The sequence below is a fragment of the Pyrgilauda ruficollis genome, unplaced genomic scaffold (genome assembly GCF_017590135.1).
Source record: "Pyrgilauda ruficollis isolate IOZ18807 unplaced genomic scaffold, ASM1759013v1 scaffold20, whole genome shotgun sequence".
NCBI lineage: Eukaryota > Metazoa > Chordata > Aves > Passeriformes > Passeridae > Pyrgilauda > Pyrgilauda ruficollis.
Genome location: NW_024519207.1, coordinates 1,703,206 through 1,846,927, shown reverse-complemented (window position 1 = coordinate 1,846,927; position 143,722 = coordinate 1,703,206). Strand labels below are relative to the sequence as shown.

At 42.7% G+C, this 143,722-nt stretch overlaps 2 protein-coding genes across 3 annotated transcripts; both read left to right on the top strand.

The window, feature by feature from the left end:
• The first annotated feature begins 3,097 nt into the window (after window positions 1-3,097).
• On the top strand, window positions 3,098-23,247 carry MRPS31 (mitochondrial ribosomal protein S31). 2 transcript variants are annotated; one of them, XM_041466999.1, is made up of 7 exons: window positions 3,098-3,144; window positions 5,607-5,888; window positions 6,542-6,700; window positions 11,068-11,214; window positions 13,520-13,593; window positions 17,879-18,022; window positions 22,920-23,247. In XM_041466999.1, the coding sequence occupies exons 2-7, from the start codon at window positions 5,758-5,760 to the stop codon at window positions 23,129-23,131; spliced, it is 867 nt and encodes a 288-aa protein (XP_041322933.1). In that variant the 5' UTR covers window positions 3,098-3,144; window positions 5,607-5,757; the 3' UTR covers window positions 23,132-23,247. The 2 variants fall into 2 exon arrangements, with proteins under 2 accessions (XP_041322933.1, XP_041322932.1); XM_041466998.1 differs by lacking the exon at window positions 3,098-3,144 and adding an exon at window positions 3,863-3,967.
• Window positions 23,248-50,183: 26,936 nt separating this feature from the next.
• FOXO1 (forkhead box O1) lies at window positions 50,184-110,828 on the top strand. The gene is made up of 3 exons (XM_041466997.1): window positions 50,184-50,799; window positions 104,785-106,141; window positions 106,530-110,828. The coding sequence occupies exons 1-2, from the start codon at window positions 50,194-50,196 to the stop codon at window positions 106,126-106,128; spliced, it is 1,950 nt and encodes a 649-aa protein (XP_041322931.1). The 5' UTR covers window positions 50,184-50,193; the 3' UTR covers window positions 106,129-106,141; window positions 106,530-110,828.
• The last annotated feature ends 32,894 nt before the right edge of the window (window positions 110,829-143,722 follow it).

Here is a 143,722-nt window from a genome sequence, read left to right as displayed (position 1 = left end):
CGGCGGGAACGCTCCGGGCCGGCCGCCACCACCCCGCCCTGCCGCAGAGGGCGAGCCCGCTGCCCGCGCCCGCAGCCCGCTCACCGGAGCCGCCGCCCGCCAGAGCGGCCCCGCCGCCTCTGCCCCGAAATAGGCGGCGATGGAGGCGGCGCGGCCCCGCCGCGGCCCCAGGGAAGGCGAGGGCCGGGCAGGCGGCGGGGGGGCGGCGGGGCTGGGCTCTGTTTAAGCTGGGGCTGGGCTGTGTTTCGGCTTACTGAGCAGGATGCCACCGAATTTATGAATTAAAACCAATTAAAAAAAAATTTTCTTGGGTTTTTTTTTTTAGATGTATGTTTGTTTATTTTTCTTCTAGTTGGGTGATATTTTTGTTTTGTTTTGTTTTGTTTTGTTTTGTTTTGTTTTGTTTTGTTTTAAAGGATTTGTTTAGGAACTGTGTACCCTGAAACAGCAACAGTTTGTGCATACAGAGGAACTGCCGTGAGTCCCGAAACACTTTCCTAAGTCACTTTCGTGATCCTGGCTTTTCGGGACTCTGAGGAGCCATACAATGACCTAAACCACTATGGCGAGGGCTAATAGTTGAGCTTTTCTCGGCTGCAACTACACAACACTTTTCTTTTTCCTTTTGACTTTTCCCCCCTTTTGATTTGCAGTTACCTGAAGTGCTTGCAATAAGGCTTATCAGGAACAATGTCTGGTTGAAAGCAGTAGGGCACTGCACAGTTTGTGGCAAGGTAAATGAACAGCAGCCATAATGTGTACCAGTGATCAGTCATATTTGAGATGCTCTGCCAGACCAGGCAGTGTTTCTGGGAAGCACTATAATCCCTGTTGAGCTGCACATGTGTTTGCGTGGGTTGAGACACGCAGACCTACATATTTGATCTTAGATCCGTGTGTTTTCCACCAAATAAAACAAGTTAATTGCTCCTACTTTCACAGCTCAAACACAGCACAAACAAAACTATAAAATTTAATGAATCTTTTTTTCCCATCACTTTTAATTAATTGCAGGATTCAGATTTTATTTTCTTATATGTTTATGCAACATATTGGTTGGAAGGGAGCTTAAAGACCATCTAGTTCCGAACCCCCTGCCATGGGCAGGGACACCTTTCACTAGACTGAGTTGCTCAGTTTCATTCAACCCGCTCTCGAACACTTCCAGTCATGGGGCATCCACAGCTTCTCTGGGCAACTGTTTCAGTGCCTTACCATCCTCACAGAGGCAAATTCCTTTGTAACAACTAATCTAAACCTACTCTCACTTTGAAGCCACTGTCCAGCTCTCTCGTTGGCTCCCTTCAGGTTCAAGGCTGCATTTTGGTCACCCTGAAGCCTTCTCTTTTCCAGGCTGAACAATCTTAATTCTCTCCTCCTTTCCTTGTTGGGGAGATGCCCCAGCCCTTTAATCAACTTGGTGTTCCTCCTCTGGACTTGCTCCAACAGGTCAATGTCCTTCCTGTGCTTATAACCCCAGAGCTGGATGCAGTACTGCAGGTGTGGCAATTGTTAAGAAAGAACAGCCTAAGTTATAAATGGTTTTAGAAATTGTATTGTAATTTCTTTAATGTAAAAATAAATTAATAATGCAATTGCTGAGTCTGTTGTAATTAGTGATTTGGAGTTAATTGCGCATCCCAAATAATCCGCAATACTAAGAGATTACTGTTTCATTGCAAAGAATTTTGACCTGTATGTTGGCTTCTTGTTTAGCAGCACTGTTGGAAGATGCAGCTGGTGAAAGCCACCTGAACCCGTAATGCAGTGAAGCTTGCGATTTAGATGCCATTAAACCATGTGCTGCCTGCCATAGCCGTCTGCCAGCTGGAACATCAGGCCTCGAGCATCTCGGGGTGCTCCTTCATAGCCACGTTCCTCGGGCACACCCCCAGGCCTGATCTGCTCTTATCTGGTCCCTTAGAAAATGTGGAGACGGCGACAGCCCTTGAAATGTTGCCGGGGAGCTTTTATAGCCCTGGAATGCGGCACTTCCACGAGCATATCGCCACCACGTGGCTTTTTCTGCTGCCTGCACCCGCGGCTGCTCGGCCAAACCCTGCTTTTTGTGCTGTTGTGGAACACTTGTTTTGTTTTAAGGAAGAATTTATGTAGGAATTGCATACCCTGAAGTAACACTACTTGGTGTGTCTAGGGAGACCATGGAAGAACTGCCATGACTCTCGAGAGACTCTCCTAAGATGAGGTATCAATTTGTTTGGAGCTTAACCTCAAGCTTCCCCTCAAAGGATTTAGGCAGGACAGAAATGGGATATGTGAGCAGAGACTTTAACTCGTAAGAGCTTTGCAGGAACGTGGAAGCGCTTTCTGGCACTCAAGGGGTCTGGCTTGGGGTATGTGTGACTGGTTTTGGGATGCGACGGTCCACTGTGTGACAGGGCAGCACAACTCCTATTACACAGAGTATTTTGGCATGGAGGGATAGGTGACCTCTGGGAAGCTGACAGGGGGATGCCATGGAAACTTGTCTGATGTGGGAGAGGAAAAGGTTCCTTTGCAGGCTGTGTTTCTGTCCATTCTGCAGTCCAAAGCTATCTCTTGGGCCCTACACCATCTCCAGCCAACCACAGGCAAACCATTTGCCCCTGTAAGCCAGTTTCCACTTCCTAATTCAGATGGAAACAATCATTGTCCAGGAGCATGAACGGCAGTTCTTGGTAAGTATTGTCCCAGAACAGAGCTGCAGAAACATCAGAACTCCCCCAGCACCTTGCAATGGATGTTGTTCACACTGGAGAGGTGGGTCAGGCAGGACAGCTCCACATGGAGGAAAAGTGGGATGGCTTCTGCAGGTCAGGCCCTCCGCAGGTGACACTGGTGCGTGTACTGATGTACTACAGTCAGCTGCAAGAGCCGGGACCGTGCTGGCCTTGCCAGGGTAGATTGCACTAATGACGTGAAGGCCTGGGGACACTTTTGAAGCACGTTTCAGAGCGATGTGAGCCTTAAGCTAATGCCATGCACAGAGGAGCCTAGAGCCGGGCACAGCACTCCGGATGTGGCCTCAGCAGGGCTGAGCAGAGCCGGGCACAGCACTGCAGATATGGCCTCAGCAGGGCTGAGCAGAGCACTGGCGGCGCGGCTGCTCGGGGCGGCGGCGCGGCCGCACGGCAGGGCCCGCAGGTACCGCCTCCCCTGCACCCTCACCTGCCGGACGGCGCCGGCGCCGGCCGGGCATTGCCGTGAGGCCGGGCCGTGCCCCGGGGCGCGGCCTTCAGCGGGACGGGGCTCACTGTCCGGCCGGGGCTGGGTGGCGGTGTGGGCAGAAGGCGGCGGGGAATGGAGGCGGGTGGAGGGGAGTGGCGTGGGCCGTGTTTCTCGTGGTGCTGTCCTTGCCGTCCTTCCCACGTTGAATGATCCGCATGTGTGACCTGACCGTAGTTTTGCACCCTGTACCAGCAGAGCGGCGCTGCCTGTTGGGCGTTGTTGTTTCTGCACAAAGCACGGCAGCACTGCAGATATGGCCTCAGCAGGGCTGAGCAGAGCAGGATCACTTCCCTCGATCTGCTCTCCTAACACCTGAGCTCCTGGCGGCGAGCAGCCAAGCTCCCAGGGAACGTCCCGTCCCGAACGTCCAGCCGGGCCGGCCCTGCCCGGGAGTGGCTGCGGGGCGGGGCGGGGCCGGGCGGAACGCTGCTGCGCGGAACGCCCGTGCGCGGCTGCTGTTGCCGGCCGGCGTGCCGAGGAGCGCGGCGTGCTGCACAAAGCACGGGCTAAGAGCAGTATTTGAGAGTTCTTCTTCGTTTTTACTAAAATATTTTAAGCTGCTTTTAATGACAGCTCAGTTGTGCCTTCATTTATTTTTTTTTTTTAAATTTCAAAACTCCTCGATATTTTTGAGCAAGCACCGGTGCTGTGATGGCCTCATGTACAAAGCAGCTCGGGCTCTTCGGTAGCTGTGTTTGCTTCCCGAGGCCAGGCTCCCCAGCAGAAGGCAAACCGGATGGTAGGTGAAATACAGGGATGCAAACTGCAGCGTGCTGCTGGCTTTAAGTGCCTGAGGCTTTCAGCCTTGCTGTGCTTTGCTGCTGCTGTAGGCTAAGATAAGGCTGAGAAGGTTGGAGCTGGAGGAGAGAAGGTTACATGGAGACCTCATAGCAACCTTCCAGTGTCTGAAGGAGGCCTACAGGGAAGCTGGAGAGACTTTTCTTCAGGAACATGAGTACAAATTGCATCAGGAGTAATGGGTGCAAATGGAAAGAGGGGAAATTTAGGTTTGGTATTACAAAGAAATGCTTGTGCTTGAGGGTTGTGAGATGCTGGACCAGGTTGCCCAGGGAAGTTGTGGATGCCCCAGCCCTGGCAGTGTTCAAGGCCTTGAGTGACCCAGTCTAGTGGGAGGTGGCCTTGCCTATGGCAGGGAATGTTAGGGCTAGGTGGTCTTTAAGGTCCCTTCCAACCCTTTAGCTTTCTGTGATTTCTGAATGGTTACATAGTTTTCAGGAACATGCTGCCTGAAATAACAAAAAAGGACTTTGTCAAGGACTGTGGGGAGCAGTGCAGAGTAAAACAGCAGGGCTCATACCATCTTCTCAGTAATGAGGTGCTGAAGCTTTCCTTAAATTTTTCTGTTGCTTTTCAACATTGGAATTTAGGTTTTAAAGCTGACAGTGCATCAAGTGCAGAGTGACCAAAATGTGATGCAGTGCCTGCTGAGACTGGCAGATTTTCCTTTTAGCCAGAGAGAAATGTGTCTGAGGAGAAAAGTTATGCCACAATTCCTTCAGATTTATGGAAGTGTTTTAAGATCTATTGAAGTTTTTTATTTTGAATCAGAATAAATGCTAATTTGTTTATTTCTGTAACTTGAGGGTGATTTTTAAAGAAAGTAGGTATGAATGTAAAGGTTTAAACACTGCATTTTAGAATGTTATAGAGAATGGCTCTTTGAATTTTATGATAGTTTTTCTAGAGAATGCAGCTGTGTCTGTGTTGCAGAATCTCCTGAGCAGCTCCTTGCTGTCCCTGGCTTCGTATCCTCGGCTGCACTGTGTCAGTTTCAGCTTCTTTGCAGTGATGTGCTTAACTAAGTAGAGGAGCTATAACCCAAATAACTTTCCTGTTTGTTTCTGGGTTAACTTGCAGCAGAATCCGTGTTGCAGAGTAGGGGAATGTGATCTGTAGTAGTGCCACAAATGTGAAAACATGTGAAGTTCTGTGTGTACAGTCTTTTTTCAGGGAGTGATCTCTTTATTGACTCATTAAGAGTTTCAGTGAGTTGTCTGTAATACCAATGAATTGAACTATCAGGTATAAGTAAATTCAAACTCTCTCTGCTACCTAATTCAGAAATACTTTAAAAGTTCTAAGTTCTTGTATTATTTTCTCTGCAAATAAATGGTGTGTAAAGTTGTTTACTTTGTGTTTGTGATGAAGAAATCATAAGTAATCAAGAGTTTGAAATGGTGTCCCAACCCTTCTCAAAAAGTCAAAAGACATGTTTGACATGTACTTAACATACTCAGGTTGCGCTCAGCTGGGCCTAGACAGTTGTAACTGTTGTTTTGGGGTTTTTGGTAGGTTTACAAAATTCAGCCTTGAACCCTATTTTTAACTTCTGCTTCCTACCTTTGTGTATCATGTAGCAAACAGGAACTCTTCAGCACAAGCAGCGTGCTTTCTAAAGACAAAGATGAATCTGCTGCTTCCAAAGACAGCACACCTGAAGGGGCAGCAAAGAGGCAGGTGGATGGAGCAGAAACACCAAAGCAGCAGCTGTTAGACATTATTGGTAATATGAAAGTGGAAGTGAGCTACAGGAAGAAACTCCAACAATTAAAAGCCAGTGAGAAGCAAGCCATGAAAAAGCTGGAAGGCCTGGACAGTGAAGGTTCTGTGCCTCAGGGAATTACAGAAGATGCTCAACGGTAAAGCATAACAAACTTTTCTTAGCCTGTTTTATCCTTACTTCAACTTTATTTTTTCGTTGTTTAGGACAAAATAAACCATTTCCAACAGTAGAAAATAATCTTGTGAGGGAGTGTGGTGCAGACTTGTGGACTGGAGTAAATCACAGGGGAGAATCTGAGCAAAAGGTGCTGTATGCTGTCAACCTTATGGTGCCTTTTTCTGCAGTGAGATTGTGGAAAGGTAGCACTAGCACCTGCCTGTGGAAAGTTATTTTAACGGGAGAAGGGAAATATTGTTCAGATAAAATACAGCAAAACTGAGGGAAAAGAAAAAAAATTAAGAATGGCATAATGATTGTTGAGTCTTTGGAGCTGCTCCTGTCCACAGTGTGTTACATCATATTTATCATCCCAGAGGTCTGTGCTGCCAGTGGTCGCCAGGCTGTGTGGTGGCACAGGGCTGCCATTTCCCCAGGCTGGGGAACAGGAGCTTGTCAGAGTCCTTCAGCATTTGATAATTAGGGCAAACCTGCCTGTCCCAATGGCCACCCCCATTTGGGAAAATACCTGACTAGCTTTTGAGTTATTAAGATATAAAATGGCAGTACAGAAATGTCAATTTAAATATATTAAAGGCTTTGTTTCTGTATCTGTTGTGTCTCTGTTTACAGAGGCAAGCCTTTAAATCCAGAACTGGTGAAGGCTGCTTCTGCAGTTGCATCTTCCCTTCCACGCGACAAGAAGCAGACAGAATCAGAACTCCTTGCTCAACTGAGAAGACATGAAGAAACCACAGATAAACAGAAGAAGGGGGGAACTGTTAACATACGGTCTGTGTATTGATTGTTTTTCTCAATTACGTCAGAAATTCCTATTTTGCAATGTCATCCTGAAGGTGACTGCCTTCTGTGTTGGGAAGGTGCCCCTGAAAGATACCTTTGGACAGTGTATCCTTAGGATTAATGGATATTGGTAACATTATTGATCTGGTTATACCAAACTCTCTAAATTTTGCCATCATCTTTCTAAAGTGGTTTTGCAGAAACAGAATTATTGCTTTCATTCCCAGGATCATTGCTTTCTTGGACAGGCTAGCAAAATAACAGCTCTTTTTGTGAGTTTGGTTTTTTTTGTTTTTTTTTTTTTTTGCCACAAGCTTCCAGAATTCTCACACAATGGATGGATTTGTAGATGTTTCAGACGTTCTGTCTGGACTGGTGAATTTTCATGACAGCTCTGCAGAACTGAACTAGAGCAGCTCTGTTTATAGCCCCACCCTTCCTTTCAAAACTTTCCAGTCAACGCATGAAACTCATCTCTTGGCTTAACTCTGTTTCCAGTGTGGCTTTCAAACAGATGAGAAACATTTGTTTGGAAACTCAAACAGTTGTGCATACAGCTCTTTTGGATGATGGTTAAAGGCAATTTTTTTTCTGTTTTTTTTTTTTTTCAGCTAGTATTCAAATGCCTGCTCAGAAAATAAGGCATTAAATCCAGGTGAAATGCTGAACAACAGGAAATCTGATCTTTACCAAAATATGAGTGTGAAATCTTTCTTTATGTTTGTTTGCAGTGCGAACTGCAAGCTGCTTATCTTAGTTTTATTCTGTGAAAATTAATTTGCCCCAGCCAAGAATCTAAACTTGACCCATCTATTATCATCTGTAGGTTACATGTATTTCTACTTGTAGGTGTCAGCAAAGGGTCTGCTGGAATGATTGTCAGTGTTCTGCAAAAAGAGCTAGTGGTGTCTGTGGCTGATGCCTGCCTGAGTGGAAATTAAGGAAGAAAGAGACAGATGCTTGCAAACAGGTTGAGTTAGATGATTGCACAGACTGGGGTGTACAATGCTCAGTGAAGAACTTCGTTAAGCAAAATATCTGTTCTTCACATATAAGGACTGTTTATATAGAGCATATGTTCATTAAATTGTTAATTACCAGGGAGTTTGTTACTCTCTGTCACCGAGTTCTTTAGAAAGGCAGAGTACACGAATGTCTTAACAGTGTCATGGGCTGTGGGTGACCAACTTCAATTAATTCAAACCTTCTTGAGTACCCAAGATGCTGGAGGCCCACAGAAGTATTGAGTGAGCTAACGCATGCAGTGCCCAGCCTGGAAAGTGCTGGTCTCCCTTCCTTAGGGTGCACATGCTCTTGTCCAGGTGTGGTTGCTCTGCCTGCTGGCATCACAGGCTCTCTTTCTCTCATCACCTACGGCACTTTTCCTGAAGCACTGACCCAGCTCTGGCTGCAGTGGAAGAAAGACAGTGACTAAGAAAGTCGTAGTCAAAGCAAAAATGTTTTTTTTTCTCTTGAAAGAGAGTTTAAATTCTTCAGAAATTTAAAATCTGCAGCTATATAGTGCCTCTATATTTTTGATTGTCAGTTAAGATGTGATGTTACAATATTTTATTACGTGCTTGTGGATGAAGTGCTCTCATTAGAAAAATGCATTTTCCTCAACCAGAACCAGCATTTTTGGAATGTCATGGCTGGGTTGCTGTGCTCTGAGTTGGCAAGTTCTATTCCCTGAAGCAGCTTTGTGGCCTAGCTTGTTTCTCCCAGCAAATGCACTCCTCCTGCTGCTGCCATTTGCTGGAAAGTTTTAGTTTTCTTACTTAAGAGTTAGGTAGCAGAAATTCTTTATCAGTGGGTGAGTTTTCAAGAAAGACCAGATATTTGTGCTGATTTTCATGACAAAAAATTTGGTTTTAGTAACTTTAGAGTTAGTATGGACCTCTTAGTTCTTTGAGATAAATACAGTACTCTCAGGTTTCTGACTAGTGTTTAAAAATGTTGATTTTACAAAGCCCAGCAGCCTCAGACTTGATTTGGTGTGATTTATGCTCCATGATACCTCAATCCACACAATGCGTGAAGATGTTTTTAATGTGTTAGAAAGCATTCACTTTTGTTCATGCATGATTATTTTGTGTTGAGTTTTATTTGACAGTAAGAGAATACATGCAATTTAACTTTTCCCCTTTTTTTCTATAAAGGTTTTGCATTCAATATACTTACATATTTTAAAAGCGAATATATATTCCTCAGTTATTTACAATATTTAAAAGCAAGATACTTTCACAAGCAGTAGAGCTACATAGTGCTGAACTGCAAAAAACTGAATACTGCTATTGTGATTTATAATATGAAATTTGTTGTATGCTGTCCAGATCTTTTGTGCAAATTTTTTTTTACCAGGACTGTGGCAAGACCTCCAGAGGTCACTGTTGTATGCAGTCATCTCATTGCCTTGTAGAAAGCACGGAGACAGGGCATGCACTAGGAGGGAAAAATATTAACGATACAGGAATTTATTTTCCTCAGTGTGGGCTGAAGTTTCACTCAATGGAAATCACAACAGCACTGCACCAAAATAAAATCTACAGCCCTACAATTTCAGCTTCTGTTTTGGATAAACAAGAAAAGTAATTCAGAGCTTTGGCTAGAATATATCCCAAGCTCCTTGGGTCTCCATTTTAAGTATATATAATCAGGAAAGAGAGAGAATGTGTGGTTGCTACAAAAGTCCTACCACTTCCCATCTCTGGAAGGCAGGTGTATGTAGGAACTTCAGTTTTTAATGTTGTGTTGGAACAAGGGAATATATAATATCTAACTGCTATGGGTACACTGGGGTTGGAGTGTTACTTTTTAAACCAATATTTTTTGTTTCAAAAGGCATTAAAAAATCTTTGTGGTTCTACTTTTGTTAGTACAGGTGCACTTTTCATGATGGAGTGGTGAATGTTGCTGCCAGAAATGTTCATATGCCGATAGTGGGATGACATTAGGATTTCCTAGCAAGGAACATGATTCAGGAAGGAGAGCAGCTCTGAGCAATCCTGACTTCCCTGAAGCACGGGAAAACACCAGCCTTTTAGGTCACAGCTGAGTCAAGCTGTTGGGCTGGGCTGTGTGTGGCTGACCTTAGGAATTATGTCCCTTTGACCCTTGTAAGTGTGTCAAGCCTCTGGCCCAACACCAGTTCACTAATGCCAGCAGCCACTTCACAGAGTAATTTCTAATGTGAGATATGCAACTAATCGGAGATTGCTTTTTATTTAAAATTAAAATGAAATTATTTCAAACGTGTTTTCAGATGCCTTTATTTCAGAGTAGGTACTGGAAGAGCTATGCTGTTCTTGTTCTGCCATTTGAAACCACATCTAAGACTGAAGAGAAATCGTGCTGTGTTTCAGTGGCAATTAGCTTTTACAATTTTCCAGAAGTATTTCTTTCTTGTCAGTAAAATCTCTGTTGACTTAAGCTGCCAAAAGCATAGTTTAAATTTCATTTGGATTTTCATAAAATGGGTAATGCAGTATTTTTGACTTGGCCTATTTTTATTTTTTGAGACCATATTTATGTCTTGAAACTTAAGTGCTGCAATTTGGGATAACTGTGTGTGACTGGAAGTGGTTGGGTGGAGAGGAGGCTGTGAGGAAGAGTTACCAGCTCGGCCTTTCCCAGCCAGTGGAGTTGCCAGTGAAGGGAGCTCACAGGCAGGGGAGGAAAGGGGCTGTGATTTGTCATTTGTGAGCTGTGTATGGTGCTGGAGGAGATGAGAGCATTTGCTCTTCACGTATGATTTTCACTCCAGAGTGACGAAGGAAGATGTGGTCTGTTAATGCTGTAATATGATTATGCAATGCAACAGATTGCAGTGGATCAGGAAAGGTGACCTACTTATTAGGGTGGCATGATTGGCCCATGTCAGCTGATGTGTGAAGGCAAGCTTCCTTTTGGTCTGCAGCAGCACAGCTCTGTCCCTGGGCAGTGTTGGTTCCTGTCCAAAAAAATGGTGATTTTTATCTCCCTATTTCAACCTATTTTTTGTATCCAGAGAAATTCCCCATTTGATTAAGCAAAACATGCCTGTTACATTCTGTGAATATTGGTATACAGATGTATGATTTTTTTTTTAGTTGAAATAATTTAAAAGAAAGCATTCACTGTAGATTTAATAGGCTAAAGTAGCACTTTTATACATAGAATGTAACAAATGGTTTAAAACAACAACAGCTTGAATGTTTGATGGATTAAAGATGGGTGTATTCTGTGAGGAATGTAAAATTCTGTCTCACAGAAGCTTATGAAACCAGTTGAGAATAGAGTTTCTAGTTAACACATATGACAAACTTCCTTGCTTTGTCAATCTGTTGAGTTTTTACATTTCATGTTTTTCATTTCAGCAACGTTATTTCAGAAATGGCAGTTAAAAGGCAGTCTCGAGACCAGTGGGGTGTGAGGCTATCCGGTCGCATTTCCTTGCAGTTGGATGAGGATGGTCGAAGAATAAGGCCTGAAAGGTCATCGGCTCAGTCTATGGACTCCAGAAGGTATTTCTGTGGTGTTCACCTCCAGTAGAAGGAGCATGCAGTTACTGATGGATAATACTTTAAATTTACTTGTACATATTAATGTTGCAGTACTTCAGAGCTTAAAGAAATTACTTAAGTATTTTTCAAGGTAAGTACGGTTAGCATTGAAATAAATTGTGAGAACAAGATAGTTAATGGCAGCCAGCTGATGAAGTAATGTGCATTTTCTTAATATTACATTTTAGATAATTAAGCATGCTTGGTGCTGAAATGTAATTGTTCTTGTTTTAACTAGTTTAAATTATTTTACCTATGCATAATACAATATCATGTCACTTTCTTAACTTCTTGGGAAACAGATTTTGAAAGATTGCTTTCCTCCTCTACAAAACTTGATAATGTTCTGTGCTTAGAAAAGTTTCATCCATTCTCTTGGGATTTTAAAGATATATTAAAGTTGGTATATTTATTTATTTATTTATTACTACTACCTTCTGTAATTGATTTCTTTATCAACTGTGATGTTAAAATTGTCTATGAAATTAACTTCATGATTTACATGTGATTTCAGGCTACTCCATAAGTTTATTTTGCTGCTGTATTATGTAGCCACTCTCCTGAATTAAGGAATGCTCTTACATTTTGGGTTTATTCCTGTAAGCTGTGCTTTTTTTGCCTGTAGTCTTTGGATTTTCCCATGACAGCTCATAATTGCATTCCTTCTCCATGTATTCTTTCCCTAGCAGTTTTTTAGTAAGATTAACTTCTCTTGTATTTGATTTACTTTGCAAATAATCCCCGTTTTTGGGGGTTAGGGCCTGAAAATTGGGGGAATCATTTGTGTTTAGATTGATCATGGTGAACACAGAATTTGGGTAACAAAGGAAAAGAAAAGCATGAGTTCAGGGGTGAGTAGATGTGCAGTATTCTGTGTGTGGTGGAACTGTGCTTGGTATATAACTTCAGAAACAGCACCTTAAAATAATTTTTCAATTTAAATTATTTAAATTATTAAATTAAATAATAAATTTAAAATTTTAATTTTAAATTAAAATCCCTGTAGTGAGTAAACTGTCTCCAGTTTCAGGCCTAAGTTCCCTCATGCATACCTGAATATCTAATGGATTTGCTTATCAACTAGTAGTAGGAAAATAATGGGTTAGGAAGAATACCTAAATTTAAGTCAAGTTAGTATATTGCAATGAAATGAGTGATGTTGCTTTATAGTAATTTAAACTTGTAATTTTAAAATAAACTTTCTTCCAACACATGCAATGTATCTTTGGCCAATGTCATTGGGAGTTACACAGATAGGAAAATACAATCCTGAATCAACATTCTTTCAAGGCTCTGTAACTAGATTATTGTGTGCTGAAATAGCTCCAGGGTAGTTTCATCACTAAAAAGTAATATGACAAGAGCAGGTTTGCAGAAGTAGTTGAGGCCATTAGAAATCTCCAGTAAATCCAGAAGGGTAGAATTTTAAGGTCAGAAAGGATAAATCTTGCCAGGGTAACATTGGATATGTAATAACAAAATGAAAGAACTGTTGGAATTTCAGTGGAAATCTGGAAGATAATACGATTAAAAACATAGTTGATGCTAAAAGATGGTGGGGCTTTTTGTTTTCATCTACAAGAATTTGATTACTTGTTGAACTCTTGTATTTTTAATTTTTTTTTTTTTTTTTTAGTGTAAGCCTATGGTAATGATAAATGTGATTGAAAATAGATGGTCAGAGTGAAATATTTGTATATTCAGAAGAGTGAGCACCAGAGTGATGCTATTGAAAATATATCATATGGATATACTCTGACTGTTTGCTGTATGGCAGAGAAGGTGGCTGTGTGATCTTCCAAAAGGGCTATTTATGTCATAAAGCAGGAATTACTTGATTTAGCTGTTGCCTTTTCTGTTCCTGAATTGTGCAATATTTTTTTTGCAGGGAAAAAACCCAAGTCTTCAGATATTCCCAACTTTGTAAAATCACTTAAGTACTGTGGTTTGATGCTATTTACCTTTGTTCAGACTCCTAAATATTCCAGTTAAAATTGACTGCAAATATAGTTCTTGATTTAGGCTCCTTCTTTCACATGAAAATGTTTTGAGAAGCTCTGTTTAAGACAAATAGTAAAGCCCTAAACGTGCTCTGATTAAAAGCCTGAAGATTTAGTGAGAATCTTCAGTGAAGATTTAGAATTTTTTTTTTGTCTCCAGAGATCTGTTAGTTCATGAAAATATTTTGTGCTTTTTAATTTGGTATCTGGCAATGTTGTAAGGTGTTGTGAAATACTAAATATCGGTTTTCTTTTTTTGTTTATAGAAGTCTCAAAGTAGGAAAGAGGCTTAATATATTCACTAAGGCTTCTACAGAACCAGAGCATGCACTGAAAACAGGTTAGTGGAAATTCAGTAATGAAAAATGCAGTGAGGCTAAGTTCTGCATTTTTAGAATATCAAGAGATTTGTTTTTATGAGGAGACATGACCTGCTCACTTTCTGCTTTCAGCCTGATAAAAGAAATTACTACTTTGATGTAGCTCAGATTTTTACCAAGTGAAACTTCCATGCGGTATAATGCAGTGGTTTCTGTGCTGATCAGGGCACTCTGTTAGTGAACGTGAAGGGTATAACTGGCTTTTTGTCACAAAGGTCAGTCTTAATTCTGTGAGTGTAAAGCCAGCCTGGAGGATGAGAATGTTGGCTCCAGCTTACTTGGTCAAGTTGCAAGGAAATGTGAGGCTGTGATCCAAAGGAAACAAGCATGCCCTGCAGGTGACTTAAGTATAAGAAGGGTAGTAGCAACCCAAGACTACACACTGGATTGCTGTGTGGCCTTCTTTTGTTTAGTGTTCCAGATGGAGCTGGAAAGATCCCAGTGGCAGCTGACAAATGACACCTTGCTTCACCTATTGTAAAGTTCTTTATATATGTTTAGAATCATAGAAAGTTTAGGTTGGAAGGGATCTTAAGAGGTTATCTGGTTCCAACCCCCCTACAATGAGCAGGTGCCTCTTCCGATAGATCACATTGCTCATAGTCCCACCCAACCTGACCTTGAATGTTTCCAGAGATGGGGCATCTACTACCCTTCTGGACAACCTGTTCCACCACCCTCATTTGAAAAAATTTCTTCCTTTTGTCTAGTCTGAATCTGCCCTCTTCTGGTTTAAAACCACTACTTCTTGTCCTGTTGCAACGGGCCCTACAAAAAATTCTGTCTTCATCTTTCTTACAAGCTCCCCTTTAAGTATTGACAAGATTGAATAAAGTCAGCATAGAGCCCTGTGTTCTTCATGAGGAGTAACCCCAGCTCTCTCAGGCTTTCCTCTTAGGAGGGATATTCTATCCCTCTAATCATCTTCATGGCCCTCCTCTGGACCTGCTCCAAGAGGTCCATGTCCCTCGTGTGATGAGGACCCCAGAGCTGGTTGCAGCATTCTTGGTGGGGTCTCATGAGAGCAGGGGGGAAGACTCTCTTCTATCAACCTGTTGGCCATGCTTTGTTATAGGATTCTAGTTGGCTTTCTGGGCTGTGAATGCACATTGCTGGCTCATGTCCAGTTTTTTATCCACCAGTATCCTCATGTCCATCTCAGCAGGACTGCTCTCTGTCCATTCATGAGCCTGTGTAGATGCTGGAGGTTGCCCCAAGCCAGGTATAGCACCTTGCACTTGGCCTTGTTGAACCTCATGAGGTTTCCATGAGGCCACTTCCTTGAGTTTGCCCTTGAGTCCCTCTGGATGGCATCCTGTCCCTCACGTGTGTCAATTGCACCACTCAGCTTGGTGTCACCTGCATATGTGCTGAGGGTGCACTCAACCCCACTGTCTGTGGTGTTGAGGAAGACACTGAACAATACTGGTCTCCGTGTGGATTCCTGAGCAACACCACTTTGTCACTGATCTCCATCCACGCGTTCAGCTTTTGACCATTGAATGCATGGTCTGGATACGGCCCTGGAATGGTCCATGAACCCTGGACCATCTGGTTGTGATCACCCAACCACTTCCTTATCCACTAAATAGACATGCCAAAACTCATGTGAGATAAAAGATACCAAAACTAAATTCAAAACAGGTGCAACACACCTTCATAGTCACTGAATGGCACAGCTGTGTGGGAACAGTCTTAATGCTGCCTAACAGGGATAGCTTTCACTCATGAAGATTTGGCTTTACTACAGGCTGGGTTGGCCAGGAGTGTGTGAATATGGGCAGATCATGTCAAGAACTTTGTCCCTCACTTTTCTTTGTGAACAGTGAGACTGCATTGTTAGTATTGATCTTTAAAATGCTGTTTTTCCTCAGCTATTCTGAGGCCCTTTTAAAAAACAGACTTTATTCCAGTGTAGTGACTTAGACCTTCATGTAAAGTTAGCAGCAGCAGAAGAAATAGTACTCCTGTCTAAAATCTTACAAAATGCTGAGTATTTGTTTCTGTTTCAAGAGTAGAACTGTAAGTTTTTAACAGATTCTAGCTGAGTAGTTTTTTATCTTTTTTTTTTTCACTTGAAACTACAAGGAGATATTAATTTGATTGCTTAATTTTTTTAGTAAAATGTCAATTAGTGCCATTTGCATATTTTCAAGCAGCTGTGAACTTTCAGAATACAGCCACCTCTATGAAAGCTGTTTATTAGAATGGGATTCAGTTTGCTGTGTTTTAAGACTGCCAATATCATTAAAATTAGTCTATTTTACATGTAAAAACCATAATGAATGATGTAGTGTTTGTTTTTAGCTGTCTTAACAAAAGTGATGTTGAAAAAATGGATTTTGAGTTGAATCAAATTTACTCAGGTAAAATGGTGAGAATACAATATTTCTTTTTTGCATGAACAGAATGCAGACACAATGGCTCATAGTAGTCACCCCAGGTAAAAGCTGAGATGCACTTATTTTTTTAAACATAAAATTGGAATGTGTGCAAATTGTATCAGAGAGCAAGTGGACTTTATTGTATTTGTAATTAGATGTTAATTAGTAAGCTTCTTTCAGCTTTTTGTTTGGTGTTTCCTTGTTTGATTCCAGGTAGCTTTGAGGAACTCTACAGTATATTCTAGACCAGGAAGCTGATTACTTAGCTTACTGACTAAGCCTGATGACAAACATTTTTTTGGGCATTAATCTCGGGAAATACCAGTGTGGTACTTGATACCTTGATTCATTTGTTTTCACTGTCTTGGTTCATATTACAGAAGATAATGGGTCAAATTTTTTACTACATAACAGAAAAGAAAGTTTTGTTTTAAGTATTGAGTATTGACTTTGAAAACTTGAATGGTAACTGGAAAGGAAATTGTCATCCTAAAAATACTCTTCATAACTGTTAATATAAAATGCCAGTATTATTTTCTGTTTCATGAGGTGAAATTACAATCTTTATCACCCCTACTGCAAGTTTGAAAAATGAGGTTCTGCTTTCCTCTGTTAGAGAATTTATTAGTTTCTTTATGGTGTGGACAATAATTTCATTCTGGTATGGTTTCTCATGTTGTCTTGTAGCTGTGTTTTATTCCTGCCTCCAGCACTCAAATCAAAGAACTCAGCCTGGTAATATAGTTCTGGAAATTTCCCTCTTAAGGAATAATTTGAATAATTATATTCTGATTTAACACAAAAAAAACCCCTCTGAAAACACTTCTTTGTATGTAAAAATACTGTTTGCCCTTTAATTATGTTTTGTCTTAAGGAGGGGAGGGGGATTTTGTTTTTTAAATTCAGTTGAGTTGTAAGCCACTGAGTTGAAGTTGAAATATCTTGGCCTCAAGTACTTACACTCAGGAGTAGTAAAATAATAGGTTATTGGCTATGGTCCACTCCAAGTGGACTGTAACATTTGAATTCACATGAAGATCTGTGTTCCAAGGATCTTAGGGTGAATTGATAACAGAGGGAGGCAGGAAAACAAAGGGGAATGCAGCTTAGGCCAGCTCACTCGACAGCAGCCCAGGGCACTCCCAGAGGTCCCTCCCTGTCCTGTGGTAACAGCTTGTTCCCTTCAGCTCAGCGAAGCGGTTCAGTCTGGGCTCGTGACCAGCTCTCCTGGGTGGAGGGACAGGAACTCCTTAAGAAAAGTAACTGCTGCAATATGAGTGCACTTTGATTAAAAAAAATTAAAAAAAAAGGCATAAGGAAGGATACATCCCTAAAGGAACTGTTTAGCTTTGTAAAAAGAATAAGAAATCATGGTTTCTCAGCTTCAGAGACAAAAACTGGCACACTTAAGAGCATTGGGGAAGGAATTGCCATTCCTTGTAGATTTGAGTTGTTTCCCTGGAGGAGAATGTAGTTGTGAAGAACCTGAAAACTCCTGTAGAAGTAAAGGTCCTTTAGCACAGCACACCAGTCAAGTTCAGAATTTGCTGTATCCACATTTTTTGAAAGACAAAACCAAAGAATGATTGTGGAAAAATTAAGTTATTGCTTTATGTGAAACATACAAATAAATATTCCCCTAGGTGTTCAGAATAGATTTTCATCAGACATTTGAGAACTTAATGAACTTTCATGTCAACTGAGAATTCTCATTTGAGAAAGGTGGTGCTGGTATCTAAGGTAGAAAAGTTTGCACAGCTGAAGATATTAGTCTCTGTAAAGACTGATTTTTGAAGGACTTTGTCTTAGCTAGTGAGAAGTCTTTGGTTCCTGACAGATCTTAACAAAATTTATTTTTTAGTACCTTCACCAACAATTTGGGATCTGGAGTTTGCAAAGGAGGTTGCAGCAGTAACTGCACAGCCTCCCCGAAACGGTTTTGAGGAGATGATCCAGTGGACAAAAGAAGGAATACTGTGGGAGTTCCCAATTGACAATGAAGCTGGTATGTGCAATGTGAGCTTTTATTATCTGTCTCAGTTTATCTTCTCTGAAAATTAGAGCATGTTTGACCTTTGACTGTTTTAACACAATGTTTCAGCTGTGAGTCATGCTTTTGATAGTAAACAAACATAACTCCCTGACTGTCCCAGATCAGAGATGCTTCAGATGAACTCATTCTGGCACTCTTCAGGTGAAGTCTTGCAGGTGGTTTGGCTGATCTGAGGACTGGCTGCTGCCAAAAGGGAATGACTCCTTCCCTCCTCCCCTGCCTCCCCCCATGATGTGTTTAACACGAAAAGGCTGCTCAAGTTTCTTACATAACACCTTTTACTTTGCATCTTCTCTAAATTAAGCTTCTAGCAGAAGTTGGGGAATCTTAAAACTGCTGTGTGTGTTTTATAACGCTGATTCTGTTCTTTGGTGTGGCTCTTGGACCAAGTGTCTCGCCAGATCCCAGCCAGCTATCTGCCAGTTCTATATCTGGGCAGGCCAAGAGTTAAACAGTTGTTTGCTCCCTTTGTTCTGTCTGTTTCATAAGAATAAACAGTCACAATATTCACTCACCCTGGGCATCTATGTTAATTAGGCATCTTTGTGCACAGTATTTTCTTTTATTACCATAAAAAAAAAGAAAAAGCTCCGTGTGAAGTTATGCCAGCAGAGAGAGTGAATGTTCAGGAAGTGAAGAACAACTACACAGTGTGCAGTATAGGAAAGGGGACTTCGTAACTTCAGGGAGAGCTTGACTGTGGGTTTTGGGGTTTTTTTAAAGACTAAAGACATCAAACAGAACTGCTTTGTAATGATTCAGTCACTGAGAGCAAAACAGGTTCGTATCTGAAGCTGGGAGTCTTTGAAAATCTGTCCTATACTGAGTTGCAAATTGAATAATGTGCTTCATTGTTTCTTAATGTTTATTCTCATCCTGTTTGGCAGTTTCTTCACAGAATTTAATCACTGCTCCCAGGATTGATCTGTTCCATCATGTTCCATCATGTAGAAATCCAAGTATACTCTGGTCATGTTTTTGCAAGCTTAAAACCACTGTGGCCAATGGTTTTTGTGTTGTTGTAATGTGGCTGGAACCCTGCTGTCTGGGGCCGTCAGTTGACAAAGTGTCTTTGGCGGGCTGTGGTTTCCCCGTTGCAGCCGTGCGGCTGGAACCGCGCTGTCTGGGATGGGGCGGTCGACGGACAAAGAGTCTTTACATAGAGTTAAAACAAGAGTCTTGATTGATTTGTCCACAAAGACTAGTCATGTGGAAAATTCCCGTGGAGCCTTCCAAAACCTGTCACCTCTCAGGTAGAAATACCAAGTCAGTAAGATCCGTCCTATCAGACTGCCAGCCACGGGCTGTTAATCACCTCAGGTGTGTCAAAGCACAGTTAAAAGCTCAAGAACCTTGCTCCAGTATATCAACATGCTGTAATTTCAGTTTCTCTGCAGAAGAAAGATGCCCCTTTCTGCTGTTAATTTTGCAGTTTTGTAACAGCCATTTCCCTCAATAGGAGGAGATTCCTTCAGCTTGTTATGTATCCAGAAATATTTGACTATTCTTCTATGCCAAAAACATATGGCTTTAAAAATGTAAGTGCAATTAAATTTTCTGTTGAGGAAGCATGTATACTCAACTTTCAGCATTATGAAAGCTTTTAAATTTTTAAACCAAATGTAAAAAAGACAACCTCTTATAACTCTTTTCCTTGGCTCCAAAGCATCTCTGGTGTTCTCATTAGTGCTTCCCCAAGGCACTGTGTTGTGCTGTGTGGCACCAGGACGGGGTCATGGTTTTTGAAATAATTTTGGTGTGAACATCTGAAGGTGTGGCTAGACATACTGGCTTGCTACAGTGGCCAGCAGCTGTCTTCCCCACACCTTACTGCCTTGTTTGATTTTACCTGCATGCCCTTGCCCTTGTCCAGTGCAGTTGAAGTCACTGTTAGGCAGTGAAATTACCTTTTTTTTTTTCCTCTCCATCTTTCCAGCCTCTGATTAATTTTTACCAGTTTAGCAAACCATTAGTATAGCTTGCATAACATTGTTCTCACTCCTTTCTGCTTGTCTCTCCTGCTTCTAAGTAGCTTTAATGCTGCTCCATGATTGCCATGGCAAAAAGTTGGGAAATACGTTTATTTGTGCCTCATTTATTATTTCTGTGCATTTATGCCATAGTGACTCAAAAGGCTGGAAAGGACAGAGCAGATTATAGGTGTGAATTTGCCTTAGCACCTCATTATGAGGGGCAAATGCTTTTGGTGGGCTAGAGATTGTTACTGCACAAGTGATAGGAAGGTCTACGAAAATGATTTCCTCAGTTGCCTCTGATGGCTTCTGCAGGGCAGAAGTTCACCAAGTCCTGTTCTAGTTGCTGGTTAGCTCTTCACAGCAGAGAAGTATTGGATCATCTTGCCAAGAGAGTTGGCAGAGTTACACAACTGCTGTGTTGGGGTTTCTTTACTATCTCTGTTCTAGGGACCTGCTGAAGAGAGTGATTGATGTCATTCTAAAAATCCTAAAAGGATAGAATACTTTGTGTTGAAAGGGACTTTAAAGATCATTTAGTCCAAACCCTCTGCCATGGACAGGGACATTTTTTCACTACATTTGAATACTCAGTCATCTTTATAGCATGTCAGCAATGCTTGCTATAAGGGATGAACATCTGTGTTTGGATTGACATCTTTAGGACAAGGTTGGTCATGTCTTGGAGGGATTAGTGTTTTAGCTAGAGGAATTCCCCAGACTTCCTGTTTTGTAGCATGTAGGGGATTGGAAATAGAATATTGAGAGTAGGTGTCTTCTTGTTTTGATGTCGAAAAAGAAAATTCTCTAATTTAGACTTCTGCCATGCATATTGTTTCAAATTACATTTCTGAGGACAGTGCAAGAGAGGCAGAGGGACAGGCTTGCAGCAGGAGTCAGGGCTTGCTAGGGGTGAGGGAAGTCATTATCTCATCTAATCTGTTCCCACCAGAGGCTTCAGCCTCTGGGGCTTTGGACAGTTGTGGTCTCCTTTTCTGTGATGCACACTTTACTTTTTTGAGGACTGAAATACGTGGTCTAACTGAAATATTTGGACTTAACACTTCATCCCCAAACCACGTACAGTCTTTGACAAACGGGAGAGCAGAATACATAATGTAATATTTATCTCTGACCTGCATTTTTGTGACATTCTAAATTGCTTATTTTGGGTTAAGGATGAAAATTGGTGAAATTATTTATTAGACAAAATCTTTCCTGATACCCTGTATCTGGAAGAAGAGCATTCAGAAAGCCAAATTTTACTGTCAGCGTTATGCAGGTTGTTTCAGTAGTGAGTTTGTTTGGTTTTTGAGACCAGCAAAAGTAAGGATGTCTGGAAAGGTTGTTAGTTTGGAAAAGCAACCAGTAGCATCCAGGTACAATAAGATTCCACCCCCCCTTGGTGGGGGAAAGCCAGTAAGGGTGGATAGTGGAAGGATCATCACTGCTTCTGTCCGTGGATGTAGTTTTCCAATCACAGCAGAAACACACTTTCTGAAACTGACATTACCTGGTTTTTGTTATTTTAACTTTCAACATAAAGGAACAAGGAGAGAGCTTCTGAAGAAGGAAATGCACTTTCTTTTTTCAAGAATAGATAAATGTGGTGTGCAACTGTGGTATTCATGCACTCACACATTTCTAGCTAATATAGGTAATTCTAGATAAAATACAGGTATTTCTCAGCTTCTTCAGATATTGCAATACCTGAAGTTTAAAGCAGGAAAAAAGTAATGCAAACTTAACAAATACAATTTGAGTGACTTCTCCATTGCAGAGATGTGAATAATTTCTTCTGAAACTGTAGAAGCTCTACCAAAGAAGGAAGCCTAGAACTTATGTGGCTTAATTACCTCAATTTTAATATTCCTGATGTAATTTTATCAAATAATATAGAAAAACATAACTAGCTAGCTTAGAAAAACATGTACACCATACTCAGTGTGTGTGGTATAGGCTTCTCATTTTTGTCATCTTGAAGTAGTGCAATATTTTTCTCTAATAACAGATTTTTATTTAAGGGTGCAAGCCAATTGGTATCAAATAAAAAAATTCATGTATATCTAACTGAAGAAAAATCTTTCTTTACAAATCCCAGATTGCCTTTTGGTTTTTTCCCCTTAGAATTAGAAACAGCAAAAGCAGCCTTTTTTCTGTATGTAGGAATTTGTGTTCTGAGTCTCTACCATCACAGTATGAACAACAGCAAAAAAATCTACAGGATGAGGAACAAAAGTTTACCCTATCTCCAATAATCCCCTGTCCTGTGGATGCTTTTGAATGCATCATCTTTGGTGTTGGCTATGACTTAAAAGTAGCTGGTGAGATACACAACACTTCTACATCATCATACACTCACACATTCAGAAAATGTCGGAAAACAAATTTCTGTGCCCATTTGATAGCAATAAGATGCTAAAAGCATGACTTGCAATGGACATATGTTTGTTAGCTGTTCAGTATTTGATACTTTATGAGGTTGCCTTATTTGTTCAATACTAGTTTGTATTCTTTAATCCTCTGCAGAATTTAGGCAATCGGTGTTCTCTTTAAAAATTTATGAAGAAAGTACCTGCAATCTAAAAGGTGGTACCAATGATGAATCAAAATTTTGAAGAATTGAATAAACCGGATTTTAGCAAGAAGATTGATTTATGGTTATAATTATTCCTCCTACTTCCACCCCAGCACCAGGCTTTTATCAAAATTTTAAGCCAGAAATTTGATTTAAATATTACATATTCTTAGAAATGCAAGCAGAACCATTAATTTTACTAATTTAAGATTATTTTTGAACTATATTATTTTTTACTTTGTTAAACTTGCTATTATAATGTAATAACTGTGTCTTTTTTGCTTTGTCTTTCTGTTAGGGATGGAGGATGATGCTGAATTTCATGAACATATCTTTCTGGAGAAACACCTCGAAGGCTTTCCCAAGGAAGGACCTATCCGCCACTTCATGGAACTAGTCATCTGTGGGCTTTCGAAAAACCCATACCTCAGTGTTAAGCAGAAGGTTGAACATATTGAGTGGTTTCAGAAGTATTTTGAGGAAAAGAAGGAACTTCTTCAAGAGATTTGAGATTTGGGAAAGTGCTTACCCTTGTGAAATGAAGAATCATTAAGTATCAGTGCATAGTGATCATGTGGCCTGAAAGTTGTATTTTAAACAATAAACTCAAAGGTCATCTTTTGTTACGTGCCTGTCCGTGTGTGTGTAGATACTTTTGACAGCAAAAGAAGGAACTGAAAAGTATGGCTTTTGTAGAATGTGCATTCAAAATTTAGTTTTTTGGAACTGTTGTCTTCTAAATTTGAAACTAGTCTTTCAGCTATACAAAATCCTAGGTCTAATTCCACTTCCTACACCCTTCACAGCTGGACTGTAGCTTGACAGCTTGGATCATCTTTCCCATTTTGGAAAACTTGAAATTCTTTCATTTTGCTGATTTATGAACCACACTGGTGTTTGGATGGTATTAATCCTTTCTCCCCCCCTTTCACTAACTATATTTATTGGTTCATTTTGAAGTTTTTAGTAAGTTTTTGTAAATCACAGAGTGATTTGAATGGTATGCTTTTTGGTTCATGTTCTCAGTGAAAGGCTGTTGTATTCCTGAAATGTGTGCACAGCACAACACTGGTGAGTTACAGAAGATAACAAGGGAGTGATGTTCCTTAGGGTTTGCTGTTGGGATTGGTGCCACTAACAATGGATTTAAGCTGTAAGAGGTATGGTTGACATTAGATGTTAGGGAGAAATTCTTTGCCTTGAGAGTGGTAGGGCACTGGCACAGGTTTCCCAGAGAAGCTGTGGATGCCCTTTCCCTGAAAGTGTTCAAGCCTAGATAGGATGGGGTTTGGAGCAGCCTGGTCTGGTGAAAAATGTCCCTGCCCATGGAAGAGGGGTTGGAACTAGATAATTTCTAAGGTTCCCTCCAACCCAAACCATTCTGTGATTCTAAAGTTACTATCCTGCCATCCGTACATCCATTCTGAACTTTTGACTAACTTCCCATCAGTATTATTTAAAAAAAGGGTCTGAATGTCAAGTAATCCATGAAGTGCTGTTTCACTAGAGAAAGCAGTTTTTTGATGGCTTGGCTTGGAGCTGAGACCTTATCTTCTGCATCTGCAGGACTAGAAAGAGGACTTGGCATTCCTGACAAGGAGAGTTGTTGCCTACAGATTACATGATGCCACTGCTATTTTCTGTCTAGTGCTGTGATGCTGCTGAAGCAGCTTCATGTTTTCTAGATAATCCTTTATTCCAATTAAATGTGTATGCTCTTTCATATCTATTGAACTCTTGCAAAGTATTTTACTTCAGTTATAAAATTTCATCCAGAACTACTCACCCATAATTCAGGATTCTGAGTGATCATCTTGCTGCTTAAATTTACTGAGCATTTCCAGCCCTGCATATTTGTGTTCTTCCTTGTTCTCCCCAATCACAGTAGCAACTGTTGGCCCTATAAATACACTCCTGTCTGTTTCTCACATTTCCTTGTAACTCGAGCAGGAAGGAGGATTAATACAGAATTTGTTATAGATTGAAGGTAGAACACCGGCTTTGTATGCAAATTGATTTTTAAAATGAGAGTTACATGAAAGAGAATGGAAAATGAAGAGTTGGCCTTTTCCTATGAGTTGGAATATTCTGCTGTGTTCTGCTCATCTCCAGGATTGTGAGTTTGCCCGTCCCTTTGCAAAGGGAAAGGCTCAGGCTGTGGAAAAGGAAAAGCAACTTTTTGACTTTCTGACTTTAAGAACAGCAAGATTCAAGTTTTGCAGAAATTTTTGGAGGCTTCCTGGCTTTGAAATGGAGAGAGTGAGAATTATATCAAAATATCTCCATTTGGTACTATGATACTATAATAGTTTTAATTTTTGGTTCAATGCCCAGATATGTTTTGTTAAAAAAATACTGTTCCCAAATTTCTACCAAACTGTAGTGCACAGCCTGCGTCCTGCTGTTTTCAAGCCTTTTTTAAAACAAGGTACAGTGACTTTGAAGTCAGTTCAGGATTTTAGAAATAGCTCCTCTTGTGTATTTGCCTGTAGTCTGTGTTTTGATATGAAAGACAGGATGCTCACAAGCTCGGCTCTTGCTGGAAGAAGTTCAGGAGTGCCTGAACATACTGAATTTCACTGCACCGGGAACGAGGTGAATGTTATAGTTTGAACAGATTCATTAGGAGGTCAGTACTTGAGTAAGCTCTTAACAAGAGCTCTTGATGCTTAGGATCTTTAGAAAGCTGTAGTAATTCCTACTTAGGTGCTTAAATATAGATTTGAGAGTTAATACTAGGCAACAGGATTTGAATAATCAGACCTAGCTGCCCATATGTATGGAGGTTTCTGGGACTGCTCAAGGCAAATTATGAGAGCCCAAGTGGCAGGACTTTTATGTGTGGGGATTTTTGGGGTGTACACTGCTTGGTAATAGGCTTTGCTACCTTTTCAAGCATTGCTTACAGATTAGTCACTTTCAAGCATGAAAATTCCCCATTTCTTTTGAATCTCAAAGGATAAAAGCTGTCTGCTGTTCAGAGTAGAGCCAGTATTGCAGCTAGTGATTCCCACTCTGGAGTCATTTGGGGTTTTTTTTGGGATGATTGGTTTTCCCCCCCTCTTATATCTGGTTAGGTGGTAACTTAATGTACTCAGCATTAGCATCTGTGCCAGGTGTTACATTTTGCAGTCTTCCATTTCCATCTTTGTGCATGAAGCTGAGGTTTTGTAATTAGCACAGCTGCTAATGCTGTGCCTCCCTGAAGAGGAAAGTTGTCTGGCTTTGGTGGGGAGCTGGGGTTGACGCTGCCCTGAGAAAAACAAGAAGATGGAGCAGACTGGCCCGGAGCCATAACTGTGGGGAACGTTGTCCATGTGCAGTTTTGGGGTGACAGTTTTTCCTCTGAGGTGACTAAATGGGTGCATAGCAGAGGATTTTTTGTTGAGTGGAGATGGCTGTGTTCCTGGGAAGTTGCAGGCAAAGGCTTAAGGTTCGTTGCTGGAGACAGTGGTGGCTGTTGTCAGCACTGTGGATGGTGGTCGTGGCTTCCCCTGGATGCTGCACTGTAAAGTCTTGTTCTCCACATTCTGTTATGTTCTGGTAGTCTCCATTTTCCACCTGTCTGGTGCTACCCCAGCAGTTCCAGAGGGATTCTGGCCATCTTGGAGGAGATGGAGCATTTACTGCCTAGATGGTAGTAAGAAAAAGCTGGAGGAGCAGTTGTATGGTTGGATTGTGAGATTATCTGTGCTGGGATTCGAGCTCTTGGTGTTAACCCCGCTAAGGAATTTCACTGCAGCATTACTGGGGCCTGTGCCTAACAGGAGGCTTGTACTCCTTGAACACTTTCCCGAGCACTGGAAGAAAGTAGGCAGTGGCTTAATTAAACCCTTTGGACTTGGCAAGAGGGGCTTAAATGAATGGGGTAAATATGGAGGAAAATCTTGCACAGGTTCCCAAACTGCAGGCAGTTTTTTCTTAACCCATGCATGTATTTTTAGATGAAGAGGAGCACCAAAGGAGTCCTTGAGTGCCACTTAGGTCCATTTTTTTTCAGCACTTACAGAGATAACAAAATTTCAGCATGAAAATAAGTCTTCATCAGAAGCTTGTGCTTTGAGAATCCTGAAGCAGCAGTTGTGTAAGATTGGCCACAGTATTGCTTTCAGTGGGGATTTAAGAGTAAATGGTCTTCGTTTAGTTGGGCTTGTGAGGATCACTCAAAATTATGTTTGTGGACTGAGAACAATGACTTCTGAGGCTGCAGGATCTGGTTTTCACTGCAGGAACAGCTGCAGCTGCTTTGGAAAGTCCAGCTGCCTCCGTGCTAGTGTCCAGCAGGACATGGCAAGGGTGTAAATCCCACCCTGCCCAGTGGCAGTGGCATTTTGGTCTCAGGATCTCCACAAGATGTCAGTGTAGATTTATTGGATTAGATATAAAAATCCTTGTGCTGTTCCCTCTAACAGATTAAAGCAAAAACTGTTCTAAAGCTGCACAATAGGTTTGATTGTGCTCTGGAACGTGTTGCCTGTGGAAGATCGAAGTGGCCAGCGCTGGCGTCGAGGGAGGAGGGTGAGTGTCACCCTGAAATGGGAGCAGAGCTCTTGGCTGAAACTGGCAACGCTTTGCTCCCATCAGCGTGCCCTTATTCCCTTGGGGGCAAGCTGCAGATGCACTCGTGCAATAAAGTACTCTGTATTTTACCCAAAGAAGAGCTGCAAGCCTGAAGAAAAACTAGAAGGGCCATCCAGGGTGGCAGGAAGCATGTGAGGATTGTTGGATCAAATCGTGTACTGGAGAAGTGTAACTGCTGGCTGGGTTGTATCCAAAGATTACTTGGTTTCTTTCCATACGAAAGCAGACTTGCAATGTCCAGAGAGCTGTGATCCTGCAAAGAGACTGGGACACAGCATCCAGCCGAAGGGAGTTCCCCTTTTACCTCTTTGCACAGCGGTCCCAGGCATAGCATAGGGGTGTTTGAGAGCCAAACAGCTCTCCTCTCTTCTGCCTTGCAGTGCCTGGTATTTTATTCCCATTTTCCCAACAAAAGCCGAATGCAATGCAGCCCCCCCGCCCCTCTTGCAGCTGGGGCTGCGGTCCCCGCCGCACAGCGCGGGGCTGGCGTGGGTGGCCCCGCTGCCACCGGCGGGCTCGGGAGCCGCCGGCGATGATTCACTGCGGTCCCTCCCGGGGCTGCGCCGTCACCCGCGAGGGAGGGAGGGAGCGAGCGAAAGGTGACGGTGTTTGTCAGCGGTGGCAGAAATAGCCACGTTTCGGATTTCACTGGGGAAGTGGGGAGGCAGGGAGGGAGACCACTGCGGCGCTCAGCCCCGGCCCCAGAGCGCCTCGTAACCAGGTGCTGGTGAAAGCAGCGCTTATCTTCCATGAGAGCGAGCATTCGCCCGCCTAAATTTGAGGGGATGCCAGCCACTCCTAGCATTTGCATTGTGCAGATCAGGTAGGGATGGGGATGCAAACTCCCTCTTTCCTTGGTGTGTCCTCTCAGCTCACCCTGGGGATGGATGAGATGACTTTCTGGGGTCAAGGGACTCCCGAGCAGGCACTCAGGATTTCTTGCCCTCTATGCTACAGCACCTGTGGGGCTCCACTTGACCCTTGGCCTCACTGGAGAATTATTCTTATTTTGCTGATGGCTTAGGAATTTTGCCTGTTCTAGGGCTGGACTCTGCCTGCTGCTTATTCCTGGCAGGCATGGGCTCTAGGACTGCCCAGGATGCTCTGCAAAGCTGGGCAGTTTTCAAAGATGGGATAATCTTATCTTTTGAGATAATTCTTAAAATAGAATGGATCCTGTTGCTCAGCACCACAGCAGCCACATTGGCTAAGGGAAAAGGTGCGAACAAAACAGCCACTGAGATTTAAGGGCAAAGCTGGGATCTTGTTTCTCAGGTTGGTGATTACCCCCTGAAATCAATGGGATTGCTCAAGCAAATTGCTATTTTAAACCTGACAAGGCTTTACTCTGAACTCACCCTAAGCCTATCTGGTGAGGAGATATTTGCTTAGTGCTTTCCAGTGGGAAGAATGGAACTGGAGACACACACCAACAGCTGTTCCTAAAAACCTCCCAGTCTCTTAGACCAGGGCTTAATCCATTATACATATATTACATATGGTAGCAGCAGGTGCAAAATTATTTTATAAAGCTGGATTTAGAAACTAACAAGTAATAAGAAGAAAAGTGAGAAAGGAAAAGGGGGAAAATAAAATATAAGGAATTTTTCAAATTTAGCCTAATTTTAAGTTGAAAAGGAACATTTCTCCAATGCTGCTATCAGTGTGATCTGCTCAAAATGCCCTGTTATAATAGAGATTAATACCCTGGGAAACATTGTTCTAATGAAATTGCTTGAAGTTACTTTTCCCCCCTTTCTCTCCTGATAGCAACTTAATATTGCTTTTTTTTGAGAAAGGTTGTTTTAGGACAGTCACAAGCTATCCATGCCTCAGTGTGGCAGTGCTCTGACAGATTGGCAGCGATACTGAGCGGCAATATCCAGACACGGATTGTGCCGGTGTCATGGGGGTGTAAATCCGAGTTTCCGATTGCTTCAGAATCAGGAGCAGCTGCCAGGCGCGGGAAAGGTTGCTTGCCTGAATTCAGGGCTGCAGCCGACCTGGTTCCTCTGCTCTGTCACTGCAAGCCGTGGGACTCAGGGAGTGGCAGGGAGGGATGGAGGCTGCAGCCTCTCAAGCCACTCAAGGCACCTCCGTGGCTGGTGGGGCTGCCATGGCTCCTGCTGGGATACAGCAGGGACAAGAGGGACTTCCCGGTGCTCTGCAGTGCCAGCTGTCTGCTTCTGTCTTCCAGACCTGCAACATCTCCTGCTCCCTGCTAAGTGCCTTCTGCAGCTGCTTCAAAAGCCGCTGTTAAGTTTCCCAGCTTCTGTTCTCCCCCTCCCCACAGAAAGGATCCTAATCTCATGGGTGCTTGCAAATGTGAAAAATGAAGCTAAGGCTGCTTCCCCTGCCTAATATTTTTTTTTAAAACTTGGTGAAACAAGCTTGGCTGTTCCTCTAGGCTCCTGCTGTGCCTCTTCTGCTTGCTCAGAGTGCAGTGCTTCTGGTTGTCTCTCCCTGATGGAAGCCACGGAGGCCTGACCCTGTGTGCCGGCTGCCACAGGAGCTTTGCTGTTAATGTTACTGATGCCAGCAACAGCTCCCAGCTGGCCAGACAAGGCCAGTACTCTTGTTTGGAAAGCCATGCTGGGCCCCACTGCAGGCAGATCCCTACTGGAGGAGACTGTGGCCGTGCATCTGACAAGGAGAGGTGTTGGAGGGGATACGCCTTCTCCCAGGCTGCGCTGGGTGCCCGGGTACGTGTGTACTGTGAAACCTGTGGCTTTGCTGTGAACCTAACCGACACCCCAGGCAGTTTTTCTGCAACGTGGTGATAATAGGACTGACCAAAACTGTAGCTCAAACACCGACTGGGATGTTTTGCCTCTGTGAACCAAGGGGCTGGGAATGGCTGGCTTTCCAAAGCCTGTGCTGTGTTGCACAGTGAATCATTTTCATCACGGAAAAGTGATGGATAGGAAGGAAGGAAGCAGACCCTGTGGTTTTGAGGGGGCTTGTTTCAGTTTGGCATCAGATAGCCAGGGAGGTGGGCTTGGTTGGCTGATGCTCAGCCCACAGCCCCAGCATCCCTGATCCATGGCGTGCCCAGCTGCATTCCCACAGGCTCGGGGCTGAAGTTCCTGCAGCTCCTTGTGCCCCAAATTTCCCAAAATTTTAAAATAAACTTGGATTTCTGTCTTGGCAGTAGTGTTATTTGGAGTTTGAATAGGGTCATGCAAGGCTCATTCCCAATTCTCCGTGGACATTAGCAATAACTCGCTCTTTGTCTCTTTTTCTGCAGCACATCCTCCAAATGAGTGTTTAATCAGAATCCAAGGTAGGGAGCAGACAGCTGTCACCTCTTTAATCACCACCACTGAAGTATTTCCACCATACTGCAGTGCAGGGTGGGATTCTTTGTCCCTCCTGGAGCCATCCCCACATCTCCTTCAGTTGCCAAAGCACTGTGTTGGTAACAGGAGCAGACTTGGGCATGGCCAAGGAGGCCAAAGCTGGAGCTATTACCTGGTCAGGAGGTTAAGGGGCACATCCCTGCTCTTCTCCAGGATACCCAGTGCCTTGAGACCCAGCAGCATCATCTCTGGCCACCATCCAGAGCTGAGGGGTGAATGCTCCAGTTTTCCCTCTCACCCAGCCCTGGGGAAAGCACTGACACCTGTAAGGCAGATCTTGTCCCTCCTCTCACCAGGTGGAAATGGGGAAGGAAAAACCTTAATCCCTCCTCTCCTGGACACAACGGGAAAGAGACGCTGTCTTTACTTTCCAGTGCCTTGCAGCTGAAAGGAGGAGGAGAAAAGTGAATGTGGAAAGGGAGAAAGGAGAGGCTTGGGGCATGGAGATTCCCCTCAGTGATCCCTCTGGAGTCTGCTGAGTCCTGAAATGGGCACGCTGGGTGGGAAATCTGCAGTGTGGCACCCTGCCTGCAGAGAAAGCTCTTCCTGACTCACACAGTAACAGTACAGGGCAAACTGGGAAGGCGACCCAGAGAAAAATCTGTCCCACCTGTGGTTGTGTCAGGGGTGTTGCTGGGTGTTATTTATAACATTTAATTATTATTTTTTTAACTTGTCCCAGTTCTTCCCAGGAAGAGAAGGTCACTCCAGCCATTGCTCAGGAAAGAAGATGATGTTAAAGTGGTAAAAAAGAACCAAATTCTTGTGGGTTTATTTTTTGTTTGTTTTGGTTTTTTCATGGTTTTGCCATTCTCACTTTTGTGAGCACTCCTACATAATTCACACTAACGAGAGTTGAGCTTGGTATTAAAAAAAAAAAAGGGTGGAGCAGCACAGAAAAATGGAGGTGAGCCTGTGTTAATGCTTGGCAAATAAAAACCCAAACATTGAACCAATTTCTTGGCAAAAAGCACATGCCAGGGTGGTGGGCAGAGGGGGCAGGCAGCTGAGCAAGGGAGAACCTGGCAGAGGGAATACAGCCCTTGCCTGTTTTTGTCTGATGCCTGGTGTGGGATGAGAGCCTTTTGAAGAAGGAAAATCAGCCCTTGCTTACAGATGGGATGAGTCTGGGCTCCAAACAGGAGGTGTTGGTCCTAGAGAGGATCACTTGTGGCAGCAGCTCCAGGGTTATGGCCATGATTTGCCTCTGCAGTGTGTGGGAATGGTCAGGGGCACTGAAAGAGCACCACACCTATGTCCTGTCTGTGGCCTGAGGTTGTCACCATCATGTACCCAACCTGGGAAGAGTGGTTACTGCTGTGAAAGGATGCAGAATCAGGCATAAAATGGGAAGAAATTACAATCCTGTGGCAAGTTTCCCCTACTTCTTTTGCTCTCTCTATGGCTAAAAAGAAGAAGTTGAGGGGCTTGGGGCCTTCCACAAGTGTTCACCTCAGGCTGTGGGCTCAAAACCTGCCCTATTTAGAGTGTAATCTCCTTACTTTGCTGTGGTCTGGTATAACTGTGAAGTGGGATGAGCAAACTCCTCTGCCCTGGCAGCATGACCCTGCCCAGGAGTAAATGACTGTGGTGGCTGTCAAGTAAATGCAATAAAAAAATTAAATGTAGCTGTTAACACACCTCTCCTCGCTTTGACTCTTACAATTAGGTCAGATAGAGCAGCTACTAATTTGAGTAGTTTCTGTGGCTCCCCTCAGACAGCCTTTTTAGCAGCAGTCCCTGGTTTTTAATTGGGCTATGGAAAGACATTACCCTTTTCTGAACCGTTTGCTAGACCTTCTCACCTCCACAGACAGTGACACATGATTTTACTGCACAGAAGCCAAAACCAACAAATCAACAAATAACTCGTGGTCTCTGATAATCCAGGTGACGTAGGCGATTAATTGCTGAGACACTTACAGGAAGACACTTGCATGCTGGGTTTTGGTCGTGACAAATGAGCTGTGACTGTCAGGGTGCATGCTCTGCCTTCTCACGGGAATGGAGATAAAGACTTGAATCTAGGACATCCAGGGCTAGGTCAGTTCAAAGGTCCCTGACAAGGGTTTGTCTCTGGGATGAATGTGTGTCCCTTCCCATCCAAATGGTCCAACACAGAGGTAGCTGTGTTGCACCAAGATTCTTGCAGGGGAATAAGGCTGTCTGTGCCATCCCGTGCCACCCCTGAGCTCCTGAATCTCCCAGGTGAGCAAGACCTGTGATTCATGCATCACGAAGTCAAAGGGAGGCAACATAACTCTCTAATCTGATCTGTGTGCACTGCAAGCTGGGTGGCTTATTAATTTCAGCTAGAGAATTTTTTTCCCTTTTTCTTTATTTCAGAAAAAAAACAAGTAAACAAGCCAAAAATTTGTGACTTAATGGTTTCCAGTGATGGAGAGTCCACAGCATGACTAAGTAAATTGTTGCAGGGCTTAATTGTGCTGACGAAGTCAATGGAATTACTGTAAACTGAGGTTATACTGGTGTGACTGAATAAAAAATTTGGCCTAGTTACCCGAAAGGAGCAGCACTTTAAAGTCTCTGTACGTCTTTAAATAAAATTATTCTCCAGCAGAAGATGTGGAAATGCAAGACTTTTCTTCCAAAGCACACTACAGCAGTCAATCGGTCTCCAGCATACTACTGGAATATTAATGCCAAATCCAAGTTGCAGCCATGTTTAAGACAGTTAATTGGACTTATTTCATCCATCAGTCTGTCTGTTGTTGTTAGGGCTATATTGCTGCTGGCTGTGATAACATTTTTATCTGTTAACTTCCAAGCTGCTACGAGTAACACCAGCTACTCACGAAATGAGTCAGCTAACTTTCCTTTTAACTGTTTTTTCTGCTCCCCGAAGGTGTTATGAATGTTGTGGTATGACAAGCTGGTCAGCACTCATTCCTTTAAAGCTTATGTATCAATTTTATTGTCACAGTAGGCTTTCTAAAAAATGGAATCAGAGTCTGCAGCAGCTGGGCAAGATCTATTTGCCAGTTCAGTGCAAAGACCTGAGTGAAAACAATTGTTTTGATTTATTTAAAAAGCATCTTATGATGGAAATTGGTGTTACAATATCCAGGCTTTTACTCCCACAGGAACAATTCTTACAGGCTATCTGAATTATCCAGAAAGTTGCAAGGCAGATTTATACTTAAACTGGATTATAAGGAAATACAGTGCAAACCACTGCAACAAATCATTGCTAATCGCAATCAATTGGAGTGATTAAAGCCCTGGAATCTCTCCCAACGTTGGGTTGATGGATGTGAAATTGCATGCAAGTGGCACTGCGGCTCCCAGTGCCAGCCCAACGCTGTGCCTCTCATCCCCCTCTCACCCAGCATGTTGCAAGGTTTTCCCTTGAACCAGCGTCCTGATAAATGGCTTTTCCACCCTGGATGATATTTTCACAGGAGGACTGAAGACCTTTATCTCAGAGAAAGAAGGAACACTGTAGATTGTTACACCCTACAAAGATTTTAGCCCCTACAGATTAGTCACACCCTTACTCAGGTAAAATACAGACTAGTTAACTTTTCACATGAAAAAAAATGTCTGTGGTATTCTTCTTCACTTCCTGTGCTTAACTGCTGGGGCTATGGTTAAGAGCTATAAGAAGCTATACTTTACCACACCAAATGTGAACAGGGAGTTCCAGCTTAATGAGTTTTTACATACATTACAGAAATATTTTGAAGTTTAAGAAGTCTCTTGGATTATGTTTGTTCAGTGTTTCAATAACCTCCTCTGAAAATACAAAGATAATTCTTTTTTCTAATCCACAATATTTTACTTATTCCTCAACTCAATGTTTGCTTCATGCTGATTATAACTCCGTGGCACTCAAATGTGTAATTTCCAGAAGTCATTTGCTCTCTCTGTTGGGAAAAAACAAGGAATTACACCCCAGAGGATGTTTCCTACCTACAGGGTAGAGATGGCTCTCCTGGGACTGCAGAGGGGGGTGACAAGATGTGCTGTGCCAGAAGCCCACTGTCACCATCACTGTCTGGGAGCAGAGGGTGATGGATGTCCTCGAGCATGTTGACGACAAATGATGCTGACATCCTTTGAGGAAGGCCCCTAAAATGTAATCCTAAATCTGTCTCCTCAGTAGCCCAGAAAGTCTGGTGTAGCTGGTGGGATATAAGAGAAATTGAGCATTTCAAAGCCAGAACAGGGTGTCTTCCATGCCCACTGCACTGGTGTAACCTTGGCCTGCACAAGAGAAGACTTCTATAATGTCCCTATGTTTTACCCTCATCAGGACACACCAAAAGAGAGAAAATGAAGTCCCAGATGACCCATCACCCACCTGCCATGCCCCCTGGGAGATGTGAATGTCTCCCACCTGCTCTGGGGGGGAGGCAGAAGATGTGCCCACAGACAGCGGCACCCGGGAGAGCAGTGCTGTAATTGCTGAGTGGTGAATACCTGTTTGTCATGTTCTGGAATCCTCCCCCACCTACACCCACTTTGTGTGCCTCTTTCCTGTTTGGAGGGGAGATTATCCCAGCCTGTGAACACCCCGGAGCACGACAGCTTTGTGCAGCTCTCCCCAAGTAGCAGAGGTGATGGTGAGGATGATGCCCATTGTAAGGAAAGCCGTGCACCACAGGAGCTGCCCCCCAAATGCCCTTTTGAAGTCATCATCTTCTCCAGCTCCTGTGCTGCAATAAACGGCATCCACGCTGCGTGTGCAGCACTGAGAGCACCACCAGCTCGGCTGGGGTTTGCAGCCACTGAAAGAGACCCTGAAGAGGTGCCAACAGCTCAATAGGATGTTCCTGTATCCCAGCACAGCTGTACCTCACAGGCTAGGGGAGGTGACCCAGATCCAGTGCACCCTATCTCCCCAAAGGGTGTTGCTGCAAAGCAAAGCGGCACTTCTTGATGCAATTGCTCCTTCGTGACAGGAATTAGGGAGGTGTGCTTTAATGAAGAGTGGCTTTGGCTTCATCCTGAATCCCTGTGTGGGAGGATTGCTCTGCTGTGGGCCGGCACTCTGGGTGGGTTCACCCTGCTTCTCCACACAGCCAGTGGCTCCAGGCATTACAAGACCACCCCTCTGGCTCTGGCCAAAAGTCACCTGAAATCACTCCTTGCTGGTGGTGCCCGTGAAGGAGGCAATGGTGACCTGGACTGATCATTGTGCCTTCTGTAGAGCAACAAACATTTGAGAATGAAGAAAGTAGTGAGGGGAGGAAAAAGCCCCTGTATTTCTGTCCTATTTTTTGTGGTGATTTCTCGTGGTATCAGGATACTTGGGTTGACAGGCCAATATGGGCTGCAGCTGATTCAAGCCAGAAGATTTTAACAAGGCAAAAGGGTCAGCTGGCCATGGAGGCTCTTCTTCTTCCTCCTATTGTGAGTCCTTGGGATGTCTCCCTAGTAGGTCTGCTTGGATTTAATACTCCCTGAAAGCACTCAGGACTGCCTCCACAGGCACTTCATGTGCTTAATGTTTCTGGAGCCTACAGTCCATCCCTACAAATGTGTACAAGGTTCTGCATGTGCCAGAGTTACAGCTCATGGAGTATCACAGAGCCTCCTCTCTTTCATTTTTTTCATAGTATTTTTCGTAGTATTCCCCCATTTTTACCTTCATCTGGCATTTATTAAGTTGCAGAGGATACTCATCCCTGGCTTTCATGCCATGTTACCTGGATGGCTGCCTGAGAGCCTTCAGGTTTGTTCTTACCTTCACAAGCTTGGTTCCAGCATATCCCTCCCCTGGGAGAAACCTGGCATGTGCCCCTATCGCTGCTCCTCTGCTCCTGTGACCATTTCCACAGTTTGCGTGTTCAAGGCTGTGTTCTGCTTTTCTACCAAATAGCTCAGTGCTGGAATGATCCTGTAACTCTCAGCTGACCACGAGATGCTTGTTCAGCAAATGTGGGTCTGTTCTTCAAGTCCTTTCATGCTGCCTCTCAGCCAAGCACCACTTTCCAAAGGAGTGTCTCACTTTTAATGGTGAAGAGTCCCATTCCTAGTCAAGGTGATGTTTGTGGCACTGGACAGAACTGTCTCCTGAAAAGTCTCTCCTGCTCCTGTGTAATATTTCTCTTACTGTGCAGGTTGTACATGCTCTGCTTCTCAGTAAGTACTGGAAGCCCTGGTCTGAAGACTCTTGTGAAAAGGTTTTGTTTCTTTTAAGTGGAACAGGTCTTTGGAGAGTCAGACTCTGGTAGTGTGTGTGCCTTTCCATGCCTTTGACAGACTTCCATGCCATTTTCTGTAAGTTCATCCTCGGTGCCTCTTGCTGGTGTCTCCCTGGACTCTCAGTATCCCATTTCTGCACATCTTGCCTTAAATTGGTTCTTCCTACCTTCACAAAAAGACAAAAAATCCTCTCACGTTCCCAAGGTGCTTCAACACCCTGGAATCCCTGGCTCCTGCCACAGAGTTCCCTCTCTACCTCTTGCCATGCCTCACCATTGCTCTTTGCCCTGCCTCCACTTCTGATGTGAAATCAGCATTCTCTGCTGGTAGGTAAGGTGAGCCCTGCAGAAGAGTGGCTGATGAAAACAAGTCTTTGTTAAAATAACAGGTTAGCAGAACGGAGCAGTCTGAGAAGGGGGAAACCTACCCCTTGTAGGACCAGTACCAGCTGACTCCATCTGCAGCCCTTCCAAACAAGAATATTCTGGTGTTCTAAAGGCCATCAGTAATTCTGACTATAATCCATGTAGACTTCAAAGTCATTGCCAGTCTTCTCTCCCTTTCCCAGCCCATTTTCAGGTCAACATACTAATTTTTAAGTTGATATTAGGACTTCAACACTGGCATGGCATTTTAAAGTAAATTCAGTAGCAGAGGTTGAACAACACTAACAGATTACTAATTAATGTAGCTTTTATCAAAGTGAAGCCCCCTTCATAAAGATGGTTTTAAATCATAGAAAGATGGTTTTAAATCATAGAATGGTTTGGATTGAAAGGACCTTAAGGATCCTGTAAACTCACAGCTAAATGTAAATTTGTGTGTTTGATAGTACTGTGCAATAATAGTAACGATGGTATTATTTAAAATACTATTTTTAGTCTTTTATTGTAGGTCAAGGGAGGTGATTCTGCCCCTCTGCTTCACTCTCAGGAGACCCCACCTGGAGTGCTGCATCCAGCTCTGGGGTCCTTGGCACAAGGAGGGTGTGGATCTGTTGGAGTGAGTCCCAAGGAGGGCCATGAAGGTGATTAGAGCAGGAGCACCTCTCCTAAGCAGACAGGCTGAGAGTGGGGGCTGTTCAGCCTGGAGAAGAGGAGGCTTCAGGGAGACTCTAGAACACCTTCCAGTACCTGAATGGGGCTACAGGAGAGCTGCAAAGGGACGCTGAACAGGGGCATGAAGTGGTAGGAGAAGATGTAATGGCTTTAAAATGAAAGGGGGTAGATTTGGATTGGAAATTAGGAAGAAATTTTTTACTGTGAAGGTGGTAAGGCACTGAAACAGATTGTCCAGAGAAGCTGTGAATGCCTCGTCCCTGGAAGTGTTCAAGACCAGCCTGGAGAGGGTTTAGAGCAACCTGGTCTAGTGGAAGGTGTCCTTGCCCCCAGCAGGGGGGTTGGAATTAGATGACATCTAATGCTCTGACCTACCCCTACCACTCCATGATTCTGTGAAGTCAAAACAGAGGACTACTCAGCTCTCATGTCTTCCAGGCCGGCTTTGGATAAGTGAATTTTCTCTGCCTGTTTTTCTTCCTCAGCTACAAATGGAGTTAAAGGTGATTGGCAAGAACTAAAACTGTAAGTTTTCGATGCTTGAGTCATGGCAGGTGAGCCTTACCCACTGCTAAATAAAGCCACACACAGCTTCTTAAATGCCCATCTCCCCAGAAGCCTTGGACAGCAGAAAAAGAACTTGTAAGCTGCTCTTCCACCTTAGGACTGGGAAGATTGCAGGTACTTTCCCCTTTGCCTGGAGATATTGTTAGAAGGCAGCAGAGGCCCATTTTAATGCCATAAAAAGTTAATTAACTCCATTTTCCCCCCAACTTAGCTGAGCAAAGGCTTTGTGTAAGCCACATGCACTATAGTGAGAAACAGGCTTTTCTCCCACGTTCTTGCTGTGCCCGCAGTGATACGGCTAGCGAAAGCTGCTGTCTTCTCAAAAGGAAAATCTTACATCTGAATTGTTTCCAATGGCCTGCGTTGCTCTTTTGGTTTCTAGCTAAACACACTGCATTAGAAGAAATTCCTGTCACGAATTGCCTGCTTCCCCCACCAGGCCCTTGTGAATCATCCACAAGGGAACAACACGGCACCGCTACCGTGCTGAGCGGAGCAGCTGCCAGGCTGCTCTCCTCGTCTGCTGCAAGATGATGCCCAACGTGAGCATCCAACAGCTCTCATGGGTCGATAATCAGAAATCATATTCAAAATTTTTGACCTGTTTTTCACCCCAGTTGATTCAAACAAGATATGCTACCATGGTGTTGCAGAAGAGGTTTCCAGAAACTTTCTCACAGCAGGGCTGCCTGTGACAAGAAGTGTAAAAAAGTCTCTGCAAATCAGGGAACTTATTCTGTGGTGCAATCTGTGTAGGAAAAAGTTCACTCGCCACTTTTTGCTTGGCTCTGCCAGTGCAGATTCAACATCTCGCAGCTTCGATTCCCGCGAAGCACTCTCAAAATATTTGTCACAGTCTGCTTTTGCTTGAAACCTACGGAGCAGAGCAAGCTGTGCAGCACAGCGTGCCAGCACGCTTGTGAAAAACCCCTTCTGGATGCCTGTCACTGCTCTGCTTAGCACTTTGCACTCTGTCTCTAGCCATTTTCTTGACCTTGTGTTTACCTCCATGGCACTTACCCACTTCCTCGCTCAGCTGAGACCTCGTTGGCTGGCTCAGACGCTGCTGCACACGCAGCAATCTGTCAGCTAGGCCGTAATAACCCCGCTGAGGAAGAGATGCGCTGATTTCATCTGACATTGGCACACGAATTGGATTAAAATATCAAAGAAAGGATCTAGTGGTGTAGGTGTTTTTGTAGACCCGTTTGCATGACTTCACAGAGGTTGCTCAAATAGATGTTTTTTTCTGACCACTGTAAGAAAACCATGACGGTGGAGGAGGAGTACTAACCGTGGTGTAACAATGGTGTGTGGGATGAGGAGTTGGGTAACCGATGTGCCGGTGATCCCCAGCTCCTGCTTTGCAAACCACCCTTCTGGCCACTGAGCTACTCTGGCTGCTGATTTCACACCACCAGCAACCACTGAGTCTCCTTTCTCACCTGCAGCTGGAGCAAGCTGAGGACAAAGAGGGGATGAAAACGATCTGGGTGACTCCTTCTGCAGGATTTGTTCTGGGCTGTGTTGGACCACAGAATACAGTCTTGTCCCTGGAGAAAAAAAGAATGAAAATGAAAGGTTATAATGCAAATCTGTAATGCTGCAGAACTGAGGGAGGACAAAGACACATTCCTGAAGACCTGTTAGAAAAGCAAATAAAACTAAGAGGTGTTCTGGCGAATCAGAAATATTTGGTCATCACTGTCTTCAAACTACAACCCTTGATAACCAGTTAGCTGCAGAGAAATTCAGCGTACTCAGTTGTGGGTTTTACAATCTCCCTACTCAGCTATCACATTTTGGTACATGATGACATTGTTTTGGGCTTCTTTGCCATTGTTCTCTCTCTTTCTTGTCTTCTCCTTTTCTTGTCCTTGCCACCTTTCACAGAGACTTCTACAAGATGACAGAAAACAACCTTCTTCACTCTTTCTCCACTCTTCAAGCTGCCAACTCACTGGTTGAAGTTGATGCCCTGGAGGGTTCTGGATGATGTACCACAGCAGAAGAGGTGTAAGACACAGTTATTGTCCATCGGTCAGTCTCCAGGATGAAAAACCTGGAAACTGTTGGTGACAATCCAAGTCACCAGCCTTGGGCTTCTGCCTCTGCAGCTTCCTTCTCCACAGCTTTGGGGCTCTGGAGAGGGTAAGTCCTTTCCTTTCCTCTGTGCTTTCCAGCAGGCTGAGGCTTGGAATCCTGCTCGTTTGGGGAACTGACTTTGAACGGGTTGCACTGCTGGGTGGGATTTTGGGCATTTCTCTGGAGGAGGCTGGACATCTACTTCATGCTCTGGGTGCCCCTCTGCTAACAGGGGTTTGGGGAGGAAGGGTCTAGACACAGTCAGACTGGTGCCTGTGTTTGCACTCCTGATTTAGTTTCAATGTCAAAAAAACCCCACTCATTAGATTCACATGATGGAACAGCAAAGAAAGTGTCTATTTACAGAGGCTGAGGAAAATCCACAGAGATGTGGGTTGCAGTTATTTGTCTGAATGGCGCCTCCTGACATCACGAGTGGCTGGAAAGGCTTGCTCAGGAACAACGGAGAAGGCAGCTCTGCCTGGCTCTGTTAAAACCTAAACACCTTCAGTATCTGGAATTGTATTTCTTGGTTTTCACTATAAAAGTCTGATTTTGCAGGAAATTTGATGTGTAGAGAGGACAATGCTTTCTGAGGCTTGTGAGAAAAGCATCCTTCTCGCTTGTTTGCAAAGTGACTGCGTCACAGACATTTTACAGAGAGTAAGATGAGGAGTGCAAGTAGAAAAAATGGAAAAGGTTTCACTTAAAAAAAAATTGTAGGAATTTATCACCTGAAAGGAAAACACATCTGACAGGTCGGGGAAGTAAAAAAGGAGTCCTGCTTTTCTGCACTTAATTTCCTGTAATGTAAAATTTCATTGTACAACAGAACTATGAAAGGCTCAAGTTTTTAAAAAACCCATATATGTTAAGGAATTCTTAAAAATTAGTTTTCATCCCTTGTCTATTTTTGTTTTGACTCTTGAGTTCTTCTTCAAGTGTTCATCCACATTCAGTGGCCATGTCTGCTGGGTCCTGGGTCGATGGATTGCAAGAATTGTTGAGAGTGCCTTGGGTCAAGGAGGGAGCAGCTGGCTGCATGACACAGCACTGCATCACGAGTTGTCAGTCCCTGAGACTCTCTGGATGATGAGCTGTGCCCTGTGCCCAGTATGGAGACGCTCTGGGCAAGGACTCCTTTGATCTCCAGATCTTGCCTCTTCTTGCAGCATTGCTCTACTTCGCTGGAACACCACAAGGAATTGTAGGCTGGGGATGTTTTTTTTTTGTTTTTTTTTTTTTTTTTTTTTTTTTTTGTTTTTTGTTTTTTTAGGTTTTGGATGGATTTTTTGTTGCAAGATGCTTCATCAGCCAGCAAGGTTCATAGCCACAATGGGAGCGAAGAGTGAAAGTGGGTGGCTCTCAGGGAGCCACTGCAGAGTTCTGTGCAGCTGGAGCAGCATTTCTGGTGTGTGTGGGTGGATGGATCTGAATAGCCCCACCATTTTCTCCTTTGCACCCCATGCCTTTCTCTGTCTCAATCACCCATCTAAATATCATTGGAGATCCCCGTCTGCTTTAGGGATGATCTCCAGATCTTGCCTCTTCTTGCAGCATTGCTCTACTTCGCTGGAACACCACAAGGAATTGTAGGCTGGGGATGCTTACTCCAGACCTGTGAGTGCTGCAGGATGATGGCAGCCATGCCCCAGGACTAAAAGGACAGGAAATGCTGACTGGCTCTTGCATGGCAGAAAGCGAGGCAGGACCAGCTTCCTAGCACACACTTGACCACGTGAACTTCACTGCAGTGTAGACTTTGGAAAAGGAAAATTATTTCTGACTGCACCAAGGGCAGAGGCTCTGGTTCCATTTGCCCACTGAATCATAATGCACACTATGGTGGGGACATGAATGTGGCCTGGGTGAGCCCTCTGTGGGACATCCATGCAGACCTGCCCTGGACACCTCTGGAGGCTGCCTGCTGTCCCTTGGAGCTCTGAAATGACAGCCCTTCAGTGTCTTTTAAGTATTTTTGTGGGTTTTTTGTTTTGCAAAAGTTTCAATTTGTGGTGCTCTGATATACATCCTTTTTCTTCATACAATGGATATTTCTCTCCTTATTCCATGCCCATTTCCCTCCTTTCTATTTTTTTTCCTTTTCTTTTTTGATAGCTTTTCCCTCATTGTGACTTATTTTTGTGATTTTCTTATCTTCCCCCACCTTTTCCTTCTTCCCTTTTCTCTTTGTTCTCACTCTTTTGCTTCAGTATATTTCACATTCTCCAGTGGCTCTGGTACCCTTTGGAGAGGAAAGTGTATCCCCTGTGAATGCCTCAATGAAGAGTTCCCAACACCAGGAAAGTCATACTAGAGAGTCCAGTTTCTGTCTTAGACTCACCCCACCATTTTCTCCTTTGCACCCCATGCCTTTCTCTGTCTCAATCCCCCATCTAAATCTCATTGGAGATCCCCGTCTGCTTTAAGGATAAAAAGAAAAGCCACCAAACTGCTGCCCAGCATGTGCCTTCCCATTATTGATCTTGTGGCAGGAACTTATCTGGTAGTATTTGAGGTTCACTCTTTGGGGCCTGGCAGATGTACCTGTAAAATTGAAACTACTGGCTGCTGCTCTTATCTGGTTGCAGGCCGGTGCGTGGTGTGCCTCTGCCTCTAGGCAGAACCTGCTGCTGGGACCATGCTGGTTTCGGTTTCATCAGTATGTTTTCCTCCCTCACAGGCCAGGCACGAGCAAGGGTTGCATTTGCAGCAGCAGATCTCAAAGCACTCACACAGTTAACCATCAGGGTTGCAATGAGTACACATTTTTACACCTGTTTTATGGAGAGCTGGAAGCGTGAAGCTGCTTGGAATGCCGTCCATGGGATATGGGCATTTACCCTATGGACAGGATTTGCCCCCTACAGACCTTACCCCCTGAGTGTCCTGCCCAAGATTTGCTTTCTCTGGTGTGCTAATCAGCAGCAGCATAGGAACATATGCATAAGTGTCAAAATACTGTCTTCCTATTATTGTCTAGGCAAGTTTGCATCTATATAAATCTAGCATAAAATGCATATAATGTTATCATGCATATGTATTTGTGTAGCATATACATAATCACCTCTTTGTATGGAAATACAGTTTTATCCATAAGTAAATACACTTTTCAAGCATGAATTCAACAATGGAAAAAAAATATTTGCTTTTAAAAGTAAGCCTTTATTATGCCTTCATGCTGATTCTGCCTGTGAATTATTTTTCTTGTTGATAACAGGTAGCTATCAGTTTTCCAGGGAAACAAAGGAAAAGAAGATGAAATAGTTGTCAAGCGTTGCATTGTACCATGCCATGAATTTTCCTTCCTAGAGGCTGAAAAGAAACCACTGAATTATATCGCAACTGTCAAGTGTCCTGTTTTTAGTTTGTTGCTCAAACACAATAAAATTATTTAATATACAAAAGCTATCATGCACAGCCAGTTGGTCTTTCCTTCAGCAATATATAGAGGAAAACAAGGAATGAGAAACACACCTGAAAATGGTGAAACATTGACAGTAGAACATTGGAGAATATTGTAATAGATCATATTTACGACAAAACAGAAACTCAACACCCTGGAAAACACACAGAGCACTTGAACTGTGTTTACTTCCAGGCACATTGGCCTTTGCATAGGGGTGGGCCGGGTGATTCAGCTGAATCTGAAACCTGATAAACTCTTGCCTTCTGTTTTTACATCACAGCCAGTGATTGCACATGACACATTGGGACAGATACCGCTATGCAGACACTACCTTTGGTATTTTTTGTATCAATCCAGGCAAGGATTGTTCCTTGGTCACGCTGCACTTCAGTCTTTCACTTATGGGGGTGTGTATGTGGGTGCCAGAGGATATATGTTTAAATGGGAGGTCTTGTGCCTGGATTGTGAGTTGAGAGAAGAGCTTGTGTGAACAATTTTCTTCTGTTTAGCTTCTGTTTACAAACTGTGACAGCAGACTCTGGTTCCCAGTAACTTATGCCTCATCTGAACTCATTCAGTGAATATGCTTTTGTCCAAATATTAAGAATCATGCCTAGAAGGAATTTGAGCTACATTAATTGCACCAACCAGTAAAGTTGTCTTATTATTTCTTTTCTTTGATTGGAAAAACATGCAAGTACTTCTGGCATAAGCACTGGCATGAGAGAATTTAAAATTAAATTCTGATTCCTTATGAAATTGCCACTTAGAAATGGTTCCATGAAACCTTGCCCTCAAATCTTTATTGTTTACATTTTTGCAAATATTGAGAACAAATGAGGTATGAACAACAACAAAGGAAACTGTTCAAAAACACACAGTAAATACTTATTGCGGCACTTCTTTTGAGCCAGGGTGGTCCAATGTCAGCAGCCTTTAGATTTTGGTAGCCCAACACCCAGCAGCTCCATCTCCTAGCCTGGGAAGCACAACCCCACCTTTGTCCCACTTGCCAAGTCCTTTTTACCCCTCCTCCTGGCAGCAGTGCCTGGCAAGCCCTCTGGCCACTCTCTGCCACCAAAGCTGCTACAGAGAAATTGGGGGAGGAGAAAGGAGTTGTCTGTGTCTTGTGGCTGTCTGGTTTGAAGAGCCACTGTCAGCTGTTGTTGGTGAAGAAGAGGAAGAGGAGGAGGAGAAGAAGGAGGGTGAGGAGAAGAAGGAGCAGGAGGATGTGGCCATGGCTGTGTAAACCCTGGTCACAGCAGCCCAGCTCCCTGCAGCACTCCGTGGGGAGATGAAGAGAGAGGTGTTTGGCAGCTCTGCCATCACCAGCCGCAGCTCCCCATCTCCTCTGAAAAGAAGGGGTGGGCTGCCTGAAGGCATTCTGGAGGCTGGAGTTGCACCACATTGTGTGAAGATCTGTCAGTTCTCAGCTCTGAGATATGTCCAGTGAAGTGGGCAAGCAGTGCAGTCAGCGCATGGCCCCAGTTCCAGACATGGATGTAAACCCAGAAGGGCCTTGCTGCCTCTATGGGAGCATTCAGGTTTTTTCCCCATGTGTAAAAGGAGATGGACCTAAACCAAGATAACTTCAAACCCCCCCATCAGCAAGAATCCTGACACCTCTGTGGTGACATGAATTTTTTTATTTTAAGGACCAGGACCAATGTTTGTCCCTGCCTATGCATCCTCTGTGAGGTCCTCTGCACATCATGTGAATTCCCAGTGGGCAGCTTTCCCTCCTGCAAAGCAGGACAAGCCATTTTGCCTTTGTTTTGCCACCTCTCTGCAGCACCTTGTTAGCCTGTAAGCCTTCGTGTGCACAGCCTTTTTCTCACTGTCGATGCAATGGCAGAGGGGTCAAAGACTGTGTATTTTCCGTGCACTATAAAGTGGGATGAGTGGGATTTGCTACAGTGGGCTGGCCTAAAGTCCGCTGGCTGAAAGTGACTGTGAACCACCTGGAGTAAGAGCCTGGCACCTCAATGTTCGATCAGCTCCACCATCTGGGGTGGTGAATCACCCATGGGAAGAACATATTTCTCTCCACTGACCATGGAGTGACCCTAAATGTGACACCCACCTCTCCCTGGGCCAGACAGACCCTGACCTGCCTGTGGGTGCTGCTGTCTGAGGTGGGAGGCAAAGGGCAGGTGTAAAGGGAATGGGCTCTCCAAGCTGTGGTGAGGGATCAGCAGATCTTCAAATTCCATCTGTGGTTTGTGCGGTTGGTGGGGAAAGATGCGCAGCCCCAGGAAGTAACTCACAGTAAAGCTCCTGCTCTGAAATGCCGTGCAAGAGGGACTGCCTTTCTCCAGCGGCTCTGGAAGAAGCCTCAGATGGGTTGGGAGAGCACCAGACCCTTTGAACTCCCTTGGCAGGGCAGTGTAAATGCCTTGTTCAGCCAGGACGTGTCCAAACCCTTCTGTGTGGGGCAGCCCTCTGCTACCCCGGGCTGGGAGGGGAGGTGACTGAGGTGCCGTGCCAGCCTTCCGGTACCTTAGGCTGCTCAGAAACATGCACTGCAAATCATGTCCCCTCTGAGGTTCAGGGGAGGAAACTGGGGGTGCTGAACTTCCTCATACTTCCTCAAAAAATAGGATTTCTCCCAGCTCTGATGATACCAGACACAACTGGGTATTTCATTGTTGCTTTTTATGCTGTAAAAACATTTGTACTCTCTCACTATGCACATACGTGTAGAAAAAAAGAGCTGTACATAGAGTACGAGTGCTTTCAACTTCATGTAATCTCCTGCTGAATTTGATCAAAACCTCAGAACGTGAATTATACAGACAGTAGTAAAAAGACAGCACAGATCCTTTATTTTGGCTGCTTCAAACCCAGAATATGAATAGAAGGCTCTGCTTTATTTCAATGATGATAAAAGGCAATCTTCAGGTCTTAAATTTGAAAAAAAAATACAAGCTGATGCTCAGGTTGATAGGAGCTATTGTATTGTAGAGGAGTAGAAAATGGGAGCAGGAGTAGGAGTAGAGAAATGAAAAGGTGGAGTGTAGGAGGAGGAGGGTGGGAGTAGAAAATGAATTGTGGTGCATCCATCAGCATTTCAGCATTGTGGGAGATGAGATAAACCTAATGCTGTCATTTGTAGATGCAGTAAAATTTCTTGTACTGAGCCATCACTGTGCTGAGCTGTTTGAGGAGCAGGAAGCTCCCCTCAGCAGCTGAATGGGTGGGTTTGTTCACATGACATTGCCTAAGGGCGGTCAGCAGTGTTGGAGTGCACTAGATCAGTGCAGACAGGGTTAGACACTTTTATTGTGCATGGCATGTTACTTTTTGACTCTAAAATCTGTTGATTCAATCCCCAAATTCTTGACAGAGAGAAGAAATTCTAAAAAGAAAAGTGGCAGATCACAGTGTGTGGACTGGGGCCCTACAGAAGAACTCACTCACCTGGGTGGTTCTGCCCAAGTCAGAGCAAACTACCAGGATTACTCATCCCAGGAAAGTGCACAGCATCGTCTCATTGGCCTTCATCCTTCCTCCAACCCTCAGCAGACCTGGTCCCAGCTGTTGGCATGCAATAGCCAAAATCTCTGCAGCTCAGCTCTGCCTGTTGCGTTGTGAGTCACAGGGCCCCACTTGCTGAGCAAATGCAGCATTTGGAAGGTTCTGGTATTATCTTCTCCACCTGCATGTCCCTCACATCTCATTGCAAACTGCTGTCTGCACTCCCTGTATTCACTGCTGACTTTTGAGCTGCAAGAACAGCAGTGACATGGGGCACAAAGGTGGCAGAGCCCTGCCGAGAAGATGAGGGGAGCGACAGAAATGTAGTGTAGGGCCAAGAAAGGAGAATGCAACCTCTATCCAGCAGAATGACCTGGGCTTCCTAAAATTCCCCAACAGTAGCCTTCCTCCTGGTTTTCACAGTTAGCGTCTGACAAAGAGAAGATTTTTTTTTTTCAACATCTGCATATACCAATAGAGTTCAGGGAATAGCCTCCCTACTTTGGACAAAGTAGAGAGAGATGACTGCAAGATTAAAAAAAAAAACAAAAAACTCCTTAGAAGAAAGCCTGGGTAATAAATCCACTTCCTTTAGCAGGATGGGTGCCAATCTGGCTCTTAGACCCCCCTTTTATTTTTTTTCAGACACCAAGGAAAGAAAAAGAAAATGTTTCTGTGTTCTCAAGCACTTCTTTTGTTTTGGCTCCCATTTAAACACATCCATTCGCTGCGCGTCCCTGGCTGCTTCTCACCATTATATAACCTCTGCTTCTCCAAGGCAGGGTGCTCTCCCTTATTGCAGGGCAACTACTGCAGCCGAGTTGTGTAACACTGCCACATAAAGCTGTTCCAAGCTGAAACGTGGCATGCAAGTTATTAGGTTGAACTGGGACTACATTGCTTTCTTTGATTTTCTTTGTTTTTTTTTTTCTTAAACTGAAAAAAAAGCCTGAAAAAAAGGTGTTTTCTAAAATCCGTGGGCTAAACAATAGAAATTTATGGGTTGAATCCTTTAAAGGATTTACAAAACACAGAAATGACTTAAAGGCAAAGCAACTCCTAAATCTGATGAGCAGCCAACCTATAATAAGATATAATCACCTTTGGCATTTGGTAAAATAAACATGACAAAACCAGTGCTTTAAAATGTGATCAGTTACTATGCACTTATGTATATTTTGCACAAACTGTATAGTTAGGTGTCACTGCGTATCTTAAAAAGCACTTTCATAATAGACAGCATGAGTATCTAGATGTATGATCTGCCACTAAATTACATACCGTGGCCTAAATCCAGTCTTGAATTCTCTCCCCTTCATTATTGTTACTCATTTTCAGAAAATATTTTTATAGGAACAATGAACTGCATTTAAATGACATTAACACTTTCTGCCTTGATGTAGAGAGGAGGGAAGGGTAACAGGTTTTCTGGCTCAGCTTTGACAGTTACCCAGCTCTGGTGGTTCATTGACATGCAACGTCAAATGCCATGGCTGGTTGTGAATTTTGTGACTTACAAAGCCATGCCTGAAGTATGTTTTTTAAAAGCACTCCTCCTACTGAAAACAAAACAGATTTTCTAAAATGTACTATTTGCCAGTTTGAACAAGGTGTTGAGTCACGTCTCATCCTTGGGATTATTTCCCTGGCTTAGGCAAATGTCTTCTTTTTAAGTTTAAACAGAATAACACTTCTGTGTTAAGTCGAACATGTATATATCTATATATATCTTCGTATGTTGATGGGCAGGGGAGGCAGAGGCGATGTGTCCTGTGACTGTTGCCTCAATTGAAAGGGAAGAATACCATCTTTAATGAACTAAGTAGCCCTGGAGTTTGCCGGGAAAAATATAAAGTCTGTTCAATAGTTGACTTAGGAAGAAATTATCCCGTGCTCCGTGCCTCCTCACGGAATAAAACACCAGCTCACGGAATGAAAGCATGCTCAGCCGAAGGGGAGATTTATCACTTCGGGAGGTGCAGACACTTTTTGGCGAGGAGCCGGCCAGGGAAGGAGGGAGCGGGGGGAGGGAGGCAGGGCAGCTGTCGCACCCCCGGTCCGGCATGCGGTGCTGCCAGGGCCCCCGCGGGGCGGGCAGCGGGGCGGCAGCAGCGCTCCGCACGGAGCCGGCGCTGCCGGGATGCCGGTGGGAGGGGGGAGACGCCCCCCCGCTCCCGCAGCCGCCCCCTGCAGCCGGGGGATGCTCGCAGGTCCCCGCTCATCCCCGGCGGCGACACGCACCGGGCCCGTCGATGCGGGAGGCATGACTCCGACGGCAGCGACTGAGGTAGAAACACTCGCGGGGGAATTTTCCGTGGCCACCCCCCGCGGCTCACCGGCGAGCACTTACTGCCTTTGGGCAGCCCCGGCCGCGGGGGGCACCGCCGCCTGCCCGCTCGCCCCTTCTCTCCCCGCTGCGCCGCCGGGAAACAAAAACCACCCAGAAGCAGCACGGGGGGCACCGGCACCCTCCTGCCAAAGCAGCCCCGCGGCGGGAGGCGGGCGGCGGCGCGGCGCTGCCATTGGCGCGGCGCGGGCCGTCCCTCCCCGCCGGGAGGAGGAGGAGGAGGAGGGAGGCTGGAGGCGGGCCCGCGCGGGGCGGTCGCTCCAGTCGGTGCGCGCCGGGCGGCCGGGTCGCTGCTGCTGCTGCAGTTGCCGCGGAGGGCAGGGATCCGGGAGCCGGGCAGGGGCAGGGTTTAGGGCGGCGGGACCGGGAGGTCAGACCGGAGGTCTAGGGCGGCGGGGCCAGGAGAGTTTACGGTCGCGCCGTCGGTGCCGCGCCGATCCGCGCCCGGAGCCTGCATGGGGCGGCGGCGCTGAGCCCAAGCCGCCCCGCTCCCGCCGCGCTCCCGCCCCGGCCCCGCCATGGCCGAAGCACCGCAACTGGTGGACATCGACCCCGACTTCGAGCCGCTGCCGCGGCCCCGCTCCTGCACCTGGCCTCTGCCGCGGCCGGAGTTTAACCCTCCCAGCTCGGCCACTTCCAGCCCGGCGCCGTCGTGCGGCGGGCAGCCCGATGGGGCGGCCGGAGCCGCAGCCGGGGCCGGGGCCGCCGCCTCGGGAGCGCTGAGCGCCGACTTCATCAGCAACCTCAGCCTGCTAGAGGAGAGCGAGGACTTCGCGCCGCTGCCCCCCGCCGCCGCCCCCCCGGAGGCTGCCGCTTGCCGCTGCGGGGACTTCCCGGCGCCCGAGGCCGGCTGCCGCCTCCACCCGCCGGGACCGCCGCCGGTGCCGCCGGTGCCGCCGCCCGTGGCCGGTCTGTCACCGGGCCCCGTGCCCGGGCAGCCCCGCAAGAGCAGCTCGTCGCGGCGCAACGCGTGGGGCAACCTGTCCTACGCAGACCTCATCACCAAGGCCATCGAGAGCTCCCCTGAGAAGCGGCTCACCCTCTCCCAGATCTACGAGTGGATGGTCAAGAGCGTCCCCTACTTCAAGGATAAGGGCGACAGCAACAGCTCGGCCGGCTGGAAGGTAAGAGGCGGGTGGTGGGGGACGCGCCGTCGAAGGGGGGTCCCGGGAGGCTCCGCCGGCCCGGGCACAGCCGCGGCGCTGCAGGCGGCTGGGCACGCCGCCCTCCGCGGCTGCATGATGCCCGCTGCGCAGCCTGCAGTGCTCCGGCTCCGCGCTTTCAGTTTGACCTCACATTTCTACTTTTTTTCACCTTTCCAAAGAGAGAACTCTTAAGGGAGAAATGCGTTCCAGCTCTCCCGCCGCTGGGGCGCTGGAGGGACCGGGGCCGCCCCCCCCCGCTCTCCGCCTCCCCCAGCCCTGCCCCGCCGAAAGCAAAAGTTCACGCGGTGTCACGGCGCCGTCCCCGGGCAAAGCCGGCAGGAGCGGCGCCGCCTCCTGCTGCCCGGGGGCTGCCGGCGCGGCCCGGGGTGCGCGCCCGTGTGCCGGGGGTGCCGCGGGAGCTCCGCCGCGGCCCCGGAGCGCGGCCGGTCCGTGCCGCCCTCCGCCCTGGCGCTGCAGGGCTTTGCCGTCGGGCAGTGGAGCGGGGACAGAGGCAAACAGGGATGGGGAAAGATAGGAGGCAGAACAAGGGTTGCAGAAATACCGTGTGTTTAATGAGTAAGCCGCAGTATTTGACCTGATGGCTTTGTTAAACTCGAGTTGCGGGAGCGCCTTTCTTGTGTTACGTGGTGGGACGGAGCTCCCTCCTTCCCTCTCTCCCACAGCGCTGTCCCTGCCGTCTGAGCGGAGCGGTGGGAACAACCTGTTGGCGGCCGGGATTTGTTCTCAGCCCCTCGCCGGCCGGAGCCGCAGCCGGTGCTGCCCGGAGCCCCGCGGTGGGATGTCCGGGGGACCCGCGGGCACCGGCTGCCCCCCAGGCAGCTGCGGGGCGAGCCAGGCTGCGCTTGGGTCTGTGCGGCCCCGGTGGCAGCACCAGGCGCATAGTACCCTCCAGCTTTGCATCTCCGTGGGTGATAAAGGTTTAGCGCCGCTGCCAATGAATCCCCTCTCTCCGAGGCCTCCGTCGAGAAAGTGTCACCCATCCGTGTCCCTGTGCGCGGCGGAGGCAGCGCCGAGTTTTGTGACAGTTTCGTGAGAGCGTTGTCAGAACGAGCTTGTGCCGTCTGCGTACAGGCAGAGCCTCCTCCGCCCTGCGAGGGATTAAATGACGGCAGAAAATTCGTGAGGTGCGAGCACCTAGCAAGGCATCAGCGCACTCTGCTGTGTTCGGGACTTAGTTCCAGTTAGGGCCAGTCAAACTCTCTGCTTCGCTTTTTAGTATTTGTATTCTCTATCTCTTTTTTTGAAAAAAGTGTGAACTCAAATCCTGCATTTGTCTATTTCTAATTGCGCTGCTAGGAATGTTTGTTACATCGGGTTTTTGTAAATTTCTATTTTTTTAGAGGCAAGCAGTAACTCATTTTTAGTTGAAAGTTTTTAGGGCTTTTGAAAGTAGTTGGTTAGTTTCTATTGATGTGTTTGACTAAAAAATTTAAAGGGTAATTGTCTGAAGACATCTGTCATGAAAACTTTAATAGGAGTGAAGTGATTGATAGCTGACAGCTTTTAAATAAGGTAACTTGTCACTTGAAAGTGGTGCTTTTTTCCAGTGGTATTTTCGTCTCCTTAAGTGCCTTTTCAGAATGAGTAGAAGAGAACTAAAAGCCAAACAAACCAAAATAAAATCAAATGGCTCCCAAGTTCAGGCAAGCAAGTAAGAAACACTGATAGCTGTGTAACTCGGTGCTTCCCGTTTCACTGCTGCTTGTCCCGTGGTGCTTCAGCAAGGAAGAAGTCTCGCACACCTCCCTCTAACAGACTGAGCACATCCTATGCCCGCATACCTCTGCTGTGACCTGGAGAGCTGCTGCTGGTATGATTTTTGGCTGCAGTACCCTCTGGTAGAGTGCAGTACATAGCCTGCCACTGCTGGTGGGTAAATACACATGGACTCCCCTTCCATAATTAAACCGTCACCGTGTTATGCATCGGACACGTGTTGCCCCCATCCCTTTGGCTGCATAACTGCCAGGCTGCCCTGAAAGTTGCATGCTTGCAGGTTTTACTATTCAAGCCAGGGAAGCGCAGAGTTTCTTAAGCACACTTTCAGGTTGAGTTACCAGCAGCCACTGGGTGTCAACGCTGTAACTGGCCCGGCTGAGGCGTGCAGCTCGTTTGCCTTGTTTGTCACCAATTCTCCGCGGCTCAGCGTGAGTGAGGATTACTTTTATTTTTTTTCCAGTTTGGGAGCCGTTGGTTTGCCCGTGGTCTGGGGACCTGCTGTAGGCGTAGGGCTGGGAGCGAAGCCTGAGTCAGCCGAGGGCCCTGCAGAGGAGGAGCATCGCTCCAGAGATGAGCACAGATTAGCGACTGACTTTTCTGCTGACAGAGGGAGCGCGGGTTCGCCTCAGAGCCTGGCACTGACTTAGGGCTGGGAGTACATTGTGCACTGCTGACGCAGGCTGGGAAATGGGGGGATATTTTTTTTTTCCCCCTTAAGTAAAACTTCGAGATGCTTTTTCTTGTTGGGGTTTACATGTTTGCGAGTGCAGTAAGGCACCTTTCAAATTCTTCACAAAATATATGAAACACACAAGAACTGAAGAAGGATTTGCACTTTCTGCATAGTGGCAAGGTGGTGTTTCTCAGGCAGAAGTTGAGGGTTGACTGCTCTAGTGCTTGTGAATATGTACTGCCCTGATTTAATACATGATGTCGAGCTTCTTTTTCATTTTTCATTGAAGAAAGTTCAGAGGTATCAACACTATCTGGTAGCAGCTCAAAACAGCATCCAAGCTCTTCTGAATAAAAACATCAAAATAAAAATGCCTTTTTAAATAAGGGGGTATAAGCCAAAAGTATTAACATACAATTATCAGTAACATAAAATTATTAAAGTAGATAAATTGTTCTCAGTTATACATGCACAGTAGTTTATTCCAGATTTTCTTGTTGCAAACTCTGCTTTTTAAACAAATCCCCTGTTGAACTCGAAGGGAGCAAAGTCTCCATGACCCCCATGGGGTGGCTGCCTTGAATGAAGCACTTGGGATGTGCTCTGCCAGACTTGCTGCATTGTTGGTTGTGAATGAGTGCTGATAGTGACCTGTGTTGCTCAGAGAAAGCCGAAGCAAGAACAAGATCTGCTGCAGAGATAAGAAGGAAATTGTGAAAGTTACATGGAAGAAGGAGACTTTTCTCTAGTGTAGTAGTTAAGTAAAAGCAATGTCTTGCCTTACCTGTGATAGTGGGAGACACAAGGCTTAAAACAGAAGAGGCAAGAACTCCACTGCAGCTGTAGATAACTATTTTTTTTTTCACAGTATGATAGCTTTTTGGCTAATCATCATATATAAAATATAAAACATCTCTGTGATGTGCATATTTCATGATGTCTTTGCTTTATGGCAAGTGTTGAGATTTATTGTAAAGGTGCTGTCACAGTTAAGCTTCCTTGAATGGTCTCATCCTTTCAGTCTGCTTTTGAAAATGAGTTCAAATAAAACCCTGTAATGTTTTTGAACGGGAAACATGGAATTTTGGTGTCACTTATCTGGGGGTGGATGTGTTGTTGATTTTTCTTGGTGGCAAGTGTTAAGATCCCACGGTCACATACACCTCCTTGACTTCTAGTCCCAGGGGAGCCTGTTCACCTGAATTCATTTGCTGCCCTTGTTGAAAGTATGAGAATAGATATCTGACTGCAGAGGGATGAATGGTTGTAAGCCTGAAAGCCTGAGGACAAAACAGGTATGGGACAGGTGCTTTGGGTGGCCTTATCACAGGAGCTCTCTATGGTCAGCACTGTTCTGTAGTGAATTGGTTTCCATGCAAAATGAGTTCTGGGTTGTTCTAGTTCTGTTGTATTTGGTTTGAAAATCACAGGTAGTAACAAATATTAGAAAGACTGAAAAATCAAGAATAATTTTCACTGAATTTTTTCAAAGCTTTTGAACATAGATCAGCAAACAGTTTAAATTGTGGACATTCAGATGATTTATTTAAATTGAAATGAGAATCATAGAGTCATGGAATAGTTTGGATTGGAAGGGACCTTAACGATAATTTTTGTGAGGTTTTTCTTACGATTTTTTTTTCACGTGGGAAAATCACAATTGAAGATTGCCTTTAACTCAGGCTATGTATTCCCTCAGTACTGGTCCATACCTGTGGGCATTTACCTCTGTCCCTTAAGATGCTTCCCCAGGTGATCTGTGGCCCCCCAGCATCATGTGTTGTATTATACATTCATGCAGCACACACAAGCGTATGCAGGTAGAGGTGTGTATGTTTGGCTTTCTGTTTGTGGATTCTGTCAAGGTCAGTGCTATACATGTGGCAAATAGCCTCAAGAGCTGGCAGCTGCAGTTGAGTCTGCTCTGCTGTAACACCTGGCCTCAGCCCACCCTGTTGACAGAAAACTATTTGGTGTCTTGCATACCTGCTCACTGCCACCAAAATGCCTCTTGTAGCAGCCTATGTTGTCTGTCAGTCGCCAGCTTGCATTTTGCTTAGTTTCACGTGTGAAAGTTCAACTTAATTTTTGCAGGGGCAAGGTGCTCTCCTCACCTGTGTCTGAATAACTCATGGCTGAGCTGTGTCAATGCTTTTGAGCTTCCCATCAGGACCTTGAATAATGCTTTAATTTTCTCTTAATTTTCTTTGCCTGTTTTTTGTTTGCTGTGGTATCTGTTCAGTTACTCGTATGATTATAGGTAAGACTAAACACCGGAATGAAATGTGTGAGTGGCTTTGTATAGTGACATAATGAACTAAATTTTCCTTAAGTGCCTTTAAAGAACTTCAATACAAAGACAGTGTAACAGCTCTCTGCCACCGTATTTTTTATGACATGCTCAGCTGCTTCCTTATTATCATTATTTTTGTATCACATGGTTTTACAAGTAGTTGGTGAAGTTGTTTGTTTGGGGAACTGGAGCCTTTGCTGCTTGTGATGGCAAGGGGAAGCAGCGTGGTGCAAGGAGATAAAAGATTTTTAGGTGAGGTATGTGAGGTTGTTTTCTTTTTCTCTTTTTCCTTATTTCTTTTCAATAAAATAGGCAATACTTTTGGTGGTTGGGTTTTTCAGTAAGGCACCAGAAATTGTGTAGTCCTGAGATGTCTGCTCATATCTTTCCGGTTTCCAAAGCATGATGCTGCCTAAATATGCACGTCTCTGTTTACTCAACTGGTGAATCATTTTGTAAAATAAGTGCTTGGCTTCTGGAATAAAAATGCAGATATATTTTGCAGCCACAGATTTGTGAAATATGTAGGGCTGTGGCTACAGAAATTCAACTCTCAGCCCCTTCTGTTTTGGGAAGAAGTTCATATATGAAACAAGGATTTCTGATGGAAATTATTTTAAAGCCTTAAGTAATGAGTAATAAACTAAGATATAGTAAAGATAACCTGAAATGTAGTTTATTGTTTTCCTCTTTCAGAAATATGTAAAATGTGGATATATTTACTTCATTGTCAACTCTTGTGAGAAAGGAACTTCAAATTCACTGATGCTGGCTGCAGATAGTTATAGTTAAACATATGGTAGTGCATACTAATATTTTAATGAATTTTGTAGCATTTTGTTTGTCAGTCTGGTTGCTGAAATGGGTTTTAAATATTGGGAAAACACTGCTCTTGGTGATGATAGGTTGTGCTTCAGAAATTAAGTGCATTGGAAGGAGTCACATTTTGAAGAACAGAGTCTCTGCTGCTCCGTAGAGAGCTTCAGCATGAGTTGAATTGATCTGTAAAGATAAGTGCTATTCACATTTAAGTATTATTTCTAAATATAATTAGTAAACATTAATCATGTGTGTTTATCAAACAAAGGTGCATAATTCCTGCACTGTCATTTACAGTGATATGCAGATGTCCTAAGTAAGCAGTGCAGCATCATGAGGTTTCTTGGTAGGTCTCCATTCCTGACAGAGGAGGAATAAAAAGAATTAAGGTGCTTTTACAGGACTGGTTATTGTCTTCTAAGATCTTCATTAAGCCTCATGCTTGTTCTAGATTTTGATAGTGGTCCCTGGTCTTTACTAGATTGCTTAAAATGATGTCTGAAGAGGCACTTGTTAAGTTTTGAAGCACTTCTGTAATGAATGGTGAAGGCTTAGCAATGCTTCGGTTTGTGGTAGATGGGACCAGAAGTGAATCTGTCTTTAAAAATGTAGTCACTCAAAACCTTCTGGGACTCTGACAGCTTCTGCAACAGACAGAGATTAGGAATTGCTGGAAGAGTGGAGGGCAGCACTCAGTTTGCTCAGACAACTTAATGAGCTGTTGAAGGCATCTTGCATCACTGCACAGTGTCAATTATGTTCTAGTTCTGTTTGAACATACGTCTTATTCTAGAGTTAATGAAACTTAAAGGTATATGTCTTCTCTTGTTCTAGTCTTAGAAACCTAGTTTTTGGGAATTCTGAGAATACATGCAGTTGGAAGTGTGTTCAGTTCTGTTGCTGATTCGAGAGAGCATGCCTGGGATGGCTGTGATTGCATTTCCAAGTAGCCCATGTTTCTCCGGGTGCTTTACTGGTGTGTCCATTGTAGGCTCATGTTAGTGTGAGCATGTGGGACTCCTTTTTAGCTTTGTCAGGGCTATTGCTCTGTAGGTCCATGAGGTGTAGCTTCTGGGGCCTGGCACATTCTCTTGAGAGAATGTGCTGGGAACATGGTCTCTGAAATAGTACATACTCAGATTTAAGTTTGGACTGATTACCAGAAAAGTGCTTGCAAGCAGAGGTGCCCTTAACCATAATATTTGCTGACTAAATTATATCTTCTAGCTGTCCTCTGTAATATGTGAGAATTCTTATTTTATTAGCATCTTAATGTTTTTGCTGTCTTTTTCTCAGGGACCGCTTAGTGCCAGGCCTCCATGGTGCTTCTGTACCAGGATGTAAAATGATGAAATGGGCTGGGCTCTGCTTCTTGCATGTTGGTGTCCCTCTTAGAAAATGTTAGAAATGCTCCTCCTTTAATTTAGTTGCTACCAGAATGAAATTTTCATTACACACAGAAATCAGAAAATTAAAACCTTTTTTTAATGAAATGAGTGGTGTGCATACTTGTAGGAGTGATGCATGTGAGCAGTCTTTGTGCTGTCCATGCTGCTTTAGTGCTGCAGTGCTTTGTGCTTCCCAGGATTTGTTTATATGTGACCTGTTCAAATTTATACAGCAGAAAAGGTCTTTGCACTCTTCTTGGGTTTTTTTTTTTTTTTTTTTTTGAGGGGGAGCTCTGGAGCATTGGAGTATGGCCATTAATTTTTGTAGGAGAAACTCAGATGTGTGAAGTGCATGCTTTTTTCCCTTCCTGAATAAGGGGCATACACTTAATTCAGAATGTGGACTCTTAACTATCAATATACTGTTGGCAGTCTCACTTGCAATGGCAAGGTAGCAACTTCTTCAGTTTTCTTGTGCTTAGCTCCAGAAACTGTGATGTGGGTGGAGTTTCACTTACCCATCACTGACTTTTCAAACTGTGCAGTTAGATAAGACTGAAGCAACTTGCTATAAATGTGGTGACTTGTTAAACCGCATTTATTGTGCAAATGAGCTTACATCCTGCAAGATCAGCAGTAATGCTTGGTGTTTGCCTGGATGGAAATTAATTAAAATTTGGCGACTGAAATTAAGGGAATGGATTTGTTGCCCATTGTGTTATATGAATCTGCCTTTCAGTTCCCACAGTGGGAATTAGCACAGTTGCAAATGTTTTTTTGGCATATGTGAGTTCTAAGTCAGTGCTAAGTTCTGGCATCCGTAGCCTTCTTGGATTTTTACTGCCCTTTAATATGTGTTAAATATATGTGAAGTCGCTAATGGGAGTAAGGATACTAACAATCCAAAAATACACTGTTGTGGTGGTGGTGGTGTAGGCTCATTTGCTTGTAGCTCGAATTTGCTTAAAACTGATATAAGTTAATCTGCTAATTTGATTGTAATTGCTAGAATTAAAAAAAAAAGGTACCGGTGCCATACATATCTTGGATATATATCCAGATTTGACTTTTGATTGCCAAAAGGATACTTACAGACTGAGATCTTTAGTGTTTGCCAACTAAATTATATCTTATAGCAGTGCTTTGCAATATATAGAAACGCCTAATTAGATATTCAAAAAATGAAGATGCTGTTATTCAGACATGCTTCATAGCAGGCCTCCGCAGTTCTACCCTGTCAGGATGTGAAAGGATTCTGTGCTCTGTGCTCCTGCTCACTGTTAAACGTGTTGATTTCTCTTTCCAAAAATATGCTCCTCAAATCTGAACCTTCAGATTAAATGTAATTATTTGCCAGCCCCCAACCCCTTTTCCCAGGAAGCCTGGCTCTCCGAAGGCATGCTGGTGATGCTCTGGGGCAAGAGGGATTATATGTGTTGTTGTTGTATACACGTGGGAAAGTGCAGTAAGCAGTTGTAATTCATAGCTGTTTCATTGGACCCTCTCTTTCCTCGCCCCTTGGCACCGTTCCCCTGCAGGACCGCCCTGCCAGGCTCCAGCATCCGAGCGCTGTGGGGCTAAGGGCTGCTCCCAGTGCCCCTGGCCATGAGTACCGGTGTGGGGAGGTGTGAGTGCAAGGCTGGCTGGGGGAGCCTGGAGCCTGGCTTCTGCCCCAGTGCTGGCAGGGTGCTGCTGTGCCAGATCTCAGGGAGTGTTCCAGCTGTGACCTGGCAGCAGGAGCAGAGCCCACCAGCGCAGTTCTGCCAAAATGCTTCCGTCTGCCTGGCCCTTTTGTGGGTATTCTGCTGCTTACTGCTCAGGTGTGCAGAGGAGGTCAGGGAAAGTAATCCTCTTTCCTCTTTGCAGTTACCAGAGAAGTTTGTAGTGATTCACTGAGTAGATTTCTCACTACTTAGATCAGTTAAGGTACATCCCTTGGCCTCTCTAGAGCATACCTTGCTGCTGCCTTCGCTCCTCGCTAAGATCTTTCAATGTGTCTGGAGGTTCAGGTGAGGGAAGCAATGCTTGTGCTAACTTACAAGATTTAGACTGAAAGAGAATACATTTAGATCAGATACTGGGAAGAATATTTTTACTGTGAGGATGGTGAGGCACTGGCACAGTTTGCCAGCAGAAGTTGTGAGTGCCCTATCCCTGGAAGTGTTCAAGGCCAGGGACTTTGAGCAGCCTGGTCTAGTGGAAAGTGTCCCTGCCTGTGGTGGTGGGGTTATTGATTATTTTTAAGATCCCTTCCAACCCAAACCATTTTATGAATCTATGAGATGTTGTTTCGAGGTAAATAATGCTTATTGATTAGATTAATATTATTGCTACTAATTTTTTTTAGATTGATTATTACTAGTACTGATATTTTTAAATGATGTGGTGCTAAGGAAGGTTAAGTTACCAGAATCAGGTCAGGCTTAGATATTTGCAGTTCTTGCTGTGCTTGTCCTCCTGCTTCACCCCTGCTTCTTTGATGGATCTACAGCTCAAACCAGAAGCTATTTGAAATTCAGGATGAGGATGCAGCCTCGTGTGTGATCTGATCAAATTGTAGTACATTAATAAAAATGCTCTACACATTTCTGTCTAGCTAGATATATTTAGATCTTGATGAATATCTAGAAATCTGTAGTGGAGAAAGAGAACAAAAAAACCCCAACTTTTTTTTTTTTTTTATGTGAAAACCCAGAGTGTGGCTGCATGTTTAACTTAGAGCAGCTTTAATTTTTCATACTTTTTTGGTATCTTGGCCCTGCCATCATTGGGATGATACTAAGGCAGACCTGGAAGGCAGTTCAGTGTTTAAATGCTTGGAAACCTCAGAGATGGATGGAGAGGGCTGAACCAAGAACTTTCTCTTTTGGCTTAAATTGGGGGATTAATTTTATTGCCTTGTTCTCCTTTTTCCTTGATCAATATATGCAGCCTCTGAGTAAAACTATGGTGTCATGTTTTTATGGCTGAGGGTTTACCTTTGTGGCAAGAGCTGAGCATCTCTCCTGACATTGTGTGAGTGTAGATTCTGGCTGGTGGGGTTCTAATGCTGATCTAATGTCTGGTCCCTGGTACTGTTTGTGTTTTGTGTCCTCCTTTTGCACAAATGTAATAAATCCAATAAACGCTGCCTTGAAATACAAACGAGGACGGGAGTTTAAAGCAGTATTTTAAAGTGCAGCCTGTTGCAATTGATTTTGGGAAAAATCAAGAGATGCTATCTTAATACAGGCTTCTCCATGCTTGTTAGGAACTTGAGTCACTCTTGAACAATCCAGTTTGTACAGTCTATGAAAACCTGATACTGCACACTTGCCTATTTCTTCTTTACAGTTCTGTGGCAATGACATAGTCATAAGCATTAAAAGGAGAAACCATAATCTTCTCTGCTTGCAGCCCAAGCCAACGCTAGTCATCTCCTGATGCTATGAAGTCATTCTTTGCTTTGAGGTTTCTAACCAAAACTCTGTTCCAAATCTCTGCTGTGGGTGAGCAGTAGAGGCATTAGGGATGGAGTCCTGGTACCCTCCCCACTGCCTTTGACCTCCCTTCAGACCATCCTCCTGTGGCCAAGGAGACCACTCCTGCAAAATCAACATTTTCCCTTGACAGTGATCACTCCTTCCCGCTTCTGGAGTGCTGGAACAGAAGATGTAAATGAATTTGCAATGATTGCACAACCTGGTTATGCAACGAGACTGACGTGGTAGCGTATACATATGTAGAAAATGCCTTTTTGAAGATATTACATTAAGCACAGTTTCACCACCTTCTCCCCAAAGATGAGGACAACTGCATTACTGGCTTCACCTGGTTAACCTGCATATATAATGCACACCAAATACTCAGCTTCTGTTGACTGAGGATTATTGTTGATGGAGCAGAAAAATAAATCAGTTCTTGTGCACTGTTTATTTGGGAAGGAGTTCTTTAGCTTGGGGCCTAGAGCCCAGGCAATTAGACTGCTTGGTCCCGGGGCAGTGGGCTGCACTGCAGTGAGTTTTTTACTGTCAGCATAATCTGAACCACCTAAGAGTGTGTTTTGTTTCTGGTTTTCAAATGGGTGATGGTGTTTCAGTTGGAGGTATCCTGTGCTAGTCCAAGAGGTCACTGAGCGAGTGCTCAGCATTGCTTACATCTGGCAACCCAATTCCTTGCTTCCTATACTTTTAAATTTCTCTGGAATAAGACATGCAGCACTGCTGACTCCTGTCTTTTGTGTGAAGCAGGGGGATTCATGGCATGGTGCTTTTACTGCATTTTTGGGTCAGGCTGCTTGGTAAGGCTGCCCTAACACTGAATGTGATGCAGGCATTCATTTTGTCATTCCCTGGCAAGTTACTCTGTGTGCCATGTGGGCTGATGGGCATAATTACTGATACCTTGGGGCGAGGACAGACTTCCTGAGGTCCCTTCTTCCGTGTTTTCCACTGAGCAGATTTTCATTTTCAGCTACTGGGCACATAGAAAGTTGTTCTCCTAGCTAAGATGTGCAGTCTCTAAGAAACTGAATCTCTCCCATCTCACCTGAAATGGCTGAGACCATTCTTAACGTGATGTCCTGTTGCTCTTGGCCTGACTGGTACATTTTTACTTAGATGTGGGAAAATAAACCTTTTTGTGTCCCAGTTGCTTCCCTTCTGCAATAATTCCTTGTAGGTAGAACAAGTAAGTGATGTTATCTTCATGTGTAGTGCTTCTTGCTGATTGAGAGGAAAATTCTGCAAGCTAAGCAAGTAGACTGACCTGACGACTCCTCATGACAACTGCCTACTTTTAGTTAACATTCAGAATATTTTTATCCTAGTTTACTCCTTAGAGGCTAATAGAGTGCTGCTAGAGTAATTTTCAGATGAATCATGCCATCTGCCATGCATGCTTTGCTGTTTCAGCAGTAGGGGAGGAGAGGGAATATATAGTGGTTTGAGTTTGAAACAGTGTGTTTGTATTCTCCGTAAAACTAATTTGTTTCAGAGGTTTTTCTTGTTGTGTTTCTTTTTTAAAATGTTTTGTTTGGATTTTTTTTTTAATTTGTGTTTTGGTTTTTTCTTACCAGGCATTTTATATTTCTTGTTTTGGCTATGAGTTTAACATAGGGCTCCAGCACTGATACTGATCTGTTGGGTGGTCACTACTAAACTTTGCAGAAACACTCTGGACATGATCTGAATTGCTAGTGAGTTAATGTGGACCATGGCAAAGTCCTTTTCTGAAAACACAGTTCAGATGTTGAGCATTTGGATTGCCAAACTGGACCAGCTAGACTTTGCACCCCTCTAAAAATAAAAGATAATAATACAAAATCTGTAGAGCAGTAGAACTGGGGGGGGGAGGGGGGGGGTTAGCCTGAGAGTTTGAAAGGAAAGGTCGCTTGTGGAATGAGTTCTGTGTGGCTCACATTTAAGATTTCTTCCTCTAGGAGCTGTCCTGAGCCAGGGGAGGAGTGTCTCCAGCATGCAGCTGTCCTACCTGTGAGAATGTGCAAACTGGTGCTTGAAACTAAAAGTTCATAACCACATTGGATGTCTCACTGTGTTGTGTTTTGTCCAGAAGCAATTATTTGGGAGATTAGCCAATCTGTTAGTAAGGTTCATGGGTTTGGGTTTGGAGAGGGCTGGGATCATAATATTGAGGAGTTTGTCAACCCTATTCCATCTTTGAGAACCAGGCTGTGATATTAGATAATGCTTTAACTATTACCAGGCAGAGTAAATTCTTCTGTTCTAATATGTTAAAAATTTTGCCTTGCTGGCTGTCCCAAAGATCTTACTTTCTCCTAAAATGATTTGGCTGATGAACCATTTGCACTGAAAAGTACTAACAGATTGCATGCTTTGTTCATGTCTCAAAGCTTTTTCCATCAGTTTCAACTCATGTGCTTGGTATTAGTGCCTTGACAACTGTATTTAAAGAAACTGAGAGCAGAATATTGAAATGTGGAGCAATTAAACTGTTTTCTTCCCTTTTCAAGCATTTCACCCCCGCTTCTCAAGGGAATGATGTCTGGTAAACTCCACTTAATTATGTGAGGTCAGTTGAAGGCTTGAGCAATAGCATACTCTCTTTTTCAGGCAAGAAAGATGATTTTTAAATGCCAGGAATCAAAAGCAAGGACTGCTTGCCAATGGAGAGGAGTTGTTGCACCAGATATCGAGCTGACATGCAAGCAGATCTCTGCTACCCTTAGATGAGGATTAGTTTATGCCCTGGAGCAAACAGATTATTAACTCTTGTAATTTTATTTTAGCATGTTTAACAACAGATACTGTTGCTTATAAAACCCATTTAATCCTTTTTTAATCACTGCAAGTCATTTTTCCAGCAGTTATCCTGCAGGCATGGGTTCCAGTGGATAGTTATTTATTGAGCAAAACATAGTGAATATCTATTTGCCCGTGTGTATTTAAGGCGTTCTTTAATGCCTTGGATTCAAGTTTAAAATAAAAAAGGAAAAGAAAAAGAAAAAAGTTGGGCCTCTACTTCTGTTGCCTTTCTTCCATCTTTAATCCCCAGTTCTTCAAATACCTGCAGCTTCCCCTTTCTTTTGCTCTTTACTCTTTGTATGCTCTCTGCCACATCTTAATTCCCCTTCAGTTTTCCCTGGCCACTGTGTTGCTGACGTGAAACACCAGCAGATAATCCCAGCAGATTTTTATTAGCTTGGGTTTTGCTCTGCACCTCAAGGCATTTATTGATAAATAGCAGCCTTGTATTATGGGATGTATAAACAGGAGCATGTGACTGCCCTCTGCATTGGATTTGAGAACATAGGGCATAGCAGTGGTGGTGGTGGCATGATGATGCTCTTAAAGGAGGCAGTGCCTTTTTTTAGAGCCATGGGAAAAAGGCTGGCAAACTTTCAAGTGTGCAGGAAGTTCTTCCTGTGTGAAATAAAAGCTGTCAACATCAAAAACTATATGGTTGAGATGAAATAGTTCCATTTTCAAAGATGATGAGAGCAAGAACATCATTGGCAGGTGTAGAGCAGGGGCAGCAGTGGAGGTGGAAGCCTGAATGGCTCTTCTAAGTGAGAGGGATGAAAGTTGTTGGAGTTTAGAGAGGTTGGTAGGAGCACAGGAAAAAAAAAAACCTGCATAGATATTGGAATAATTGCTTATCTTTTCCCCATATTTCCTGTCTACTCGTGGGACAAGAGCTGGTATTTCCTGTACTTTCCATTGCCAGCTAGCTGCCATGCTGTGCCGTGCAGGTGCTGCAGCCTGTCCTTCGGTAACCTGCAATGAATGTGCAGCAAATCTCTTAATTATCAAGTTATCATCCAGGGTGAGACAGAGGTGAAAATAACTGACACCAAAAATTGCTTACGAGGTTAGACATCTTTATCCAGGCATGACATGTGAAAGTACCAGCACCTGATGGATGCATGGCGTACAACTTCCCCAGAAAGAGGGGTGGAGAACCTCAAGTCTTTTCAGGTTTGTTGCTCAGTACTGGGATCTTTCAGCATCTTGCAAAAATCTGTCCTCTCTATGCCAGCCGCTGGGATGCAGTGTAGCAGTGCTGCCTTGTGCATGAGGGTAATTTCATGTTCTGTCTAGTGCGTGTCTGAAATGAGGGTGTGTCATAGAAACACAGAATTGTTCAGGCTGGAAAACACCTTCATGTATCCGTGTAGAAGCCACTTCCCAGTGCAGCGTGGAAGGTTATGAGTGAGAAGGAGACAGTGGTAACATTTATGTCTTTCTGACTGTAAGAGCTTTGTCTTTTGGCTCTGATTAAGCCAGTGTGAAAGTATTTTTAATTGTAACGTTGGGAGATCTGCTATTGCAAGCAATTTTGCCATTGGGGCCGGATGGCATAAAGTGAATACCTGACTGACTTGAAATAATTTGATTAGTCTGTCTTTCGCTGGGGGAATCCCTTGCTCAGGCTTATCCCAGGGATAAATGAATCATGCAGAGCAGAAGTTGAAATTACCAATAAAGGCTTTAAGTTTGTTGCTGGTAAGTGATTGTTAAATGAACTTTGCTGTAGGATATGTGCCTTTTCCTAGAAATGTCTTTAACATGGTCTGAATTATACTGAAATACTAAACCTTCCAAATTTAAGGAAAAAACTCAGAGGCTGGAATGCTTTTATAGTCAGAAACTTCTGACCACGTTTATTGCTAATGCTGCTGATTTGCTTGAGTACCACTTACACTAAGTTTTATTTCATGAGGAACAGAAATAGAGTAGCAAAGAATACATCTACTGAATGTTCCCTCTCCTCATTAACACTTGTCTTCCTCTGCCATGTAAATCATGTGTCAATGCTCACATAGGGAACACCAGTAAGAAAAATACGTCTTGCTTACTGTTTAAGGTATAACTTCATCTCATACTGGTAACCTAAAGGTCAGGTGTGTAACTGCTGATGAAAACCAGTTGTGGGAGAGTCCAGTAAGGTTCCGAAGCTCCTCTGCAGCAGCAAAGCTTCCCTGGCTGATTAGCTGGTATGGACAGCACAGTCCTCTTCTGAACAATGTGTGAGGTTTCCTGCAGGTACCTTCCTACCTCAGAGGAGCCTTTATTCAAGCCTGGTAGCTCCTATCTGTTTGTTGAGTTTTATGATTCAAAGTACATTGGTGTTGCAGGGAAAGGGGTAGCAGTAGAAGGGAAAGAAGATAGATGTGAAGAGGGTTACGTAGTGTGCTTTTAGCTTAGAAGGCTGGTCTGTGTGGGATTGGTAGTTGGTGGAGGGGAATAGGTTCCTGTTGAAAATGTTCACAAGGAGGAGCTCCATCAGGCACAGCAATTACAGAGAAAGAAGGCAGCCCTTGTGACCTTCTATAGAGGTCTTTTTAGACTCAAATTATGAGACACCATTAGTTTAGGGAAGAGGCCAAGGGACAGCTTCAAGTGTTGACAAAATAACCTCGTCAAATTCAGGCCTGTAGCTCCAAGTGCATGGAACTAAGATGGTTATCTTGGACCATGTTGTTTCCACCTCATGTGAAGAACTTTGCATTTTGACTCCACAGGGGACTAACCCAGTTTGCCATGTTTTCGAGACACTGAGAGTTCAGGAACCTCTGGGTTTTTTTTCTGTATAGGCTATAGTTTGAAAGCAAACTGATTTGGAAACCAAGATCTGAGTATCTTCTTGCCCATACCACAATGGCCACTAAAGGACTGGAGAAAAGGTTCTGTAAGAAGGGGTAAAAAAAGCAAGTATTTTCTAGTCTGTAGAGAAATCACAGGTTTCACTTGTGATAGTAACAGTCTGCTCCTCCAAGGAGGTAGAAAGGTGACAGACACACATGGGGCTTAATCCACACCTAACTCCCTGCTTGCCAGTGCTGGGAAGTCTTAACTCTGGTCTCCTAAATACTGAGCACAACTACACAATTTACACACAGCAGAGGTATCTTTTTTCAGATGAATGGCATAACTTCCATGCATATGCAGTCCAAGAGAATTGTCACCCTTTTCCCTTTTGGAAAAGACCAGGGGTGCGCAGCAGTGTGATGTGTCGGGCTTGCATATGATGAGGTGCGATCTTTGAGACAGAGATGGCCACGACATCCATCAGTCTTGGGCTTGCCCCCTCCCAGGATAGGTGTAAGGCATATCTGAACTGTGAGTTATTCTGTGCTTTCTGGAAAGTCTGCAAAGGCTGGATGGTCTTCATGTAGGAACAAAAGCTGTAACATGGCTGGTAACCTCAGTGGGTTGCAGAGAAATTTTCTTATCTTTGGAAACAGTAGAGTTTTGAAAATCAAACCAAACAAATTGTTTTGGTTGTGGGTTTGTAAGAGAAGGCAAGAGAGGAAATGAGGAAGACTTTGAAATGTGAGTTAAATCACGAGTGCCATGAGTTGTTGTGTTTTTCTGTTTTTTTTCGCTCTAAAATCCTGCTTTCTGTCATTGAGGCTTAGTTAGGAAAGTTTTACTTTCTAAAGAGAAGACAATATGTGTCACAAAGAAAAGGAATATCTTTAAGGTATGTAATCTCCAACGTAATGGAAGGGTTTGTTATGGAGGAAAACTGCAACCGTAAGACCTTATGAGGTTTCCTATCAGTTCAAAAAAACAATCTTTACCTGGAAGCATGAACTCTTCATTAACATTGTAAATACAGATGAGAATAAAAGAAAAAGATACAGAATTAAATGATTGTCAAAAAGAAGCTGCAATTAATAAGGAAGATAATGTGCTATGAGTTTTATGTTAGGAAATAAATATACCCATTCAAAAAATTAATAAAAAGAGCTCAAGGAAGAGCTTGTGTAATATCAACCTTGTGTACTTTGTCCAACTTTGTTGTTCTGTACAAGGTATGACAACTGTCTGCAAATCTTGTCTTTGGACAAATACATTCTTTTCTGTGATCTTTGCGTCAGAAGGAGGAAATTTTTCCTCTCTTACTGATGCAGGATAGAAAAGAGCAGATTTTGCTTTCTGAAGCAGTGCTGTATAATGTCACTGAACAGATCTGTTCACATCACAAGCCAAGACGGAAATGAAATTAAAAGAAAAAAGTCCAGAAGCTTAAAATGAACCATTCTTCCTGCATTTTAAAGGATTGAAGTCCAAAGGGTGAAAGGGATTAAAAATTGTAAATGTATCTGAGGGATATATAAAAATCCCAATTTCTTGTCATTGAGCGTTTTGTTCTTCTTTGTAGTGTTGTCATCAAAATTTTGATTTGTAACACTTCCTTGTAGTGTAGCTCTGCTGTGAGATGTGGCCCAAAAAATATGGAAACTTTGCTCATTTTAGAAAAAACCCTTAATGAGTCACAAGGCAGTAATGAGTCCAGCTTCTGTGCTCATCACTGGAATATTCATTATTATGGATGTCACAAAACATCATTTAAAAAAAAGGTTCAGTTCAAGAGTTAAGTAATCATGCTTGGGGTTGCTGTTTTCTTCCTGGTGGGTAGCAGCTTGCTGGCCAGTCCAAGCTCTTTTATGGACCTGGTGGATGCTCCAAGGAGGGTTGTTTAGGAGAGCTGAAGGATGCTGTGAAGTTTGGAGGCCTTTCAGTCGGGGCTTGGAGTATTTGGGGGCTGCTCAAGATAAAGGAGTGAAAGTAGTGAAGCTGTAGAGGGGGTGCAGATTGTGGGATTAAGGTTATGCCCATGGGAAGCTGTGGGATATGTGGTAGGGGAGGTGATGGTGTGGGTTAATCTGCAGGAAAGCATGACATGGTTTTTTGTGCTTGCATAGCTTCAGTGTATCCACATGCCAATATTTTCACTTATTTTGGCATGCATTTCTGTCGAGGGCAGTGGAGAGGAGAGGGTGCAAGGGGCACAACCTTGAATGTATCAGAAGCTGTCACAAAATCCTTCCAAGCCTAGAGACAGGCCCAGGAAGAGAGAGGGGTTCCGGCTTGGTGGGGCAGCTGAGGAGGAGCACGGGCCTGGAGCCGTGTGGGGCTGCTGGTGGAACCTGGAGCTGGGACCATGACTCAAAGTCCCATGACTCCATTGCGAGATCATTAGTCCTTTTAAGTAGCTGCCAAGAATTAGGGCTGATGGATAGCACCAGAACAGAACTCAAATTATTCGGGGTTTTCAGCTAGAAAACAGCGTGGGGTGGAACCCAGCGCTGCAGCGTCTGGCGTGGCAGAACGTGCGCAGGGTGAAAATGCCTGCTCTGCTGCGTCCTGGCCACTGCTACTGCCCACAGGATGTTGATGTTTTAAAGGTCATAGTAAAATTGAGTTACCAAAGTGTGCACAAGAAGCTGCAGAAAGGATATGCAAGGAATGGAAATAGTTCATTTATACATTTAAACTGTTTCAGTCAAGGGACACCAATCTAACCTTAATTTTGTACTTTAATCTGCATTTTTGGTATAGTATTGGTCAACTTAGTCATTGATTACCAGTTTACTAGCAGTAGTACTCTGGGAATTAACATTTGTTAATTTATTATTAATTTATAATTTGTTATTCTACATACAGTACAGAAAAATGTGAGGATAGTTTTTTTCCCTACAATAAAATAATGTTGGAGAAATTTTATTTTCTTAGTGCATGTTATTTTAATTCAAAGAATTTTGTGTTCTTTGTACGTCTAATGTCAATTAGTGTGTCTTTCAAATATGCAGAGTCAGAACTTGCAGTCCTTTTGGACAGATACTTCTCTGAAAAAAAATTGGGCCTGTCTTTGTGATATTCACTCACTTTTTTTTTCCTTAATAATTTCTGAAAATGCTGCCTATTTGTACTTTCTGCTGTTTTAGGTACTTTCATTTCTTTTTTTTTGAGAATGGATGTTACTAAAAATTGAAACATTTGCTTATACATTTTTCTGTATTGTTCTGGGTTTTATATATTATTCTGTTATTTTAAGTATTCTACGTATTTAGGCCACTCTTTGTGTGTATAAATATGTGTGCTCCAAATTTGAGCTTGAAATAATCATCTTAATATATCTGTACTTTTTATCTAAGTCCATAAAATAATGATGCTTATTTTCTTCCACTTGTTACTGTTCTTTCAGTTTGCAAAAAGTGTGGAGGGTTGACTGTGCCTTGCTTACAATGCTCCTTCTGTTATATATATCTGTGCTAAGTAAAGGTTGAGTTTTTTTGAGTTGCTGGGGTTTTATTGGTCTCTTAAGAGCTTTCAAGGGGAACATTTTGTGTGGTTTATGTGTAGTGTTGGGGCAGACGTGACAGAAGTAGGGCACTGTTTGCTTGCCAGCAATGTGCAAAGCAAGAGATGGAACCTTTCTTCTGGAGTTCACAGCTAGAGGTCCTGAGTGTGCAAACACACCACTTGAGTTGTCATCGTGTTGTGAACACAGGGACCTGACTAAAGACAGCTTTTTGGGAGCAGAAGTGCCTCAAGGCTACGGCCTAGACCTTAACCTCAGCTCAGGCAACCTGTTGTTTACAGGAGCCAAGTGTTGGAATCACTTTGGCAAAGAGACTATTTGTCACAAATTTTGTGTTCTTCAGCTGTTTGTGCAGTGTTTTTCATCAGTATTTTTTCCTAAGGTATTGTTTTTGCAGGCCATATTGAAAACACGCTGTTTTTTCTTTTCTAATTTGATTGTAATAAGGGCGTTGTTAATGAAAAATAAGTGCAATAAGGCAGAATGAGTTGGTTATTTTTATATTTTCCTGTTTGAAAAAAAAATGCCTCAGTTAGTGAGCCACAATGAGCCATGATGTATTTCCTCCATCAGGATAGAGAATAAGCCATTTATTATTTCAGCTCTGACTCACAGTGAACCTGCTGACACCGAGACATTTTATAATCATAAGGAACAGGTTAGGGCAGTAACTTGGACGCCAGGATGGGGATTACCTACTTATTACACTGTTTTACAACCTGGATACTTTAGGTTTTCTGGCAGAATGTCCTAAACCTCACACTAAACATCACGTTGTTATTGTACAATTACTGCTTGCAGGTCTTGCTGTAGGTGGTGCCAGCTAGACAGATGCCTTCATTATAATTATCCTTTTTGCTATATATAAAGATTTCATCCCTTTAATCCATGTAAAATTTACTGCTCTTGAAAGTGACACTAATAGTTGTACTTCTCACCCTTCCTCCTTGTCCTGCGTTGTTCCCAAACTGACAAGGGCTGGGCTTGTTCAATCCAGAAATGGGAGCTTTCCAAGGAGAACCTGGGTTCTGTGGGAAGCAGCATTAATGACAATAGACAGTGCTGGTGGTCACTGCATAGCCCCCTGACACAATCTTTTAGTGAAGCAGTATCCTGGACAAACTCCAGCTGAATAATTACTTTCTGGCTGCCTTGAATTCCTCTATAGCTTCACCTGCAGAAGTTGAGCTTCATTTCCCTTCTTGTAAACAATCTTGTGGTGCTGAAGCCAAGTCGCTGCTTTCATCGCACCTTAGAGGTAACTGTATTTTGCCATCAGTTGAGTGGCTTTAACCTTGCACTTGTGCATAGCCTGAGAAATGCTTGAGTTCATTTTTGGATGGTAAGCCCTGGCTTTCATTCTTTGCATTTGTAAAAGCATCTATCCCATCAGCTTCGATGCTTGTGTATGGCCTGGGAATAAAAACAACCAGAATTTGGGTGTTTGATTGGCCAAGCCAACCCCTACAATGCTCCTTTTACTATGATGTGTGACATCATCTTGTACTTCACTTTTTCAGTAAGAGCCTCTTTATTGCCTTTACTGATAAATGAGGGCATCTGTGAAATTCAGAGCCATGTAGGATAGCTAGGTGTTGAAAGATGACTGGGAAGGGAATACTGAGATCCTCTTTAGTGGATGAGCTAAGACTCCTCCCATGTAGCTATTTAAGCACAATGGTCTCTTGCTCTTTGATAAGCAACACAGGAGGTAGTCCATGGCTGGATGTCTCTAGTCTTTTCAAACCCACAGATGTACAGAGTAAATCAGAGAAGCAGGAAGCTAGGTCAGAAAATCATGTCTGCTTTGATAGTCTTCAAGAATAAGAGTGTAGGCAGTACCCTGCTCTCTGGGCATTGGTGTTCAGATGGCCTCATCTCCCCACACTGGGAGAGGGACCAGACCTGCTTGCAGGTGAGTGCTGCAGCTCCTTCCACACACAGGAGCTCTGACAGTATTTCATTGCTCTTTCCTCCAGCAGCAGTGGTCTCGTGCTCCTGAGAGTGGAGGTCACTGGTGATTCTGTAGGTTGATTTGTACTGGTGATGTGGTTTAATCTGAAATCTGGCTAAATGTTCCCGAGCTGCATAGCTCTTATCTATCAGCTGTGCAGCTGATAGACGCTCGTGTTGACTTGATTTTTGTCAGAGGGTGACAAATGGAGTGTGATGCAGATGTGCCCCTCCACATTTAACACATGCAGAAGTTACTTGCAAGAATCAAACTGCAGGCAGAATGGCTGAAGATCTTGGCCTCTTGATTTTCTGTGGGGTGCATAAGACTTTGCATTGCTTGTTTATGAGGAAGATGGAGAAGTTAGCCTCAGAGTTAAGCTTATCCTGAGGTTTGCTGTTGAGTTAATCTTTTGTATAATATGTGTAATCTTTCTGTTGCCAGATACTCAGTACATATTTAACTAGAAATACTAAGTCAAGATTCCATGACTCTTCCTATACATATGAGAGCTAGTTTTTTGCTATTTATGCTCCCAAAGAAGTTAGCATGATCCACTCTTAAACTGCCCTTTAGATGCGTATACCCACCTCTTTTTGCTGAGGGAACTACTGATCATTGTCTTCTTGAAGCCTGCTCCTCTATTCAACACATATTTTATTGTTTTGTCTCTTCTCTCCCTGGTTGCTCAGAAAGTACACCAGTGTTGTGGCATTTCTGTCTTGCAATATTGCATCTTTTCAAAATCTGATCCTTGATAAGAGTTGGAATAATTGGTTTCTTTACACCAGTGCAGGTTGCTGACTTAGCTGTGCAGAGTGATTTGAGCAAGGGATCACAAAAACTGTTTCTAAAAACTGTTTGCATAGCAAATTTTTCTTGGTGTGTTTTGTTTTTAGATCACCTTTAGGGAGTGTGTGTTACTTAATGTGTTGTCATAATCAGGATATAAGAAAGCACATGGTTTAAAACTTAGTAGAGAGAGCCTCATGGCTTCAGGCTCCTTGGAAACGGCAAAATCGGGCTTACCAGCAGTTCATTGTAGGAGCTCAGGAATTTCACCAGCTGTGCTGAAGCTCCAGGGTGTGCAAAGAATGTATGATGGCTGAAGGTATAGACCTTCTGGGAAAAAAAACCTGATGGTGAACATGCAGTTTTGTTAATAAGTAAATTAGACTAAGCTTCATAACTTGCTGTCTGTATGTTAAGCTGCATCTTCATAAATCTTTGCATATTTGCATTTAGAAAAAACTAAATTATTCAACCATTGTAGTTCTCCTTAAATCATTCAAGGATTCAAAATTGTACCTGGTTTTCTGTAGGCTTGTCAGCTCTCATGGGTCTGCACAGCTCTTCCAAGATGCAGAGGAAATACAAGATTCTGGGCTAAAATATGGACATATATAATCTGAAAAGTAACAGTAGGTAAAGATGTTGTGCAAAAAATAGAAGTTAAAAGACAATAGACAATGTAAGTCCCAAGGGTAAATTTATATTATGAACCCCTTATTTATGGATATGGGTATGTTCCTTTAATGCTGATTTTTGTTTTGCTTTTGTTTTCAATCTGGCCTGAACTTGTGTTCAAAGGAAAACTGGAAGGCACAGGTTTTGAACAGACTTTGACTATGTTGTTTACAGAACCAGTGCACTTCTCCCAGAGCAGGCTTAACGTGTGAATGGCCCTGGAACTCCTGTGGAGAGATGGGTAGCAGGTTTAGACATAGGATTGTACTGGGGCCATGTGACTGTGTCAGTAGGAAGAGATGCCTGATAATTTAAAGTAGAAATTACCTTTGTGTGTCTATGAACAAAAAGGTATAAGTAGCTGTTCCTTGGGAGTTACAAGGTAGCTTTTTAAAGTGAGTTTTTTGTGTTGTCAAAGTACTATATATTTTCTCTGCTGTTATTACTTGGTCCAGTGATAGCACTGCATTAGCTTTTAGTTAACACAAGCCTTTTTCTAGGCAAGCCCGGTCTCCAGCTGAGAGTTTTCTGCTTCATGCTTTCCTTTAAACTTAAAAAGACTCAGGCAAATAATTATTCATGAAATAGAAAAGATGCAGCTGCACATGGGAGAAAAGGTGATGAAATAAAAGTGGGAGTTGCAGGACTAAATTCTAGGTACTTACATCCAGGTTAGTAAAGAAGCAGAGTGGTTGCATGTCCCCTTAGATGCACAATGCTGGATAATGAGCATCTTTGTAATCATAAACCAGGAATGTACAGGTGATTTACTCTACACGTGCCAAGCATCTTTCTACTACAGTTATTTAGTATTATTAGCTTCACACTTACCACCAAAGACTGGTTTAAGGCTAAGAATGAATTAAATCCTACTAACCCCATATTTCCATCAATTTATCAAGCTGGATTTGTATTAAGCTCAAGTATGTGTGCCTCCCTCATCATTTGCCCACGATGAGAATTTTTGTTGAAAAACTCCAGCTGGATATATGCGTATATTTTATTCTAAATTTCTGAGAAAAAATTTAAGTTTTTCCTTGAAGAGCAAGTACTTATAATTGGATGACTTCTAAATTTGCTCTACATACATAGACACTAAGAAACTTCTGTGAGAAGTATTCTGTTAGAACCTATTTGTGGTAGTTATCCCAAATATTTAATAGCAGGGGTCTTTCTAGGAAGCATATTATTTCATTTAAAAAATGATAGTAAGCTCACAGTGCAGAGAAAACCCATTCCATAGCATGTCAGAAACCATGATGTGATCCTTACTGCCTTTGGGTCTCTGGTCATCTCATTTCTTTGAGCCATTGCTGCCTTTGTGAACCTAGCACTAAGTATCTGACCAAGAAGCCCCTGTGTCCCAAGGTAATAACCATGGAAAATCAGAGAAGGCAGCAAAGAAGTTTTAAGCTGTTGCATTGTCGGAAGTATTTAGGTGTGGTTTTGAGTCTTTTTTGTTTCTGAGAGACGGAAACAATGCTTTTTTTTGAAGTGCATTACCTGCACACACAGTTTTTCGTACTCTCCATTGGTTTGTACAACTGGGTCCCATCCCTTTTGTCTTTTAGATTTTAAAATGGTTTATTCTTCCGTTTTACAGTTCCCTCTATTACAAAATAGCTGCTCCCAGAAAGGCATTCTGCATGGCATCTAGTGGCTTTTTCTTTACCCCTATGGGGAACAGACCTTCTCAGGATGGTCTCTGCGGAGCTGGGGCGAAGACACCTCCCTGCGTCCTTGAGCTCCAGCCCTTGTACACATCATGTGAGGGTGTTGGGGAATGTTGTGGTGTGTGTGAAGCTGGCAGTGCTGCTTGGACCAGAAGCTGTGAGGACTGATGCCCAGATAGCTTATTTTACTCCCCCTTCACACAGCTCTCTGCTACGCTGGGAGGAGCAGTCACATTTTTGTGGGAGGGAAGCCCCTTCAGCAACATCAGTCATCATTCTAGCCTTGTAGGACTGTGGTGAAAGAAGAAAGCCTGGCTCTCAGCCTGTGTCCTTTTGCCCCATTCCACTGCCTCTTTTCCCCAAGGCAAAGAAACCCCCTACCTGCGTTCTTCCCTTTTGCAGCAGCCTGAAATTTGCCTGACCACGATTAAGGATTGCAGCACAACAAAGTGGAGGATTAATAGCTTTTGTAGAAGGAATGAGGCTTGGATGGATCTGGTTAGTTGAGTCTGAGTTTGAGAAGAAAGAGGATGGGTGCGCTGCCGTGGGAGTGTGTATGAGGTAGATGGATGGAGGAGGTCATGCTGCAGGGAGTGGGAAGCAACTTTTTGGGGCTGTTCTCAGCTTCCCACTTATGAATCTGGTAATGCCACCAGATTCAGTTTTGCCTACGCTGTTGAGAAACCTTGAGCTGGTCCTAGGCAAGTATCAGTCACACGTATTTTGTCTGGGTAAGGATTTGGTGCCAGAATTGCTAATCGGATCAGGACGTCTGGGTATGCTTTTTTCTACAGCAGTGTGTGGGCAGAATGCTGTGCCTCATGCTCCCGTGGGTGATTGAACTTGCCGGGTTTTATAGCTTTGAGACTTTGGCCTCTATCACATGCATCAGCATGAAACTGGTGCCAGGCTAGAGCTTCTAAAAGAGGCATTTATGTGGGGAGGCTGAGTTCAAAAAACAGCCCTGGAGTCACTGGCTGCAGTAACACACTAGTGGGGCTGTGAAATATAAGGGAAGCTGTATGAGAATATGCACAGCCAAAGCCCAGTGTTTCTGCTGTGAATGGCCAAATGGGAATTTTGACTGAAGTGGGGTAGAGAAACATAAGTGAAAGTTTTATTTTTATTCAGTACGTATATCTAGGTAAACAGATTAGAAAATTTGCTATTGCCAGAACGGGCAGATTTTAGTGGATCTTAAACTTATGTTTATATTGGAATTTCAAAACATAAATAAATGGCATGAAGTTACAAACATGGAAAACAGGATAGACACATGACTGAGTGTTTATGAACATCTATCCTGTCCCAGACCTGCAGTGCAGCATGTGATGTTGTTTCTACTCCAGCAGAAGGTGAGGGGGGAGCCACTAGAAGGAAGGGAGTATAACTTGGTTTAGTGTAATCTGAACTCCTTTCACAGGGAGTTTTTTAACTTAGAGCACACAGTACTCTGAATCATCTAAAATAAACGTATTTATTTTTCAAAGACGTGTTTTAGTTCCTTAGTGTGTGATTTCTGTTGTAGTCAGTGTTCAATGGAAGCTGCAGCAGCTCTCAAATGCACCCGAGTCCCTTGGAAGCTGCAAGTTTGTGTTTTGGTTTAGCAAATGGTTTTCTTTAACGGACTAACTTGTTGCCGCTGTTGGAAGGCATCTTTGGATCCTGAGAAGTCCTTATCTGGGAGGAGGTGCTGAAATTTTTCCCAACCCGAGTGAGAGAGATGCTTGAATTCCTTGCATGGTGCTCAGATGCTGCGGAGTGTGCTGCAGTGCAGAGCCACACACAGCGGGCTTCCCTAAGTGCAAATCCTTGAGATCTTCTGTAAATGCAAACATCCTGCAGCCTGTACTGTACAGTGGTGCTTCAAAATGGTAAAGAGCAAAATACATTTCCTTCTCCCAAACCTAGCCCTGAGAGGCCTGTTGCCAGCCGGGGCAGGGTCCTGGTCTCGGCATCGTTTCCTGCATGAACCTTTGCCCTCCCGTCTCGGGGCACCATAACTCTGCGGCCAGGCTGTCACAAACTCTCTTCCTGTGATTGTTATCCCGACATCTCCCTTCCAGTTTGTTTTACAGCACAATGATAGTGAAGGCAGGGAGGAAGGAGTGGGGAGGAGCTCCAGTTGTAAAAGGATTTCTCCCCCCTTGGTATTGCTATCTGTCCAGGGAAAGCTGTGCGTTCTTATCCTCTGGGGAAGGAGGATGGACTGGGAGGAAGCAGCAGTACCCCATGACAGGGGATCCACGAGATGTAGCTGGCAAGGAGAGGGGAGAATTGACCTGTCAGACCTAATGTCAGGATTAAAACCAATTGATATGTGCTTAGCACTGCGTACAGGCTCCTTTCATTACCCAGCCACAGTCAAATGATGTTTTAAAAGTGAATTTCAGAATATAAAAGTGGCCTTTTGGGAATAATGCCTAAGATCCTTCTGCTCCAGTCTTTTTTGCCTGGGATCTATTCTAGTTGAAGTGCAGGAAGGCATGTATCCATCCAGCTCAAGCAAGCGTTTTGAATTTATTTTGTTGAAAGCATGTACCTGTGACTTAAAGTAGATTGATAACTGGAACACTGAATTTTTAAGTTGCTCATATATCTTCATAAATACTGCATTTAAATTTTTTTTTTAATTTGTCATGTTAAATTTAAAAGAAATCATGCTGTTGCCGTCACATCAGGCTCCTAAAATATGATATAGTATTACTGTTACTTGTGTGCATAAAATACTTGTTAAGTTTTGCAAGCTGAGAACCGTCATCAAGAAGGTACTTGCTGTTGAAGTTTTTGGTCATATTTCTTGGTAGGAGGCAGAAACAAAAAGTTACTAAATAAAAACATGAATCCTATTGACTGCCGTAGAAAAACGTAGTAAGGCTATAGTAAGTCTTTTAGAAAAACTTTCACTAAAATCATTGTGCGCCTTCTTGGAAATGTTGTCTTTTGCATACTACCCCAAGTCCTGGAAGTAAGAAGGCAGAGTGAGTCTGCCTGGCATGTTCAGACATGTCTGCAAATAGCAGTAAGGACAGAATTCACTGTCAGCTGTGAATGGGGCTTGTAAAGGCACATCAAAACACTAGGGGTTATTTTAGTTAAACCTCTGGTTAAATATGAAGTTGGGGCAAATGTAATACACAAAAAGCAATTGAAAACACATGCCAGGCAAAAATATTCAAGAATTTGTGTGTTGGTATGAGCCTTGGATGAAAGTAAGTTATGTGAGCCTGCCTCTGCTTATTCCTTTGGGAGTGGAGCTGTGGAAAGGGAGGTGTTACCAGCTGTTGTGCAACGTAAGACTGCCTCATCTTATATTACGTTTACATGAGAGCTGCCTCATCTTAACATGTAAGTTTGATAAATATACGAATATATATATATTATACCTACCTATAAAATGAAACATTTAAAAATAAGCATTTCTGTTGTTAATTTATGTATGACATCTCTATGTTTATAAAGCCAGACCCATGTAAAATGGCAAAACACAAATAATGGTGCAGCTGCAAAGGGAGATGCACCTATGTGCTCAAATCCTATTTCTGCAGCAGTTCTTTTCATGAGGTGGTTTGGAAGCTGAAGCAAATGTGTTGTGCCATTGTCCAAAGATTAAGGTGACTCAGACATGAGACATTTCTGCTTGCAATGAGGTCTTCCATTGTAGTCTTACTGCTTGGTTTCTATATATACAGTTTATTTTTAAAAACAAACTTCTATTTCTCTCATTTTCTCTGTACCACGGGGAAACTTCTTTTGGTAAAGTCTGTGTAACTGTCTCAGCTTTAGTAGTGTGAATGGAGTGAAGGTACCTCAAGACCTGATTTTGTGCATAATCTGTTTCCTCTGTTCACTTTTCACTTGGTTGTTAAGGATAGAAGATATTCTGAAAACAACAAAAAAAAAAGCAGTCATGGAATTGTAGGTAGGAAGAGGGATTTTAGCTGGATCATGCGTAAGAGTAAGCTGTAAATTTTGCAGATGGAATGATCTGCAATGGGAGAGCAATATTTACATGCAGCTCTTCAAAGGAAACTATGTGGGGAGCAAAACTTCTATGTGTGGTGCTGTTAATGAAGCCTTAAGCTGTGATGTCCAGAAAACTAATGCAACTTGGATTTTGCCTCAGAATCCTGGTTTTTGGAAATAAACAAGTCCTCTCCCCCATGAATATCACTGTGGTTTCCCAGCATGGTGGGAAGTTGCTGCAGAGTAGGTCTTCCCAATTTGAGGAAGATCAGTTATGACTTGTAGGAGAAGCCTTAGCAGGTAGGTGTAGTTGAATTTGGGAGGAAGACTTGTGTAGTGCATCTGGCACATACTCTGCTCAGTCTCTTTTTGTAGCCTGATTGTCCTGGGTTGTCAGCTCTGTGGGTCACTGACTCAGTTACCCTCTGCTCCTGGCACAATGAGGCCCTTTCTGCTCAAGGTCTCCGGGTGCTACTGCAGTACAAATATTTAATGATAAAACATGCTTATCTCCCGCCAAAAATCTGGCAGCATCCTTATCAAGATATTATTAAATTGTCAGCTCAACCATATGCCGAGCGTTTTAGGCGAACAAATGTTCACACCGGCTCTCGCGCGGTACGTGAAGGCTCTAGAGAGAGACAGGTGGCCGTGTTTACACCATCGAGTACTGCCCGGTTCCTTACAAACAGAAACTTGCATTAAGTGCCTCTTGCTTTATAGCAGATTCAAAATTTATGGACTTGATATGCTTGAGACCGTGTTAATTTGATTACACTTTAAAATGTTTAGTGTAGGTTGGTGGAACCTACATAGTTTGCATATTAAAGATGTCTCTGCATTGACCATGGGGAATAAACAATACGGGAGAAGTAAATTTATCAGACCCTCCCCACAAGAAAAAAAATTCTTGGCAACAAAACAATGGTTTAAAGTTTATCAGTACTGTTTCTCTCTGAGTAATTAACAGAAAAACACCTTTACCAATAAATTTGACTCCTTCTAGTATTTGCCACTGATAAACACTCAGGAAAATCCTGGTGCTTTTTTAGGCACTTTTTTCATCTTTTCATCCCCTTTCTCCAGATGACATCACTTATTCTCACACCTTGGTTCCTGGAATACTTGAGCTTTAAGATGCACCAAGTAGTTGTCAACCTTTTCATTTTGTCTTCATATTGTCTCTTTTTTGGGAGTGAGAAGTAAGGATGTTGTTCTGTCACTATACTAGCATTTTTTCCCAGACTTTTATTCTTGGAAGGTAGCCTGTTTGGCAAAAAATCAAAATAGTCTGATTTTTGTGTACATGCTTGGAATTTTAGTTCAGAAATCTGCAGCAATACTGCACAGTCTTAGCTGTGGTTCATCAAAATGATATATAGATTCATTTCACTGCTGAATTTTTTTTCTCTCCTATGCTTTGTTTTAAGAATAAATTAATAAATTAGTCCCTTGTGAAAGCTGTCCACTAGGACAGCTATTTGTATGCCTTTCATTAAAAATTGTATTATGTTCTGGGGGATTGCTGGAGTTTGATTCCCCTTCCTTTTTTCTTCCCCCCGTCTTTTTTTCTGTAAGGACAGACTTTGTACCAAACTTCCATAATGATAAATGAGAGAAGAGAGGGATGATACTTCTTCTCTTGTGTCTTTATTTGTCGATGGCATTTGGATGCATCAGGAGGTAATGAGCTGAAAATGAATTAGAATTTATACTGAACATTTTCTTCAGTAAAAGAAATGCTTTTGAAATGCTTAATGCAAATTAATTTCAAGGAAACTGCTTAGCTGTCTTCATTGATGGATATTACTTTGTAATAATTGTGTTTGTTCTGCCTGTGTAATTTCTTCAGGAGAGAGAATAAAAGTTTAAAAGTATAGATATCAAGAAAATTAATACTTGCAATCTTTGATTCAGTTTAAGGTGACCTTCCCTTACTCAAAGCACTAGTTGCTTTGCAAATGACTTAATTATCTCTTTGACCTGTGTATTCCTTTCTCTGCAGTCTTTTTTTTTTTTTTTTTTTTTTTGCCAGAATAAGAGCCTCTAACCATAAAGCTGCCCTGCAGCTCCAGAGTACCATGAACATTGTCACCCAACACCATCCTTGCAGATTGAAGCTGGAAGAGTTGGACACCGCAGATGCTTTCAGAGTAGCCTTACAGCTGATGGATGTCCCTGGGGCACAAAGGGAGCGAGGAGAGGCTTGCTGCTGGTTGGAGCAGAGCTCCTCAGATGCATGCTCTGGGCAAGTTAAGGGTGATTTAAACATACAGTAGCTGAAATACAGATCACAGTGACTGCTTCTGAACTTCGTTTTCCAAAGCAGAGAATATCTCCTTAACCCATCTGTTCTTCAATCCATCCTGTTCTCTAGAGAGAAATTCATTATTTCTATACTATATTCTACAGGGAAATTCCACTGTCTCACCAAAATCTCCACTGCTCCAGAGCAGTGTATACCAAAGTTGTGCTGGGCCAGCTTGCTTTCAAGGGATGGATAGAGTACATTGGAGAGCAGCAGTGACATGGTTTTGGAAAGCTCCAGCAGTGATGAGTCAGTGTCCAAGGTGGTTTGGGAACATGAGGCTGCTTGTAATCTTCCATTTAATATTTGAAAATATTTTATGCTTTTTGTAAAATACAGAGAGTGCAATTCCTTTGGAATTGCTGTGGACCAAGTTGTCAAAAGAGTAGAAAGGCAGTGTGGATCAAAGTGATGTTTAAGACGGAGGAAATGGCCATCCCTCCTGTGGCAGTGTAGGGCCTCCAGGCTGTATAAGATGACCAGCAGTGGAAACAGGCTAAGAGAGACAGCACAGAATTAAAGGGTAATGGATGCAGGAAGGTACCTCTTGGAGATTGTCTGATTTATGCCCTTGCCCACAGCTGTATCTGCTAAGGCTGTGGTCAGGACTAGATCCAGCTGAGTTCTAAATATCTCCAAGGGTGGAGGCTCCACAGCCTGTCTGAGCAACTTTTGCCTCTGCTTGACCACCATCTCAGTAAAGGTGCTTCTCTTCTTACAACATAGAAGTGGTGATCCCCTAGGGAAAAGTGGAGATATTGCTGGAGACCTGGTGAGGTGCTGTTATGAAAGCAGATGACTGCTTTCTATTTTGCTAAAGGATATGAAGCACATTTCAAACAAATTGGAGATCACTCTTGAGAAGTAAGGAGCTGTTTTATGTTTGAACTTTGCCTCAGACCATGAGAAAAACACCATGCTTGTATCCACTCACAGTGTGGTTGCAGAGTTAACATCCCATATCCCTAACTGGGCCATGCTGCATCCTTCCTAACCACCTCCTTCACCCTCCCCATCACACCTGATCTGAATGGCTCATATTCAGGGCCTCATTAAACCTACTGTTGTTTTCCCTTCCACTTCTGCTCACTCCTGTGATGTTAACACCAGCCTCTAGTGTGCCTGCTGTATCTGTTTCCATTGCCTACTTGATGCACCTGTACAAAACCTATTCCAGTGGTCTCCTGTTGGAGAGAAGCCTTCTACACAAGTGCTTCATTTTTCTCATTCAAAAGCCTATTTCAGCTCTTTGTAGTGTTTTAAAGACCTTGGTGATGGGCTAGGCTGCTTATGTGCTCAAGCTGCTCCCTTGGAGACGGGTGTTCCCTTATTGATTCAGTGTTATACTTCTCCCATATCACTGGTTGTCTGTTCCTGTATTCTGCTATGGCAGATTGTAGCATCCTGACTGAGAGGCTGCTGGTTTTCCTCCTCTGCAGAGGGCCTGCTAGAATGGGATGCAGTCTCTGGGTTGACAGGATAATCCACAACACGAGAAAATTATGGTGGGTCTATGATGTTGAGATCTGATTTGTTCTGTAGGTGAACTTGGATTTACAGCTTCCTTGTACAGGGAGCCCCGTGCTCCAAAGGGTTCAGTCAGGTTTAAGTACTTAAGTGAAAACATATAAAATGAGACAACAGAAAAATCTTAAGTAGTCTTGTAAGCTGAGCTTTGTTAGGTGAAGAGGTCTGAACTCTTAAATAGCCTGGGCTTGGTTTGTGTGTGGGGGTAATAGTTGTGGGGTGATATGGGTTTTTTTGCAAAGCTGCTCTGCATCAGTTTAGGCAGGGTTATTGAGAAAGATCATCCAGATGAAGCCCACAGAAAATAAACTGGAACAAGTTCGGTTACTGAGAATTTTGGCGTAACTCCCCATGTTTCATCTCCAGTGTACTCCATCCCTGGTTTTTGGGCAGTACACTGCCCAAATCATTCTTGTGCTTGTGGTGGCAAGAAGCTGCTGGTGGTTGGGTTGGAGGCAGGGAGAAGTGATGTAGTTGCTGGTGGGTTGGTGTGGTCCTGTTGGTTTTGGTGACATTACCAGGCTAATCTGGGCACCACTGGTGTTACCCTTGTCCTGTTCGTGGTTGTGTTTGTAATACAAAGCAGCCGCCAGTGGGTAAGATTCGGTGGCTGTAAGTCCAGTGACTGCTGTTATAAAGTTTCTAGAACATGTTTTTTCTCCCTTTTGAGATGTTGTATAGGTAACATCACTACATAGAAAAACGTGAGAGGTCTTGAGGCATTAATACAGAAAATCACTTTTCATTCTTATAATGTGACATCTGTCTGTGGCCTAAAGCAGAAGCATGTTCTTGCCACGATTGAGATAGTACAGAAGTAAATGACACTGAAGTTAAATGAATCCATTTAAAAATAAGATTATCTTTATAATTGGATGCAGAAAGTGGTCTCATCACAGCTGTGCTTGATTTTTGCTAGCGCTAAATCAAACTTTGGGATACATTAGCAGTCATAGGGACACAGCTACAGTTAAATGCTGGCTTTGAATATCTGAGCCATTTTTTACGGGGTGCTTTCCAAAATGGAATAACTGAACTGACGATTAGTAGTGTTTTATCACTGAGATTACTGTTACACTGATGGCTCTGAAATTCTAGTTTTAATATACTTAGTATTTTTAAAAAGCTGGAATTTCTGAGAAATGTGCTTGTTCTTATTCTTTTTTATTCTTATTGCAATGCCTAGATGCCTTGAAATTTGGCCTACTCAAAACAAATATATATTGGATGAGCATTAATTCAAGCCCTCTTGTGTGTGTGTTTTTTTAAGATACGTTTGCACTGTGGCTTAAACAAGTCTTAAATGTGTTGAAGCAACAAAAATGGTGCATGACTGTCCAACACAAGTAAACGTACTTCGCTGAAGTAAGATGAAGATGATGGAGAGCCAGTTAAATGCTGGAAAGTGGATGAATTTCTAAAGTCATCAGCTTGGTGACTTACTTTCTGAACCCTAAAAAACAAACAAGTTTTGGTGTAATTGCCAAATTTGTGTAATTGTAATTGGAACTAATTATATGTTGAGAATTGTGTATACTCTACATGGCTGCTCTGGTGACACCAGCAGTTTTGATTTTTCTGGAAAGCTCAAGATTGTAATTTAGAAGTTTATGCTATGTCAAAGAATTAGCAAACTTCAGTTTGTTAATTGTTGAAACCAGAAATATGTATGTGTACTGCATCTGCTGATGTTATGAGGTTCTGAGTTTGAGTTTGTTTTTTATTCCCCTTATCATATTCCTTTGGACTATTGTGTACCACTGAGCTTTAAGTTTAAGCCCTGATTTTTATGCTTAAAGAAAGTTTTGTTAATTTCATATATAGAGATAAATGTGGAAGGGAAGAAAGGAAGGACACTGTTTTCTTATATGCACCAGACTGTAATGCTCTCTGTTATCATGAAGTGTCATTATCCCATTCTTGTTTCACTTCTCCTTCCCCCCAATCCATATTACATTTTTTTAAAGCCTTTTATGCAAATCACTTCAAACCAGTTATTTAGTCATCTTAACGGAAAAGTTTGGTCTCAGATGGGTGCTGAATTTCAAAAAAAATTATATTAGCTTTTTCTTTTCAGGGTAGAAATGTTAATGTGTGCCTGTCTCCTGCCAAACACCACTAGTTTTGCATAGCCTTTATGAACAGTAGTTATCTGTATGAAGTTCGTCTTTGCTAAGGAAGACAAGCTGTGGTGAAAAGTTTGTTGAAGGCCCTAGATTTCAGGGATCAGAAATATATTGACTAAACGTGTCTTTCAAATAAGGATCTGTTTTCTTCCTCTTAGTGCAGAATATCTTGGGAGTCCCTGTCAGATCTGTATGTATTGACCATAAAAACAACAGAAAAATACAGTAAACATGGATGTCTAGCTGAATAAGATTATCAAAATCAAAAAAGCAGTGTGAAAGCAGTGTGTCCCAAAGCCCAGGAATCACTTAAAAAAGGTCACTACCGTCCAGTGAACTTTGCTTTTGATTCCCCGTATAAAAGGCGAGGTGGAGCAATAACGCGCAGGTTTCAAGTTTCCCCATCCCTGTTTATGGGAGCAGTCTCAGACATCTGTTTCTGCTGCGCTGTGGTCATGCTCCGGTGCCCCCCGCTGAAGCATGACGCGTCTCTGTGCCTCCGCACACACGGGCTCCCCCGGTGCTTCGGGGACCGTCACGTCTGAGCTGTGCCTTGGCAGGCTGAGAGACCCGACCGGCGTGCCCACATTCCAGCTGCAGGCAGAGATCTTCCTGGCCCTGCATGATAGAATGATCCCTCTCCTGCTGCGGCTCAGACCCCCACGGATGGTGGCCATGGATTTCGGGGCTGTCCCGATACTCAGGTCAAAGTCCCTTGGCAGTGGGGTGGCTGACCGTGTAATTTCTGGGTTTTGCATCCAGGACGTTGGCCTTGGTTGCATTTCCCCAGCCTCGTGTGTTCAGCTGAAGTTCACACTTCAGAGGCTTGTGGTTAACAAGTGTCTTCTTGTGTGTGGCAAGGGTGGGACCCTGGAGAGGGCCTGCAGTACCCTGCAAAGTGAACATCCAGTTTTTGTTTGAATTTAACTCTTATTTTTGGAACCATGGGTGACTTATTCTTGGAACCCCATTTTTCAGAAACCCATCTGCAAGCAACGTTGCCAGGATTTCTGGTACAAATATTTTGTCATTTGCTCTTGAGACAATCTGTTGTTTCAGTCCTGGATGAAGTTTTGTAATATGTTGCTTGAGATACCATGGAAAAATATCTAAGTGGTGGTGTAATCTTCTAGGTGAAAACACAAGGTTAAGAATTTTTTTTTCCTTTTTTAAGGAAAAAATTGATTATTCAGGTTTATCAATTCATAAAGTCTGTAAATTAAACAACAAAACAAAACACAACCCAAGAAATTAGCGCGTTTATTTTTTCTGTCTATGAAGTGTTTGAGTTAGAAGTGAGCCACCTTTACTTTTCTGAGAAATATTTGGAGTTCTCACATTTGATGCTCATTTGGCTCCATCCCTTCTCACCTATTTCACATGCTCGGAGCATTCATTGTGCTTGGATGCCTGTGTGTTTTCATTTGATTTTTTCCTCTAGCAACAGGACTCATTCCCTTCACTAATACCTCCCTTAGCGTGTGTACAAATCCTGCTTTTCCTAGACAGTGAGATAGCAGAAGAGTTGCTGAGAACTTCTAGAAGTTGGAGGTTTGAAAACAAAGTTTGATCTTTACTTTTGAATGGCAATTCTTATTCTTTATCAGATTTGTGTGATGCTGCACAAATCTCTTTGTGTATGCAGAGAGAAATGGTACTTTGGTGTGCTGTGTCAATAACAAATGGCAGTATGCTACAAATATGTTTCTTAGGGTATCCATTCAGAATCATGGAATGGTTTGGGTTGGAAGGGACCATAAAGGTCATCTAGTTCCGAAGCCCCTGCCATGGTCAGGGACACTTTCCACAAGACCAAGTTGCTCAGAGCCCCATCCAACCTGGCCTTGAGCACTGCCAGGGATGAGGCTTCTACAGCTTCTCTAAGCAACCTGTTCCAGTGCCACACCACCCTCACAGTAAGGAATTTCTTCCTAGTACCTAATCTAAACCTACTTTTAGTCAATTTGAAGCTGTTCCCCTTTGTCCTGTCCCTACATAGGCTTGTAAACAATCTCTCCCCATCTTTCTTGTAGGCTCCCATGAATACTGAATCTTACAGTCAAGTGTTTGGTGTTAGTCTTTGTCCCTTCTGGGGTTGCCAGCCATATAGGGGGCAACCTGTGCCCCCTATATCATCACTCCCCTTGGGTGATGATATAGGGGGCACAGGAGGATGTTGTAGGCTGGTTGCTCTTGCTGCCACCACGAGTAACTACGTCAAAGGGGTAACTGCTGTAATTCTGTTTACTGGAATTACGTTTTTTTTCTTACTTTTCAGTCTTTGGTGAATCTCATGAACCCTGCTGACAGATCCAAAAACTGGAAGCAGCTCCAAGATGCTGTGGAAGAAAATTCTAATTGAGTTAAGCCAGCTTTGTGCATCTGGGAGATCTGTTGCAGATGAGGCTTCTAACTCTAAAGAGAGAATGATCTCCTCCCACTCCAAAACTGGAGCATGAGTCGTGTGATTACCAGGTTTATTTTGGCAAAATAAGCATTGTAGGTGGTGGCTGATGCTAAAGGTGTGCTAAGAAAAGCACTTTTCTGTGATGAGCAACTTTGAGTTTGAGAAGGCTTTGCATAACAAAAAAAATTCACATAGAGATCTTATGGATACTGCTCCTTTTGCCACTTGCCCCTCTTCCCGTTCCTCTAGCTGTGCCTAGGAGCAGGCAAGTGGTACTCCTTGCTCAGTCACTGGCAAGAAATTAATTCTCCTAGTGCTTTGCTTCCACTTGTTTTGCTCTCTGTATACCTTGCTCCTGGCGAGCTTTCAAATGCTTGTAGCTCCTTCGTGCAGGAGAGGTGGGCAGGTCTGACCGCACGTAGCTGTGCTGGTGTACTTAACTTTCACTTGTCTTCTCCCTGCAAAATAAATAAATAATTGACGAGTGAACGGGAAAAGCGTGGGAGGAAAAATGTCAGGAAATTCAAAGGTGAAGCTATTTCCTCCCTCAGTAATATTTTTCTTCTACGTGTTGTTTCTTCTCTTCAAACAATGGGGTGAGTTAAGAATGGATTCAAACTATCAGCCTTGCCATTGTTTATTTAAAGCCTTTCATGTGTGTGACGGACCTCAGGAAAAGCCCACACTTCCACTGCGAGCCCTCTGGGCAGCCTCTCTGTAGTGCAGTGCCAATACAACAGGGCTCCAGAGTTCTTTGGGTCCTCAGGTGCCAGTGAGTTAAAATAAATGGTGGAACATATAAGGTGTGTGATTTAAAGGTGTTGACTGTGAAATCTGATAGCTCTGACAAAGCCTAATTTTTTTTAAAAAAGCAATTATATAGCCCACACGCTCAGAACAAGGATTTTAGATGTTAACTAGTTAAGCATAAGGTGTTTGTGAACTTTTTGTGTGTGTTCGTGTGTGTGTGCGCACTTCCATTTGGGGGAAGGGGTGTTTTGCTGAAACAGGTGAAAGTCAGTTCTGTAGTATAAAACAGGAAGCAGATGGGTACTAATTAAAGCCCTGTTGATAAAAGCGTGACTGAGCTTTTGAAGCAGCTGCTTTCCTTATTTTATATATAGCCGGTGTGTGCTTCGTATGAGAGCCAGGCTCCCCACACTGCATTGTTTTCGCGAAGCTGCAGGAAATGCGTGTGCATGTGCGTGCGTGCTGCCATGGCTGAGGGATGGCGCTTGCTCTTTGCTTCCTTCTCTGCCCGAGAGAAAAATGGAGTTTTCCGAACCTCAAACGAAGGTGCCACGCACCTTTGTCTCCCGCCTCTTCCCCTTCCAGCTTTCCAGCCTCAAGCAGGCACTAGGCTGGTGAGAATGCCTGTTTCTAATGGTGCTGTAGATAAAGGAGGGCAGCTTACTTTGTCTCACAGGTTTTTGTGTCTGGAGTCGTGGTGAGCTGCATCTGAGAGGGAAACCAAAACACCAGTGAGGGTGTCAGCTTCCTCTGTGTGTGTAACTTCCCATTGTCATTATGGTCTTTAATCTTCACAGGTACTCTCTGTATTGCTTTTGCTGCCTTTCTCTTACCTTGGGGCTTGTAGAATGGGTAATAAGCTAATCTTCAGGAAAAAAAAAAAAAGGAAACAAGAAGATGGAAACATGATGTAGACAAAGGAAAAATTGCACCAAAGCAGAGAAGATCTTCATATGGAAGAGCTATCATAGAATGGTTGGCAGGGACCTTAATGATCCTGTAGTTTCAGCCACCCCTGCCATCAGGAGGAATGCTTCTCACTAGATCAGGTTGCCCAGGGCACCATTCAAGCTGAAGAATTTCTTCCTAACATCTAATCTAAATGTCTTCTCTTAGTTTAAAACTTTTCCCCTTTGTTTTACCACTATCTGTTTGAGTGAAATGTCACTCTCCACCTTTTTTTAAAAGCCTTTAAGTGCTGAAAGGCTGCAATGAGGCCTCCCTGGAGCCTTTTCTAACTAGCAGTGTTAATTTTAGTACTTTAATGCCATCAATAGAAAAATGTGTGTCGAACGTAGAGAAATGTTAAGTTTCTGTTGACTTGAGTTGGGTAAGTTTGGTTTGTATATTGAGTCATTGAAACCTGTGTACTGGTAGCTTTTTGGTGTGGGGAAATTTGTTCTTTCACTGAGGAAAGTGCCAGTGTTCAGTCTTCATGTTGGGGATGTCATCATTCCAGTAGGAATAAGCTAAATTTGGTGTGGGCAGGAGGAGAAAGAAGAGGAAAATTTTGGTCAATGATGAGACAGAGTCCAGTAGTGCAGATTCAGGGGGTGGCCTCTGAGGTGTGGAGCAGTATCTTCTGTATGGGGAAACTGTCCTTGAATTGGCTGAGTTTCTTAGTGGGTGGTGCTTGGGAATTGGGATTGTGTTGGGCTGAAGCTCTCATGGGCTACTCCCTGGTCATCTGTTGGAAGCTGCAGCTTTCCTATTTTCAAACAACTGCTGAGGTTGCTAGTTCCTCATTTCACCTGAAGCAGAAACAGCTTAACTTGGGGGGCAGACCCCCCTATCAGAGGCAGGTACTCCTATCACCCTGTAAGCCTATGACTGCCTCAGAGGAGCTGGATGACCCAGAGTGCTCAGGGAAGCATTTCCAGGTTTGGCAGCCAATACTCCTTCGCACCAGGAGTGGCTGGTATCTGCTGTGGCTTGTCAAGCAGCTGTGATGAAATTGCTGCTGTACAATACAAGCCATGGTCTTTAAAGCCCTGGTCTTCTCTGTTGACAGTGTTAGTGGGGACTATTTTCATCATGTCTTTTCACTCTCTTGGAGAGACAGCCACAGATGGGTAGATCTTCTTGACCTGTGACCTGTTCTTGTTTGGTCCCTCAGTGTGAAAAGCTGATAGGTTTTTTATAGAATAATTCCAAAAGCCTTTTGCTCCTCATAGCAGGAGTGAGAGGAGGCAGCCAAAGCATCTTTCTCTTCCCCTGTGCCTTGCTAACATTGCTGATGGATGAACTGTGCACTTCTTTGCTACTGCATGTCTCCCTGACTGCTGTCCGATGAAAGGAAAGCTGGCTGGTCCCATAGTGCAGGGAAGAATGGCATTGCCACCTTCTGCATTGGACAGTGTGTCCCTCAGAAGATTTTTGTACTCTGAAGTCATTTGAGTTGTCTGCATCTCTGGTTATGGACTCAGTGAGTTGTGCTGCATCAGTACAACCAGAACCATTTGCTGGAGTTTACCAGGTGCCGGAACTTGGACTGCGAGAGCTTTCTTTCTTTCAGGCACAGACTGCAGAGTTGTGAATCCTTCTCTTAAATGTTTTGGTTTTTACAACCCCTCAGTGTTTGTCAAGAAGCTGTTGCTGTTTGAGTGTACTTTGACATCGTACTTGAGTTAATCTTCTTTGGCCTTATCCTTTAAGTCAGCCTTTTGACGAAGTCTGGGGGCCAGGTTTAATCTTAGATGGTTCTTGCTCTTTTTTCTAGAGTCAGCAACTTAAAATTGTCTGTTTTCTTCCTGTGGTGCACGTGTGTTTAAGCCAGGATTACAGGAAAGCCCAGTGCAAACAGACAGAGAACATTTGACTGCTCCTACCTCCCCTGGCTGCCTTCTGAGGGATTTTGGAAGTATTTTGGAGCCCCTATGAGTATGTGGGCTACAAGCTGAGAACAGCAACAATAGAAAGGGTGTGAGTTTGTCAATAGACTTTGATTAAAAAAAAATAGAAATCCGCATGGTTAGGGCTATTTGAGTTGTGGGCAGCCTCTGTGGCAGTGTAGAAGAATTAAACAAGCTGATGCAAAAGTTGTGGTGTGCCTTTAGCTGTGCCAGGAAGCAAGTGCCTTGTCACTGCTGCTCTCTGGCAAGCATTTCTTAAGGTAAAAAGGCCTTTAAATCTGCTTTTAACAGGTTTCTGTGGTGTTTGTTAGCCAACTACACTGCACAGAAATCACTGCAGCCAGGGGATTTGTACCAATCACAGGCTTTAAAATATTACTTATTTTTTTTAAAGAGCTGTAGAACACAGAGTTGTACTTTTTCTTGTCAAAATTACCTGCTACTCTCCTTGGAAAATCAGTCAAATTTGTTGAATATATACACGTGTGTGTGTGTGGGATAGCTGCTGTTGTTACGAAAACTTTGAGCAAGATAATGCTGCCCTTCCTTATCAGATGCCCCAGAAATGCTTGGCATTGAAGGAAGTAGACAGCAGTGGATGAGTGAATGTGGGGTCCTTGAATAATTGACAGAGGAGGAAAAAGGAGGATTAAGCCCATGGCTGCTTTGCCCGTTGCCATTATTTGAGGATTGTGTTTTAAAGTGGTAGGTCCTAAACTTCTCTGATGCCTTGAGAATTTTGTTAAAAAGAGTGTCTAAGAGCTACTAAACTTACTTAAAATTGCAATTGGTATGTAGATATCTTCAGGGTACTAGGTCCAGATCCTTCACTCATTGCTTCAAAACTGAATTTCGAAGTACTTCATACAAAGCCAGTCTTGGAAGAAATGTTCTTCTTTTCTTGATCTCCCTCTCCTTCTGAGGTAAATGACAAATTCTTAAGACTTAGCTAACAGAGGAGAGATGGAAATCCCTCTCCATGATAACTGAATGCTTGAAATACAATGTTCAACTTAAACCTATAGAAAAAAAAAATCCTTGAGGAGTTTTTGATATGTAGTTCTGTTATTTCTACTTTGTCACAGAGACTGCTTTGTGTGAACTGTGTGGTGTTTGGAATGCTGCCTCTCTTTTTTCTAACCCATAGGGCATTTTCTAGGGGTCACGATGGCTTTAGTAATCACATCCACCGCAGGCCGTGCTCCTGCTGAGCAGCAGTGATGGCACGTAGTTCAAAGTCTCTTTCCTAACTCTCTGCCGTGGTGTCAGGGTGAATGTAGGCAAACAGTGCCTTGCTGGGGCTCTGCCTCGTCCAACTGTGTCACCTGCAATGCCTGCGTGCATGTGAGCTGACTTCAGAAGAGCTTTGTTGGCTTTCCTATGATTTCAAAAGCAGCCTTCAGCAAATATGTTTACTTTATCTTCTGCCCCTCTTATTTTTCTTTTGCCTTCTTTTGACGTCCTGTTTCTTGCTCCTTTTTGTGTTTTGTTCGGAGCATGCTTGCGAGCCTGTGTTTTACGGGATGCAAAACTGTAAAATTGTGAATTATCTTGCTGTTGTAAGCCAGCAGCGGACAGGAAGAAAGTGGAAAATACTGAATAGGCAGCATATTGCTGCGTAGGCATTTAATGTTGTTGCAGTGTGATATAAGTTAAAATATTGCTTATTTCCTCTTTGCTGTTCAAAACAACCTGGAGCATGTTATGACCAGGATCTAAACAATAACTGAAAAAGTAAACACAAATGTTTTAACAGAGAAAGGCACAGCCTGCCAAATGCTCAGCATAATTTATGACTACATGAATAATTAACAAACAAAATACTTGAAAACACCTGACTTTCTGGGGGAAGACCTTAATTTATTTTTAAAACCAAATGGAAATGTGCAAAAATTCCCTGCAATATCTTCAAAACTGAAAAGGATCCAAAAATTAAGCACGAGCAGCAAGGGCTTCAGTGTTTCCTGCAGTGGCCAGCAGTTTAACAGATCTGTGGACATAAACCCAAATATCAATGACAAATTATTATAACATTTCATAAACAAAGTTGGCTGGCTAATATCAGAAAACAGGCTTCAGTAAACATGCTTTCTTTTTTTCTTGTTTCATCCTTGTTTTTAAAGAGGGCTTTTTGTGACCCACAGAATAAATAACTTCCTGTGTCCTGATAGCTATTACAAATGACAGCTCCTACTGCTGACATTCCTGCTATTTTTAATCAGATGTAAGTTAATGTCCTGCAAATTTTATTTATTTATTTATTTGAAATAGTGCCCCATTCTGACCAGCTCAGTTAAAGAGTTTGCACATCTTTGGAGCTGCACCGGGGGCTGCATTGCTTCTCTGACTGTTTGCAAGAGGCAGAACTAAACTGCAGTACTTGAAAGAAGCAAAAGCTGTCCGGAGACAAATACTGAGCAAGTCCCTCTAGAGTAACTTAAAACTTCTTTCTTGCACCCCTTTGAATTGATTTACGGTGCTTTAGCTCCCAGTGTCAGCTGTGCTTTTGCCTTAATATGATTCAGTGCATATCTGGGGAAAGCTGGAGGGAAGCTCTACTGCTTTCTTCATCTTTGGGCAAAAGGATGGGAGGCCCCTGGCGGGCTTTGTGATTGGGAATCTGACTGTTGCAGTCCTTAAATCTGAATATTGAGGCTGGCAGGCTCGGGCTGCCCAGTTACACTGGGCTTCTCTTTGAGGGGGATTGGGGCGGTGATGGTGAGTCTGGCACCACGTGTGACTTCTAGGAGGAGGAAGCCTAATCTGGAAGTTGATAAGAGATTTTTGGGTTTGAGGGATTACCATAGAGGAGTGGAGGCTTTTCAAAAACAATGTTTTCTTTTCTGAACTGATAAGAGTGATACGGTGTCCTCCCTGGGACACCTCCTGTGCCATCTGGTAAAAGGTACCTTGTGCCCAGAGCTTCCCTGTGTCAGGCTCTGTCCATGGGAATGGGAGACTGAATGAGGTCTGATCTCTAAGCAGCTGTGGTAAGGTTTCCTTGTGTATATCAAATGGAAAGAAACAGCAATGAGGGATAACTTATTAGACCTAGTTGGTAGGAGAAATCTAGCATCCAAAATGTCTAACACAGATCGTTTTTGCAAGTGTCCCACTCTAGAAGCGGTCTTATTTTGTGTCCAGTGAGGTCCTGCACCTCTAGCAGCCGGTGTGTACGTAAAAGTTCTCAAGCCACAGTGGTGTTGCTAGTCTTCCTTTTCATTGACCTCATTGCAATATTTTACTGCTTAAAAAAAAAAGGATGTTTGGGTATAGTAATGAGTGCTGGTGCATCAGAGCTCTCAGGCTTTACTCTGTTAATTCCTTTCTTGTCATTCATAACATGGCTTTTTCTTGTCCTTTTTACTTTTCTTGTTTGTGAAGGAGGAAAGCAAATAAATACAGAGCTGATGATTTAAGTCACTGTTGCCAGATGACATTCTATGGGAATGTGGCCTTGCCAGTATGTAGATTGTAAATAGTTCTTTGATTTAATAAGGGTCTCTTAAGTGCAGAGCACAGCCTACAGTACTGAGGGACTAGGAATGCTTCCAAAATGGGTGTGAGGGAAGAAATTGGCCTTTAGATTTCCCTCCTCTGAGTGCCCATCTTGTTCTGAGAAATACTGCTCTGCCTCCCATAGCCCACGGAAAATTTTGAGCTTGTCTGGGGGTAGCTGTTCAGAGTTGGTGCTACATGTTTTGCAAGATTGGACGACTCTGGCTTTATAATACTGAGCAGATGTCCTAAAACCCAGTGATGAGTGCCAGTGATTCTTGAACTGTGGCCTGAAGAACATCACGGAGAGCAGCATCTGAGAGAAGTCACTGGCATGAACGGTGCAGGACCCAGCAGGAGTCCTCTGAGTCCCAAGGAAATCACTAAAATCCCTTTGAAGTATTAACCTCACCTTTTGAAAGAGAGTGGTTGCAAGTGCCCAGACAGTGGAGAGAGGCAGTGCACGCTGGATTATAGCCAAAGATGAGGGTTTTTTGCTGGCTTTGGGGTAGTAAATTGTGTTACATAAAATCTGATAGGCTGTGGGAGCAAACTTGAGTTGGAAAGAGTTTCTCCTGAAGAGAGTGTGCTGGTGGTCTGACCTGCTTCTGTGGTGGGGGAAAATAAGTACCAGGGCAAACTGCGTTCTAAGAAGGTGGGGAGAAACATAATACTTAGTTTATGTGGTGTCTCTTTGGGATGTACAGGGAGGAGTAACTGAAAATATATAATTGTTCTTGTGAATTTGGGGTATAAAAACACAAAGAGAAATGAAGAAATATTGAATGTATAAATTTACATATTTGCAGATATGCAGGAGTTTAGAGAGAACTTAAATATCATCCTAATTAAGCTATTTTAATAAAAATGTAAGAAATGAATTATTTTCTGCTACTGCTTTGTTAACAGGAAAATTATATTTTATTTTCTTTTCATGTATAAGATAAAGGGTAAATTGGCTAGAGGAAATATAAATAGTAAAACAACGACTATATACTGGACTGCATTCAGATGCAAAAGAAACTAAGAGAAAGAGAAATATCACTTTCTTCTTTCCTCAGTTTCTCTTGTTTACTACATCAACATCACATATGTACAACACTAGGTGAAATTCATGGTGTGGTTGTTATTTTTACAATGACACTATCCCCTTACAAATATGAAACTTTCAGCATCTTAACCATTAGATGAACTAAATAGTTTCTAAAGATGACCTAAACCAAACAAAAAATTCCGCTTAACTTTGTTTTAGTTTTCTTTTAGTAGTTTGGGGGACTGTATAAAATTTTGCTAGTATATCCTTCCACTTGTTATAGTGAAAATAAAGATCAAATGCATAGTGAGATGTAGCCTAAGATATCGTTCAGCCTGTAAATAAAAGGTTTTGCCCTTCTTTTCACAAGCCTTGCAGCTTCCTCAAGCCAAGGATTTCCTGTGGGGCACAGCTAACCCTGCTGCAGAGGAAGCTTGCTGCTTTCATTGACTCTTTGTTTCTGAAAATCTGATATTCAGTGACATCCATGACCACAGAATGTGAGTCCTGTAGTCCTTTGCTTGCTAAATGAAAAAACTGCCTTTGCTATGCTAATACAGGTGTAGTACTGAGATATATTTAATTTTTTGTATTCTACACAAAGGCTCAGTCAACAGAACTTTTTATACTGTTGGATCCGTACATTCCCTTTGGTATGTTGCTTCTCAAGGTAACAAATATGGACAGCCCTCGAGTTTCTCCAGGCATGGCTTGCCCATAGGCAACGCAGTGGATGGGGCAAGTGTAGTGAACTTAGCCCATGTCTCCAGTACATCCTGCTTTGCTTTACCTGCCTCAGTTTTAACTCATTTTCAACTGTTTGCTTGTAAATCCATCAGGTCTTGACAATCATTCCAGCCTTTTAGGTTATCTGTGGTTTTGTGGAAGCAAATAGCCTTAATTCATGAAAATGGAAGATCTGTGGCTCCCTAGCCAAGTATCCAGCTGAAACCAAACATACGGGTCTAATTTTGCTTGTGCCTTTACCTAGACAAGTGGCAGAGATCTGCTTTAATAATGCAGGGGATTTTAGTCTGTAAAACTTAAGTGGCTTCTCAGGCAGGGATCTTTGCAGTTGTTTCACTTAACCTGTTAAAGCTATCTGGGGTTTTTGATTGTGCTTTTTTTCTTGGAAGTTCTCTGTGTGCTCTCAAAGGCCAATGCAAAAAATCAACCCTATTTTCTACTACAGCATGTTTTCACCTCTGTAATTTGCATTTAAGACCGTGGCCTACTTCTGACCTTATTGCTTCTAATTGGTAAGAACATATTTCCAGTGTTCCTTTTAAGATGATCTGCTAGTCTAATTAGCATTGATATATTTAGCATGTATACACTTTTGTACCTCTTCATTAGAGCTAACAAATGCCAATAAAAGGCAGTTTAGTTTTAGAAGGAAAAAGAGCTGGGGGGAAAGATTTCTATAAACAGTGCTGTAGTCTTTGTGATGAATTGGGTGTAACAGTGGAGAGTGGCAGAGGTGAAGCAGGCTGTCTGTTAAACAGGAAACGAGTGATTAACATTTTTTGTCCTACTGATCATAATTATTCCCACTGGCTGAAAAAAAAAATAAACACTGCTTAGTCTCTCTTTACTATAGCTGGATAATAAAATTTTGAGCTATTAGTCATTCAGGCATTATATGGATGAACTGCTACTTTATTACTTACTTTTTTTTTTTTTTTTCAGTTTAGTGAACATTGCCTATAATTGTGATTCCTGTTTTCCTTGCAATAACCTGCTTTTACTCTGCATTTGAGGACAGCTTTTCTCAGACCGTTATGGCTGTGTGGTGCCTGTGTCCCTGCAGAGTTGCATTCCTGGTCACTGCATTAGAGCCCACAGTGAATTATTGTAAAAGGGCTATGTGCCTGCCACGAATCACAGCAGCCTTCCTCAGGGCTTGATGGACTACAGGTGATTCCAATGCTTTTAACCCGTTTGATGGGCACACCTTAGCAGTGGTGCACGGTGCTCACCTCGACTGCGCTGTCATTCATTCGGTCTGGCGTTGGCATAATGCAAGTGTTCCCTCACCTTTCCTGAACAAAAGATTTTCTATGTGCAATGGCAATATTTTGTGGGACTGGTTTGAAAGACTGATTATTTCCCTGACTTCTGATGTTTTATTGAGTCCTTCACCAGCATTTCTGTGACAGCGCCTGGTCTCTCAGGTTATTCACAAGTCCTCCTACTTCGCTGGTTTTGTGTTACTGACGTAATTGCACATGCTGCTTGTGAAGGCCAGAGGTCTGAGAGTGCTTAAGGAGAGCAGAGAAGAAGCCCTAGTTTGAAGGATATTTTGACTTTGAAACATTCCTCTTCAGTGAGGTCTCCTTGTTCTCCTCCTGTGTCACTGGTGAACTCGCTTCATCATGAGCTGTATATATCCATATATATGTTTCATATTTGTGGAAAACAGATATGTTTATTTACAAATATGGAACCCTTATATTTGTCAAACGCTTGTTTTCTATCTGTTGGAATAGAAAGCTTGCAGCATCAGTTTTGTAAAGACAGTATTAGAATTTGTCTGGATCACCAAAAATGGTTATCCCTGCTATCTTTGAATTTTTTTATCTGATACTTATTTTTCTACACTTCACAACTTTTAATGCTGTGATAAATGAAGTTGATAAATGAAGCCATCATTTATCCTGATGGCTATTTGCATTTTTTTGTTTTAATGACACTGGTGCTTTCTTATTGTTGCCTTTCTTTCACCTTTGAAAATGGATAGGTTTTAGATAAACCTGTTGGCTGTCTTGGTTCCCCAGATGATTTTAGCAGAGGGATGAGGGTGCATTAAACTCACTCAATTTAAAAATCTCACTTTTTCCTGTGCATTTTTTGTCCTTTTTTTTTTTCCTGGCCAGTGTCACGTAGTTTCCTTGGCTTTGAAATCCTAGCAAATGTCTATATATTTGGTCTGTATGTGTTGATGATACATCATGCCTGTATTGTGCTCACAGAAATAAATGTAGTTACAAAACACAGTATTGACACTGATGTTAGGTGATGGTTAACCTGGCTGTGGCCCCATCTCTCTCTTGGAGGTACAGAAAACATAAGAGTGGTTAAAAGTTTTGGTTGGGGTCACATGTCAACAGAGTTGCCCACTCTGACATGTAGGCATGGACAGCCAGGTCTTAAACATTGATGTCTGAACCTGGGTATGCATTTTCTGTTCCTGCATGTTACCATGATCCAGAGAAGAACACTCCAGTGGTTGAGAAATCCCCTCCAGTCCCCGGTGGCAGCAGGATGCAACCTGGAGGATGACCAAGCAACTTCAGTGTTCAAAGTTTTTTAGTCTTTGACAGCTTTGAGAAGGAATCACAGGGTAGTATAAATATTTGAATTTTAATGCAGAATGTGCAGGACTTAGATTAATGCCGCTGATATATGGCCACAGGAAGCCCCTTTGTGTTTAGGAAACATGTATAGCAACCATATAGCAATAACACACACTCCTTCCTGTTCTTGTACATTCCTTGTACATTCATTCATGGAAAAAGGGATGTATTGCTGAAATCTTACCACATGGAACAGTTTATGGAAGTGTCTCCATGTTTGGAGGTGGTGTTTCACAGGTAGTGGTCTGGGAAACACTCTCACTATGCCACCACATGTAATGGAAAGCACAGAGAAACAATGCAAGGTTCCCCATGGAAGAGAGAAGTAGTTCTTCACTTTTTCCAGCTGATACTTCTTAACTGTTTAACAGTGCAGGAGAAAAAATGAAGTCAAACAAAGCACCTCCCCGAGAACAAAGGACCCAAAAAAGCATGACCTGTTTGGGAGGAAATCCTGCCCTTCCACCTTCATGCAGCTGCAGGTGGCAAGTTTCCAGCATCTTCTAAATATGACTCTTTGACCTGAGGCTAGGTGACATGCTTTCTGTCCATGCTCCTATTGGACAGCAGAGAAGGTTTCTGAGCTGTAATAAAAAAATACCACAACTGGCTGGCAAAATTAGCTGTTTCATTAGCGTTTGAGGCCTCTGACACTGCAGTGTGGTTGTGTTGGTGAACATTGTAGTGTCAGAAAATCTGTGCTGTCTGTAGACCAAGTGCTTAATGACTGTCCAGCACTAGCTCTGAGGCAAATCCAAGCTCCATGTGCGGCATCGGCATCTGAACTTTTTGTATTTCATAGTTATTAGGTAAGACAAACAGGATTGCCTTACACCAGACAGTTGTACCAAAGGAAATTCTGGTAGGTCTGGAGTTACCAATGTTTTCTTTCCTCCTTGGGCTCTTCATCCAAGTGCCACAAACCTGGAAGCATGGTTGGAAACCACAGCAAAACGGGTGCAGGCGGTGTAGCTATTGCAGGCAAACTTGCCTGTTTTGCCAGGCATGATCTAACTTAGCCTTGGATAGATGCCACTTGCCATGGTTAGCCCCTGCTGCTGCTGCTGCCTGGCTGTCAATGCTGAATGAGCTGTGAGCAAGTGTGCTGGAGAACTTCCTGGCCTCTGCACACTTTCCTAGGAGTGTGAATGACTTCTTCTTAGAGTGGCACTTGCCACTGAGGCTCCAGGAGGAGGGTGGTGTGAACATCTGGACCTGCTGTAGAGTCCCTATACAAAGACCAAGAGAGACAGGTTGAATGTCTTCTGTAAGAGCATATGGAAATTCTGGGGGGATGGAGTCTCCATTTCTCTGCTGCAAAACTTCTGCTTTGGTGTTGTCACCACAAGGAGATTGTGCTGGCTCAGAAACCTGCTGTAAGGTGTCATTAACAGGATGTGCTACCGCAGGTGATGGTAGAACAAGCTGGCAACTTGTGTAGGCCATGCCCTTGGAAGAGCTGTAGAAAGCAGTGGACTCCTGGGATGTCATCTGAATGAAAAATTAGTGGGCAGTCATTAGACTATTAATTTTAATGGAAATCCTAGACCTGTGTATTATAGAAGTAGTGTTGCTCCTGTGGCCTCCCAGTTTGTTATGACTGAATCTTCTTCCAGAGGCCAGCTCCTTCCTACCTTTGTTACAAGTTACTTGTTACATCTCCCTGAGATGCCATGGCATGCCTTATTGCAGTGCTGGTCAGCATATGCACCTTGATAGCAAATACAACTGTTTTTGTAAGGTGTACTGACTCTCACATCCATTCCTTGCTCTCCCTTTTGGTGGCTCTCATGGCACTCTGGTGGGATGAGAGCTGCCTGTGCCCATGGATGAAAGTATGAGGGTGGGAGAGACTACGAGCACTTGTAGGTGCTTTTACAAATTTGGGGTCTTGCAGCGCCCGAGATAATCATGAATTCACAGCTAGGTCCTGCTTGGAGAGGTTTGCAGTTGGGTTAAAGAGGAGCTCTGCTTCTCTCTGCTTTTGGTGCTCCAGGGTCTGGAGTGGAATAAAGACGGCCAAATGTCACTGTATGGTCTCACTTAAGTAAGTACAATGTTGTCGAGTTTAACAGAGCAACTGAGTTTTCAGGTGTTTAGTGAAACATCAACCTAATTTACTAAAAAAAATAATTAAATGCCTGAACTTCAGTTGGGATAAGGATATAATTTTTCTCAGCTGTTAGTCAAGTTTAACTTAAGTTGCGTGTTTTGCTATTTATATCTTGGGTTTAAATGCAGTATTGGATATTGGTAGTGCTGTTGGAAATGTCAGAAGTACAGCTGAATTATATAAATATGTAGATTCAAAGGAATAATTATCTTGGCTTCATGAGTTTTATTAGCTGGGATGTGTTCTTCACATTGCACGTAGCTGATACTGGTTTTGCATATTTTGAGTCTTTAATCAGAAAGTAGCAATAAGCATATCCACAGTTCCTGGTCTGAATGCTGAAGTAAGTTTACTTTATCTCAGAGGCAAAAACTCAATCCCAGGAAGCTCTCCACAGGTGGCAGCAGCCCTGCTGCCATCCTGACCCAGATTTTGATAAAATTCCAGAGCAGTTACACTCAGTGCGATTTGGCGTGAACTGCTGCTGTGCAAGACCTGCTTCAAAATGCAGATACTTGCTTTTGGAGTTATTCAGGCCAGGTTTTGGGAGGCTTTGCTTCAAAGTCCAGGTGAAACCCATGGCTGAAGGCATCTCCGCAGCGTGCTGGGGCTGGTGGTGCTGCCGCACGCCCCAGCTACTAACAGCTGCGCCATTCCTCCAGCTGCCAAGATCCACTGCTGAAACTATACTTTTTTATCAGGTCATGTTTGCATCTGGAAAGGATTTGTAGACACAACATCATTAACAGCAGTGCATATTTTCACAAGGTTTACCTCTTCAACACTTTTTCCAAGTTAGTAAATCATAGCTTCTTTAATGTCCTGCTGGCTGCGTGAAAAACAGGAATTTATGTAACAAGCTCTGGGCCACAAACCTTTTCCTGTTAGGAAAATTTTTTTTTTCATTGCTGGCAGAGTTAGGAGACAGCTCTGTTACTCAAAGAGCGACCTCAAATGTCCTCAGTACAATAATACCAGATTATAGCATTTTTGATGACTAAGGAATAGCAGCGATTTCTTAAATATTTAACACTTGTGTAGCAGAGAAGAGGGAGCTGAGCCTCATCACGGTGTTTTCCCTGACCGACGTTTTGTGTGTTTGGTATGACTATTTTGATAGTAAACACTGATCCTGAGCCAACCGGGTATGTTTACAAAATACAGTAAAAAAAATGAACTGGCGCAGGAGGTTTTTTAATCAACAGCCGCACAGAGCAACTTTCTTGCGACATTTGTAGAGCTGGACTTGAGTCAGCCGCAGGTTCGTCTGTGGCCCTTGAGTGAAAACAACGGGCTGCGCCAGGCCGGCCTCACAAGGCTTCCCGGCCAGCCCCTGGGGCTGTGGGCAAGTCCAAAGATGGATTTCCAGGCTTACCCTCCCTATGTGTTAGCTGCAGCTGGTGCAAATAAAATTCCAAGGCTTTCTCTAGCACCCTGTTGCTAGATTAAAGATAGTATTTTGATTGTAAAATTTCCAGAAGTGGAGAGGTACAGTCCTACTTTACAGTTTCTAGGAGATTGGCTTCCTTTTGAAATTGAGTAAGGAAACACTCAAATCATGGAGTCATTATAGAGTGGTAGAATGCTTTGGACTGAAAGAGACCTTAAAGACCATCTAGTTCCAATCCCTCCTGCCATGGGCAGGGTTACCTTAAACTAGACCAGCTGGCTTCAAGCCCCATCCAGCCTGGCCTTGAATACTGCCAGGGATGGGGAATTTTTGATGGTGGCTGTTTAACTGGGATAACTTGTAAAGATGGTTCTTTGGAGGAGAGGTTGGAAAGGCTTCTGAGTTTGGGCACATGGTTTGTCTCTGCGCTGTGCTGGTTGAACAGTCAGTGCCTTGAGGCCATGCTCTGCCATCTTCTGGTGTTAGGGAGTGTCTGGTGCCCCTGTTTGGGGTGAAGCTGTGCTTCTGGGGGCACAGTCTCAAGTCAGTAGCACCTGTAAGGTGTTGCAGCACCTCCTTGCTGCCCTCATCTCCTGAAAGTCTCCTCTCTGATCCCAGAGTAACCACTTCTGTTGAGCTCTGTAGATGGCCAGTCCTGCTTTGTCTGTTTGGCTTTCCATGGTCCAAAACATATCGTGGCTCTTGCAGGGAATTTGAGCCTGTTATCTCTGGTTTAAGCCATGAGATGACTGTTTGTGCCTGGAATGCCTACTTAAGATCTTTAGACAAGTTGATGAAAATCACTGTGAATGGAAGGCAGGTAGTGAATTACTGATTCCTCTGCCATGGAGGTCTAATTTCTGGTTTTACACATTTACTTCATGTGTTGTTTTGTGGTTCCCTCCTCCCTGTTCTGCATGAATTGCAGTCCTGGCATAGACCATGGTACTGTCTCACCCTTCTATTAACATCTATGGCTGTCTATTTCAGCACTCTTTGAACTTGTGGCTTTTTGTTAGCAGCTGTGTCAAGATGCAGGAAAACTTTTCTGTTGATACAATGTTTTTTACATGTGCTCAGCAGAAAATTATATGAGCAAAATAGGTTTTTTTACAGCTTGGTAGTGCAAAGATTAGTCTCTTGTTAACAGGTCAGCCTGTGGCCTTCCATTTTGGATTTTGTTTTTTATTTGTCTGTATTTAAGAACAAAACATGAAACATTACTCATGGCTGAGGAGGTCAGAAAAAGCTCCAGTACCTCTGAAATATCTTCTTGGCACAAGATATTTGGTGCCTTCACGTATTTGAAGAGTCAATTTTGCATATTAAAGTGTTGATTTTGAAAGAGAAAGATGGTTTTAGACTGAGGGTTTCATTACAAGCTTCTCTATGTTCTTTACATGCCTTTATCTTCTATGATTTCTTAGGCAATTTATGATGTTTGTGATGTACTTATAAAAATAAGAACTTAATCCTCAACTGGTTTTCTAGATGTATTTTCTCATATAACATATATATATAACAAGGGATATAAGCCTCACTAATGCTCAGTGGAAATAGTGACAATTTGTCTGTCGTGTGTGTGTAGGGTTTTGGGATGTGCAGGATGAGAATCCATTATAAGGACCATAGGACAGGATCTAACATTCCTGAACGTTGCATAAAATAATAATTAAAAAAAAATCCATAAATACAGTCAGATTCACTCATTAGATGACTCACTTCAGTCATCTTCTTGATCTTCTGGCTTACTTTTTTCTCCTTTATGTGGAATTTTTATTTCAGAACGGTTCCTGCAGTTTTATTGAACTTTTTATAATGTCAGATGCGATGAAGGCAGATAACAGTCAAATTGACATGGCGACTCTTTGCAAGCTTGTTTCAGCCAGTTCAGAGCGATGAACAGATAAAAGAGGTTTCCAGGCTGGCATGTTTTCTTATTTAATGATTATTCCTGTGTTTTCTAACAAAATGAGAGTATGCTTACAAAAGCAGGTGTTAGTATGCCATAAAAGATGCATGTCTTCTCCATTTCTTACACGCTATTCTGTTTTTCAGAATTCAATCCGTCACAACCTGTCTTTGCACAGCAAGTTCATCAGAGTGCAGAATGAAGGAACAGGGAAGAGTTCCTGGTGGATGCTCAATCCTGAAGGAGGGAAGAGTGGCAAATCTCCTAGGAGGCGAGCAGCGTCCATGGATAACAACAGCAAGTTTGCCAAAAGCAGAGGCAGAGCTGCCAAGAAAAAAGCAGCCCTTCAGTCTGGTCAAGAGGGAAATGGTGACAGCCCCGGATCACAGTTCTCAAAGTGGCCTGCAAGTCCCAGCTCTCACAGTAATGATGACTTTGATAACTGGAGTACATTTCGACCTAGAACGAGCTCAAATGCTAGCACAATTAGTGGAAGACTTTCTCCTATTTTGCCAGAGCAAGATGACCTTGGAGATGGGGATGTGCACTCCATGGTATACCCATCATCAACCACCAAAATGACTTCTACTCTACCAAGCCTTTCAGAGATGAGTAATTCTGAGAACATGGAAAATCTTTTGGATAATCTCAATCTCTTATCACCTAATACATCAATGACTGTGTCAACCCAGTCTTCATCTGCCACCCTGATGCAGCAAACACCAGGTTACTCGTTCGCATCCTCAACCACAAGTATAGGTTCACCAAATCCTGACTACAGGAAATTCACTTACGCTCAAGCTAGCATGAGCTCTTTGTCCCAGATTCCTATGCAGACTCTCCAAGACAGTAAATCAAGCTATGGATCGATGAGCCAATACAACTGTCCTGCGGGACTTCTGAAGGAGTTACTGACTTCAGACTCTCCGCCACACAACGATATCCTGGCATCGGTGGACGCTGGTGTTTCCCAGGCTGGTGGCAGGGCGCTGGGCCAAAGCGTGCTGATGGTCGCCAACTCGGTGGTGCCGAACTACGGCAGCCAGCCACCCCACAACAAAATGATGAACCCCAACGCCCGCCCTCACCAGGGACATAACCAGCCAGCGCCTGCAGTCAATGGCCGTGCCTTGTCACACACAGTGAACACCATGTCACACACGTCAGGGCTAAATCGCCTGTCGACAGTGAAGACTTCGTTACAAGTGCCTATGAGTCACCCGATGCAGATGAATGCCATGAATCCATATGCCCCTGTTAACAGTTGCAATGGCTACGGGAGGGTGGGAATTGTTTCCCTCCACCAGGAGAAGCTTCCCAGTGACTTAGATGACATGTTAATTGAACGGTTGGACTGTGACATGGAGTCCATTATCCGTAATGACCTTATGGATGGAGAAACGTTAGATTTTAACTTTGACAGTGTATTGCCTAACCAAAGTTTTCAGCACAGCGTAAAGACAACCACACACAGTTGGGTGTCAGGCTAGGATGTAGTAGGAGGTAAGCTGTGTTTTATAATAAATCTGCAAAACTGCTAAAGGGAAAAGAAAGAAATGTCAAGATGCTTAAAATCTGGGAGTTCTTCTGTGTTGGCATGTGAACTCCCTCCGTAACAGTCAGTCACTTTCCAGTCCTTTGTTAGTTTGAGAATCAGGTTTGCACTGGTGCATTAGGACTGTCAAGTACCGACTTCGCTTACTTCATGTGGAGCGCTAAATGTTTTGTCATCGATGTTCTAAACAAAAAAATTGCTGGTTACTAGCCAGTAATGAGTAATTTTTTTCCCGCATTTAAATATCTTTAAACTAGCTTGAGCATATTTTAATAGATTTATTCATCTGTTGTGAATATTAATTTGTTCTTTTTGTTGTTTTTTCTTTCTTCCTAGGCTATGGTTAAATTCTCCAGACTTGTCTGACAGCAGGAACTGAGAAAAGCAGTACAAAGATGTCCTTCACCTTTCTTTTTAATTTTCTTGACAAAGCTGTGCGCATGCACTAACTTTTTTGGGGTTTTTTGTTTTTTTGGTTTTTTTTCTTTTGCCTTCCTTTCGTCAGAGTTGGCAGCAGAGAGAGTATTTTCCTGTACAGGATGTTTGCCCAAGGTTTGCAGGTTATGTGCTGCTGTAGATAAGAACTGTGCCATTGGAAATTTCGTTACTCTGAAGTGCCAAATTCACTACACCATATAATCACAGCAAAGACTCTTACTTACATCATGTTGTGCTTTCGGTTTTGTACAGTATGATCTGTAGAAGAAGACTTGTTTTTTAAGACTATCTGTTTCAGTCTAAGAAAAGTTTATAAACTTTTGTAAGAATACTGTGATGATCTCATGCCCTAAGTAAGTTTAACCTTCGTTGATGTTACCTGTGTTTTGATGAATTGAGATAACTGTGGACTTGCCTTGCAGCAGTATGAACTGCTTTATTTTACTCAAAATTGCCACACATTTCATATGGGAATAGAATAGCCTGTTAAATATGATCCTACTAAACTCACTGACTATTCAAAGCAACCAGTAGGTTAAACGCCATTTGATAATTTACCTGTATTTGTGTAAATTTATGCAAGACTATATCTGGATTTCATTGTCAGATTAATCACTTTATTGTTGGGCTTAAGATAATTTTTGGAATACTTTCCAAGTTATTTTTCTTATAATTAAAGTCTACTTTTGTTACATAGGCAACTTTAAAAAAAAAATAAATCTGAGATCTGGCAGCATTCATAACCTCTTCATTTTGTACAGTATTTTAACTGGATTAAGTACACATTTTTATAAATTTCCGTAGCACTTGGGAGTGCTAATAACAGAAAAGCTTGATAAGGATCTTGAATACAAAACATTTCTGTCCCTTTTTTTGTTGTGTGATGTATAAATATAGACAACTTTATGTTTAGAAATATTTAATCAGTTTTATATATGCATTTTTAGAAATGTCATCTGCTTCTATTACCATTTTAACTACCACGAAGTGTTAAGTATTCATTGTTAAGATGCTTGTACAATGCTTCACATTTATATTTATTTCGTGGAGGTCTCATAATGTTTGTGCACTCAAGAGCAGGACCTTTTGCGGTAAATTTGTAATTGTAGCAAAGTTAAGGACAAAATTGTCATTTGTCTTAATTAGCACTAATTTTAGGGTTCATCAGTATTTCTTTTGTAAAGCAGTAGATTTGAAGAGGCAAAAATGCTACTTTTGAGTGGGAGGCTAAAACTTGGACTTTATTGCAGGACAAAACATTACTTTTTTTTCAAAAAGAAAGATGAAGTAAGTAGCAAAGTTATACAAATGCATGAGGTTTAAGACAGGGGAGAGCATTAATAACAGGGATTTTGTTTCTGTGGAAAAACCTGGTCTTGCTGGAGTAAGCACACTGACAGCTGTCTGAGGACTAGGTCTTAAAATAAGCGATTTCTGATTTTTTGTCATTGCATGATGCAGTTTTCATGGATGTGTGAATAAGAGGCCTCACCTGGCTTTTCACTGGTTGCCACACAATATTTGTGTTACAGAAATCCTTGGAGTTTTTTTTAATGCGCTGACAGAATTAACAGGTGTTTTTTTTGCTAGGGCTGGCTGTTATGAAGAAGGGGAGATACAAATATTTTTACACTGATTTTTCTTTTGTGTAAATAGCTCACAACCAGAAAATGTCCTTGTTGAAACTCATCTTCCCTGTAGTGATGGTGTATGGTGGAGAAGAAAACAGGATGTGCCAAGTAAATTAAGTTTAGTAACAAGCCATATATTTAATGATCCTGTTAGGACTTTCCTGAGGCTCTACAATGTATTTATTGATGTGCTAGCATTTAGCTCCCTGTTGGACTTAAATCACTACTAATTACAGCTGGTCCTACTTTTTTAGATATGTTTTTATGGTTGTCAGGCAGTTCCAGAGGCTGATGTGATACAGGATCTTCCCCAGCGTGAAATTGGTCGTTGAACTTGTTTTGATCAAAATCAAATGTTCTTAGTGCCAAAGCCTCGGTGAAGCCACCTGCTTTTACAGGCAAATATCTCCAGTAGCATCTTCACCATCAAATGCCTGGTCTCTGAAACATGGTAGTAAATCTTGGCGGTGGGGCAAGTGGAGGGCTCATACAGGGGTTTCTGAAGATCATTCTATCTGCTGCATTTGCAAAAATGTTGGCTCCCAAATAGGCACTGATACACATAGGCCAAAGTTGTCATAAAATCCACCTCTGCATGTAAAGAAAGCAGTAATCAATTCTATGCTCCGTGGCGATGCAGCTGAACATGCTACATTTAACAGTATACCTCCTGTTTATTATTTACTGCTACTGTATAACTTCCTGTAAACAGCTGTTTTATTCCTTTCCTTTTATACCTATGAATAACATAAATGTAGCCTTACCTTAATTACAACAATCTGTAGAAAGCCCTTTTAATTATTTTGAGAAAACGGTTGTAGGTAATCAGAGATTTGGGCTGTGTGGTCTATTTAGCATTTTTTGGGGTTTGGGTTTTCATTTTGAGGGGTTTTTTTGTTCATTTGTTTGGGGTTTTTTGGTTCTGTTTTTTTTTTTTTTTTTTTTTTTTTTTGGTTTTTTTTTTTTTGTTTTTTTTTGTTTTTGTTTTTTTTGTCTTTTTTTGTGGTGCCATCTAATGTTTTGCAATTGTAATTCTGGAATACTGTGAAGTTGGTGAAGGAGCATGTTGTCTGCCTTGAAAACAAACATTATGTGACCTCTACTTATAAATCCTTTTTCAGTAAAAGTACCAAGTTTCTGGAGTAACTTAGTTTGTCAGAATTGTTGTAAATGATTGGTTTGTGAATTGTGCAGATGATCTTACCTATGCAGCCTTGTTTTTGACTTTTCTCTGGTTTGTACTGTTATTAAAAGTTTATTGTATTATAGAGCTGTTGAGATATTTTAAATATAAAGATGTATTGTTTCCATAATATAGCTATATGATATATGTTTAGGTAGTAGATGCATTAATTGGAAAGCTCTGCTTTGATAAACTGACAGTTTGCCTACACTTATAAGCAAAAATCATATTGCTTATTATTGGCTTAGGTCAACAGAGCATCCCTGAGAAGTTAAAATTGGACCAATTATAAAACAGTATAAAATTTGCACTTGTTAAACCACTGGATGTATGTTAGTACTTTTTTATTTTTTTACTGATTTGAAATTCCTATTTTCATTATGAAATTGCTAGGATTCTTAATTTATGACTGATTTTAAATAAGGTATTCTCATTATTATTATTATTATTATTATTTTGGTAATCATAATGTAAGATGCAGCATGGTTTATGCCAACAAAAAGCAAATTATTCAACATGAAAACTGGCCTCTTTTTTGAAGGTGTTCCACAAACCAGCAATATCTGAGAGATTGGCATGTACATACTGGTAGTTCTATTTGCGAGTGGTGTGACAGCTCTTCAACGCTTCACTGCTCTGACTTAGTCACATTGCAAAATTAAAATTCATACGTGGATATTTTCAGAAAAAGTGCCTGATGTACTTCTACAGACACATGAGAACAATCCCTGACAGTTTGTTGTATAAAGCCATAAATGTATATAAATTATGTTAAAAAGATTTTGTGTCCTTTCTTGTATACGGAGAATGAGATTTGTACCAGGATTCTACTTGTGATTAGTAATCCTTCTGCTGAGATGTTGTCGTAATCACTTTCCTCACCATGTAATCTTTTTAATGATGATGATCCCATTTGGACAATCCTGATGGCATTAGCAGTTTTATACAGAAAAATACCTCATGGTACCAAGTCTTGCCTGGTGAGATGATAACATATTAATGAGCAAACACTAACTGCAGAAAAGTTAACAAATTTTCCATTACTTGGTAAAAAGGAATTTTTGTCTCTTAGCCTTGCTTCTGGATTTGGAACTGTAGCAGGTACAGGAACCTAATAGGGCTGTGTTACCAGTGTTTAATCACAACCTAGTGTGCTAAAAGTAACTTGTTTACAAGTCTTTGAGACTAAACGCAAGAAGAATCCATGCCTGACTCCCAGGGCTCACGAGCCAGCTTTGTGTAGGAAGGTGCACAGAGCGGCGTCAGACCGTGCTGACAGTGCTTCAACAAGCGTAGTTCAGAGAAAATGGCAAAAAAGTCCTGAAATCGTTTCAGAATGGGTGTTTGTAAGTATAAACTCTTAATAAAATTGCTATGACATGAGATGGTAATTAGTGTATCAGAATGTTATGTAATATATTATTAAAGAATAATAAAAAAAGGGGATGTTAACATCCATCAAACCACAGGAAAGAATTAGTCTTTTAGTCCAAATTACATGTTAGAGCCTAATGCTATTAAATATGGAAGAGAGCGAGCCCAAGTTCTCCTGGTGCTCTTTCCCCTGGTTTTTGCCTCTGCCCCTCCAGAAGGCTGTACCTGTTCTCAGAGTAAGTTTTTTCCTTGCTGAACATTTGCCAGCCTTCCTGGTGCTGCTCCTTTTGCAGCCATGCTTCAGGCTGTGGTGATGGAGAGCGCTGCTGATGTGAGTGAGTAGGGAGAGCAGGAATGTCTAATTTTTTTTTTCAATTTTATTTTTTTTTAATTTAGATTGTGTTTCAAAACAGAACTGGAAGAAAGAATGAGAGGCTGCCAAAACAGACAGCCAATAACACCCACGCCACAGTTGTCTTGTGAGGCCCAGATCCCTGCTTGCCTGCAGGTGGGGAGGGAAGGGGTGGCAGAGAGCAGGCTCTAAGTGAACTGCTGGCAAAAAAAAATTGCTGGCAGTTTGATTTTAAAATGAGCAGAGGTAGACCTAAAGAACATGAAAGAACTAATTGCATGTAAAAATAGAAATATTTAAAGATAGCTGAAAAATAATTTCTGCTTGTACCTTGCAGTTCCATCATTATTTTAGCTTCTCCCTTTTTCCTTCAGTGTACGTTTTGGAGGGTTTTTGCATATTAGGGGAAGCTGAGGATATATTCTCCGACATTTTCAAAAGCCTGACTTCTGGAATGAGAGGGTTGTAAGATCCAAAGATACTCTATTTGGGTGTTCGTGACGCTGGTTTTGGAAAGGATGCACATCTAATTGGTACATGACTGGTTACTGTTGTTAGGAGAGATAGTCAAAGCTTGTCTCTTGGGAAGGGACTGGCTAGCAATTTATGCCAATCTGGCAACAAGGGATTTGAATCTGCTGATCAAGCAGGAAAACCTCAAAGCATCTTTGTGCTCTGAGTCAGTTCTACATCATTGTAATAAACATGTTTTTGTGTAGAAATGTTAACTACTATGTCACCTCAGTTGATAATCCAGTTAAAACTACAAATGACATTAGGTCTTGCAGCCATTTATTGTGCAGCTGGTGTGCAAAGATGGGATTTGTGAAGATCCTTGGAGGGAATAACTTGCAGTGATCAGTGCCTGTGGTCATGCCCATTGCTGGAATTGCGTGCAAATCCCCGTTCATTACCTGATTATGTTTTGCTTGGGGTAATGTTCTGCCATGTGCCAAAATTATATCTGAAATGAGGAGGCAGGGACAGCGCCCCGTCTTACTTTATGTTCTCCTACTTGCTGTTGGACCCTGGGGCATGCAGAAATTTTGCATGCATTTTTTGCAAGTAAACGTCTTGTGGGGATGTTTATCACTGAGATGATGGGAAAAGGGGTGAGGGCTTTGTGCAGTATAACTGGAAGAGCATTGCGAGAAGCTTCTGATGGGTATAATAGGGCTGTGGAGGGAAGAATCAGACAAAGAGCTCATTCATAACTTGGAACCTCTACATTTTACATCCTTCCTGTCTGCTCATCTTCAGTGCTCATGCCATCCTTAAATGAATGGGCTTTTCCAAGAAAGATGAGTTGAGTGTTGGTCTCTTCTCATACATAACAAGAAAAAAGAGGAAATGGCCTCAAGTTGCCCCAGGGGAGATTTAGTTTGGATATTAGGAAAAATTTCTTCACCATAAGGTTGTCAAGCATTGGAACAGGCTGTCCAGGGAAGTGGTTGAGTCACCATCCCTGGAGGTATTTAAAAAGCCGTGTAGATGAGTCACTTAGGGACATGGTTTAGTGGTGGACTTGGCAGTGCTGAGTTATTGGTTGGGCTGGATGATCTTAAAGCTCTTTTCCAACCTAAATGATTCTATGATTCTATGGTTATGTTTCCTTCTCAGTATCCTAGAATGACACTACCTGAGCAGGCAACAGCCCAGACCTTCCACAAGAGTCTTGCTGGGTTTCCAGGGAACTATGTTTGGCAGGAATGTCTAAATTGTTCCTGAAATATTCAATCAACTTCAGTAAAGTCAGCAGAGTTCATGGAAAAGCCCATTATAAAAGTGTATATGCATTGGAAAGAGGGGGGAGAGATGAGAGATTCTGGGATGAGAAAGCTTGTTACGTGGTTGCTTTAAAGACCGAAGACGACTGGATTTTCTCTAGTGAAAGGGCTAATGTTGCAAATAAAAGAGCTTTCTTTTTGTTGGATTTTGAAGTTGCGTCCAAGAGCAACCACAGACAGCACAAAATCCTGACCTGAGTTGTTGCTTCAGTTTTTTTGACAAGGTGAAAACAAGTGGTGAGCTGTGAAACCCTGTGAGTACTGGAGTTTCATTTCAGGAGTCCAAACAAGTTACCACTTCCTGCTCCTCCCATTCTTCCTCCTTCTCTCCCCAGTCCCCCCCGCCACAATTTCTAGCAGTTGAGAGAAGTGTTCCTGTTTGGTTGGGTTTTTTTAATTCACCCCCTAAGAGAAGCTGGACTAGGCAAGACTCTGTGTCCTTCTTTCCATTCCCCACAGTGATGGCTGAGCTCTGCTAAGGAAGTTCTTTTCCTCCTTTCTCAGCCCCTAAAACAGATCTCTCTTTTTAATGTCCAAATGACCCCTGAAGCCAAAGTTCATTCCCAGGAGCCTTCATCCATTCTTAGAAGACTCCGGGAGCTCTTTGAGGTGGAAAGTTTTGTCAGCCTGTGGCTCTCCTTCTGGGGGGCTTCTAAATTGAAAATAGCCTGGAGATGACAGGGGAGTCCCCAGGAAGGGGGCTTGTCTTGGAGCCATGCATCTGTTCCACTGCTGGCCCTGTCTCACCCAGCCTCAGTGTTCTGTAACCTGCTCACTGACCCTTGTTGGTCTGCAAGGCGAGGCTTTCACAAGAGGGCTTTCTGAATTAAGTTTTCCACGTCTTGTTCTGCCATGGGCAAACCCTTCTGGTGTAAGCATATCTGTCTGAAAGTTTTTTTCAACATAAAATAAGAAGTATAGAACTCTTTCCTACAGGTTCCTTGAGCTGCCGACTGTCTCCATCTCCATGGTCCTGGTGTGGTATGGCAAGAACCTGCTGGTGACTGAGAAGAATGCCAGCCACACAGGGATAGTAGTGACTAATTATATTGAATATGCTGGACTCCAGCTGCTGGGGTCCTGTTGCTTGAATAGGTCCAGGTATATTAAGTTAAAAAAATGATGATGCTGGTCTTTGCAAGAGTTTTCAGCATATTTTGTGAGTAGCTGATAAACCAGCAGATATGATTGTTGATAAATGTGGAATAATGCACAGGGAGAAGGGAAAAGTGAGTCTAGCACTTGGATACATAATGAACTGTGGATGAGGTGTTACCACTATGAGAAGAATCTTAGAGTCATTGAAAGGATTTCTTGCAAGCCCCAGCTTAAATTTAACTGTGGACAAAAAAACCCACAGGAGAAGTAATAGTAGAGAAATAGAAATAATATTAATAAAATAATAGAAATAATTATTTCTAATAATAGAAAAAATGGAACTGGCAGAGTCCGTAGCAGAGATTAAATAGCAGAAAGGATGAGTGAGGGTGGGTATAGTTGAGTGAGGTGATAGGTGTTTGTAAAACTGAGTGCTGTGGAGAAGGTGAATAGGAAGTGATTAATCAGTATTTCTTATGACACAACTGGAGGTACCCAATGAAATGATCAGGCAGCAGGTTTAAAACAAGAGGAAGTACTTCTTCACACATTATATTATTAAAATTTGGAACTCATTGCCATGGGATGTGGTGGAGGCCAAAAGTGTAAACGGATTAAAAAAAGATTGTACAAATTAATAGAAGATACGTCCATCAGTGGCTACTAAATACAATGGTCCGGATGTGGCCTTTAGCTCAGGAAGTCTCTAAATGGCCAGTGCTGGAAGCTTGGGGCATGTAGCAGGGAAGGGATTACTCAGTCTGTGGCCTGTTCCTTTTGCTGTTTTCTCCTCTGCATCTGCTGCTGGCCAATGTTACTGACTGGACACTGTTGTAAGTGAGCCTTACAAGGGTTCTCTTCAGAGTCTTAATTATGCTGGGAATAAGTACAGCCAGAATGGGAGTAAGTACAGCCAGAAACAGATGCCTGACACCCTTCTGTGAGGGCGTTTCAAACCTCTATGAGTCCCTTTCCAATTCTCTTGTCAGTGCTCGGGGACATTGTGTTGGGTGTCTTGCTTGATACCTCTCACCAGGAGGCATCAACTGAGATTATGCTCTCAACATAATACGCTGTGATGTAACAAATGTGAAATACCTGGTTAGAATTTTAAACTTTTAGGGCAGAAAAAAATGCACAGATATTTGTCGAGAGGAAGACAGAGCAGGGAGAAACAAAATCTCTTCATCCCAAGTAGCTGTTCCCTAGCAGCTCTATGGAGGCTGTGTTAAGGGCAGGGATAAGACAGAGTTACAGATCCATTCTCCCTCCCACACCTATGACTAAGGCACTATTTTTTTTTTTTTTTTTTTACTTTGTTGGCCAGTAAGGAGTTAAAGTCCTTTCAAATGTGGGCATTTGAAAGCCTTTGAGAGATACTCAGCAGTGATGCTGGACAGTGAGCCTAGCAGTACTGGTCTAGAAGCAGTGGTGTGTCAGTAGCAGGGGCTTCTCCCGCGCTGACAGCCAAGGTCAGCCAGAAGAGAAATGTGTGTGAAATGTGCAGTTTTACTGCTTTTTAAAGGTCTTAATGATGTGGAATGGAGTTCCAGTGGAGGATAGAACAGCATTTTCTTGCCAGATGTATAGTTTCAGCTCTTTCCTTTGGATGTTAACAGAATGACAGCCGGCTTGTTAGCTCTTGGCAAGCGATTAAGAAGTGCTGACCTAAAGATGAAGGAAAGGTAAGTCTTACCCTGCCCCAAGCTAAACCAGCCCATTATAGGACTTCATGTGAAGAGACGCTGAGTAGACATTGCAGCTGAGTCTTGAATGCCAGGAGCTATAAATACTGTGTGAGAGCGAGTTTATTCTGTAGCTCACCAGTCAACATGCAGGAAATCACAGACTTCACTCAAGTGTTGAAAATATAATGCTAATGGACTACCATATGCATTGCAAACGTAGCTTTCTTTCCTTAGATCTGTGTCCAAAGCTGCTTCCTCTGTGAAGCTTTGAAATGTGAAGTCTGATCAATGCTGACTGTTCTCAAAACATTCAAAAAGAATTTTTAAGAAAGCTGTCACCTCTGTATGTTCCTCTTCAAGACTGAGTGGTTATTTTCTCTAAATTTCTACTTTTAAAAGAAAAGGGAGATACCTAAACCTTCGTTAATGCAAACTGGTAGGTGTTTAAATTAACTTAATGTTTGGTACCTCAACTGACTGAAATCTGGACTTTTTAATGTATTTCAAATTGAATAACAGAGGACCATGCATTTTATAAAGCACTGTTAGACTTTATTTTCAAGCAGATCCATTCTCTCTTCCCTGTCTTTTCTCCCCCACCTTCTCCTTGGTGATAGGTTTGGCAGTGGTTTAGAGACACCCAAATCATGGTTGCAATGTCAGCATCTGGGCATCCAGAGTTCCTTCCTGTTTGTATTGGCATCAGCTGTTACTTAGCAGCTCTTCATTTGTGTGCTTTGATTAGCAGTGTTCGCAAGGTGTTGAGCACTTTCCAAACAGGATGAAAATACTCCTCCTGTTTCTGAAGAAGCTTGCAACTGCCAGTTTGTTGTAAGCAATAGTTTTGTATGACTGGTTCTGAAAGCTTCTATATCTCTCCTAAAATTTCCCTAGTTTGTCCTGAACCCTATTTTGACTGCATTAACCATTAGCAATGTTAAGATGTGTTGAGGTCATTATGAGAACTTCAGGAAGTTCTCTGCCACCCACTCCAGAAGCTGCGCAGATACTCTCAGGCTATTGCAAATGCAAAGTGAAACATGTGAGCCTAATCCCTCTGAGCAAAGTTAATTTGGAGTTGATGTGTATTAACTATTTTTTTAAAATTGATTTTTATTTGCTTTTTCCCCCCTCATGTGCAATGATCTGCTGGTATTTACTCAGTTACTGCAGCTTTGTGGAGAAGTTATGACTTCTTTTACCTTTGGCAGGGTAAAGGGAACCCAGAACACAGCTGACCTTATTCACTCTTACTGTGCATCCTCATAATTTGACTGAGGAAGGCCTCATAATTCCATAATTTAAGAGGCAATTGCATACCAACATCACAGTTGCCTTCTGCGCGTTAGTTAACTGATTGATGATACAAAGCTGGTTCTGGCAGCCAAGGGGATGAAATCCAGCTGGCAGATCTGCCGGCGCAGGGTCTCAGCCAGCCAGCCCTGCACGCTCTGCGTTCCTGGGGCTGCCGTGCTAATTGCTGGAATGTGACTCCTACCCACGGTGCAAGGGGGGAGCATGAGCCAGGGCCAGCCAAGGCTTGCCTTTCCCTTTGCCAAAGCCATGGCTGCCCCCAGCTCCAAAGGCTGCTGTGCTTTAGGTAAGTCACTTCACAAGCACCTGTGAGCTGCCCATGGAGAGCCCCGAGCCCTCCCTGCTGATGGCTGCGTGTGGGGCTTACAGTGGCACTGGTTTTATGGGGGTTTTTTAAGGGTTTGGTTTGCCCAGTTGGAAAATACTCATAAAAGGGAGGATGTAGGGAGGATGATCTCCGATTCTGCGTGTTCAAGTTCTTAGAGGCTTTAGTGGTGCAGACATAATAAATTGTATTCAGCAGCTGCAAGAGCAACCTCTAACTTCAGTGGCACTGAAAACCATACTTAAACAGCATCTGTGTTTACTAGGGGTGTTCTCTATCTGTTGAAAAGATGATCCAGTTCTCTCGGGGACTGTTGTGTTTTTTACAGCGGTAGCATTAAAAAAATTCCTAAGTGTGATTTCTTTTAAGGTCAAAATATATCTAACCATATTTGAAAACTATTTGCTTATTTGTCACTTGAGAAAGGATTCTGATATAACAATACTAACTTATTTAATGACTTATTTTGACTTTTTTTCCAGGGCAAAAAAAAAGTGAAAAATTCACTGGCAACTCTGATCAGTGAATTTAAATTTAAAAAAAAAAAAAAATCTATTCCTTCATGCTCTTTTAGCTTATAGAAAACTCTGAAACACATCTATCTATACATTTGAATAAGGCACATCTTAGTTCCTAAGTTTGTGTGGAGAAATAATCAACTTCCTTGTAATATGACACAGTCCTAAAGAAATCCAGTGTTGTGGAGCATAGATATAAACATTCTCTTTGAAAGATGATGGAAATCAGTGAGGGATGGGCTTCTGGGTACCTGTTTTTATTACATTCCTATGGTTCTCCACTCTTTGAAGAGTTTTATACTCCTGATTATCTGCCTCTGTACATGGCAGAATGGGGTTCCACCTGCCTGAGTGTTGGAAAAACCTTCTCCAGGAAGTAATTTCTGCTTTGCAGTCTCTGGTCTTTGTTGTGAAAAGGGAAACAGGCTGGGGAAAGGGGAAACAAATACACGGATGGAATAGCGTGGTGGCAATCAGTGTTATGATCCAAGGCTTTCATATTTGATTTTGATGGGTTTAGGAAGAAAGAAGCTAAGGAGAAGGAAAACCAAAAGGACATGAGTTGCAGAAAGGAAGGAGGGTAAATGAAAGGATATTGGGAGAGGTGAAGGCCAGGTGGAGAAAGAAATGGCAAAGGACAGACTCCGTTGCTGGTCAGTGCAGAACAGAGAAACAGAGTTATCAGTCATTTGAACCAGTGGCTGGGCAAGATGTACCTGGTCTGAGAGTCGCTATAGTGCAGAGAGCCAGCCAGAATTGCTGGGAGAGCATCATCTCAGTCACACATCCAGGCAAAGCAGCTTCTCAGCCTTCTTCTTTGTGCAATGTGACAGTGTGTGGTCTTTCTGCCAAAGCTGATAAAGTAAGCCAAAGCAATGAACTTGGAGGAGGTATTCATAGATAAATGAATAACTGTGTCATAGCATGGAGTGTATTTACAGTCTTGTGTAAAATGAATTGTCTGGACTACATATGGAGAGAATTTGGCCACCAGACTGCTGGGAAACAGGTCCTTGGGAAGTCATTAATGGAATTTGTGTAGCTGATCAGGTGTGAACCATATATCTGAGCACATTTTCAGTCACTGGGGGAGTCTGATGTCAGGTAGAGATGTTGTCAGTGCAGACTTGGAACCAGTGGAATTGAAATGAGGCAGATGGCAATGGGAATGGGGGTTTTTCAGAACCGAAAGCAGTCTTTGAAAGACAAAATGTTTCCTGAATCCCTAGGGCTACAAGCAGGGATATACCCTGGGTTTAGTTTCCAAGACATCAAATCTGTTCTCAGTTTTGCTAAATATCTTTGCTTGCTATATCAGCTCCTATATCTATCACCTATTTACTCACCGGTTTGAGGTGAAGCAGATGAATTTGTGATGTGTAGGTAGACAGTCTCAAGAAAATGATGGGTGCATGTACACCTTAAAGACCTGTTTTCAAGGCTGGTTTTCTTTAGGGAAACTGGAAACGGGATTCATCTAGCCAAGTGCTGAGTTTTGGGATGAGGCTGTTAGTTATCTGCTCACCAGCAGTCACCTGTAAAAACAAACAGCTGGGACACACCTTTCAGCTCCAGCCAAACCCAGCATCATCTGTGGCTCCACACGCTGGTGACTGCAGAGCCTCAGAGACTCTGTCTACTTGTCCTGACCTTTTTGCTGACCATGCAGGGATGCTGCTCAGGAACTGGCTCAGGGAGCTGATTCAGCCAAAACATGACATGCCAGAAAAGAGGTCTTGGAGATTACGGAGTTAGCAGCTGTGGCTAAGAGATGGAGCTGTGCTAGGCCGGCACGCCCTCCAAAGAAGGGCGTAGGGAAACCCAGGCATTAGTACCCAAAAGGCAGGTGTAGAGACCTACACCACTGACTGTGCCTGTGAACCCAAGTGATGGTGAGCACTGGCCAAGCAAGAGAGCTTTCACTTTTCTGAAAGCCCTGAAGGATCATGCTTTAAATATTATTTCTTCTATGTCAGTTCAATTTTTTTCTCTGCAAAGCCAGGTCCATTTGATTTATAGAACTACAAACAGTGCTTCTGGTCTAGAAAATTTGGAATAATTTTATCTTTTTATCCTGTTGCGAACCCATTTCAGTTGAGAGCGACCTGGCTGCAACGAAGCAAATGCTGAAGACAAAATCTTAAAACTGGAACATGGCTGTGGATTTAGCACCTTAAATTTTCCAACAAATGCGGTGAGGCATGTCTGACTTATTCCTGACATGGAAAGTCCCCAATGCTTCTTTTTTGAATTCTGGTCTGAGAGGTCTAGTTGCATTTATGATGCTAGCCACCACATTCCCATTTATTTGAGAGAGTTCATGACAACTGACATATCCTCTCCAGCCACTTTCCCACCCTCTGGTAGCTCTGCTCCGCAGTTTAGGCCTGAAACTAGCAGAAACCAAACATGTGCCTTATTTGTATTATAGAAAGATTTCTAGGAGGCCCTTTACTTTTAGACATGGATGGATCTGTGCAAAGTAAGACTGTCTGTACCATAGTCTGATGCTCAAATTTGCTCTTTGCTCCTCAGAATAATTTTGAAGAAAAACAGTCTGTTTGGAGGAGAAGGCTGAGACTTTTTCCTTGTGCCATTACTTTCCTTTGGTTTTGGTCTGTGTCGTGTTGTTAGAATTTTCTGAGCCTGTGCTTGGTGTAACTGTGGATTTCACTGTCAGAGAGCTGGGCTTCTCCTTGTAATGGACAAGTGCTCCTCAACCAGGTGTAGCAAGCTGCTGTTTCCAGTCCAGCATCCTGCCCAGACTTTGGCTTTCATGGCTCTGTGATAAGGCATGAGCATGCCCATAACACATGATACTTGAAATAGGTCACACCCATTTATTTGAGAGAGTTCATGACACAGTTGGTCAGAGGTCACAGTGACTCAGAGGTCACAGTTGAGATGTTTTGCTGTGCTTTTATTAAACTGGCTGATGTCCCCAGTTTGAACTGTCTGGTTCTAGCAATAAAACTCAGCAGCTGCGAAGACTATCAGGTGCTGAGGGACCTTTAAGCATAAGTTAAGCCTGATGTCTTTAACTCTGAGATGTTCAGCTTTGGAGACTTCATGCCATAAAACTGCATTTGTTGGAAAATTTAAGCTGCTAAATCCAGAAATGTGTTCCAGTTTTAAGGTCCCAGCTTTAGGATTTGTTTAGCTTCCAGCCATCTCACTTTTAACTGAATGGGCTTGTAAAATTAAAAAAAAAAAAAAAAAGAAAATAAACAATTACTCCAGAGCTTCTATACCATGTCCCCAAACCTATAAGGCTACCTCCATATTTCACAGGAAATGTTGGGAGGTTAGTTAATGGCAGTTTATAAATATTTTGAGTTCTTCAGATGAAATTACATAGGAATGCCTAAACGTTGTTCCTATGGAGGCTGTTTACTTAGGCTAGAGCTTCCTTCTCACCTTTGTGCACACCATAAAATGGAGATCTGTATGTACAAATACTATGCACAGGAAAACTGGAGAAGCCTTTTGGCCATACCCTGATACTTTTGAAGAACTGGGCTGGTAAACACAACAGGAGCTTAAGCTAATTTCAAGTTTTGGACTCAAAGCAAACACCGGGTTTAAAAAGTGCCTAAAAATTTCCTCATCTTGCAATCCTTTTTTTATTTTTTGGTTTTGTTTTGTCACCTGGCACTATAGAAAGTGACCAGACATCCTCTAAGCAACTTTTCTTAGTAACACTATCCTCTCTCCATATGTCAGCTTGATAATTTGTCAGTGGATAGGGTTCTTGCTAGGCAGCTGTTCTTATTTGGTTTAACAGTGACCCAACAAATCTGAGTTTTCTGCTGGACTGGAGAACAGATTTCACTTGATAGTCTGAAAATAGCCATGCCTCTTTGTATTTCTTTACCCATTGCTCTATTATCTTTCTTCCTAGGGCTGCCAGGACAGTGAGAATACCAGAACCAAACTAGCATGGACAAGTTAAGCTGATTGTCTGCTTCTTGGTCACATATAGGACTGTAATAGCCCTTGGCTGCATTTCAGAAACCAAAGGTGTGCAATTCAGGGGCAGCTCCACCCCAGACAGAGATGAGGGAATTATTCTCCCTAATTTACAATAGCAAGAACAAGCATTCCCTCCCACAAAGTTGCAGCACAAGATGTGAAGTGGCCCAGGTAAGTCCTGCCTTTCCTTTGGCCTCTGCTTCTCACCAAGGCAGAACCTGAAGAGCACAAAAACAAGCAGCAGGTGTGAACATTTTTATTAGAGATGCTAGGCCAGCGTTTGTAGGTATCTTCTTAAAAAAATCTTCATTTTTGCCTGGAGCATGGACAAACCAATACTGGCAATACCTTACATCTAGTTATTGAGAAAAACAATTTAAATGGTCTTTTTGGATATATTTCTGCAGTTGCTCCCGTCCCTCTGGTTTGAGGAAGATTGTCACTGCTTTACAGGGGATCAATAAACAGTATCAATTAACTTTGCTAAGTTTTTAAAACTATGTCAACAAACTGGTGACCCTTCACCACTCTGAGTAAGTCTGGATGTAAACTGCTGTTGTGCTAAAGTAAGGGTCTGCTTGGTGAATCGTAGAATCACTAAATTATGGAATGATTTAAGGTGGAAAGGACCTTAAAGATCATCAGGTTCTACCCCTCTGACATGGGCAGGGATACCTTCCACTAGACCAGGTTTCTGAGATAGATAAACTGCATCCTGCAAGAACCCTTTTTTGTCTGTGGGCTATGAAGGGAGTCCAAAGTAACCAACCCTGCTGAAGGTGCTGCATCAGCTGCCTCTGCCTTCAGCCTGTGAATCTTGTCCTTGTATTTTTGATAGTGTAGATGATTCTCTGCTCCTTGGTAAAGTTTTTTTTCTTTATCTTTTTGAGGACAAAAGTGGAGTGATGAGTTGTAATCTTCATAAGGCACATCTTTAAAACCCCTTGGCCATTCTATAGGGTCCTGTCTGATTTCCAGCACTGGGAGGCACCCAGAGAGACGGAGACAAGTGTTCCCCTTGACATCAGAAGTAAGTGCACTGAAGCAGCATTAGTCCTATGACTCCCATGATGGATTTAGTACAGATCTGTTCAAAGATCCAAAGTTTGTGTTTTGGCCAAAGAGCATCACTGTAAGTTTGCTACCAAATCATGACCCATGATTGGTCAGAGCCATGGGTGCCTGAGGGGATTCTCTGCCTGTGAAGCATCCCTTAAGACTGTTGCTTGATGGTCATTGCCAATAGCAACTGACATTTTGACAATACAGTTTTGATTAAACTTAACACACACTTTACTGATTTCTTCATCTTCTGTCTTTCCAGTATAAGCGTTGTTGCCCATCAAAATCCTTTATAGGTGTTTAAGCTGTTCTACCACCCCTGTTACTGCTATAAAAATCATGATAGGACATAAATTTATTTGATAGGAGTTATTTTCCATAAATATGTTGATTATCATTATCTATATATAGTTCTACATAGTTCTCAATCCTTTTGTCAGTTGTGTTGATATTTTACTAGGGTCAGTGTCAGACTGATAGAAAGGGGTTGACCTATTTATTTATCCATTATCCTGGGGTTCTAATTTGACATTACAATTTCCCCATGCTCTTCCTTTTTTGCAATTTTCTTTCACCCTTGAGTGCTGAGGGTTTTTGAAGTTCTGATGCATGTCTGTCTTTAGCTTGCCTACTACCTTGCCTAGCACAGCACTAATGTTCTGAATGTAGTCACACAGAAGTTATGCTACAAATGAATCAGGAATATAAACATTTGGACTGTCTTGATTATCCTACTCAAAAAACATTTGTAGTCTTAGAGGTTTTCTTCCTTTGGTAACCTGAAAATGCTGGGTGGGAAGCTTGGAAACCTGTCTTTAAGATGTGAGCAGTGATTGTGAGAAAAGTTGTCTGCAGATCCATAAGAATGAAAAGTTTAGACAAAAAAGTTTAAGCCATATATAAATGGTCTGTATTATTAAAGCCTAAGCTGGTGATTCTTAAATTGCAGTTTGTGGATTTTAATGATCTCTGAGCCCATGGTCAGTACCCTTGGTGCTTCACTGGCACATCAGGTTTGCCACTTGCAATGTGAGCTTTTCGCTTCTGTGAACTGGGAGTAGTTCCCTTTCTTCAACCTCTGACTACAGTCTCCCTTTGGGAACAGGATCACAGCATACTAATTTCTTCTCTGAAATACTTCTCAAACCACCAGATGTGATGTACTCTGCCTCTACACTCCTCATGACTCTGAAATAGTTAATGGAAAAAAGACATCCAGGGACCTAGGTTTGCTTGGTGGTTGCCTTAGGATGTGCGGATGAACTGGAATGAGTTGAGTGTCCTTAGCTGTTTGCAGCCCAGAGACTCCTGCAAAGCAGGCTTAATTGCAGAACAGTCACTCAGAGGCATTGAAAGGCATTGCTGTTTGCTGTAAAAAAAGGGTGTGGACCAAGATGTGCTGCTTGATTTTTGTAGATGTAATTAAGGGGCCATCTACAATGTAAACAGTCCAAATAAATTTGGCAGTCTCTGCAAGAAGCTAGATAGCAAAAACCAACCTAGCTTATGTTAGCCCACTGACTACATTAGTTTATTGTCTTGAATTTAAATCCTTTGCAAAGGATTTAATGATGTTGAGGATATCGGCTTTTTGGTTGTGCCTTTGGGTTATAAGGATGTATCCAGCTAAAAAAAATAATTTAGAGAAAGGATTAAACCTATAGACCTGTCTGACTGGTTGATCTTGGAGACAGCACAACTATCTAAATGAAAAATATCCTTCTAAGGATATTTTTTGATTGAAATGGAGTTGTTTAGTGGGAGGAAATGGATATTATCCGGTGGAAGCTATTGCCAAGGTCCTTCTATTATTCACACAATCAGCATATTCCTAGCTCTAGGGAAAGGTGCTCCACCAAGCAGGGCTATAATCCAGGAGTTACTTCTCTGGGAACAATAGGAAATTCAAAAATGTCGAGAAACCTGTAGAGGGAATGGAACATTTGCTCTCCAGGATAGTTGTTTGTGAACAGCTTGGGTGCTCTCTGTGGGAGGATCCAGGCGTGTCTCTGCTGGCAGGAGCTAAAGCTCATGTCACCCTGAACACCTACGCAGCAGGATGTTCTTGCCAGCCGGGGCTCCAAGTCTGGAGTAAACCACTGAAGTTGGACTTGTGTTGTGTACGTGAATCAGGTAGACTCTTCCAGTGGTTTGGCAGAAAGATTGAGGGATCAGGGAGAGCCTTTGTGTTTAGAGTGAGAACTTGCTCCGCCTGGGTCTCTTCCAGCTCACAATGTAGAATGTTGATTGCCACATCAACACCCTAAAGCAGATTTTAGCTCTGGTGAAGAGGTGATGGAAAAAGCAAACCAGGCAATGGAAAGGTTATACAGGGTCTCCAAAAATCTTCTTTGAAGTGTGTGTTGATGTCTGGCAGATAATACTTTGAAAATTTACCTTTGCCCAAAGAGAAGCAAGTTTGACTCTGATTTTCAAATAGAGTATCAGCCAATAGTGCAATGTTGGGAGAGGCAAAGTGAAAAAAATACAACCCTAAAGCACAGGGACACTTTTGAAATGGAGAGCTTGCTGCTGCACATGTTGCTCTGCTGTGCCCGTAGATCAGAACAGGAAGCAAGGCTTTGAGAGCTTCTGTCAGAAAACCTCAAAGCTTTTGATGGTATTATAAATGTCAAGTATGTTATAAAAAGGAGGAAAGTACCAGTCTCTGTTCTGTTCAAGACAATAGGGACTTTATAACATTACAGGAAGCTGCATGTAAGAATTACAGAGAAGTTAAAGTCTGTGGTATTAATGCACTGTAATAATGGAGGTCTCCTAGCATTCAGTTTATTCCTCTTTCAGTATATTCCCAGGCACAAGCAGTATCACACTGCTTGAACTGTGGAGCGTAGACTTGTCATTTTCAAAAGCACTTAAAGAGAATTTTCCCCCAAGTTCCAGTCCTCCTAAGTAAAGAGGTTCAAGCAAAGCAGTGAAAACCAAGCTCTTATGCTCAATTGTACATAAGATAAGTTGGTCAGTAGAAAGCATTGTCTGTAGCATCTGATCTTGAAAAAAGGACAGAACCAGTGATATTAGAAGGACAGAGAGTGGGAAGGCAGGCTATATCTGGACCCTGCACAAGTGGTGAGCTGGTAATTATTCACACCTCAGAGATGCTTGAATTAAGCAGGAAAGTAAAAACTTCTATCTCTGACCTGGATATGTGCTGAACATAAAAAGGTAAGGTTACTTTATGTTTGGACACACTGTAGGAAGGTTAGAAAAATAAGTGACCCTGAAAATAGTTCAACAATCTTCTACCCCTTTTCTTCTGGCCTTGTACCAACGATCTATGCTTCTGTCTTGGCTGAACTGAAGCAGAACCTATTATAATCCACCCAAGACTAAATTGTCTGTAGATAATTAGACAGTGGAGAAACTGAATTATAAAGTACAAATATATCCATGGGAGAATACATTAAGGAGTCCTGAACAACTGTTCTATCTTATTCAGCAGCCTTTTTTGTGTTTTTGTTCTTCATTTCTTACCATAGATTGTTGCTGGGGATTTCTGAGTTGAACATATACATGGACCAAAAGCGCTATATTTAACATTTCAGGGTTTTTCTTCCCTATTTTAAACCAGTAGACCAATGCTGACTCTGTATAAAGATTGGTATGTGAACTTTTAAAAACAATCAAGTTGTCTTTTTAAGTTGAGAGAGAAATAATAACTAGTGATACGAACTACCCAGGGTACACTGGGGCAATTTCTAGACTTTATTTTGTTGCTGTGAAATGTTTATCCAGTCTAATTGAGTAGTAGGGAGAGAAGTTATCCTGTAAACTTAAGTAAAATCTTGCCTTTCTAAAAACTTTTACTTATGAGCCCAAGAAGAAAACTCCTCTTTTCACCTTTTTCAAGCATTTTTCCTTTCCACTAGCTTTGCTAGAACATGCCAGCTCTCCCATACCAGTAAATATGAGAACAGTAGATATGGTGAGTATAAAATTTCCTGAATTACTGGTGAGCACTCAGCTAAGCTGTTGCTTACAGTTGTCTTGTGTTCTTTCCACAGGAATAAGTACCAATCTGCATTGCAGGCTGCAGCAGGGCTCTGGATCCCCAGTGCTCCTTTTCCTTAGATAAAGATTCTTCCTGACTACTGACTTTTTCTGACCACATCCCTCTTTGTCATGGGAGATATCTCCTTGGTGGACTGAGTTACCTGCTTTTCATGGCTTCTTGGTCACTTTTCTGTCCTCCTTGCTACTCCCTAGTGACTGAAACGATGCTCAGGAGAGTTGCTGACAAGTCTCCCAAAGCTCACATGTTTCTGCCAGCACTCACGGTAATTAATTCTATCACAGAATACTCTGAGTTGGAAGGGACCCACAAGGATCATCAAATCCAGCTCCTGGCCCTACACAGCACCATCCCCAAGAGTCACACCACATGCCTGACAGAATCATCCAAATGCTCTTGAACTCTGTCAGGCTGGTGCTGTGACCACTTCCCTGGGGATCTGTTCCAGTGCCCAGCCACCCCCTAGGTGAAGAAGCTTTTCGTGCTATTGAACCTAAACTTCCCCTGCCACAACTTCAGGCCACTCCCTCAGGTCCTGTCACTGGTTGTGAGAGTGAAGAGATCAGTGCCTGCCTCTTCTCTTCCTCTCACAGGGAAATTGCAGAATGGGATGAGCTCTCCCCTCAGTCTCCTTTTCTCCTGGCTGAACACACCAAGTGACCTCAGCTGCTCCTCACACATCTTCCTGTCAAGGACCTTCGCCATCCTTGTAGCCTTCCTTTGGACTCTCTCTGACTGTTTAATATCTTGTTTTTACTGTGGCACCCAAAACTGCCCCCAGCACTTGAGGTGAGGCTGTCCCAGTGCAGAGCAGCGTGGGACAATCCCCTCCCTTGCCTGGCTCTTGATGCTTTTCTCAGGTCTGAACCCAGTCGAAGGGGTAGTTTAGGGTGGTGTAAATTCAAATGCAGTTCCCAGCTGACTCTAGTGGGACTTGGTGTCTCGTTGTACATGTATGTGTAAGTGCTTCTCTGAACAGTGTTGCTTCTTGGTAGGGAAGGAAGAGCAGAGTAGAAAAAAGAGCATAATTTCCAAAAACTATTTTGAAGACTTATAAAACTAGCCTCCTTTTAAGTCCAAGAAATTGAACTTCACAGAAATATGATGATTTACACTTGTGAGTTGAGATTTATCGTGTCAGCAACTTGCACTTGCTTAGTGTCGCTTTCCTAACTGTGCTGAATTTCTGTATCTTTAGATTTTATTAGTTAGATCAAAATTCTGGTGCCTGCAGTAGGATTTGTGTAGCCAAAGAGTAAGGAAGATTGAAGTCTGAATAATCATTATTATTTCAGCTCTGCTTTCATGCCTTTAGAGGTCATAAAAATAATTTCTTACCACAGATATTTTTCACACACTAAAAGAAGGATTAAACCAGGGTTGCTTTTTTTATTTTGGTCCTGGGCTTAGCCAAAGATTTTCAGGAAGTATATTTCCCTTTCTTAAAACAAAAACATGGGGTGATTGAAATGCAGGGATATCATTTTCATATTTTTAATTTCCTACTGCAGCTCACACTGCAACAATCATACTTTGGGAGCTCCTCAGATCATAGAGATTTTGATAACGTTAGAGATATGCTCAAGATCTAGTCACCCTTGAGTTAAAAGGATGCAAACTGTGTCTAGCAAACATGGCATTTCCATAGAAGATTTGAATTAGTTTGCTTTCATAGTGCTGTTGCAAAACAGGCACACAGAACCACCTCACAAGCAAAACAGGGGCATCAAAAAGACAATATACCTTCCTTCCTGAGGCAGATATTTCAGGAGTTGGGGAAACACAGCTTCCTGTGTTCTCACATGGATTTAGATAATGAAACTCTTGACTGATTCAGAAAGAATAGAGCATTACACAGCTGCTTGAAAATATTACGATGTTACTGTACAATGTGCTGTAGCATTAAATGGCCAGATGTAGAGAAATCTTCCCTGTGCATGTCCTAGTAAACAATCATAGCCCTCAGGCTCTGACTGCTTTTTCATGTTATACTCAGGCTGGGATGGGAGGAGATGGAGCTGAGTGGCAGGTGGGAAAAAAATAAAGGCATAGCAATAATTAACATAAAGAGGTTAGAAGTGGCTGGTTCATTTCTGTTCTTTTAAAAATGTGATTGTAGGTGGAGCTGGTACCTTTGGTTATCATTAAAGTCTTGTGATACCTGGCAGCTCAATATTACGTTTTTAATTACTGCTCACGTTCTCAAGGCTCAGCCAGGCAGGCTGAAATTTTCAGTGCAGTGTGCTGCCATAAGGTAAGTGTAACAAGAGAATGAGCCCAGAAAGGCTTCTTTTTTTTTTTTTTTTTTTCCTTTTCTTTCTTTTTTTTTTTTTTCCCCCGAAGAGAAGTTCAAAGTAGAATTAAAAACAAATTAAAATTTACTATCACACTAGTGTTTGGGTTTTTTTTTAATGCTCTCATTTCCATTCTTCTTTCTACTTTTCTAGGAGAGATTCAGAATACTGTAGGAAATTGTTGTTTTTCTATAAAAAATGTCTCTTATCTATCGCTCTGAAGATCTCTCCAAATCTATTCAAGTTACAAGTCATGTGAAATATGCATTTTGCACAAATTTGCACAATAGAAACTTGCATGTCTTTTTAAAATCCACATCTCCTGAGGACACCTTCCTCACTGGTCAACTTCCAGCCCTGGCAATGTCCTCATGTGCAGACTCCATCCCTGAAAACCTTCTGCTTGTGTGGTGGGCTGGAAATCATCTCCTGTGATGGTGTCTTGAGCTGCTGAAAGTGGGAACAGAATGGACAGCAGCTCTCCCATGTTTTCCTGCCACAGCAGTATGGAGGAGAAAGCTGTCTTATCGAATATGGGCAGGTTTATATGGAGCTCAGCAGGTCAAGGTGGCGAGAGGGGAGAGAAACAGTGACATTGAGGCTGAGAAATTCAGTGTAAGTGGATGAAGGATTGAGCAAGGAGTGAGGTGCATGGGAAGACAGCTAGAGTCAGCTCTGTGGCTGAAGAGAAGGAGAGGCTGGGACTGACTGAGCGGGGAAAAATGTAATCAGTGAAGTCCAGTGTCCAAGGCTGGGTATGTTCCTTTCCATGTGAATGAGAAGGGTGAGAGGCTTTTCTCTTCAGACAGGATCCTGACCTGGGAAATGTTTGCTCCTTCTGAGGGTCCTGATGAAAGATGCCCTAAGCAGCCATACTGTGCTGCTTCTACTTCAATGTAACCAACTTTTTCCCAAGCATGTGGGAGCCATAACCACTCATATTAATGTGGATTTGGCAGTATGATCTATGAACACCTGAGAGTTTCTCAGTGCAAGATGGCAGCATTACAGTACTTGGGGAAAGCAGCAGAAAAGGCAGTCTTTGACTGGAAATGAATTTCTAGACCTCTTGAAATATTTTCATTACTGCTGATGCATCTGTGTAAGAGAATTGGGAATTTTTGTCTTTCACTGGATTCACGTCAGTCTTGCTGGAAAGCAAAGCACAACACAGCTGTTATCAAGAGTCTGGAGTTGATATTCAGTTGGAACATTTGGAGTGCACGAGGGTGAGCAGTGCTGAGACAGCACTGCATCAATGGCACTGCTTGTCAAGCTCACACGTTGCCTCTCAGCATTTAGCTTTTGGATAAACAATTTGTCCTGTCTTTGAGGGCATTGCCATGTCATGTTTCTACCTGAACAGAAGCAAGATCTTGCTGAAAAACAGCTACTGAACTTGGGTTAATGGCAAAATCATGAACTTTAAAGCAATTGCAATCAAAAAATTGTCTCTAAACCAGTCAGCCAAGGTGAAGTAAGGCTGCAGCAGTTCTGGTGGGAAAGTGAGTTTATTGAGGACAGGGTACCTCTAATTTTAATGGGTGGTCCGTGTTTAAATTTTCTTCTCCCATTTCCTTTTTCCCATTTCAGCAGAATTAGAACTGATGTGTAAAGTGCTTATATTACTAGGAACAACAGTAGGAAACCCTTTGTTAACCTTAATTTCCCATCTAATATTTCTCTTCAGCGTCAGCCAGTCTCCAAGGCGATAGGGTTGTTGACAATAACTCCAAATTGCTGTGTAACTGTTAGACTGTGCAGTTTCTAAAGAGCAATTTGTTTATTTTGCCCCCACTCGTTTGTTGGTAGTTGGTGGGTTTTTTCCTTCTTTTCCCCAGAGTTTGTGGAATATACAGAACTTCTCACATTTCTCAAATGTTAAGTAAATGACAAACCTGAGTTTCCTACTTAAGAAACAGCACATTTTTATCAAGGGGTAAATCCAGCAGGTTGCTGAAAATCTACTGTAAAGCACTGAGAATCCTGTACTTTTTAGGAAGCCAAAGAGAATGGGAGAGCACTCAGTACCACAGGAGTTACACATTTATTTCCAGAATCTAGACTTTGTAATTTGAGATTAAATAATAAGGAGAAACCCTATTTAGCAGCCTGAAGATGTCCAGCATGATACATGGATCCATTTCTGCACAGTGTGATGGTGGGTTTGAGAGCCCACGTGGCTCTACAGAATGTACCCAGAAGCAGCAGAAATATCTGCATCTGTAAAACTCCCTTGGTAATTGCAAGACTCCAAAATGTTTGTTCAGTTTTGCTATTTTGCACAGGCATTTTGATGAAAGAACCACAACAGTTCATGATGGAAATGTTCAACTCAGTGAAATGTCAACTTTTCTAAATGTATCTGGTTCATCAGTTGTAGTCTTCCAACAGAGCCTGTGTCACTTTCCTCACCACCTACCTATGGCACCTGCTCTCTAGGGCTGTTGGTGTGATTTTTATTCTCCTGGCAGCAGGAAGTGTCAAGACTTTGAAACGATCATATTTATTTTTTTCCTTTAGGAATGGTAAGAAGGTGATCTGCTTGAAATGTTCACCCATTGCTAAGGTATGAAAGGAAAGCAGAACAGGTCTTATCTCTGTGTCAGAAAAGTTCTTCCACCCCCTGGAAAAGTAGCAGGTGAAAGAGGAGTAAAGCATCTAAATTAAAGGTCTAAATTGTCATTCAAGCTCCTTCCAGCTCCATAAAAAGTGTGTAGCTCCCCTGGAGGGACATTTTTGGTGAAAGAAAACACAGCATTTTGGTGTTTTACCTCTTCTTAGCCATTAAATAGATTGATGAAGGCTGGGAAATTCAAGTGTAGGTTTTGGAACATCAACAAACTCTTGTCAAGGAGAAATAAAATAAATCACCTTAAAAGAAAAAGATTCAAGGTAAGAAACATGACAAGGTTGAAATGTCCTTTTGCTTCACTCCTGAAGGAAAAAAAAAAGTCAGGCAACGTGTAGAAACAGTGACTCAGGGCAGTAAAATTAGTGAAAGAAGTAATTAGCTTATGATTAGTCTTTTTTTCCTGTGTGTTCTCATGTTTAGGTAAAGTATATTGTTCTTACAAATGTTGGACGGACATTTATCACATCCTCTGTCATAATTACTAGTGACAAGTCAAGCCTGAATGAAAACAAATGGAAGAAGTAAGTGTTTATCTCACTGTGAATTTTTTCTGATAATGTCTCATGAAATTCTTTCCATCTTGTACTTGCGGAAACTGGAGGAGCATTTTGACCCTGGGACATACTGACTGTACTACCAGCATTAATTGGAAAGAGCACCCCCTTTAATTCCCTCAACAGTAGAAGAAAGAGGTCAGTTTCATTCCCAGGAACTTTGCACTTCTATTGTTTTCACATTTTTATTTTTTTTTAACCTGAATTGTACTTCAGTTGACTTGTACAAAGCGCACAGTCAGTCCCTCTGATCTGTTCACAGAACACCCAAAATGTCATCCAGCTTTATACTGGGGGAATTAAGCCTGGATGAATTTCCTCCCAGTATGAACTGTTTTTTGTCAGAAGAGGAAAAGTACAAGAGGAGGTCAGATTCCCTCTAATGGGCACTCAAACTGAGAGGAGTAGAACCATGTTTTAAGGATTACTCCAGTGCCCGAAATGGTGAGAGGAGCTGAAACCTCTGGAACTCCTGCTCATTCACAGCCTTTCCTTCTAGTGGTGAATTTATGCTGTGAGTTGTACTGGATATCAGCAGAGGAAGGAAACAAACCTGTTTGGCAGAAAAGGGTATTCATGATATTTCCATTGTTTTCTTCTAGAGACTAGACTGGACTAAGAAAAGGAGGTTTTAAAGGGGAGAGCTTCAGAAGAACCTTTTAATGGTGACTCCTTTTGACCCTTCAGAAAAAATGCCTGTGGATTTCCGTTACAGCTTTATCCTAAAGATCCTGAATTGATCCTTCATTTCTGAAGCCAACTGGCCTTGTGGGATGACACAAATCTCAAAGAAAAGCACCCAAAAATGGCCTCAAACAGTTTTCTTAATGATTAGATGACATGCTTGAGGAATTATTTTTTTTTTAATACTCCAAGAAGTTTTACATTAAGTACAGGCTGAATCAACATTTCCCACATGTTTCAGAACCATGAGCATAAGCACTAGGTAGTGTGTCTGAAAACAAGGCTGTTGTGTGAGAGCTGCTGGAGATCACTGCAGGGAGCACTGGGACTCTAGGTGTTTCACTGCGGGGAGATTGTGTGCATTCGTGTGGATCCCGTGAGCCCTCCAGGGCTTTCATTAACTTTTCAATGCAGGGCTACTCTCCAGAACATGCCTGTTGGACTGGGGGAATGCAGAGAGCAGGCAGAAGAAGCAATTTCAGAGGAACAGCTGATGGTTTGGGCAAGGAGCCCCAGTGACTGGATGTTAGAGGCAGTCGGCTTTGAAATGGGAGGGACAAATTCACAGGCAGGCTCAAGAAGGGTGCTGTTCACCTACAAAATGTGCCAAAAAGGTGTGTTACTTCCATCTGCTTTGAAATTACCAATCAACATGAAAAATACTGCCAAATTAATAGATGTCTGGCATTTGATCCACAGCCAAGTGCCTCAAACCCTCTGTAGTTTTACAAGTTCCAGGAGCTTGGTTTGGTCTCCTAAATGTTGAATACATCATCAGTAAAAAAAAAATCTCTTCTCTCCTCAGTGTGTTAAGAAACATGCTTGGTGTCCTTTTAGCATCTAGAAATGCTGACTTTTGATGCTTTGTTATTAGATGGGTTGGTTGAGATGGGGATGGGAGAGTTGGAAGCCTGAGTGTGGTCTGAAATTTCAAGGAAATCAAGCCAAAAAGGCAAGTGTGATTTAGATACCACTTTGAGCAAATTAGGTGGAGATTATATTTCCACAACATTAACATAAAATCTGAGTCATATCCAGCATAGTGGGCTATTGTGTAGCAGCAGAATCAGGTAGGTCAGATAGTCTGGGGGTGGTTGTGGTTGGACCCCATAATGTGACTTATGGTAAAAGGAACCACCTCTGGGACTCCTTTTCTTGCTGTTTGGGATCTCTGTATAACACTACCCAGTTTTGGTGGGATCGCTAGTTTGCAGAAATTTTGTGCCATTAGTATACAAAGGCAGTGTGAACTTTATTTGATCTGGTTCTAATATTTTTTCTTGGGTTTTTTCCCCCCTGCTTCTTCTTTCCTTTGGGCTTTCTTGAGAGCAGCTCAGAGACTCCTCCCCTGGCATTCATTTGCTCTTGTATTCAGCATCTTGAAGGTGTGTTTATGCAATTGGTCATGAAGTTTTGCCAAGTCAAGGCCTGCACCTGCTTCTGGCCCATACATAAACTTGCGGGCAATGTATGGATGCATCCCTGGGTGCTTGTGTGGAAATGGGCCCTCAAGGTTGGTAGCCAGCAGTTAGAAAGAGGCTCCAGCCAAACTCTGAAGCAGTCACATGCACTTAGGGACAAGCAAGGGCTGAGCATGAACATTTCGTGTTTAAAAGCCAAATGCTATTTAGTTTGCTGCTTTTTGGAGAGGTTTCCTCAGCAGATGAGTTTTCACTGGGAAAAGAAAACAGTCTTCTGGTTTGAGCCACAGCCACTCTGGAAAAAAGAGAAGAGAGAACTACTTGATGGTGAGCTATGTGAGCTCCCAAAAGTAATTTGGGGAGCAATGAGTTTGGCAGGACCAGTGACCTTAGGTTGAGTCTGTGGAATCACACCAGTTTAAAACAGACAGATCCATATTTCAGATAATTTATTACATAACAGCACTTAGACAGACAACTTTCCTGAGGTGAATGAACAGAGATTACTTTCAGGCCACACTGCTTTCTCTTTATTTTTCCAGTCCTTGCTGAGCTGAAAATACAGTAAAAAGGAGGTTTTTTCATGCAGTATTTCAGAGTTTCCCTCCCAGTCTGAACAGAGGAAGCAAAGAAGAATGGGAAAATAAATAAAATCAAGTAAGTTATTCTGGAGGATCAAAAGAGTTTAATTTGAGTTTTGGGGTAGAAGTTTGAATTGCTTTTTATTTTCTGTGAGTTTATTTTCCTTTCACCCTGGCTCTGAACACAGTGTACTTTCAAGATAACATTGTTCAAAACCTCATGAAATTTACACATAAAGTTTCTTAAATGAAAGGGAATATTTAAGTTTGGAGATAGTTGTAGAGTGTCATGATCTAATTACAATAGCATTTTTGAAGGATAACAAACGTCAAAAGAAATAAACTGGATGTTATGGAAAATAAGAGTAGGGCCAAGAATCTAAGGCTAGCCAGAGAAATTAAACATTGAGGCTTTTCCTCTGGAAGATTTTAAATCAATTTAGTGTTGGTGAAAAGTACCAGGTTCATAGCAGAGGAAAATGATGCCTTTTATTTATTTACAGGCAAGGTTGGCATGCGCCTGTGACAGCATCTCTGCTTTAGACTATTGCTGTACTTTGCCACTCAGCTGAACTGACCACCAGGAAAAGCAGCTGAAAAGTCCTTCTGTCTCTCTTTCCTCCCATCCTCTAAGCTTGCCAGCAGCCTGACTACACTTTGCTTTTGAAAGTGGTTTTGATCATGTGGATCTATCCATCAGGAGCTACACTGGGACAAATGACTGCTCACATTAAGGTCCAGGAACAGCTGGTCAGACAGTTAAAAAAAATTCCCAACTTTATTTTATTTTTTATTTGCGTACAAGTTCGAATGCTTGTGGATGAGTAGATGGACTTAGGACAGAATTTCACTTTTTGGAGTTCACAGTTAGTGCTGAAGCTTATTCATGATGTATTTCCACCATGCTGAGTGACAGGCAAGGAGAACCTTCAAAAATATTAGTTGCTCTCCAGTGGGGGGTTAGCAAAAGAAAGTGTTGGTTTTCAAACTGGTTGTGAAGAGTATAGATCTCTGATGGCAGTAAATTAATCTTTTCTTAGCTCTTTAGAGCAGTTTTCTTTCATGACTGAGCTTTCAAAATTGGCCTATATAGTAAACTTTGTACTGTGGGACTCCCTTGTGGGAGTCCTCAGGTGGCAAGTTAAGAAGTAAAATTGGAAGATCAGGAACTATTCCATAAAATACAATTTTTAAATGAGATTTTACCTCCTACTGAATGTAGAACTGAGGCTGAATGAAGGAATTAATTTTTTTTTTTCTGGATTTTCGGTGAGTAGCTGAAAAGAGAGTCCTTTCATAGGGCCGTGGTTTCAGTGGTGGGGCTTGATCACACAGTGAGGAGTGACAAGGTACCTGGAGGCCTCTCTAAACCACACAGTTCAAAGCATTCTACAGCTCATGCAGGAGGTGTGAAGGTATCAAGCACATCTCTTTTCAAAGGAGATGCTGCAGACTTGTAGTCTTAGGCTCCACATTGCTGGCTGCTAAGAAATCAGGTCAGAGATGCTAAATACCTTCATGCCATTTGGTGAGTTGCACGCAGTGGAAAGGAAAAAGGCAGTGCCTGTCTGCAGCTGCAGATTACACAGCTTTGAATCACTGGGGCTAATGGGATCCACTGACTAACTGGGTGTTTCCAAGAGGCAGCTATTTGCCAAGGAAGTGACGGAAGGGAAGGTGTCTATCAGAATGTCTCTCTCTCTCTGGCGTGTGGTGCCACAGATGCTGTGAAATTTGGCCTGAGATAAGACAGAAGTTGCATAGAGCCAGTCTCATGTCTGGTTGTCTAGGGCCTGGGTGTTAAAACAAAGGCTGGAAAGGAAATAGTGATCTGGTTTGAAAATGAAATACAATAAGGCATGGCAAGGAAACTCCGGAGGGAAAACTAGTGCTCAGATGGCTGCTCTCAAGCATCTGAAATCAAATTCATAGGAAAGAGACAAAAATAAATGGCAGGGTGAGGAATGTCTGGGACCTGTTGTGGATGAGGGAAGAGAGGCTGGAGTCAGGTTTTGTGCTGCCCACTGTAATCAGTGGAGGGGGGATCCAAGCTCCCCATGTAAGCAGCCCCCTCTGGTCACAGCCTCTTTCCAGAGAGCTTCTGTGCTGCAGCAACCTTGGCAAGTTCCCTGTGACTTGCAGCTTTGGGGAATTGCTTTGCTCTCTTGAGCAGAGAGACAGGTTTGCTGCCGGCAGCTCCCAGCTCCCGTGGGCACCGTTGTCCACTTGGGATGGTGTTCCAGGGTGGCTGGCTACTCAGGGCTGCTGCTGGGAGCAGAAAGGGCTGACGGCCCACAGCCTCCCGAGGGGGAAGAGTTTTCACGCAGAAATGTCACAGCTGGGTCTTTCAGGAGAGACAGATGGCTCCCTGCAGGATTCGAGAGGAAAACATGAAAATATTCCTCCCGTATATGATAATAAACTTGAAATGGCCAAAGGAAAAAGTACTTAGCACTCACAAAAACGTTTGGCTTACTGAAAAGCCCCAGAGATAACAGCACTTCAGTGCTTTGTATAGAGGCTGTGCACTGGCAAAAGAACTTGCCAGCTTTTATGCACTGCCCCACCAATCTAAATTAATTTGAGATCTTTGGGACTGACTCCAAAGGTGATAAAGTTGGTCAGCTTTCATTTCCTCTTATTCTTTGATCTCTCTCCTGAGACTGCCTTCAATGGAATGTAATGAATTGATTTTATTGTTATTCTTGATGATGAGATGGCACAACCCCAGGGGGAATAGAACAGAAATCGTGAGGGGTTTTTTGTTGTTCTTTGTTTTTTTCCAAACAAGATTTCAAGCATTTTAATTTATTGGGACTGTGTTTTAGAGAGGTTGCATTGTGTTCTGCTGATCTCCGTGCCTGTGCATTTGGGAGGTGTTTATAGGTGGGTGGTGGGAATCTTTACCTCTGCAACTCTGCAGCTGCCTTTGTGATACACCCCTCATCTAGCCTTGAAAGAAAAAGTACAGAGTGATTATCAGACCCACGTTTGTGTGCTTCTGTGATGGGAAAAGTATATTTTTGTTGAGAAAATAATGATTTGTGCATTACCTGCATACACCAAAGGCAAAATAATTTTAAACAACCTTTACACGCATTTTTCCATGCACCTTATGGAAAATTGATATTATTTTTTCGTATTTCGTATTTTTGTGCTGTAAGATTATTTAACAAGATCTACCTGTAGTCAGCTTCTAATCTTTGTCCTTCTGGATGGTAGGTTTTGTCTGGGTGACTTTGGCACTAAAACATAACATTACAATCAATGTTAAAGAGCCGGGCAGCTGTTTGGGAGCTGAGGCAAAGAGAGTTTCACTGCACTAGTCTTACCCTTTTGAATTAGTGCTGTCACCTCTACAGGCAATTTAGTAAAGAAGACTTTTACTTTCCCTGCCTGTGAGACAGGACCTCTTTGAGCATATGGAAATGATCCTCCCAGTTTTCTGAGTTCCCAAGAGAAATGCCTTAAAGTTGCTTTACGCTTCTCTGAAATGTGTCTGTGTTATGCCAGCACATACAATAATACCTTTGGCTAGTTACCTTTCCAGCATGTATCTTCTAGTGTTTTAGTTATAAATCCAGTGATAAGTGAGATAGTGATCCTGAAGACTTCTGGCAGCTCTGTCTTCTTTTTTTCCCCCCTCTCTTTAATGTGGTGGTAGTCTGACATTTTATAAATGCTGAGAATGGTGGAAAAAAAAAGCCAAAAAACTACTAAAACGCCCCTTATTCCAAACCAAATAATTTTTTTTTGGTGTGTCTCTCTGGTACCTAGTTACACACTTCTGTTATCTGACCTGTTATAAGCTCCAGTATTTGCAGTAATGGTTACTCCAAGATTGTCTACACAAGGAACAATAAATGAGGGGATTAGTCAATCCATAAATAATTGCTTAAATGATTTAACTATTTAATAAGTATAGAATTATTTAAATGGTTAGGGGTTATGTAGCCTGCTCCTCCCACCACATTCCTCTGCAGTAGGATGCATGTGGGTTTCTTACTCCCATATATCTGCTCAAGCTAATTCTTCATCTTGTAATGGCTTGCAACCCTAACCCAGCAGCAAGCTTTACAGCCTTTCTTGCTTTCTCTGCCTTTACTTCTCTGTGAATGCTTTTGGTAGATCTCTGTGTGCCTGTGTGCAAAGAATTGTACTCTTCATCTGTCCTAAAAGGAAAGCAAGCAGCATCGCCCTTGGGAAGGATAAACACAGCCGCAGAGGGAGCTGGTGTGGAGCGCCTCATTTGTTATTAAATGCATACCTAGGTGGGGCCTTCCTGTGTTATGAATCTCCCAGTACTGCAGGTAACCAACATTTCATAAACTGACTCTGGCCCATCCTGAAATTAATTTCATTTTTCACCCTATTTTCTGTTGAAAGGCTGTTTCGAAGTCTCTGGGCTTTGTTCTAATCAACAGTCTGACTATATCCAAGCCTCATTTACATCCAAACTAAATTTACATTTTTGTCCCTACACTGTCCTAATAGACTTATTCTCAAAAACTCTGCTCCTTTCCTGGTGCTTTCAGTGCTTTGTACAGAGAAGAATCATAACTTTTCCTTTAAATTCAACTCATACAATGGACTCTTCATGTCACTCATTGTCTTAGTTTGATTTTGTACTTCAGTTCCTCTTCAAGATGAAGCTAATATTTATTGGGCATGGACGACTGGATCAGACATAGAAACACTAGATTTATACCCATCAGAAAGCAAAATAAAAATCCCCATCCACATGAAATATAGGAACTATTAGGAGCAGAAGGAGGACACATCTTCATGACATAGTGTGTGACTTAACCAACCTTGAAAGGTGTCCTGCTTTTCTTAGCTTGGAAAAGGTCTATTTAATAGGAGAGCAGGGCAGCAGGAATGACCAGGGGTACAAACTGACTGACTATATGGGACTTGTTTGGTCTGAAACAGAGGTCTCTTGGGAACTTGTGACAGAAGATTACAAAATTTGGGAAAAGTTTGGTGGGGATTGGCTACTCTGTGTTACATCCTGAAGAAGAATTAGGGGAAACATTATGAAATTACTTGAAAGTGGGCTCAAAACACTAAAAAAAATTGAGTGATTATTCATATGATAAGTAAAAGTAAGGAAGTCCTTGCAGAAGGACAAAGTGGATTCAAGAAATTTACACTTGCTCATGGGTAGATTGAAAGTAATTTAGAAGAAAAATCCATTGTGGGTTGCTTAACAGTCAAACGACAATTAACGAAGGAAATCCCCTTAGCTGAAAATGTTTCAAGGCTGTGAGAGTATCAGAAGGAAGTCTTAGATGTGCTTGTCCTATTCTTATTCTTCCTGTTCTTACTCTGGCCACAGTTGAAGAAAGGGTAATGGGCTAGGAGAAGCTTTGGCCTGAGCTAGCACAGCCATTTTTATGTTATTACCATTCCTTGTTGCACCACTGCTTTATGTCCTGGCAACCACTACCTGTCTTCTCTGGAAGTATCTTGGCTGACATATCCTGCGATCACATTTGCTTTTTCTCATAGTTGCATCACCTGCTAGCTTAAGTCATCCTGTAATTAACTAATGCTCTCTGCTTCTTCTCCTCAGTCATCTCCAGTTAATGAGCTCTCAGCTTATGGTGGCAGTTCTCACTATTACTCCACAGATATATGATCTTGTGTTGAGTAGCTTTGAATTTCATCCTGTTTCAGTCACCTTCTCCTCCAGTTCTTGGCTTTGCAAGCCTCTCCTAGAAAAATGGAGCTTGTCTCCTTTATGCTATGAGCAAATACCAGCAGCACACTTGGTTTGCATATCAAGGTCACTTGCAAAAACATTAAAGAAGACAGACCCAGGGCTGCTCCCTGAGTATTTCTATTAGTAGCTTCTCCACAGACTGATAGTTCCCCTTTCATCAAAACTGACTGCAGACTCTTTTTCACCTACTTCCTTCCTGCTTGAAGTTCTGCTATTTGGGCCCTGATTTTTCCAAGCCTTTGCACGTGGAGGACCCCCGGGGCAGGGTCTGGGTCTTTAAAGGCAGGCAGCACAGGTTTAACCTTGCTCTACTGAAATCAGCTGCTGGCTTCCCATGCCTTTGACTTCAGTGATGGTGGTGGTGGGCCAGCATAACATCACAAAAAATGCCACTTTCGTCTTTCTTTGAAAGAGCATCTCTACTTTTACAGCCATATATATGTTTTCTTTCATGAAAAATATGGAAAATTGCATTAGGTTAGGATTTTGGTGTTTGCTTCTCTCCCATTTAGAAAAATGACACAGTGACACTCATCACCTTTAATTAAAACTTAATTTGCCTCTGAACTATGTTTACCTATGCAACATTAACTGATGGGCTATGGTTAAAACCAGAAGGTTTTGCTCTCTCATTGCTATGGTTCCATATAATGTGAACTAAGTTACAGGGATGCTGCTATATTCCTGCAAGTTAAGAGGTATTTGTAAGTAGAAAACCTGACCCTCAAAAGAAGGATGACCAGCTTCTGATTATTTTACAGATGAAGATGAGGACAACACTTGTGAAGGTGTCGTTCCCCACCAATTGAAGTTTGTTTAGGATCAGAGTTGCAGAAGCATCTGGCGCTTGAAGGTACACTTGAATACTGGAGATGATGCTTCCAAGGACCAGATTTTGCTGAGCAGGGAGTCCCACCAGTGCTTTGATAGCCATTTCTTTCCTTCCAGCCTTTTGGGTATTTCTTTGTGTGGTGAGAGACATTTGAAGTTGGCTAAGAGGTCTGTGTGTAGGTCCTGTGCAGTTATTTTTGTGCATATGGAGTAGAGCTACTTGGGCACTGGTACTTTATGGGTTTGTGTCAGAGGAACATAGCACTGTAGATACTTCCAGATGCTAAGCCAGGTTTTTCTGGAAGCTCATATCCATGCTCCTCTCCTGCAGGGTTGCTCCTAGCTAAATTGCAATCCATATTTAAGACTTGGTTTCTTAATCACCAAGACTGGACTAAGAAGTAGTTTTAATAGAAAGAAGTCTGTCAGCATCTCTGTCTCAGAAGAGTGTTGCCTGTTTCTTGAAAACCAGTGTTCTAAAAGAAGAAAGTTGGCAAACCTGGAATCTGCCATCCAGGTGCTCACTCCCCAAATCTTTATTTACAGAAAATGAATGCCTTTCTATGAAGTTATCAAGAAAAATAATGTGGAGCAGAACAAGTGCTGTAGTCAGAGAGGAAATTGAATTCTTTAAAATTTCATCATGTGTCAGGTGCTTTTTTGGCAGGAGTGTGTAACATAATTGTAGCTTTAAAAAGTGAGCTCAGTGGACGTATCATTAAGGAGGTGAATGTTCCAGAAACTCTGCTTGCATGCACGAGCAGAGCTGCCCGATGGCTTCCCTCCCTGCAAGACCCTCACTGTCTTGCTGGTACTGCTCTCTCTATGGACTCAACAGTGTGGCTCCAGGGGAAAACTAAATTACTTGGAACTTATCAAGAGGTTGCTCGGTTACTTAATCATTATAATGGCTGGCTGGTAATTTCCTCCAGCCCGTGGTTTGTGTGTGTGTTTTGCAGACTCGAACAATGATAAGCTCATTGATTATAATTGGATAGACTTCCCATTGGCATAAACAGACTGAACACCACAGGTCTTAGGATGTGCACCTTCTAGTAGCAGTACAGGATCTACAGTTGAAACCACCTGCTTAGAGAGAAAGGGAATTTTTCTAGTGTATACACTCAGTAATCAATTGCCTGTGGCTGTTCACTGAATGAATATAAACCCATCCCTTTGAGAGCACTTGCATTTAATTTTGCATTTAATTTGCAGAATAGAAGCTGTTTAGTTACATTATCTGCCACTGCTGGTGTGCATGACAGGGACTGTACTTTTACTGTCCCCAGTTTAAAAGCAGCTGTTTGGGGCAGTCAGTGCTAGTGACACTGATTTCTAAGAAGCTTTGGAAACAGCATTTCTTCCTCTCATGTCATCTGGTCAAGGCTGATTTACAATTATGCTTTCAGTGAGTTAACAAGAGGGAATTATATTTTCTTCCTCTACTCTAAGCAATGTCTTTTCCTTATTGCTAAGGAAATTCCATCATGGTGGCAATGTCTCTTTGAAGTATTACAATCCCTCAGCTAATACTTAGCGCTTATCTCATGCTTTTGTGTTTGCAGATTTCCAAAGAGGCTAAATATTTTCACCTCTGTAAAGGAGGCTGACAAGGACCTAGCAAAGTGAAGTGATTTGTGCTGGAAAGAAAACACACTTCCTGATGTTTATGCAGTTACCATCACCTCCAGCTCATTGTGAATTGCAGCTCAACTCCTGAGTGGATTAAAGTGGCTGAAGCTCAGAACCTCAGAGGGTAGCAACATCTAATGGAAACAAGCTTTGCAAGTAGGCACAAAACTACATCTCACATTTAAGGTAATACATAAGGTTTACACATCAAGACAATTAGGAAATAAATTGAGAACATGAGGAACAGATGGAGTCTCTCAACATGCTTGAGCTATAATCACAGAAACAATGCCCACACAGGAACTGCCCTGGTTAAGGTGTTCTCAAGGGCTGTTTCAGCTCCTCTCCTCTCCTCTCCTCTCCTCTCCTCTCCTCTCCTCTCCTCTCCTCTCCTTTC

Excerpts from the sequence above, each read along its gene's own strand:
- FOXO1 (XM_041466997.1), top strand. The coding sequence starts at position 50,194 with ATGGCCGAAGCACCGCAACTGGTGGACATCGACCCCGACTTCGAGCCG. Across the intron at positions 50,800-104,784 it reads ACAGCTCGGCCGGCTGGAAG|AATTCAATCCGTCACAACCT; the intron begins GTAAGAGGCGGG and ends TCTGTTTTTCAG.
- MRPS31 (XM_041466999.1), top strand. The coding sequence starts at position 5,758 with ATGAAAGTGGAAGTGAGCTACAGGAAGAAACTCCAACAATTAAAAGCC. Across the intron at positions 5,889-6,541 it reads ATTACAGAAGATGCTCAACG|AGGCAAGCCTTTAAATCCAG; the intron begins GTAAAGCATAAC and ends CTCTGTTTACAG. Across the intron at positions 6,701-11,067 it reads GGGGGAACTGTTAACATACG|CAACGTTATTTCAGAAATGG; the intron begins GTCTGTGTATTG and ends TTTTCATTTCAG.